Source organism: Castor canadensis, chromosome 9, assembly GCF_047511655.1.
Source record: "Castor canadensis chromosome 9, mCasCan1.hap1v2, whole genome shotgun sequence".
Taxonomy (NCBI): Eukaryota; Metazoa; Chordata; class Mammalia; order Rodentia; family Castoridae; genus Castor; species Castor canadensis.
In genome coordinates, this window is record NC_133394.1 from 25,554,520 (window position 1) to 25,698,698 (window position 144,179).

The 144,179-nt window shown below is 34.6% G+C and overlaps 1 protein-coding gene across 2 annotated transcripts in view; it reads left to right on the forward strand.

Moving 5' to 3' along the window:
- Positions 1 to 137,108: 137,108 nt before the first annotated feature.
- Positions 137,109 to 144,179, forward strand: part of Grid2 (glutamate ionotropic receptor delta type subunit 2) — a 1,442,266-nt gene continuing 1,435,195 nt past the window's right edge. For both annotated transcript variants that reach the window (XM_074041373.1, XM_074041371.1), the window contains exon 1: positions 137,109 to 137,591. In XM_074041373.1, coding sequence (XP_073897474.1) covers positions 137,504 to 137,591 — 88 coding nt within the window. In that variant the 5' untranslated portion in view covers positions 137,109 to 137,503. The remainder of the gene's footprint in view (positions 137,592 to 144,179) is intronic.

Consider the following 144,179-nt stretch of genomic DNA (forward strand, 5'->3'; position numbering starts at 1 on the left):
TGCTATCTCCCCTTTTGCATATCTGATTTTACTGATTTGCGGTTTTTCTCTCCTCATTTTAGTCAGGTTTGCCAGAGGTCTGTCAATCTTATTTATTTTTTCAAAGAATCAATTTTCTGTTGCATTGATTCTTTGTACTTTTTTTTGCTTCTATTTCACTGATTTCACCTTTTATTTTTATTATTTCTCTCCTTTTGCTTGTTTTGCTTGTTCTTGTTTTTCTAGGAATTTGAGCAGTAGCATTAGGTAATTGTTTTGAGATCTTTCTGTCCTTTTAATATATGCACTCATGGCTATAAACTTTCCTCTTAGGACTGCCTTTGCTGTGTTCCATAGGTTCCAGTAGGTCATGTTTTCATTTTCATTAACCTCCATGTACCTTTTAATTTCCTCTTTTATTTCATCAATTACCCATTGATCATTGAGCAATGTGTTGTTCAGCTTCCAATTGTTTGCATGTTTTCTACAGTTGTTTTAGTTGTTGAGTTCTAGTTTTAATGCATTGTGATCAGACAGAATGCATGGGATTATTTCTATTTTCTTATTATTGCTGAGGCTTCTTTATGCCCTAAGATAGGATCAATTTTAGCAAAGGTTCCAAAGGGCTGCTGCTGAGTAGAATATATATTATACAGAAGTTGGATGTAATTTTCTGTGGACAACAGTGCAGTCCATTTGATCTACAGTGTGATTTAGTTCTAGATGTTCTTTATTGATTTTTGTTTGGATGACCTAACTGTTGTTGATAATGGGGTATTAAAGTCTTCCACTACCACTGTGTTGGAGTCTATATATATATTCTTAGGTCCTTCAGAGTATGTTTGATGAAATTCGGTACATTGATGATGGGAACATACAGGTTGATAATTGTTATTTCCTTTTGGTGTATTTCACATTTTATTAATATGGATTGTTCTTCTTTATCTCATTTGATCAATGTAAGTTTGAAGTATACTTTGCCTGAGGTAAGTGTTGTTACTCCTGCCTGTTTTCAAGAGCCATTGGCTTGGTAAATCTTATTCCAGACTTTCACCCTAAGCCAATGCTTGTTTCTGTCGATGAGATGGGTTTCCTGTAAGCAACAGATTGTTGGATCTTCCTTTTAAATCCAGTTTGCAAAATGGTGTCTTTTGATGATGTAGCTAAGTCCATTAACATTCAGTGTTCATATTTATAGGTATGTGATGATTCCTGTTATTTAGTTGTTTTTGTTGTTTAAGGGTTTGATTGTATGCAGCTGAATCAGTGTTACACTCTACTTTCTTGCCTTTTCTTCTCCTGTGATTTGATACTGCCTGTCTTTTCATGGTTTTGTTTGCTTTCATTTTCTGTGTGCAGAATTACTTGAATAAGTTTTTGTAGTTATGGCTTGGTGGCCATATATTGTTTTAGTTTCTGCTTATCATGGAAGACTTTTATTGCTCCATATATTTTGAATGATACTTTTATTGAGTAGAGTATCCTGGGGTTGAAGTTATTTTCATTCAGTGTCTGAAATACCTCGCTCCATGTTTTTCTTGCTTTTAAGGTTTCTGTTGAGAAATCTGCTGTGTTTTTCATGGGTTTACATTTGAAGGTTATTTGGTTTTTTTCTCTCTTACAGCCTTCAATATTCTTTCTCTATTCTCTGTGCTTATTGTTTTAATGACAATGTGTTGTGGTGTAGTTCTATTTTGGTCAAGTCTGTTTGGTGTCCTGGTGGCCTCCTGTACCTGAATGGACATAGTTTTCTCTAGATTTGTGAAATTTTCTTTTATTATTTTGTTGACTATATTATGAATTACTTTTGCTTGCACCTCTTCTTCATTTTCAATGCCCATGATTCTTAGGTTTGGTCTTTGATGGAATCAGTGAATTCTTGCATATTCCTTTCACAGGTCATGAATTGGTTGGCTAACAGCTCTTCAGTTTTTCCTTTATTTCCATTTCATCTTCAAGTTCTGAGATTCTGTCTTCTGCTTGTTTTAGTCTGCTGGAGTGGCCTTCCATTGTCTTTTGTATCTCTGTTTCATTTTGTTTTCTGAGGTTTTCCATATCATGGATTACTTCCTCTTTAATATTGTCAATTTTCATCTTTAATTTATTTATAGTGTTCTCTGTTTCACTTTGGGGTTTATTTAGAGCTCCTATGAGTTCATTTATTTGTTTTTGTGTCTTCTCATATTCTTTATTTTTGTTGTCTTGGAATTTCTGGAGTGCCTCTTGTACTTTTGGTTGACCATGTCTAGTAACATCTCCTTGAAATTCTTGGTGATTACTTTCAGGATTTCCTCTTTCAGATTGTTCTTGTGGGCTTCATTATGTTCCTTGGCACAGTTTATCTTTGTTGTTTTGAGTCTGGAACTGGATATCTGTTTTCTTCATTTCCCTCTGAATCCTGTATTAATTTATTTTGGGGGGAAATTGTTTCCATCCCTTTTTTGTCCTCCCATCACTCCACTTGGTACTGTGTAGCTATGTTCTTGATAAGCTATTAGTGGCTTCAGTCACCTGTTTTCTTTCCCTTTGTTTAATTTTGTTTTGTGGGTGTGTTGGGTTTTAGATTAGTGTATGTATGCTATTTCTGTCCCTGGTCTTTGTGTAATTTAGTATTAGCTAACTCACAATACTAAAATTAACAAAACAAGGAAAGAAAGAAGGAAAAAAAAAAACCAAAGAAGTCAACAGGGAGAGATGGTGGACAAAAAAACAGGGAACAAAACAAACAAACACCTTAAAAAATTCCAGTTTCAAGAACAATAGAATTTCATTCTTAGTAGTTCTGGTGTTACTTCTTCAGCATCCATTCCTGATGTTGGTATTTAAGCAGAAGCTCTATAGTCTTTGTTTACTGAAAGTTCATGTGGAGGTCAGCTCCTTGCCCTTCCACACTTCTCTGGTGCACTTACAGCACTCCACCTCTGCTGCATGTTCTTTTTCAGCTCCTTGTTTATTATTAAGTTGTTTTTTTTTTTTGCAGGGTGGGGGGTCAATCTGTCCAAGGCCTGTGCTTGTTTATACCAGGGGTGGCTGTGGGTATTAATGCTGCATGATGCTTATTTGCTCACCTGTTGTCTGCTGGATATCTCCCAAGTAGGTTTGGAGCCAGAGTCTGGCAGCATGGGAGCCCTCTTGTTTTCTCAGTATGATGTGCCATGGGGAAGCTTTGTGTGGGCTGGAGGTTCAGGGTGTTGAAATTTTGATTCTTCTTGTTGCTTTTTTTCTGTCAAGTGTGGCTGCAGTGTCTTAGTAAGATTTTTAATTTTGGGGGGGTCACTGTGTCTGCTTTGCACTCCAGTTGCCATCTTGGATAACTTGCCAATCTTATTTTTGACAAAGGCACTAAAAACATATGATGGAGAAAAGACAGCCTGTTCCACAAATGTTGTTGGAAAAAGTGGTTATCAGCCTTCAGAAATTGAATCTAGATCCAAGCCTGTCACCCTGTACTAGTTTCAACTCAAAGTGGAATAAGGACCTTAATAAAGGACCTTAATATCACACCTGAAACCTGGCTGTTAGTACAGGAATGAGCAGGGAATACTCTGGAAGCAATATGTATAGGAAAGTACTTCTTCAATAGAACTCAAGTGGCCTAGCAACTAAGAAAAAGAATGGACAAATAGGACTACATAAAATTAAAAATCTTCTGCACAACAAAAGAAATGGTCTAAATTTATGAGACCACCCACAAAATGGGAGAAAATACTGGCTAGCTGTATCAAATAAAGGGCTGATAACCAGAATACACAAGAAGCTCAAAAATTAAACTCTCCAAAAAATCAGTGAATGAATAAATAAATGGACAACAGAACTGGTTAGAGTCTTTTCAAAGGAAGAAGTACAAATGGCTAAAAAACACATGAAAAAATGCTCACCATTCCTAGCCACAAAGGAAATGCAAATCAAAATGACACTAAGATTCCACCTCACTCTTATTAGAATAGCTGTCATCAATAACACCATCAACAACTGATGACATGGATGCAGGGAAAAAATGAAACTTCATACACTGCTGGTGGGAATCTAAGCTAGTACAACCACTTCAGAAAACAATATGGAAGCATCTTAAAAAACTACACGTAGATCTGCAATATGATCCAGCAATACTACTCCTAGGGATATACCCAAGGGAATGTGACTCAGGTATTCCACAGGCACCTGTTTACCCATGTTTATTGCATACTATTCACCATAGCCATGTTTTGGAAACAGCCAAGATAACCAAGCTCAGAAGTTCAGAAATCATATGTTCCCCCTCATATGTGGACTTTAGACCTAATACTAATATGGTAATATTATTGGACATGAGTCACACACTAAGGGGAGAATGTGCTCAGGAGTAATAAGGAAGGAAATGTAAAGCTTTCAGGTGTTTGATGTGCCCACTGTAGAGGAGTGAATAAAATGACAGAGGCCACTATGGGAAAGTGGACAGGAAGTAGTGAAGACTTCTGATAGAGATGAACCAATTCAGGTTGTAATACACATGTGCATGGAAGCAATGCTAGGAATCTCTCTATATAGCTATCTTTATCTCAAGCTAGCAAAAATGCTATGTCTTTCTTATTATCTCTTGTGTTTTCTCTTCAATATAATGGAAGAAGGCAGAACAGGTTCTGCCTGGAACTGAGGAGGGTGGAGGAGAGAGGAAGAGATGGCCCAATCAATGTATGCACATAAGAATAAATGAATAAATAATAATAAAAAAAAACTACACATAGATCGGCCATATGATCCAGCAATACCCTCCTAGGGATATACCTGAAGGAATGTGACTCAGGTTATTACAAAGGTACCTGCACACCCATGTTTATTGTAACATCATTCACAACAGTTGAGCTATGGAAACAGCCTAGATGCCCTACTACCAACAAATGAATTAAGAAAGTGTAGTATTTATACACATGGAATTTTATTCAGCCACAAAGAAAATGAAATTTTTCATTTGCATGTAAATGGATGGAACAGGAGAACATCATCTTAAGCGAAGACAGCCAGGCTCAGAAGGCCAGAAATCATCTGTTTTCCTCAAATGTGGACTTTCAACCTAAAACTAATACAGTAATATTATTGGACATGGGTCACACACTAAGGGGAGAATACGTACAGGAGAAATTGAGAAAGCATAGGAAATCTAAAGCTTGAAAGTGTTTGATGTGCCCACTGTAGAAGAGCCGATATAATAATATTAAAGTGACAGAGACCACCACGGAAAGGGCACCAGGAAGTAACACAGAGGACTGGTAGAGATGAACCAATGTGGGTTGCAATACACATGTGCATGGAAGCAATGCTATGAATCTCTCTGTATAGCTATCTTTATCTCAAGCTAGCAAAAATGCTATGTCTTTCTTATTATCTCTTATGTTTGTGTTTTTTCTTCAACAAAATTGGAGTACAACAGGGCAGAACAAGTTCTGCCTGGAAGGGAATGGTAGGGGGAATGGGTAGATGGCCCAATGTATACACATGTGAGTAAATGCAAAAATGATTAAAAAAATTTTTTTAAATGAAAAGGTTGAGAAACTTTCACTGTCTTATTAAAGCAATGAAAATACATTTATATATTGAGAGGTATAAAAATAAGTAATTTCAAAATGCTATTAATGTCTTTGTTTTTCAAATCTAAGATTTTATACTATTATTTTCTTTTTAGTGAGTTTTTTATTTAAGTATATGGAATAATTAGCTTGATAAATTATTAACTTTATATGTTTGTACTGAAACAGAAGAGGGAAGATCTTATATTACTATAACTGAAGTCAATTAAAGGCTTTTAATGTCAGTTTTATATTCTGTACCTCAGAGGCTTATCTAAATTATTACTAACTCATTGTTATACATAAGGATGTAAGAATTGTTTCATAAACTTCATGGGCCTTATTCTGTACACCTTTCTGTAATCATAATTGATCAACACAATGAGTCAGTCTCCAAGAGAGATTGCTCAGATATCATAAGCATACAATAATCTAAGAAAAACCATACTTTTAAAGAGCTGATTGAAAAGACAAAATATTTTCTTAATGAATGCCAACATGTAAATATTTCTTGAACCAAATTTAGAAGCTTTGAAGTACAATATAAAAATAGATTTTTAATTTTTTAACACTGTGTGTTTTCTTGTCTAACATGATAATTTGAAATATATATGCATTGTGGAATGGTTAAATCTAGATAATTAACAAATAAATAACTTCACACAGCAATTATTTTTGTGGTGAGTTAATCTAAAATTCACTCTCATGTTATTTTGTAAAGATACAACTAATTATGGCAGTTGTGCAATAACAATATATCTCTTGAATTTATTCCTCTTATCTCACTGTAGATATGTCACCTTTGACTAACATCTTCCCAATCCACTTTTATGTATACCTTCACAGCTTCTTGTAAACACTATACTGCAGTATTTCTGTGAGATCAACTTTTCTATTAGCTTCCACATATGAGTGATATTGTACAGTATTTGTTTTTCTGTGCCTGGCTTATTTTACTTAACATAATGTCTTTTGGATTCATTCATGTAGTTGCAATCCATGGCATGATTCCATTCAAATTTAATGGCTAAATCATATACCATTGAGCATATATGTCACATTTTCTTTATTTTGTATTTGCTTCCATTTCTTGACTATTATAAGCAGTGCTACAAAACTATAGAAGTGAAAATATTTCTTTTTGACACTTTTATTTCATATATATATATATATATATATATATATATATATATATATATATAATGGGGATTGGTGCAATTGTTGGATCATAATGAAGTTCTAGTTTTACACTACCAACAACGTGTTGGAGTGGATGTGGGGAAAAAGGAACCCTCATACACTGCTAGTGGGAATGCAAACTGGTGCAACCACTCTGGAAAAAAACTTGGAGGCTTTTTAAAAATCTAAACATAGATCTGCCATATGATCCAGTAATCCAACTCCTAGGGATATACCCAAAGGAATGCAACACAAGTTACTCCAGAGGCACCTGCATGCCCATGTTTATTGCAGCACTATTCACAATAGCCAACTTATGGAAACAACCAAGATGCACCACTACTGATGAACAGATCAAGAAAATGTGTTATTTATACACAATGAAATTTTACTCAGCCTCTTCAACAAATGCTGCTCAGAAAAGTGGTTATTCATTTGCAAAAAACTGAAATTAGATCCATGTTTATCACTCAATACTGGTATCAACTCAAAATGGATCAAGGACCTTACTATCAGAACCGAAATTCTGAAGTTAGTCCAGGAAAGAGCAGGGAATACTCTAGAAATAATAGGTATAGGCAAGGATTTTCTCAGAACCCCAGCAGCTCAGCAACTAAGAGAAAGTACAGACAAATGAGACTTCATAAAATTAAAAATCTTCTCCACAACAAAAGAAATGGTCTCTAAACTGAAGAGACCACCCACAGAGTGAGAGAAAATATTTGCCAGCTATACTTCAGAGAAAGGACTGATAAACAGAATATACAGGGAACTTAAAAACTAAACTCTCCCATAATCAATGAACCAATAAAGAAATGGGCAACTGAACTAATCATAACTTCCTCAAAAGCAAAAATTCAAATGGCCAAAAAACACATGAAAAAATGCTTACCATCTCTACCCATAAATGAAATGCAAATTAAAAGCACACTAAGGGCTTCTCTGATCACAACTTAGGAGATGCAGCTGTTCTGCCTTTCCCTGTTTCATGGCCAAGGGCTGAGACTATCTCAGCCTACAGAAGCAGAAGACAGAGCATCAATCAGAATCAAATTCCAAGACATCCTGAACCCCTAGCCTGTGGAAAGCCTCCCCATACCACACAGCACTGAGAAGAGTTGGTGCCATTTCTCCTGCAGCTGCTGGCTCCATATCTGCTTGTTCGTGAATTGGCAGAATGAACATGATAAATTCTATAAAACTGCTTAAAATATAAATCTTAGGAATTCACATCGATGGAGATGTTGGCTAGAGGGAGGAAGCAGAAAGCGAGCCTCCTATAGTGAAATCTTGGAGAGACATTGGAGACACACTTTGCAGGCAAAATCACCAAGAAGAGACAAAACTTTGACCCCTCCACACCTCCAGCTGGCGCAGAGCATCTCCACTTCACGTTAAATGGAGAAACAAGGAGGGCCCCCAGGATGCCAGTCACCCGTGCCCAGACAGCTTGGGAAGACACAGAGAAGGTGAGCTTCGTGGTACCATGGTACTCCCACAGACAAGCCTGGGCCAGAGCAGCATAGCCCCTGGACAGACCGACCTCCACCCAGGGAAAAAAAGAGAAACTGAGTAATAAGCAATAAGAACAATAAGACACGTGGGAAAGAGGGTGGGGCGCACGGAGTGCCAAAGATTCGGGGATGGGAATCCTTCCCAGGACTGTGAATAAACAAGCCGGGTTGGCCAGAGAGCCTCTGGTGGGAGTGGGGGTGTGTGCCCAGTGACCAGGAGCAGGAAACCTTGTGAGAGTGGCGGAGGGATGAAAATTCCACAGGAGAGGAGGGAAGATTCACTTCCCACATGAACTGAAAACAAACACGGTGGCTGGCAGGAGCAGCAGCACCGCCCAGTAATTACAAGCTGGAAAGCTTGTAAAAGTAACAGTGGGAGGAAAACTGCACAGGAGAGGGGGGAAGACCCACTTCCCACATGAACTGTAAATAAACACGCAGGCCTGAGAATGCGGGTGCAGTGTCACCTTCCCCAGTGTGCTTGGAAAGGGGAAAGCTTGTAGCAGAGGCTCACACACAGGAGAACTCTGAGTAAACAAAGCCTGCAGGGCCAGGTGAGTGCTAAGCTCACCCCAGAGATCTGCATAAATAACGCCTCCAGCAACAGCAGGCTGACAGCAGCGGGCAGGCAAGCCACAGCCACAGATACCATTCTCAGAACTGTCTCCAGACTCTTTTTTTTTTCTCTTTTTCTCACTACCTTTGATGAGAGAACTGAATTACACATGCATGCTGAAAAACTTACTGAAACTGTATTGCATTTGAACTTGGGACACTTGGTGGGGTTTGTGTGTGTGTAGTTTTGTTCTACTTTATGCATCTCCTTTGATGAGACAACTAAAGAACAACATCTGAGACACCATCTCCAGGATTGGAGACTGAGATGGACACCCAAATTATTAAGACTGAAACTTCATTGCATTTGAACTTGGAGGTTTTTTAGTTTTTGGTTTTTTGGGTTTTTTAACATTTTTCTATTTTTCATTTTATTTTATTTTATTTTTATATATAGATATTTCTTTAATTTACTTATTTTTTATTTTTATTCTTATCTTTTTTAAATTATTTTTTATTTTCAATCCTCTCTCTGTCTGTCTAATCCCTGTTCAGCTTACTGTCAATTAGTACACTAACACTCCCTGTTTATACCTTTGAAACTTTCTTGTCTGATTCCTTGTTCTGTTTTCTCCTTCTCGTGTGTTTATTTGTTTTTCCCTTTTCTATAACTTCTTGCTTTCCATCTCTGCTCACCCTTCCATTCTAAATATTACCATTGTTATTATTACAAGCTTGAAAATACTTAATTGCACACAGTACAGGGACAATAACAACACCAAGGACAATGACGGGAAGACGGAAAAAACAGGGAAACCAGTTTCCCCACAGCAAAAAATTAGTACAGGAACCAGAGGGGAATGAAGAAAAAAGAAACTCAGATCCAGACTCCAACAAAATGAAGATAAACTATGCCTAAGGACCCAATGAAGCTCACAAGAATAATTTAAAAGAAGACATACTATAGGTACTCAATGACAATGTTATAGAGATGATACTGGATAGGGTCAACCAAAATGTACAGGAGACACTCAAGAAATTCCAAGACAACAAAAATAGAGAATTAGAAAAAGCAAAAGAAGAAATAAAGGAAACCATAGAAGCTCTGTATAAATACCAAAATGAAACAGAGAACACAATGAATAAACAGATAAATGAACTCAGGACAAAAATAGGCAACATTAAAGAGGAAACCACCCAGGATGTGGAAAACCTCAGAAAAAAGAATGAAACCGAACTACAAAACAAAACAGAAGGCCAATCCAGCAGAATACAACCAACAGAAGACAGAATCTCAGAACTTGAAGATGAAATAGTAATTAAAGGAAAAACTGAAGAACTATTAATTAAACAACTCAAGACCTGTGAAAGGAAAATGCAAGAACTCACCAACTCCATCAAAAGACCAAACTTGAGAATCATGGGCATTGATGAAGGAGAAGAGGTACAAGCAAAGAGAATGCATAATATATTCAACAAAATAATAACACAAAATTTCCCAAATATAGAGAAGGATATTCCCATACAGATGCAAGAGGCCTCCAGGACACCAAACAGACCAGATCAAAATAGAACTACCCCACGACATAATATCATTAAAACAACAAGTTCAGAAACTAGGGAAAGAATATTGAAGGCTGTAAGAGAGAAAAAACAAGTAACATACAAAGGTAAACCCATCAAAATCATACCAGACTTCTCAACAGAAACATTAAAAGCAAGAAGAGCGTGGGGTGAGATCTTCCGGGCACTGAATGAAAATAACTTCAACCCCAGGATACTCTACCCAGCAAAACTATCATTCAAAATAGATGGAGCAATAAAAGTCTTCCAAAATAAGCAGAAACTAAAACAATATGTGACCACAAAGCCACCACTACAAAAGATTCTTCAAGGGATTCTGCACACAGAAAGTGAAACCCAACTTAACCATGAAAGGACAGGCAGCACCAAACCACAGGAAAAGAAAAAGCAAGACAGTAGAGAGTAACCTCAACTTAGGTACACACACTCAAACCTTCAAACAACTAAGACAACTAAATGACAGGAATCACCACATACCTATCAGTACTAACACTTAATGTTAATGGACTTAATTCACCCATCAAAAGTCACCGCATGACGAAATGGATTAAAAGGGAAGATCCAACAATTTGTTGCTTAGAGGAGACCCATCTCACTGACAGCATTACACTTATCCCAAAACCAGGCAAAGACACCGTCAAAAAGGACAACTATAGGCCAATCTCCTTAATGAACATTGACGCAAAAATCCTCAACATAATAATGGCAAACCAAAATCAACAACACATCAAAAAGATTATTCACGAAGACCAAGTAGGCTTCATCTCAGGGATGCAGGGGTGGTTCCACATACGAAAATCAATAAACGTAATAAACCACATTAACAGAAGCAAAGACAAAATCCACTTGATCATCTCAATAGATGCAGAAAATGCCTTTGATATGATCCAACACCATTTCATGATAAAGCTCTAAGAAAACTAGGAATAGAAGGAAAGTACCTCAACATTATAAAAAGTATATATGACAAATCTACAGCCAGCATTATACTTAATGGAGAAAAACTGAAACCATTCTCTCTAAAATCAGAAACCAGACAAGGATGCCCACTATCTCCACTCCTATTCAACATAGTACTGGAATTCCTAGCCAGAGCAATTAGGCAAGAAGAAGGAATAAAAGGAATAGAAATAGGTAAAGAAATTGTCAAAATGTTCCTATTTGCAGACAACATGATCTTATACCTTAAAGACCCAAAAAACTCTACTCAGAAGCTTCTAAACATCATCAATAGCTATAGCAAGGTAGCAGGATATAAAATCAACATAGAAAAATCATTAGCATTTCTGTACACTAACAATGAGCAAACTGAAAAAGAATGTATGAAAACAATTTCATTTACAATAGCCTCAAAAAAAATCAAATACCTAGGGGTAAACCTAACAAAATATGTGAATGACCTCTACAAGCAAAACTATAAACTTCTGAAGAAAGAGATTGAGGAAGACTATAGAAAGTAGAGAGATCTCCCATGCTCATGGATTGGTAAAATCAACATAGTAAAAATGTCTATACTCCCAAAAGTAATCTACATGTTTAATGCAATTCCCATCAAAATTCCAATGACATTCTTTAAAGAGATTGAGAAATCTACTGTGAAATTTACATGGAAACACAAGAGGCCACGAATTGCTAAGGTAATACTCAATCAAAAGAACAATGCTGGAGGTTTCACAATACCTGACTTCAAACTATATTGCAAAGCAATAACAATAAAAACAGCATGGTACTGGCACAAAAACAGACATGAAGACCAGTAGAACAGAATAGAGGACCCAGATATGAAGCCACACAACTATAAGCAGCTTATCTTTGACAAAGGAGCTAAAAATATACGATGGAGAAATAGCAGCCTCTTCATCAAAAATTGCTGGGAAAACTGGTTAGCAGTCTGCAAAAAACTGAAACTAGATCCATGTATATCACCCTATACCAATATTAACTCAAAATGGATCAAAGATCTTAATATCAGACCACAAACACTAAAGTGGATACAGGAAAGATTAGCAAATACTCTGGAGTTAGTAGGTATAGGTAAGAACTTTCTCAATGAAACCCCAGCAGCACAGCAACTAAGAGGTAGCATAGATAAATGGGACTTCATAAAACTAAAAACTTATGTTCATCAAAAGAAATGCTCTCTAATCTGAAGACAACACCCACAGAGTGGGAGAAAATATTTTCCAGCTATGCATCAGACAAAGGACTGATAACCAGAATATATAGGGAACTTAAAAAACTAAATTCTCCCAAAACTAATGAACCAATAAAGAAATGGGCAAGTGAACTAAACAGAACTTTCTCAAAAGAAGAAATTCAAATGGCCAAAAAACACATGAAAAAATGCTTACCATCTCTAGCATTAAAGGAAATGCAAATTAAAACCACACTAAGATTCTACCTCACCCCTATTAGAATAGCCATCATTAGCAACACCACCACCAGGTGTTTGCAAGGATGCTGGGGGGGAAAAAGGAACCCTCTTACACTGTTGGTGGGAATGTAAACTAGTACAAGCACTCTGGAAAAAAATTTGGAGGCTACTTAAAAAGCTAGACATTGATCTACCATTTGATCTTGCAATACCACTCTTCGGGATATATCCAAAAGACTGTGACACAGGTTACTCCAGCAGCACCTGCACACCCATGTTTATTGCGGCACTTTTCACAATAGCCAAGTCATGGAAACAGCCAAGATGCCCCACCACTGATGAATGGATTAAGAAAATGTGGTATCTATACACAATGGAATTTTATGCAGCCATGAAGAAGAACGAAATGTTATCATTCACTGGTAAATGGATGGAATTGGAGAACATCATTCTGAGTGAGGTTAGCTTGGCCCAAAAGACCAAAAATCATATGTTTTCCCTCATATGTGGATATTAGATCAAGGGCAAACACAACAGGGGGATTGGACTTTGAGCACATGATAAAAGCGAGAGCACAGAAGGGAGGGGTGAGGATAGATAAGACACCTAAAAAATTAGCTAGCATTTGTTGCCCTTAATGCAGAGAAACTAAAGGAGATACCTTAAAAGCAACTGAGGCCAATAGGAAAAGGGGACCAGGAACTAGAGAAAAGGTTAGATCAAAAAGAATTAACCTAGAAGGTAACACACACGCAAAGGAGTGTGAGTCAACTCCCTGTATAACTATCCTTATCTCAACCAGCAAAAACCCTTGTTCCTTCCTATTATTGCTTATACTCTCTCTACAACAAAATTAGAAATAAGGGCAAAATAGTTTCTGCTGGGTATTAAGGGGGTGGGGGGAAGAGGAAGGGGGCAGAATGGGTGCTAAGGGAGGGGGTGGGGGCAGGGGGGAGAAATAACCCAAGCTTTGTATGCACATATGAATAATAAAATAATAAAAATATATTTATACATATAAATCTTTAAAAAAAAAACACACACTAAGATTCCACCTCACCCTTGTTAGAATAGCTATCATCAAAAACACCAAAACCAACATGTGTTGGCAAAGATTTGGGGAAAAAGGAACCTTCATAAACTGCTGGTGGGAATGCAAGCTAATGCAACCAGTCTGGAAAACATATGGAGGCTTCTTAAAAATCTAAACACAGATTCTGACATATGATCCAGCAATCCTACTCCTAGGGATATATCCAAAGGAACACAACACAGGTTACTCCAGAGGCACCCGCATGCCCATGTTTATTGCAGCGTTATTCACAATAGCCAAGTTATGGAAACAACCAAGATGCCCCACTACTGATGGGTGGTAAGAAAATGTGGTATTTATACACAATGGAATTTTACTCAGTCATGAAGAAAAATGAAATCTTATCATTTGCAAGTAAATGGATAGAACTGAAGAACATTATTCTCAGCGAGATTAGCCAGGCTCAGATCAAAAATCATATGTTCTACCTCACATGTGGACTTTAGGTGTAGGGCAAATGCAGCATTGTTGTTGGACTTGGATCACATGATAGGGGGACAGCACATATGAGAGATATGGGAATAGGTAGAAAACCCAAAACATGAAAGCGTTTGATGTCTCCACTCCAGAGGAACTAACACAGAAACCTTAAAATGACAGAGGTCAACATGAGAAGGGGATCAGGAACCAGTGTAAAGATCAGTTACAGATGCATCAACTTGGGTTGTAACACATTTGTACATGAAAACAATGCTAGAAATCTTGCTGTATAGCTATCCTTAACTAAAGTAGCAAAAAGGCTTTGTCTTCCCTATTATGTTTATGTCTTCTCATCAACAAAATTAGAGATAAGGGCAGTACAGGTTCTGCCTGGAATTGAGGGGGGGAGGGAGGAGACGGGGGGAAGGGGGCTTGGGGGAGAAACGACCAAACAACATATGCATGTGTGAATAAATGAATAAAAAAAGAAAGAATTTGAAAAAAGAAAGAAAGTTTAAAGTGGGCTACACAAAAAATGTAGACTCAAAATTTGAGACAGGAAAGTAAAATGGAACTGGAATATCACTCAGGAATATCTTAAGTCTGAAAATACTAAAGCTACCCTGTTAAAAATATAAGACATACAAAAATTACAGGTTAAGAGCAACATAAAAAAAAAAAGTTCTAGTTTTAATGGTTTTGCGGAATCTCCATTTTATTTCCGATATATTTCTTTTAAGGTAAGGAGTCACTATCTTATCTCTGGCTTCCCTGAAATTTGCAACTCTACCACCTCAACCTCCATAGTGCTGGACATGTAGGATAAACTATTATGCCCAGTAATGATAATATTTTTAATTAGGACTGTACTAATTTATATTCCCAACAACAGTGTTTTAATTTTTATCTTCACCAATACTCTTTACCTTTCTGTTTTATAGTAATTTTTCTAACCATAATAAGATAATAGTTCAACTTTTTAGTTAAATTTCTTTGAGTTTTAATGATTGAGCATTTTTTTTTTCATATGCTGTTGGTCATTTGTATGTGTTCTTTTTAGAGATGTGTACTTAGGTCTATTGCACATTTTTAATTAGGTTATTTTTGCCATTGAGTTTTTTGAGTTCCTAATACAATTGTGATCTCTCATTATATAGATGTCTCTTTGTCCTGTTTGATTGTTTCCTTTGCTATGCAGATTTTTAGTCTGATGTACTCCTATTAGTCTGTTACAGCTTTTATTGCCTGAGCTTTTCAGATCTTATGCAAAATACCCTTGCCCAAAACACTATCAGGAAGCATTTTTATAGTCTATAATTTCTGGCCTTACGTTTAAAATTTAATTCATTTTTTAGTTGACTTTGTGTACAGTGAGATTAATGATATGATTTCATTCTTCTGCACATAGATATCCATTTTTGCCAACACCATTTACTGAAGGAACTGTTCTTCTCCTCAATATGTGATCTTGGCACCTTTGTCAAAAATTAGTTGTCTGTAAATTCATGTATTGATTTTTGGACACTCTGTTCTTCTCCACTGATCCATGTGTCTGTATTCATGCTAGTACCATGCTGTCTTTTGTTACTATAGCTTTATATAATACTTTTAAGACAAGTAGCATGAAATCTCCAGTTTTTTAATTTTTGTTCAAGATTGCTTTGACTGGGATGTATAGTGGTTCAAAATGAATTTTAGGATCATTTTCCTTGTATTTTGATAGGGATTCTACTGAATCTGTATATTTATTTATATACTATGAACATTTTAATAATATTTATTCTTACAATACATGAACAGTTTATATCTTCTAGTTTATTTGTGTCTTCTCGATTTCTTTTTTCAATGTTTTGTACTTTCCATTGTAGAGATCTTTCACCTCCTTTGTTAAATTTATACCAAGACCTTTTAAATCAAATTATCAGTGGGGATGTTTTCTTTATTTCTTTTTCAGATGGTTCAGAGTTACCATTAGGGCTTCCTATGTATAAGATCAAGTCACCTGCAATTAGTAATAGAGATAATTTGATGTCTTCCCTTTCCATTTGAATGTGTTTTTCCCCTTAATACATGGGTTGAGAATTCTATAGTATGTTGTATATAAGTTTGAACACCATCAAACTTGCCTCACTCTAGATCATGTGGGGAAAGCTCCCAACTATTTTCCATTCATTATGATGCATTCTGTGGGTAATATATGACTTTTAATGTGCTGTAGTATATCATTTTATTCCTAATGTGTGGAGAATTTTTGTTATAAGGTCATGCTGAATTTTGAAAAATGCTTTTATTTCATTCATTAAAATGATTGTGTGATTTTTGTCTTTCACTTTTCAATGTGTTTCCATATGTGAGTTATTTGCATATGCTAACAATGTTAGCATCCTTGGATGAATACCACTTAATCATGGCTAAGGATCCTTTAACATGCTATTGAATTTGGTTTGCTGGTATTTTGTTGAAGAGTTTTGTATCTAAATTCATCAAGAATTAGTGTATAATTGTTCACAATAATGTCGTCATCCTTTGTGTTTCTATACTTAGTAGTATATTGATTTCATTTCCACTTTGGTTCTTTACTCTTTTGTATTAATTAATATAGGTGAAAATTTGTTGATTGTGCTTATTTTCTTAAAAAATTCAATTATTTATTTTTTTGACTATATTTTAGACTCTATTTTTGATATTTATTATTTTATGGGGGATATTTTGTGATATTTACGTATGTGCTTAAAATATATCTTAGATTTTTCTCTTCCATTTTTCTCTCTCTTGTCCCTTCTCCACCTTTCTTAGAGTAATTTCAACAGGTGTCATTCTCCTATTTTCATATATGAATAAAAAATACATCAACCATATACACCCTCATTCACCCTTTCCTTATGCCCACCCCGCCCACTGGTACCCACTCTGGGAAAAGACCTATTTTACCCTCCTGCTTTCATTTCTTTTTAAGTGAATATTGATAGTTCAAGTGGGTTTTGCTTTGGTACTTCAGGTTTGTATGTATCACCTCCCCCCATTACTTACTCTCTATCACCATGCTCACCTGATATTCAACAGTTTAGAGTATAATGCATCATATTGTATTCATATGTAGAAGGGTTGTTTCGAAAGTTTTCATTCTGTAACTTTTTTTTCCCTCTCACACTTCCCATAGCTCCATCAAACAGACTCACTAATACAATTTTGTTTACTCTCTCACTACATATACATATATATATATGATCATATATGTATCTATGTATACATTTAACCTATAGGTCTAACTTCCACATAAAAAGGAAAACATGCAACCTTTAGTTTTTTGAACCTGAATTACTCGATTTAACATGAAGGTCTCCGGTTCCATCCATTTATGTGCAAAAAGCATAATTTCATTCTTTATGGCTGAATAAAACTCCATTGTGTTTATATACTACATTTTCTTAATGCACTCATCAGTTTTGGGGCATCAGGGCTGTTTCTAAAGCTTGGCTATTGTTAATAGTGCTGCCATAAATATGAGTGTACAAGTGACTCTGTTGTATCCTGGAGCATATTCCTTTGGATATACCCAGTGGTGTTATTACTGGATCATATGGTAGTTCTATTTTTGGTCAAAATGGCAATTATCAATAACACAAACAGCAACATGCTGGCAAGGTTGTGGGGAAAAAGAAATACTTCTACACTATTGGTGGGAATATAAATTAGTGCAACCACGAAGGAAAGCAATATATATGTCCCTCATAGGCTCTATTTTGGGTTTTTTTGTCTGACTTTTATTATTTCTTCATTACTGTTTCCTTGTTTATTCCTTTTTAATTTCTTGATGTGCCACATTAGGTTGTTTAACTGATATCAGACTTATTTTTGATGTAGGAGCTTATTGCTCCAATCTCCCCTCCGGAACTCTTTTTGCTTTGGGCCACAGGTTTGTGCACACTGTGTCCCTAATTTCTTCAGTGGCAAGGAGTTTTTGTTGTGGTTTCCTGAGTGACCAATTGGTTATTTATGAATAACTTTTTAAATTTCCATGTACTTATGAACCTTCCAATAATTGTATAATATTGATACTTTGCTAAAATTATGGTGCAAAAAGATGTTTCATGTGATTTCAATATTCTTAAATTTGTTGAGACTTGTATTCAACTGCTGTTTGGTGGAATGGCATTAGATTCATTTGGTCAAGAGTATAATTTATGTATAACTCCTTGGTAGATTTTGGCTTGGATGTTCTGTCCATTGCATCCCCAGCTGTGATGGTATTGCAATCTATCTCTCCCTTTAGAGAGATAGATTGGGAGATTATATACTAAACTTATACATATTTATTATTGATATTTCTTTTTGCTGAATTGACTTCTTTCATTATATAATGACATTCTTATGTCTCTTTACAGTGTTTGATTTAAAATCTAATTTATCCTATGTAAGAATATCTATTCCTGCCCTCTTTGGTTGTATTTGCATGGGATTTCTTTTTATGTTTCTTTTTATGTTCCTTCACTTTCAGCCTACATGTGTTCTGGGTGAGGTGAGATTTTGCAAGCATCATATAGATTGGTTTTATACTTTTTATTCATTTAGCCACACTATGTTTTTATTTAGACAATTTACTCATTTAGATTCAAAATAACTTTTAATAGGTAAGTACTTAACTATTGTTATTTTGTTCATTGCTTTCTAGTTGAAAAATGCTCCTTCCTTTTTTTATTTTAATATTTTTCCATGTGGTTGAGTACTTTTATTTAATATTGGGTTCTAATTTCTTATTTTTTATTTTTACTATGTTATTTATTACTGTGTTGATTGCTTTGTGGTGACAAGGAGGTGAGCAAACATCTTGTAACAGGTTCTTTAAAATTCTTAATAACTTAAATCACAAAACAATCCACTCCACACATTCATTCCCCCCATTTTGAATATTTCATGTCATCACTTATAACTTTCATATTTACTTTTTATATGTAATTATTCTTATTGTTGTCTCATCTTTTAATATTTATGCTAATTTATAAGTGGTTTACATACCAAGATTACAATAGTAGAATACTTTACCCTTTATTATATTTTTTCATTAAGTTTTCTTTTTTCTTTTTTTAAATCTTTTCATTTTTATTCATGTGTATTAAGTAACGTGTACCATTAAAACATTTTCATCCATGCATATAAAGTACTTTGATCAGATTTGTACCCTCTATAAACCTTTCTAATGTACCTCCTTTTATCTTTCCACATCCCAATAATCTCCCTTTCATTTTCAGGTCCTTCTTTGTTGACTTTTTCCTAAATACCACATGAGAGAAAACATGCAGTGCTTATCTTTGTGAGACTGGCTTATTTTGCTTAACATTATAATTTCCAGTTACATCTATTTTCCTGCACATAAAATTTCATTCTTATTTATAGTGGAAAACTCCATTGTGTATGTATACCATATCTTTTTTAATCCATTTATCTGTTAAGGGGCACCTTGTCTGAGGCCATAACTTGGCTATGAATTGTGGCTCAATAAACATGAGTGTGCAAGTGTCTTAAAATAAATTGTCTTTGATTCTGTGGGGGTTGTATGCAGAAGAGATACAGTTGATCATAAGAAATTAATATTTTTAATATTTTTTTGCTAATTTTGATGGTGGTTGGAATAATTTACATTCCCACCAACAGTGTATAAGGGTAGTTTTTGCCCAATCACACTTACATTTGTTAATTTTTCATTTCTTAATGATTGTCATTTTGACAGGATAACATGGAATCTCCAATGTAGCTTTAATTTGCATTTTCTTTCTTCATGCATTTGTTGACCATTTGTACTTTTTCTTCTTAAAACTGTTTGTTTAAGTCACTTGCAACTTGGGTTGTATGCTCTTCCTTGATTAATTTGCAGGATTCTTTTGGTATTCTGGGTATTAATTCCCTCTTAGATGAATCTCTGGAAAAGGTTTTCTCCCAAGATGTGAGCTTACTCTTCATTTTATTGATTGTTTCTTTTGTTGTTGTTTGCTTTTTAAGTCAATACAATCTCATTGTCAAGACTTGCTATTATTTCCTAAGCTCTTGCTCTCTTACTCAGAAATTTGTTGCCTTTTATATATATCTCTAAGTGTTCCCCCTACATTTTCTTCTAGCGGTTTCAAAGTCTAAGGTTTTACACTAAGGTATTTGATTCATTTTGTACAGGGAGAGGCAGTGATCTCATTTCAGCTTCTACAGTTGGATATTCAGTTTTTTTCCAGCATCAATTGTAAAAGAGGCTATCTGTTTCCTAATATATGTATTTTATATCCTCTGTGAAAAATCAGATGGCAGTACTTGCTTGGGCTTATTTCTGGTTCTCTCATTCAATTATATTGGTCTGTGTGTCTGTTTATAAACAAGTACCATGCTCAGTTTGTTACAAAGGCTCTGTAGCATTGTTTGAAGTCACATAGAATAATACTTCCAGCATTGCTTTTTTCTGCCTAGGATTTCTTTGTTTATTGGGGGCTATGTTTCTATATGAATTTTTTATCTATTTTAGTGAAGAAAATTATTAGAATTTTGATGAAAATTGCCTTGAATCTGTACATCATTTTTAGTAATATGGCCATTTTAACAACATTAATTCTATGAATCCATGATCATAGGGGGCCTTTCCACTTTCTCGTCCTTTTTTCATTTTCATTCTTTGTTTTCTTTTACTTTGTTATTTTAGTTTCATTATAGAGGACTTTAAGATATTTACTTTTGTATATACATATGTAAATAATATATTGCAATATATGTGAATGTATATGAACATACATACTAATGGTACACACATATATATGTATATATGTGTGTGTATATACATATATATGAATATGGTTGTTTTCCTGACTTCTTTTTCAACAAGTTTTATTATTGGCATATAGAAGAGTTACTGATATTTGTGTGTTGATTTGTACCTTGGTACTTTGCTGAAAATGTTTATCAGCTCTAAGAATCTTCTGGTAGAGTTTTTAGGGTCTTTGAAGTATACAATCATATCATTTACAATCAGGGATAGTTGATTTCTTTCTTTCCTATTTGCCTTTTTTTTCCTAGTTGTGTTTTTTTTTGCTGTTGTTTTTGTTGCCTTAATGCACTAAAGTTTCAAGCACTGTAGTCAATACGAGGTATGTGAGTGAATAAGTGTGTCCTTCATGATTTTATAGAAAATCCTTTCAGTTTTTCCCGCATTCAGTATAATATTGACTATAGGTTTCATTATGATGAGGTATGTTTTTATTACTTTTCTCTTTTGATTTTGTCCCATAAATTGCATAAGCAATCTTTCCATCTGCTGTATGTTTTCAGATACCCTTTGTTTGAGCCAACAAATTCTTCTTCTTGATCAGTCCTTCTATGGCTAATATGCTTCATTGTATGTTTTGCTTTATTCTTCTTACTTTTCAGCTCCAGGATTTCTGTTTGTTTTGTTTTATTATTTCTATCTTTGTGTGAATTTCTCAGTACATTTATGAATTGTTTCTCCATGTTTTCTTTTTTGTAGAGATTCACTGAACTTTCTTAAATCAGCTATTTTGAGTTCTTATCACAGAGATTATACATCCCACCTCCTTAGTGTCAATCACAGGCTCTTTATTTTTCCTGTTTAGTGAAGGCAAGCTTTGCTAGTTCTTCTTGATATTTGTGACCATGCATCAATGTCTGCACATTAAATAGGTAAAACATTTATTACAGTTTCAAAATTTTGCTTTGTTTGTGATTGTCATTCCCCATTAAACATGTCCAAAAATTATTAGCAGACTTATTTGTTTGTATCTTTTGGCTGCTATACCTGGTATACCTGGTGCAGTCATAGAATGTGCCCTAAGCCTACATTTGCTGTGAATGACAGGAAGTTTCCCACAGATTTCCATGGGCCCAAACTCATTCTTTGTTTCCTTTTCTAATTGACCCCAAATGGGCTAGTCCTGCTGCACCCACAATGCTATCTATGAGATGAGTCTAGAGAGAGATATCTGCAAAGGGTTTAAGAATGATGGGTAGGGGTTGGGAATGTAGCTTAGTGGTTAAGTGTTCACCTAGCTTGCATAAGGCCTAGGTTTGACCATCCAGTACTTAAAAAAAAATGCCCACCTCCAACTTAGCCTTTCCACTGTAGAAATTATAGTTGTTTTTCCTACATTGAACCACCCTGCCATGAAAAATGAATTCCATTTGGTCATGGTGAGTGATCTTTTTAGTGTGCTGGTAAATTCAGTTTGGTAGCATTTTGTTGAGGAGTTTTTCATCTATGTCCATCAAGTAAACTAGCCTGAAGTTTAATTTTCTCTTGTGTCATTGTTTTTGGTATCTGGCTTTACAGAATGAGTTTGGTAGAATTCTTTAGTCTTCAATTACAGGTGAATTGCTCACATATAGTTGGGGAGAGGTATCAGACTGAAAGAGAATGATTGTCCTTATTGTATGATCAGTTTTTCTTGGCTCTGTTTGGAAGTGGACATTACCATATTGTTCCCACTTTTTGCCACATTCAATGTGGTTACTTGTCACAGTAGAGTTTCTATCTGGATTTCTGTAAGGAACTGAGAATCCAGAGTACATCTACTCCTCCAGTCTTCTGTTTCTCTAGCACAGCATAGTTTAAAATGCAAGTTCAACATTAAACTTGTTCTGTGCTCTTATTGTATGTTGTACATGTCTACAATTGTGGAGTTGCAGCAATGAGATGAGCACAAATTTTACTAATATCTGTGTAGACAAAGAAGGCTTCATGAAAAGAAACTGAGCACAGTAAAAGAGAAATTTTATAACACATCAACACAAGTACACACTCCTACTCAAGAATCTAGATTATTGAGGCAGAACCTTAGTTTAGTATGTTGGCTTACTAAACAATTCCTCGTTGCCAGTTCTACAGGATGAGTCCACTTTAAACATCCTAGGTGTCAGGAGATCTGTCTCAGATTTCTTCTTTAATGTTATATGTTACTCAGAAGCCAAGAGATTTACTTTAAACTTATCTCATAACTGCAGACATTCTGGCAATAATTTTTACAATTTTTTTTCTCTGAAGAGTTTAAGGCATGTGGTATGCAATTGATTAATTCTAACCCTTTTGTTATTCAGTCAATATATCTTATTCAATTTACAAAAGCTAAAGATTTGCAATAGTTGTGTGTTATATCAGATACTATTGAGATAGTTACATTATACAACTCATTACAGTGTTGTAGGTTTCTCTTCTCACTAATATTTCTCTGTTCCACAAAATGTATATAGATCTTTAGGAAGAAGATGAAGATTCAGGAGATAAAGTAAAAAAAACAGCACAAGGCTGGGAAGACAAAAGGAAGGGAAAAATTATAAAGAAAAGAAGAAAAGGAAGTAACAATATAAATGCTGATAATTGTAGCATTTTGTGTACAAATTTTACTTAGACTTGTTGGGTCTGGGGACCTAAAGGACAAATGAGTGAGTCAGTATCCCATCCCCCATGAAGAGCACTATGAGCCCTGCACCCCGAGAAGGAAATACATGGCTTCATAAATCTGCCATGCAGCTGATAGATAGGATACTCTCAAGGTTGTCCTCCTCAGAAGGGACAAACAGACCAGCTTATTGAAGAGAACCCATGCACACTTGAATCCATGACCAATGGAAAGAACCCACCTAACCTTACCCTAACCCAGAATTAAAGTGTCTGTAAAAAGCCCCAGCCTTCACCTGAGCAAGGAGCCACTTGTTTCCAGACACTGCTGCACTGCTTCAGCTGCAGCCTTTTCTTTCTTTAATAAATCTACCTGTGTGTGCACTATCCCTGTCTCATGATCTCATGAGCTTATTCCTAAGCCCAGTGAAGACAAGAGCCCTTGGAGTGGCCCCCTGTACCCCACAACAGACTCTTTAAATAGTAATCATTTAAAATGCAGTATAGAGCAAATACTGAGAAGTAGAATTCTAAGATCTCTGTTCCAATCATATTTGACATAATGGTATAATGGTGAATATTTTAATCTTGAGAAAGTTACTGAGTATTTCTAAGTTCAACATGTAAGTATATGTGTGTGTGTGATATAATGCATATTAAGAAAGAACATTTTTTTTAAATTCATAAATGTTTGCCAGGTTTGCAGATATTTTGCAAATATTTCTTTACAATATCATACAGAAAGTACAAAAACTTTGCTTTAGACAAGCAAATCTAATTGTAAGGCTCTGCTCTTTCATTGTTAACAGGGATTGGTATTTGTGGATCCTGGTTGCCTTGGTTGATATTAATTGAAACAATGGTTCTAACACTTATAGGCTGCAAGCCCATGGAAAAATTACTTTAAGACTTTTTGTTATTTGTTTGTTTTGTTTTTGCCATAGTGAGCTTTGAACTCAGAACAATGCACTTGCAAGACAACTCTACCACTTGAGCCAAAAATTCCAGTTCTTTTTGCTTTAGGTTATTTTTCAGACATGGTCTTATACTTCTTGCCTAGGCTGGCCTCAGACTGTGATCCTTCTGACTTTGCCTCACTTAACTGGGATTACAGCTATGAGTCACCCAAACTAGCTCATTTATTGAGATGATTTCTTGAAAATGTTTTGTCCTGGCTGGCCTCAAACAGTGATCTTCCTGATCTCTACCTCCCAAGTAGCTGGGATTGCAGGTATACACCACCATGTCCAGTCCACTTTAAGCTTTCTAAACTTCAAATTTAACCACCATTAAAATAGCATGAGCCTCAAAGAGTAGTTGTATGGGTTAAAGATATAAAGTATGTAAATACCACTTATTACAGAAAACTAAATGGAAAAGGTGGTTCAATTTACTATTTGTCTGTGTTTATTATTATAACATCAGCAGAATAAAACAATGGATACACTGAATTCTAGTTACTTGAAAACTGATAACTCTTAATGAATTCATATATAAGTATATATATGTATATATAGCATAGTGGAATAAATTTCATCATTATGTTGGAAAAATAGTGCAGATATTATGAAAACAAATTAGTTTGCAATTGTTTGCCATTGGACTTCTTTTTTAAGCTGGAAAATCAGTACTCTTTGAATTATATAGTTCTGTTCTAGCCCTTTCACTATTTCACTCACCACTCAGCAAAGTCACTAATTGTTAAACTGTAAAGATTATTATTATTGTTATTATTATTATTTACAACATTTTTATTGTTGTGCTGGGGGTACATTGTGACATTTACAAAAGTTCTTACAATATATCATAGTTGAATTCACCTCCTCCATCTTTCTCCTTTATCCCCCTCTTTCCATTCCTGGAATAATTACAATAAGTCTCATTTTTTCATTTACATGCATGTGTATATAGTATTTCCACCATATTCGCCCTCTACACCTTTACACCCTTTTTCCACATCCCCACTGCTGGTACCAACCTCTATAAAGCACTTGTTTTGCCCTCCTATTCTCCAGTCTTGTAAAAAAATGACGTTTTTTTTCGTTTAAGAAAGCTATACAGGGAGTTCCTTGTGGCATTTCCATATGCATATATATATGTATATATATACTGTAACACAAATTGGTTCATTTCCTGTATTTTTCTTCTTTGTACCTTAGTCCCCTTATTGTGGTGATTTCAGCAGATCACCACAAAGTTAAAAGTTCTGTATTGACCCTTGCATAGGAAGTACATCAATCAAAGTCACCATCTTAACTTCCTTCTTTTACCCTCTCTCACTCATTATGTGACCTCCTTTTAGCTTGACCTGTCTTTCATAATATTGCATGTATTTGTATTAAGTCTATATTCCATATTATTGATTATTAGTGATGGTACTTAAGAAATGACTAAAAAGTGATTCTTAAATTGTAATATGGAACAGCAAAAACATACAACTTTGTTAAGAATGAGAAAAGCTAAGTAAGAGAGCTATTTTACTACTTTGTATGTGAGTTACTGTACATGATGATGGAAGTTGAAATTTCCTCTATTTTGTGGCATTTAATCTCTTTAAGGGAGCCCACAGTCACTGAGAAGTGGATGAACTGAGCATGGGAAAGCTGTGGGGAGAATTCTGGTGTCAGAGGACTGCCTTTTCCTCTGTCTGTAATTGCAGTATTATCTGCTCTGTTCCCAGAGTGAGAGCAAAATGCAAGAGAAGGGAAGATAGATAGCTCTATAGTTTCTCCCTGCTGTGGTTAGATGATTGTACATTTTAGAAAAACAAATAATCTGATTTCAAACAAATACTCACCCAAATTTGATTCTAAGCTAAACAGTTTAAAAAGTGACAGTTTTAGGATAACTTTCATCTCTTTTGATTATGCTACCTTGAAACAACAAATGGAATCTGTGCAATTCCTCTGCCCCAGTTTCTAGTTCAAATTTTAAAGGTCATACACTCCAAAAAATAAAAACACATCATTGTGAAAACTGCAAGTAGCCTCATGAGATACTCCCCACCCAAGAGAGTCTTCTTTTAAACATGGTGTGTTTGGGGCAGTTTCAAAAATTTCAGAAAGAAAAAATAATTTTTAAAAGACATGAAATTCTTGACACAAATTGTCTGGAGTCTTCTACATCTACTGAAAAATCCAGTAATCGTTTGGAAATGCATGATAGAATGCAATTGCAGGAAATTTGTAGAAAAGACTTTCATGTAACTGGCAGATGGGGGCAGTGATGCTACTGTGACATTCTGTGATTTGTTTGTTTAACTGAGAGCTGCGTCCTCATGTATGTGGTAGACATTATTATGGTTAGCAGATACGCAGGTAAAAAATGATAGCAGTGTAGTAACAAAAACAACCTACTTTGCTAATTTTTGCTGCCAATAAGTACAAAATTTCTTTTTTAAAAAAGAAGCCCATTTAAAGTTCTGAATTTGGGAGCCTTAATCATGTACTTAAAATACAATGCATTGTATTAAAATATCTAGGAAAAAGCATCATAGTTAAATCATCCTTAACTATGGCTTTCATAAGGTCGCTAGCACCACTTTGTTCAATTACACCTAAACTTTATGGGTCTACTCATATTTTTACACAAATGTGGGGTTAAACGCAGTTGTTATCTCTTCTATTATCATTAAACTATCTCAAATTTATGTAAAAAATCAAACTGAATCTACTGCTATGCCTGTCACTATTTCATCCCTTAGTTTCCCTTTATTTTTTGGTTGTTACAGACACTGATGAGTGTGTTTCCTGTCAGCATCAACTATCTTCTGCAGCTAGCTTCAGCATCCTTCTTCCACACTAAACTCAGCACGCAATGCTACAGACAGATGATTTCTCAGGGTGCCTCTTTGTTTACCTTTAAAATAATAAAAAAAATTTAAACAAATAAAACAGCATTTCATTTTGATGCTAGTAATTTGTTACTAGCAAATACTTGCAGAGTGAGCCTACTTCCCTATCTTCTTCACCTTGAAAAGTACCACTGCAACAATTAGCAAGGTTTTGGGACCTCACAGTGAGAACACTTAGACCTCATTGACTGACTGGCTGTCAGTCTGTCTTACCTGGCAGGGGCTGTCAATCAACCACTTAGAAACATCCCTCGTGTTTTTCCTGTCTTCCCACTGCTGATTTGACAGGACTCGGGGCAATATACCAAACAGAACTATTCCCCATAGCTCTATGACTCAGGACCATACTTTATGTGGCATTTTTTTCTTTATTTTGAACAATAGCTAGTCACTTGAAACACAACAAATAAAATACGTCCAGTTTCTCAATACTTATTCAAAAACATCTATTGCAAGCCTGGCGTTATTTCTTTGAAGGGAAGGAAAAGGAAGCTCAATATCAAGACTAAAACAAGTAATGTGTCCAAAGATGATTTCACTTGGTTTCCTCTCCAGGATATAGGAAAATAAAAGTGGGTGCTTTCAACAGAGACCTAAAAAAATCAAGAAAAACAGTAATGAAACAGAAGAAGAAATGCAAAAGAAGGTGGATATAAAACAATGAAAGGAAACTCAAAATGCAATAGGAAAATTAGAATCCCATGGGTTAAAACTTAGTGATAACTCAACTTCTTCCCCAAATGTACTTTAATTTTTCACATAGCTCTCCTCCATCATCCCAAAAAAGACCAATGTATCACATTGGGTTCAAAATATACTCAAGTCATTTGGGTAAATAGTCAGGGACTTTTGCATGTGGTTGTCCCATTGTTTTGGGCCTAAGGTAACATGGTACATCATGACGGGGTCATATAGTTAAGAAGGTCTCTTCATCTCAGGACAGTCAGGAAACAAAAAGAGAGAAAGTGCAAAGAGGCCACCATCCCAATATCCCTTCATGACATCTCCACAATGACCTAACTTCCATTAGGCTCCACCCCCTAAAGATTCTACCAGCTCTAAAAGTGTCCCAAGCTAGCCTTTAGCATGTGGGCCTTAGGGAATATTTAAGAGCCAAACTGAAAAGTGCCAGGCTTTGTCTTTCTAAGTCTTTTCCACAGATCCCTAGAATATCACAGCAATCTCATTTCCAATCAATAGTGAAAAAAAACAAAAGGCGGCCTTGGCATAGTGTCTCATGCCTGTAATCCCAGCCAGCTAAATGGGAGAGAGAGATCTGAAGGATCAAAGTTTGAGGCCTCCCTGACAAAAAGCTAGTGAGATCCAATCTCAACTAATAAACTGGGCGGAGTGGCTCATGCCTGTAGCTACACAAGAGGCGTTAGGTAGGAGGATCACAATCTGAGGTTGACTCTAAGCAAAGATGGAAGACCTCACCCAAAAAATAACTAAAGCAAAAAATTTCTGGGGAAATGGCTCAAGTGGTACAGGACCTACCTAGAAACTGTAAGGCCCTGAGTTCAAATTCCACTGCTATCAAAAAATAATTGAAAAGTAACAGCAGCCTAATGGTGATTTCTGGAGAAAGAGGAAGAAGCAAAAAGGAACTCATGTTAATCCTACATAGATTTATCAGGATCTTATTTTTCCAAGGTAATTAATTTAAATATATTTATATATATATACTTTAATTTATATGTATCATGAAAACCTTTTTCATAGAGGAGATATGATGCTAAAATAAGTAAACTCATCCTTAGAGAAAAGTTCATATTGACTGAACATGTTGCTCAGGAGATGGAGATTGGAAGGATTGCAGTTCAAGGCTTGCTTGTATAAAAATCATGTTAGTGAGACTCCATTCTAACAGTCTAGGTGTGGTGGTTTGCATATGTAATCCCAGTTATTCAGTTGGCAAAAGCTGGAGAATTGCAGTCCAGGCTTAACCAAGGCAAAAAGCATGAGACCCTATCTGAAAAACAACTGAAACAAAAAAAAGGTTAGGGGTGAGTCTCAAGTTGTAGAGCCCCTGACTATCAAGTGTGAGTCCCTGAGTTCAAACAGCAGTACCATAAAAAAAAGAAAAAAATGTTAACCTTTTTATCTTATTTTGCTAAAAATCATCAAAATCTTGAGTGTAGAACAGTATTGTTGGGTCAGAGTTTGGAAAATACTAATTTTCCTTTATAAATTTAATAGGCAAGAGAATGCTGCAATTTCAAAAATGAGACAGACCAAAGACATGCATAAAACTAGAAACCGTTATTATATAAAAATTGAAATTACAACATGTCAAAACCAAAGAACTATATGAAATCAAAGTTCCCAAGTAAATCATAAATGCTTAACTTGATATAAAAGATCATGGCCACCCTAAACTTAAACTTCAGGAGGGTGGTTATACAAATAGAGGGCTGTCTTGCTGTATAGACAGTAAAGGAGAAAACTTATAGAACAGAGATAAATTTTCAGCATTAGCTGTGATGAGCACTATCCTAATTAGAGACAACTGCGTCTAATTTGCACAGAGTGCTATAGGAAATTCCCCATACTCTCTTTCAGGATGAATAAAATTATTAAAATCTTTTGCTCTGACTCTAAGCAACTTGATTTTCTTCTCAAGAAACAGGGGGAAATGATTATAGATCATAAGCAAGTATTTTCCAGATTAGCACTTTGTTTTATGACATTTGGTTAACCTCATTAACTAACCCTGATAATTTCAAAGCCATTTGAAAAATTATAATTCCCAAAAACAAAAGATGAGTCGGTCTTCCAGACATGATACTTCAGACATTCAGACACATCTTACCACAGAAAATGATAGTCTATTTCAGCAGGTATTTATTGCTCCATGCCAGTAGCTCAAGCCTGTACTACTCTTACTTGGGAGCCTGAAATTGGGAGGATTCTAGTTCAAGGCCATCTTTGCAGAGAGTTCATAAAACATTATCTCCAAAATAACCTGAGTAAAATGGACTGGAGGGGTGGCTCAAGCAATAGAGCACCTACTCTGCAAGTGCAAAGCCCTAAGCTCAAAAACCAGTTCCCAGAAAAGAGAGAGAGGAGGAAGAGAGAGAGAGAGAGAGAGAGAGAGAGAGAGAGAAAGAGAGAGGTATTTACCCATATATTATAAAAGAAATTGCCATATTTACACCATAAAAAGAATTGTGCTATTCTACTTACAGAATGAATCAAGCCTCTTTCTCTTTGCATGGAAATAGATATGACAATAAACATACAATTACTTTCGAACACTTATTTTTCTAAGTTTAGTTAATTCATATGACATTATTTTGACATGATTACTTTAATTATTAGAAACTGTGACATTCAGGATGTAGAAATGAGTTCATCTGTATGAGCAAACAAATTAGATTTCCTACTCAATTCATGGGAAGGTAAGGTTGTGAATGTCTTTTGCTATCTATCAAATACTAATTCAAGTGCAGAATGTAAATGGCATTTTTGTCACATAATAGGAAACCCCACTCGATGTCACTGAGATTAGGAATCCAAGAAACGGTTGACAGTTCACCTCTCATATTTACAAGTATCATAGTTAAATCATTTCAGGACATAAAAGTTAATTGCATGTAAAAAAAAGTAGTAAAATTACATAAATGCAAAAATTGCTCAGATCCCTGTAAGTGCTGTTAAGCACTCTTATTTCAATAAAAATAAGGAAAGATTGAAGCTTTGATGCTTTTTAAAAAGTAACATCTTACAAAGAAAATCTGCTTTACAAGTGTTTTTTTCCAAAATTTTTATAACTCCAAAGTAGTATAATTTTTCTATAATCACTTTATTTTTACATAGAAAAGTAGGCCTCTGTGAAGACAAAGTTGACATAACTACTCAAACAGATTTCTTTTAAATTGAAATGTCATTCACATGGGATTCTAAATTCTTATATACATGGGAATAATTTCTGCCAAAATACTCATTTTTTAAAACTGAAGTAAGCAAACACTTTCATTTGATTGGCATGAGATATGTTGACAAAGCTGAACCAATATTTTCCAAGTGGGAAATGAAAAAGGTTAAGTTATTAGATAACCAGAAAAGCTGATTAGACCTTTCTGTAGACAATTTAGTCAATAGTCACAATTTATGATGCAAACTTAAGTGTCTTTAGTTTTGCCTTGTTAATTCCACATTTACAGACCACACTTTGATGATTTCCTCCCCTAGACTCTTTAAAGACATGGAACAATAAACAAAGTTGTTTGTGTTCTTATTCCCAAACTGGTTGAAACCCAAACCTTGATTAAATGGAGTACATCCTTTCCTTGGGCTTCCAATTCTCCATGGAAGTCCCAGATGTCCAATGGACTTGATTAGTCCAGTCAGGAGGAAAAGGCAAAGTTCTCGCTGCAGTGTGCTGAAATATTTTATAACCAAAGAAAGGTTCCTTAAATATGAAGGATAAATTCATACTTTTGCTTAACAGATGCAAGTTTCCAAGTCTCAAGCATCCTATTTAAATTGATTGTAATTTATATAATCAGATTCTCATGAAAGTTAAGAAATTTACAATGGTGTAACTAAGCATATACAAAATGAGACAGTCTCATGGTGCTGGTTCTGATTTTTAATTCCATTTTCTTACTTTAAATTTTTGTAAGATTATTTACAACCAATACATTTTCAGAAAACTATATCGATATACAGATACATACTTTGTATATGTGTATATACATATACATAAAATCTGAATTTCAATCTTATGTTTATCATTTTCAAACATGTGACTTTTCTCTTCTTGTGCAGTGCTGGCTACCCAATCCAAGGCCCTGTGCCTGGCAGGCAGACACTTTGCCTCTGATCTGTATCTCTACTATCAAGGACAGATTTTTTTGTTTGATACTGTATAATGTTTCCAATGTGATGCCATATCTCCTTTAACTTCACAGATAACATTTTCTTTTCTATTTTCGCCTCATTCATTTTATGCTCTTTTCCTTTTATAAATTATAAGCCATTTTTAATTATGAGTGGATCATTCTGAAGTTGATAAGATTAAGCCACAAGTCACAATTAAGGTGGAGGTAATTATAAAAGATGTATTTAATATTTTGACCATACTGCAATAGCAGATTAAGCAAATTATTTTTGGTGAATATCTAAATATATGGTGATATCTAAATTTTTAAATTTCCACCAAATTATTTTAAAATATACTTTAAAAAACAGATATATTCAGTATTTCGATGATGAATAATATGTAATTGGAAATTTATGTAGTTTTTCAATATTTTTTAAATTGGATCATCGAAATTATTGATTTTTCTTTTTTCCTAATGGCCACTTTCAAGTAATTATTTTGCAGCTAGTGGGCATGACACACAAGGTAGAGAGCAGTTGTCTAGCATGCATGTGCCTCTGGACTCAATCTGCAGTATCACAATAAGAAATGCTATCAAACAGTTATTTTCCCTTGAATTCTGACCAATTCTAACAAAGATGCTGTATATTAAGATACAATTCTGATTTTATATCTTATATCAAATGTTCTATTTTAACCCAAATCTTCAAAATCTTCAATTAAAAAAATAAAAAGAAATCTGCCAGGAACCAGGGGTCACATCTGTAATTTTAGTTACTTGGGAAGCTGAGATCTGGAGGATTGGGTTTAAGGTCAGCATAGCAAATAGTTCCTGAGATCCCATCTCCAAAATAACCAGAGTAAGATGGAATGGAGGTGTTGCTCAAGTGATAAAGTTCCTGCTTTGCAAGCATGATGCCCTGTGTTCAAACTCCAATTCTGCCAAAAAAAAAAAAAAAAAGAAAGAAAGAAAGAAAAGAAACCTAATTTGAACAATCCTAATTCTAATTGTTACATTATTTGACTGACCTTATCCATTTTGTTGTGGTTGACTATGAATTTCTTTTGCATTTCAACAGGCAATACTACTATAAATACATGAGGATTCAATAAGACTTCTCTGAGTGACAGATAAAACTATCTGTGACTGTCCTGGCCAGGTTCTAATAATCCTCCTCCTGCTACTCATTTGCTTTCTTACTTCTTCCATCCTTTTTTAAGTCTAGCTTAATGTTATTTTATCAATATATATTAATGTGCTTATTAGTAGGGCTCACTATGGTATTTCATTACATACCTACTGGATGCACTAATCACACCCAATCATCACTTCCATCCTCCTCACCCAATATACGTATCAGTTGCTAACAATCATTATTCTACTTTCAGGTCAAGTTTTTTAGCTTCTACATAGGAGAGAGAACATGTTGTAGTTGTCCTTCTGTGTCTGTCCTATTTCACTTTATGGCTGAAAAAATATTTCATTGTGTTTATGAATTAGCTTTTCTTTATCCACCCATCATGGATATCTAGGCTGATTCGATATCTTAGCCACTATACATAGTGCATCCATGCTGGGACTTCACACCTTTTGGATAGATACCCAGAAGGGGGAGAACTGGATCATATGGTAGGTCCATTCCATTTTTAGTTTTCTGAGGCAAGTACATACTACTCTCCAAATGGTTACACTAATTTACATTCCATCCAATAATCTACAAGTTAGTTTTTCTCCACATCCTTTTCAGCATTTGGCTTTTTGTTTTTGTTTTGATTTTTTTTTTTAATAATAGCTATTCAGACTGGGGTGAGATGGTATTTCATTGTGGTTTTGATTTACATTCCATGATGACTAATGATATCACTTTTTTTTCATACATTTGTTGGCCCTTTGTGTTTCTTCTTTTGAGAATTATCTCTTTGGATCCTTTGCCTTTTTAACTGGATACATGATTTTGTTGTTAAGCTGTCTGAGTTCACTTTATATTCTTGATATTGACCCTCTGCTAGAAGAATATTTGTCAAATATTTTCTATTTTTTTCTGTAGTATACCTCTTAATTCTGTTGTTTCCCTAATTTTGCTTTTGTTTCCTGTGCTTTTGAGGTCCTATTCATAAATCCTTGTCTGCATCAGTGTCTTAAAGTGCTTTTCTTCTTTATGTTGGCTTTTTGTTTTGTTTTTATTAATTCACCTTTTCAAGAAGCTCATTTTTTTCATTAAAGTAAATATATATTATTTTAGTGCTTTCAATTTCTCACTAAAACTTTACAATTTTGCTTTTTATAATATATATATATTTAATTTTTCCTCCCTGTCCTCCTTCTTCCTATTCTGTTTTTGATTCTTTGTATGTATGTGTGTATATATATAAATTCAAAAATTTAGGTATGTTTATGACATATTATGTATTAAAACATTAAAATTTTGTTTCCTTAAATTTTTTGTTTACATATACATACATATGTGTATATATGTTTTTTAATTTTTCATTTTTAAAAAATTTTCTTTAGTTCCTTTTAATAGGGAGGATCTTGGGTTCTTGCCAGAGGCCATTGTTGACTTGAATCCTATACATCTCCTCCTCCTGAGTAGATTTTTCTTTTTGAGCTTACTTCATGAAGTTATTCTCCTCACTGCCCATCCCCAGCTATTGTGCAGGGAGGTAGGAAGGAAGGAAGGAAAGAAAGCAGGCAGGAAGGAAGGAAGAAAGGAAGGAAGGAAGGAGGAAGGGACACCAGGAAAGTACTATAATCAACATGGTTTTTTTGCTGGATTGTTTTTCTTTCCTCATTAGTAAATACACACACACACACACACACACACACACACACACACACACACATATATATGAATCATTTACCTTCTTAAAAAATTCCTATAATACTGAGTGTTCTCTAAAATGTAAAATATTTAGAATATTGGTTTCCTACATATTCTTGAATTATAATATAAAGCACTTTAGATTTATTTTGTTTTAGTGAATTATATTCTTCTCTTTTCCACATCTGGGTTTTTTGCCCATTATTTGATCAAACTGAGAAAAAGTTAGTCCTGCCTCATTCTCACAGCTCAAGTTTCTGAGTGTCTTTCTATAAAGGTACATGATCAAGTGCACAAGTACCTAAAACTTCATTCTCATTTATACATTCACTATAAATAGGTTGAATAATTTTATACTTTTCCTGTATCTAATGATGAAAGAGATAACAAATTTCAATCACTTGCTGTTATATCAGTCATCTTCATTGCTACTATCACAATGTTTTAGGTTTTTCTCAATAAATATTCATTGAGCACTTACTAAATTCCAAACACTAAACTAAGTATTAGATGAATAAAACAGAAACAGATGAATTTTCTTCTTGGAACTCAACTTTATTTCTTACCTGGTTATGAAATTTTTAGTTTAATCCACCTTTGTCAAGCCAATATATACATATAAATATCTTAATATATATATATAAAGATTTTGGAATAATTAAATAAATAATACAAAGGCGTACTTCTTGCAGCAACTGGCATATAATAAATACTCAAGAAGTGATACCTATAAAAATGTATAAAATTATATATAATAAGTACCATCTTTAATGATATTTATATTAAAATAATATGTCATAGGGTATAAAAATAATATGATGATAGGAAAGGTGATTATCTTAAAGAATAAATGCACTCAATCTAATAATTATATGTCAAAAGAGGTCACATAAAAGGTAATATTTATTTTTACTCATGCTTCCTTATTATCTTTATTCCTTATAAATGGTATAGAAGCTTTTTTTCATATCCTACCTTCAATTATAAAATCATTGCATTTCTTTAATTTTTCATTGTCCCTTGTACTAACATATCCATTGAGTTAGAAGTCATCTATTCTGAGAAATTCTAAAGCTCTTCTTTCTGCTCCTTACCTTCTATCACCCATGGATAACAGTGGTATTGGACTTTCACTCCAAGACTGAATTGAATTGGATACAATACTTATTACTTTTCCTAATCCTAGAATTTAATTTTCCATGTGGTCTTAAAGTAAACTACCTTTCTAGCACATGGGGACTTGATATTCTGTACCATCACCTCCAACCAACTAATTATATGCATGATATTCAGCACCTTTTAAAAACAGTTTAACAATCATTCTTGGTAATGTTTCTACTTTCCTGAGATGATATCGCATCCTAATGTGTTTTTTTCAGACACAACTCAGTTTTCCCCCATTTACAAAGTTTTTAGACTGAATTCTAACTCATTGCTGAATATTTGTCTGTGATTTGTTAATTAATGGTGTACATTCACAGTATATTTCACATTTCTTCTTAGTCAATTTGTATAAATAAGCCTTATTTTTATTTGATATTTTTATTTTGGTCTTGAATTCACATGTATTTTGAAAGTTCCTTGAGAGGCTCTCATCTTTGAAACCAAGAAATCAGGAATTCATAAGATAATTATTCCTGCTTTATACAATTCAATCTTTATTCACTAAAATATTGAATCAAATTTTTCTTACAGATATATAGAGAAGTAGTAATATTTGTGAACACACATGAATAATTTGCAAGTGATAAACCACTTACACTTCTATAGAATTTATTTTATTAACACCTTTTGATTACAAAATGTTTTCTCCTTTTATTCAATGCTTGAAATGTATGAATTGCATCAAGATGTCAGATTAAAGTCAGCAGTCTAACCATAAAAAAATAAAAGTTTCAATTCAACGTTTATAGGACAGTTATGTGAATATAGAGCCCAAAAGTAAGAGTTTCGAAGAAATATTTTCATGATATCTTTCCTTGAGGAAAATCAGTGACCTATCATTTCAGAAATTCTGTTCTGAATGAGAATCAATACTTGTGTAAGAGTATATGGGTGAAAAACTGAAATACAACAGGCAGTTTTTCTACCTGATGAATGTGAGAAGCTAGCTATGAAGTAACTGCTTCAGCCCATGATCTTATCCATTAATATCTATCTCACCAAAATATGCTTTGTAGCTTCAACATAGCATATTTAAAACTTGGACTCTATTTCCAGCCAAAATTGTTATATTTAGATGTCTTTCATGTCTTTCTCACATCTCAGCCATTGACACCAATGAGCTATGTGCATTCGTCTTGTTCAATGTCTTAACTGACTAAAAGTTATATACTATGTAGTATTTTTATTGTATGACTTATTTGATCTCCTCTTAAAGTTCATATGTGAATTGTCTCATAAATTTAATGTTCAACATCCTGTTATTTGACATTAACTCTACCTACAAAAATTTGTCAATTAAACCTAATTAGATAAAATGCATGCTATAAAGTAGCACAGTTTAGAATTCAACTTTAATTGTGGCAATTCTGATACATTTATATTGAGTCTTATTTTATTCAAGATGTAGTAAAAATACACACTGATTTAAACACAGCACGTTCTGATATTTACTTAACTCATTATATAAGTAATATGTAAATATATATAACATACATAATCACTGCAATACACACATACACATATAACCAAATTATTACCAAAATGACTTTTACACATAGGAAACATGAAGATTTAGTATAACATGGCTGAAGGTTGTTTTTCTGCCATTTGGATAATGCACAAATAAATGATATGCTGATCTTGGTTAATACCATTTAAAATGATAAAGAAATGCTGAATCTTTGCATTAAAAGATAATGATAATTTTAAAAAGAAATTCAATGATAGGTTATGCTTAGAAGTATAAAAAGAAGTAAATATAGCAATAAATCCTACAGATTTACAAAGGACATTTCCTTGAGTCAATAGCACATACAAGATACTGTTATGCAAAGCTCCCAAAAGTGGATTAAAGAATCAAGTTTCTTGGAGAATTCCATTGTTCTCCGAATCTGTGATATTATTCTTATAGTAAGTCAGTTGTGATCCTAATCAAAATCTCTCTCTCAGCATATATTTTTCAAATGTCTGATATTACTTGCAGTGGGGACCAACTGAAATTACTGTTTTAAGGATTTCAAAACATATGTTTTTCTATTGCTAGGCAAATAGCATGAATTTCCAATACAAAGCATAGGTCATATTGTACGCAATAGGTGAAGAAACAGTAGCACAGACAGAAAATTATGTGGCCTACTCAATCCCATACTCCTTCATTATTTCTCTTGTACCAAACTTTTCTTTATATATAAATTTATAACTTACTCCTGGCAAATTTGTGAAATAGGGCAGTGTGTTGAAAATGTATTTTATCATTCTATATATGTAGCTTTAATGAATCCAATAACATAATTGTAATTATTATGTTCATTTTTTCAATCATTAAAAAAAAAACCTACTGGTTTCAAATGCCAGGAAATGTATTAGATGTTGGCTTTGTCTGTGCAGTGTATTTCCACACGAAGTCTTTGTGAAACTTACCTCTTAGCTTAAATCTCATACAGGAAAATTTTCTCTTGTAGTTTGAAGTGTGCAAAAATCTCCCTTCATCATTCCTGTCTTCATTTGGTAAGAAAGAACACCTAACTTCAATTGAGTAAACTTTGAATTTCTCAAACAGTAAATAAAATGAAGTAAACTAAAAATGAAGTAAAACAAGCTTGAATAGTTGCAAATTTAGTCCCCCTCACCCATTTGTATATTTTTAATAATACAAAAAGAATTAAGTAATTATCTTCAACATATAATCACAAAGAAAACAAATATATGTATAAACACATACAATGCTAATTTTAAAGAAAAAACTTGAAAAATATTTTCTTTTTAATATATTGTTTCTGTTTCATACAGTTCAATAAAGATATTTTAACCATATACTAAGAGCAAAGCTAATATTTATGAAGATATTGACCAGTTGAACCATTTCTTCAAATTTTTTACCTGAGAATATTTTATACTTATGTGTAAAATATTTCAACTAAAAATTTGCATTCATTAGGTACAAGGATCACTATCATGTGCTATATGGCCTAAGATTTATTTGTGAAATTTTCTTAAAATAAACTACACAACATAAACAACAAAATCTGGAAAACATGTATAAAACCAAAATAATATGAAATAAAGGTATACAAAGGGTAAAATAAAAATACTGTAATAAATAAACAACTAAGTAAAATAAATCAAAACTCAAAAGATTCCAGTAAGGTTTTTTGCATGACTGCACTATGTTTTGTTGCTATTTATCCATAGATTGCAATATTAGATATAGGAAACTGCTTCTGGGAAGGAAAGCCCTCTTCATGTGGGCAAACAAGCCAATAACGTGGTGTTTTGAGAAGATGGTAACCTACTTATAAGATGTAATTATAAAAGTTCTAAAATAATCTTTAGTTACACACACTCAAGAGTATGTATAGTTCTTTTGGAAATGGAATTTTCTCTTATCTAGACATGCAGCAGGCATATTATATTTGTGATTACATTCATCTTTTTTGCACACATGGAAGTGATAGTATATAAATATGTTAGAATGGTCTTCTATATCTCCACTTCACTTCAACTATATCAGAGGAAATGTTAAATGTTACTTTAAATCCTTGCTTAGTTATTACACAACTTAAAGCTAACAAGACTTCAAATTCTTGTTTTTTTGCTTGCATGAGGGAGTTATAGTATCTGACCCAACTAACAAATTTAATCCAAAACTTTGGTATATTAAAAGGAGAATAGAAAGTCTTCATGTAATGTTGCTTTCTTTTAGACCTTAAAATTCTGAAAAATCAATATAGGTGATCAAAAACAAGTTGAAGAAACAAAAAAGCCTTGTAAAAATTTTAAATTCTTTATTGGAGTGAAAATCTTTAAAATATATAGTGATGGTAAATGGCAAAGTAAGCCATTAATACCAATAGTTTTTTTCTAAATAAAATCATCATGATACTCATTCAAATAAAAATTGAACAGGCATCAAAAGATTCATTTAACTCCTAATTAATAATAGAACAAATAACTTGTCAAAATCAAAGTGCTGAAAATGCTAGCTATTTATGCCAACGTTAGGAAAACAAACAGGGTTCAAGTCCAGCAATGACATTAATTTTTTAAATCATTGAGGTTGTCTTTTCCATTGCACAGAATGTTTTTCATTTCCATTTAAAAAATTTTAAAATGCATAAGTTAACTTCTGTCTTTGTTCAATGACCATAAATATTCATCTGTGGAAGATTAGTAAATTTAAGAACTTTGCTGTATAAGTTAGGACCTACATTTCATAGTTCTGTATGCACCTAAACTATGCACCTAAACTATGCACCTAAACAAATTTCAGGTAGATCTCCTGCCAAATGTTCTTACTATATTAGAAAAGTAAAATAATATAGAATGTCAACCTAAGCACTTATTTGAAAGAATCAGGAATTCAAATCCCCATACCACCAAAAAAAGAAAAATGGAAATAAATGAACAAATAAGTCCCCAAACCCAAACTAGCTTCAAGACCAGGGCATTTAAACTTGAGGGTTAGATATGGCAGTGTTCAAGATATAAGAGGATAACATAGGATGCTGATCAAAGTTCATACCATACTTACATATCATTAGGTAGGTAGAGAATTACAGAAATCTACTCTGGCTGGCTTAAGTAAAAAGCAATTTATCAGAAGAACAATTTCATAGTATGGAAGAAAATGGACAAGTAACCAAGGAAGAACTTACTTTTCCTACCTTCTTTTTTCCACCTCTGTACATTCCCAACTTTGTGTAGTTGAACAAGCTAAAATATAGATATTATACTAGATTATATATATAGATATATATAGTATATAAAAAATTATACTAAGCAAAGTAATGAAACCTATAGTTACTTATCTTAATAAGCAGTACTTTGCTTAGAAATAAATGAGCAGATCAAAAATACTAACTTTCTGCAACCTTGTGAAGTTCCCCAGTCACATCTTTGTAGTTCCTGAGCAAGTAGTCATTGTCTTTCTCACTTGATCCTTTCTCACTTGATCTCAGCAAACAAATAAATCACAGGAGGTAGAAGCTGTGGCTCTATCTAAGGATGGCTTGACTGCAGAATCCCACTCCAGTTAATGAGACTAAGGTGGGGTACAAAGAGGTGGTATCTTCAGAGAAAAGGTGTCTATTGGAATGATATCTAAAAATTGTGTAGCATGCTTTTTTAAAGTCTCAAAGTAGCTTTAGCAATTTTCCATGTCCTACAGTTTCTATTACATTAATGAAAATTTTTGCATAGAAACTGTATATGGAATAACTGTCTAGCAGAATTGCAAATTTTAATGAAAATTGTCTATGACTTTTCTCATATTTCTTCTTCTTTTTTAAAATATTTTTTCAGCTTCAGGTGTTGAAGTTTGAGTTAATACTTTCTCTTTCTTCCTCCATATAACTATCACTTTACCATGCAAAGACTTGTTTAGTTATCTATCTCTTTCTCTGTTACCTTTTCCCATCCTTTTCTGCCTTCCAACCCATAAAATGATGATTTTATTTCCTATAAATAAGTTGTCTGCTTTACTGTAAAAGTGTATGTTATACATAATTGTTTTTAGACATGCATTTCAATTTAAGTAAAGTTTATTGGGCTATTACTTTGATCAATTACTTTCTCGATTTTTTTCTTAGCACTATGGTTTTATGGCATTCATTTTGAAATATGTATAACCAGTCATTTACTTGTCTTCCCTACATAGTTATCCATGTAAAACAGACAACTACACAGTATTACATTCAATTGCCAACCACACTAAGCTGTGATGGAGTCTTCATGAGTGTCACCTTATAATATTATCTGAGGAACCTCTGGGATACTTTCCAAGAAGTGCAATTGCATAGATATAGGGATTTCTTACACTTAATGAAGATTTCATGCTTATAATATAACAGAGAGCTTTCAGATAGCTCTACAATGCCTAGTGAACTCCAGAGTCCCATGTGCCAGGATTTTTACATCTGTAACAACATTTGCATTTACCCATTATTCAATTACTATCCAATATGTTAGATATAAGTGGTATTTCTTTGTTACTTTAATTCAGAGCATCTCCCTAGGTAGTTCTTAACTACTTGGTTTCCATGTCTGTGGGTTAATTTCATTCCCTCTGTGGGTATTTTCATGCCCGGTTTGGTAGTGTGTTTACTGCCTTACTTTGCTCATTTTTCAAGAGATCTTTGTATCTGGAAATTGTATGTAGTTACTATTTTGTAAAATATAAATTAATTAGCTCAGTGCAGTGGGATATATGCGTAGGTTCGCCTACTCAGGAAGTTGAGGTAGGAAGAGAACACGAACATAGGAGTTTGGTGGAACGTGAGCAGCATAGTGAGAAAAAGATAAAAATATATGAACAGATAATTTTTTGTAATCAATTCCACTAATTTTATTTTTGTGATTTGTGCTTCTTATGTCTACTTCAAGCATATTTTCTTGTGGTGTATCATAAATATAAAATTATAGATCTTTCTATTATTTTCTTTACTTAACACTTTCTTGGCTGGTTTCTACTCTAATAGATAGCGTTTTTAAAAATTAAACTCAGAGCAATGCCAAAATTTTAAATGAATATTTAAGTAAAGAAGACATTTAATGCTCATTGATCTATGACTACTAAACAAATATATTAGAGCTGAAATTCTTTTTGTTGGGAAAAAGAATTTTTTTCAAAACAATTTGTTTTTCAGACCATCATAACATGCAACTTGTTTTGAGCAGGTAAGACTGATGATATAATGACTACAGAAAGGTAATTCAAACAAAAACCACATTAAGGGGTCTACAGTAAATGCGCTTGATCTTAAGGTACTCATTTCAGATTTTTCCTTTGTATGACGCTTGATGTAGTATCATCCTACTTTTATGGGACAAGCAAGTCTGTTAGTTTTCCCTACTTTCAGAAAAAGGTTTATATCATCTAATAAGACCTGTGTTGTTTTATCACTTATTCTAAAACTTCATTTAGTACCTAGCTATGATAAATTCACTGATTGGTAACCTTCATATTGTTCTTAATAGAGAATATTTGCCGTATATTTTCAAAATTAAAAATAATTAACAAAAGCATGTTCTCATTCATGAAATCTTACCTTTTATTTTGCTTTACTTAGCAGAAAGATTTTGATGGGGATTTTGATGGATTTTGCCATTGAGAGAGATTTTCTGCCAAACAGATGGTTCCCAGTTAACAATTAGATTTGCCTCCAGAATGCAAATGAATGGCTAAAGGAAGAGGAAATGGAAAGTCAAAAAACAGAGAATTTGTTCTGGAAGCTGATCACATTATCCTGTGTTCTCTGCTTGTGTTTTCTTTCCCTCTAGCCACCATTTCCCAGCACTCATTCCAGTGATAACAATTCACTGAACACTCTCATGTAAGGCACTTTGCATACATTATCCTATGGAATTGCGTAGGTATACCAACTCTTCAGTTGTTGCATCTTCACTTTGCAGAGGAGGTATTGTGATAGCAGGGGCCCAAACACTCATAGTAGGTGCTAGAGAAGGGACTCAAACCTACATTTCTCTGACTCCAAAATTCACTTTTTTTCTGTGCTATAATTTCTCTCCATCTGCTAAACCTTCCTCAGACTTTTCCAGAGCATATCCCTCCGCTAAAGAAATTAAATGTTGCTATATCTTATCCAGTTCATGTTGCATATGCCAGAGTTCAATGGTCTTCTTTGACTATCTTCCAAATGGCCTAGTTAAGTTTTCAAATATTAGTGAATGTGCATATATTTATTTATATATAAGTGCACACATATACACCTAAACAGAAAGAGAGACACACACACCACAAACATACATGTGTGTATGTAATATACATGAGATGTTCTGTACCTAAGCATAATTTTTTTTTGCTTTCAAAAATGTCTATTTTTTCCATTTTTGGGTCATTTGTTTGTGTGTTTATTTTTTCACTTGCATGTATGAATTGACTTCCTCGGTAATGTTCAACTTAAAGTGGTTTTTGAAAAAATTTACAGATTAAAAAATAACATATACTTACTGGGATACTGATTAATCTCTCAGATAATTATTACGTTATAGGGCTGAAGGAATTTATTTGGATTGGCCTAACAGCAATAGGCTGGCTTTCATACCGTGTTCCTAATATCTAACCTACATTTTGCTTCCTTTAGCTTTAGTCATTGCTTTTTGTCCTTGTGTCTTCTGAGACTATGAATAATTCCCTTCTTTCATTATGGAGTAACCCAGGAGGTATTATTTATAGTTTGTGAACATGACTCACGTTGTTTTCTTTTTTTAATTTTCTAGAGTTCATAACTATTTTCATTTCTGGTTCACATATCTCTCCATTTTTTAGATCCTTTTTATATTCTTTTGGGTTTTCTCAATTTATTCTAAATGCTTCCTCAATTTTACAGAACAGAAATATGCAGAAGATTAAAGGAGCAGTTTCAGCCCATTTCAACTTTACATCATTAGCTGAGACATGCAGATTGAATTTAACTGTCTCTGACATTGGCCACCGCTGGGTAAATGAGCTTATTCTGTAAATGCAGCTAGTCAGAATATGACTATTTCAATACTTTGAGATATAAGGTTTTACCAGTACCTGATTCTACTAACCTCTTGCCTTTCTGACATCGAGTTCTAAAACTTTCAGTATGATTAGAGAATTATAAACCCAAAGAAATAAAATTAGCATTTTTGATTACCCTAATTATTTTCCAGGTGCAATACAATTTATTTGGATAGGTAACTCCAAGGTTTGTTAAATTTTATTTTGTGTAATATCCTAGAAAATTATATTTTAACTTGTTCAACTATAGAAATTATTTTTTTAATTTAGAAATATACTTATTTACAGTAACACATTTACTGGAGAACAATAGCTAAGATATAACATATTCCAAGTTACAGGAACCAAGAAAGATACATAAGCAACTCAAATTAGTCTAAAAATAAAACATTCATAGTTTGGAAAATTTCAGGTGTAAGAGGTATATTACCAAGTTTCTTAGCAGAAAAAAATCACATGCTGACAATACATGAAAATTCCATAAAAATCAGATGCATTATAAAAAGAAAACTGAAAGTAGAACCGTATTTTGGAAGAGTGAAATTAAGGAAGGGAAAGAAAAGATTGACAGAAGATGTACAAAATTCTCAGCTTCTAATCACAAGTATAAGGGAATTTGGAATGATTTTTCTAATAATTTTAAATTTGTTTAATAAACTAAGCTCTTTTGTAAAATACTCACTGATTCTGTTTTCCTTCAAGAAGATAAGGATAGGAATAGAATATCTGACCTAGAAATGTAGGACAATGTGCTCATTTCCAATTTAGTAAAGGTTTTTGATAATGATGAATGCTACACCTGAGAAACTGGAACACTGAAATTCTCCATTCAACCACCATCTCTAACTTTTACTCCACTCTCAGTCCCTAACTACCAATAAAGCCACTGGCACCCCATTGAAACTTCTGATCACTCAGCCCCTCTTGATCTCTATCAGTCCCTCCTGACAGATCTGCCTTCCTTATGTGCACTAGACCCCATGATTCATCTTTTTAAACACACTGTTAGTGGCAATTGTGATCCATCACCCCTTGACCATCTGCCTCACCTGTCTCACTAGTCTCCAGACTGAACATCCATTTTTTCTGTCTTTGCTCCCAGGTTACCAAATGCTGTTAGGAAAATCACATAACTGAGCCGAATTGTCTCCATAACAAATTTAATTTTCAACCTCAACTGTCCCCTCAATTCTATTTGTCAATCTTTTTACTTAATACTATTCAAAAACCTTTTACTTTCCCATTAGTGACCATTCAAATCTTGCCCGTATTTTTAAAGTCCTCTAACCCTCTGTGCCTGCTCATTTATTCTTGGAAGACTGTCATTTCCCTAATTTGCCAGGAAATTAGAAGCCAACATGTATGGATTCTTCCAACATCCATATTTCCACCTCTAGAATTATATTTGTATTTCACCTGTTCATGCTTCTTTCTCTCATGTGTCATAAAAAATAATATCTTGACACAGTAAGAATCTAACTGGTCTACCTGGGTCTTGTTTCTAGCTATATTTGTCTGTATCATACTTTGTATTTTTTATTATCATTTGTTGTTTGTAGCTATAGTCCCTTCTCTTAAGTGGATGCTTTTATTTCATGAATATATATACCCAAATTTCAACAATTCCTAAAATTTGATTTTGCAATTTAATATTTTTTCTTTTCTAATTTTTAATTCAGTAAGATTATTGAGCATTGCCTATGTTCAGGCTGTCTTATAGCCTGCAGCGATCTATTGATAAATGATCCAGATTTCAGCCTTCATGTAGTTAAGGTCTCTCAAAAGAATAATTTCAATCCAGGTGCAGTGGCACACATTTATTACTATTATTTGGAAGCTGAGGAAGGAGGAACCCTTGAGCATAAGAGTTCAACAGTAGCCTGGACAACACAGACCTCCTACCACAATAAGAGTATTCTCTATTTGCTTTGCTTGAGTACCTAAACAGTGTAACTGGTGACATACTCTCCCATTACACAGTACCTCACTATTTTTATTTATAGATATATAATGAATGCTCTGCATCCATATGATTATAGGCTTATTGTTTCAGTGGTCTTGGAACTTGAGAAAAGAATACTGTATCGATTGTTTTCAGGACTGCCATCACAAACTATTAAAAAGCAACAGAAATTTATTGTTTCATAGTGCTAGAGGCTAGAAATCTAAAATCAAGGTCAGCTGAACAATATCCTCCTTCTCCTTCCTATTTTCTACTTCCTGGGGTTTGCTATTTTTCACTGGGGCTCCTGGGCTCGTCGATGTCTTACCATAGGCATGTGACCAGAGGCATGTGATCTCTGTGTGTCTTCACCTTGTTTTCCCTCTATGCAAGTCTGTCTCTGTGTCCCAATTTTACCTTTTTTATATAAGGATAACAGTTATACCTTCATTACATCATTTTAACATGATACTTTTGAAGAGATTTTATGTCCAAGTAATATCAAATTCTAAGATACTGGGAATTAGTATTTTAGTGTATATTCCATAGGATATACATTCAATTCCTACCAAATGCTTTACTCAATAATGAAATTTTTCTGCCTCTGGATACTTCTGAAAGGAATGCTTAATCTTGGTTATTAAGGGGTTATCTTAGGTATGTCCTAAAAACTTTCTGGCCTAGTAATAAAAATTATAGGAGAAGTATAGGTTGAACCTCTAGGGATTCATACTCCTAAAGACTGAAGTTTGAGGTCACATTATAAGGAAAAATCTTCATTTAGGGTACATAATTTAGCTGAACACCAACAGAACTTAAAATTGCTTCTGTCTATAACAGAGGATAAATAGATTATATTGGATGCCCATTTGCTTAGGTTAAAATGCAGTTTCTAAGATTCCCTTGTAGTGAGAGATCTCACTCTACCCCCTTTTCTGTCTGTTGTATGCACTGAGATGAGGCTTAAGGTAGGAAGAAAGCACCTTTTAGTAGTGGCCCTCTGGAGGAAATAAAATCTTCAATCAAGCATGTGACAAAACAGGTGGTTCTGAAAAGGTCTCTTCAGGGAAGTACATTGATGCCTCTTATCAGAGATGCTAATTTGCATTTGAAGTAGCATTCTGTGTGTGGTTGAACATTATTTTTTCCAGAACACTTGCTGCTTTGAGGCAACTAAGCTAAGGTCTCCAGATCTGGAAATTCTAGGAACTCCAACATTTTGATAAAAAATACATCTCTTCCTTAACAGCACAGATCTACAACTGGTCCATGTATCAGGACTTCTCCATGGTTTTGCACAGTATGATATCTGGCTTTAGCTTTATCCAAGGAGTCAGCTTCTTGTTTCCTAGCTAACTGATAGCAATTGTACTTAAGTAATTCGGGTAGAAAAAAATGCCTTTTCTATTTAGTTCAAGTTAATTATATTTTAAACTTGATAATTCTTTGTTTGGCAAGATATCCTGTCCATAGGATAGGATAGGTTGTTTAGCAGCACCTTAGGTTTTTCCCTCTGGAATACAGTAGCAGCCCTTCTGTCCCAGTTGTGGAAGATCTAAATAAAATGAATATTAATGCTCTCAATTGTCCCAAAATTGTCTCCACTTTTAAATCACTGTTCTAATAGAATACTTACAGGTAGAATTACTGAGCACCAAGTGCTTGATAATTATATAAGCACTTCACAGGTAACAATGCATGTGGTCTTCAAAACAGTCATATGGAGAAAGATATGCCCAATATCTATATATCTATATGCCCAATTTTATATATAAGAATCCAAGCATGAAGTGTTTAACTCACATAATTCACATCAATTCAAAGAGGTAGCTTTAAGTATGGATGTAATCTAGAGTAAATGTTTTTATTCACCACACTACATGCCCTTCAGTGCTATAATGTTGTATCAGTGCTTACCATTATCATTAGGCCTTAATGCTCTTGCTGATCTTGAGATGAAAGATTAACACTTTAATTCCAGCACAAGTTTAGGAAGCATTTAAGAGTTTGACATACCTTGAAAGTAATATTCCATCTTACTTCACAACACATCTTCCATTTTGCCGCTAGTTGTTTTCCTAAAACATAATTCACAGCCCTTCCAAAATCTCTTCATATTTCCCTTCATCTAAAACACAATCTTCATTATTTAGCACTACATATATAGATCTTTACAATAGCCTATATATCAAGGCTAACATTCTATTACTTTTATCTCAGGTGCATAAGCTAATCACCAGCCATACATAATAACTTTGTAATAACTTCTTTCCAGTAATATTCCTAGCTGTGTCAGTACATAAGATATTCTCTCTGTCTAGAATAGCCTCTTTTGTCTTGTCTGGGGATACATTCATCCTACAGACTTTATTCTAATGCTTTGTGCTTATTAAGACTTACTTATCTCTGCTGCTTAGCTGCAAATTTAATCCCCCAAGGTCCTATGGCATATTTATAAACCCCTATTAGAGAACTTGTTATTATATACTAAACTGCAAATTTTGGACTTTACATAATTTTTCCTACCTGGAGATTATGAGCTACTTAGGGACCACAATGTACCTTATTCTATGTGATCCCAGCACTGGGCACAGTGCCTGGCCCATAGAAGGCACTTAAAAAATGCATCACTAATTGAAGACCCCAACAACTCTGTTGAACCATCTCAGGGAAGTGGAGGTGATCCTCATGATGCCAGCTACTAGGACATAATTTTACGGACTATTGACCTCTTACAACTTGTCCCTTTCCTATACCAGCACACTAGAAGAAGATCAGGATCTCTTTTTTGTTACTAGCTCTGTGGTAAAGTATCATCCTGGTACCCAGATGAATTGACAATTTAAACAAATATTAGGGCTTTGACAATTTAATAGCTCAAAACAATAAATTCTGTTGATATTTAAATGTATGTCATTAACCCTTAGTACTTAATAATACTACTTAGTACCTTAATACTACTAGATAGTATTACCACTATTCAAATTATTTGGAACACCTGCATTTTATCATTCACTTTATATACATTGTATTTCTATAAATAGGTGCTCCTTTAAAATGAAATATCAAAATATCAGTCTCCTACCTTGCCATAAAAATGAGCAGTCGATGAAAAATCTCAGAGGAGAAATCTATAGACCAGTTCCTACTGCTGTTTTTGTCAGAAGCCATTTGTGAAAATCAACTCAAAAAAATCAATGTTTTCCTGACACGTTTGTCCTTATCTAAAAATCAGAGCTAATAACCTTGGTCACAAAACATGGTGCTTAAGAGAATTAAATAAACATGAAAGTGCTTAAAAATCAAATAGCTACACCAACATATATTTTTATTAAAAGCATTTCTTCTAAAACACATAACTCTTTATGCTCATGCCAATGTTTGTGGTTTCTTCTTTGTGGTGCTGATCACTAAAGCAAACTTGATGTGTGATAAATTGTTTGTATATTATTAGTTATGTACCTTAAAAGGGTGACATTAAAGTTTAAAGAAACCACCAAATACATTACTGAAGGGAGGAGCCGCTAATTAGTTAAGCTAATGAGGATTTTCTTTCAACTTTGATTTCAGAAGACATTTTAGTAATCATTTCCATTTCAAAGTTACTGACTTCCCTTTGCAGTGATACTTGGGTGATTTCAAAGTGTTTATCTATAATCCAGCTGTGTTTACATACTTGTCAGGACTTTTAATTCCCGTCAATGCATATCATACTATCCCATTGTGCTTTGCTTTTGTTTTGGGTCAAGTTTTTTAATAAACCAAAAATGAAATGATTAATATCACTGAAATATCTGAAAACAGGAAAGAGAAACTTTTTCAGAAAAATTTTGTTCTATTGTTGCTCTGGGTAAGGGTACTTTGTGCCATTTACAAAAGTTCTTACAATGTATCAAATACATCATACTTGGATTCTCTCCTCCACCATTCTCTGTCATCCACCCCTTCCCCCGTTCCTGGAAAAGAAAATTGAGCTGCTTCCTGAAATCGGATGAATGAACCATGACCCCCAATCTTTCCAAAATTAGAGTTAGATTTTGGTAGGGTTACATAATTTATTCATTCGTTTTTATCTCAACTTATATGCATTCACAATGTTACACATATAACACAGTTTATTCCTAGGTGCCATTAAAATAATTTACTATTACCACTTTTAAAATTACATTTTTAAGAAGTAAATATTGTGCTTAATTTTCCAGTTAAGCCTTCATTAAGTTCTCTCTCCATCAACTCTAAAGTTGAAAAGACAAAAATAATCTTAAAAGATTTTCATTAAAATTTCTTATGTTTACCATTTGTTAATGAAACTGTGTTTACTTTATAGGGATAACTATTTTGAATAAGTTGTGTATATAAACCTTTCAAAGATACTGAGATTATTCAGTATTTTCTTCAATGTCTTGTTTTTTAAATTGCTTCTGTTAAGTTTGAATGCTTACCTTTGTAAACATATTTCTCTTATATATTCCCAAACACCAGGGATTGAAATCCTACTTTAGGGAATAGGGCCACTTCAACCCCAATACAGAAGGCAGTCAATAGGTGGCCTTGACCTCCTTCACTCCTGTTCTGCAAGCCCTGTGTCACTTTCACAAGCGTAATGGCACTGAGGATCACACATGCAAAGAACCCTGCATACACAAGATATTGGTCCTGAAACATGATCTCTACAATAGTCTTACAAGCTTACATTTTTCACCTGTTCAAATCAGATATTATTCAATATAAGATGCTATCATTTTAAAATGATTTTTTATAAATCCACAATAGTTTATAAGTTTTTAAAAAGCATGCTCTCTCCTTTCACATGGTGAAATTCGGAAGGATCAATTCAAAAAATTTAGCAAAAATAAGGAACAATCCATATGTTTATAGTTGTATGAATGTTCACAAAGTAAAGACTACAAAGTAACTATTCCCTGAATTGTTTACCAGCCCCACTAAATGTCCATAGTGCACCATCTGTCCCAGACAATATTTCTTCCCTTCTCCCCACAGGTGTTGACTACCACTTTAGATTGGGTTAACTTGCTTTTAAACTTTTATTAATGGTGTGCTGTGGGTGTGAATCAAGTGGTTGAGTGCTTGTCCAGAAAGCCCAATGCCCTGAGTACAAACCCTAGTTTAAACCAAAAAAAAAGCAGGGGTGGTAGCTCGTATTTGCAATTCCACTTACTCCAGAGTGGGAGATCAGGAGGTTAGGATCATGATTCAAGGAGAGTTTTGGCAAAATGTTAGCAAGATGCCATTTCAACAAATAGGCCTGGCATGGTGGTACATGATTATAATCCCAGCTCTGTAAGAGGTGTAGGTAGGAAGATCGCTGGATAAGACTAGCCCAAGCACAAGGCCTCATGTGAGAAATAGTCTACAGCAAAAGAAACAAAACTAAAAAAAGCAAAACTGTTACTAATGGACTCATATAGTATACATTATGCTTGATTTACTTGTTTAACCTTTTCATTGTGAGATTGATCCAAACTATTACAAATAGCAGTAGTGCAAACATTTTGTTTGCAATGTATAGCATTCCATTTTAAGTGTATTCAACAATTATTTTTATCTATTTTGTGTTGTTTTCAGGTGTTGGCTATCATGAGCAATGCTACTATAAACACATTTGTATCTGTGTTACAGTGTACTTTTATGTGAGCATCTGTGGAGGATATGGTTAGTGCAGGGAGGCTGCATGCTAAGGTCTGATATGCTTATTTTAGCACATAAGGTCAGCATTCAGGGCAATTGTGCAAACAAAGTTCCTATGAGCAGTTCAGAAAACTTAAGGGGATCCTCAGCCTTCACTAGCCCCCTTGTCATTGTATGTAAATTTTCCACTATTTTGGCAAGATAGTAATATCATAGTATGGTTTTAATTTGTATTTTCTGAATGAAGGTTGAGGCTAAGAATATTTGGATATGTTATTTCATTTTGAGTATTTAAAATCTTTGGAGAGTTGTCTATTGAAATATGTTCTCTGTTTTTATTGAGATGTCACAGCCATTTTTTACTGATTTGCGTACAGATTACACAGTGGTTGTCGAGTATGGATGATTTTATCCCCCAAGGAACATAAGACAATGTTTGGGGATGCTTTTCTAAGTCACAACAGGAGGAATGCTATGAGCAAGCAATGGGCAGAGACCAGGGATGTTGTTAAACATCTTACTGCAACCAGGATTACCTGCCATCTACAAAGAATATAGGCTACAAAATATCAACTGCAATATTGAGAAATCCTGACATAACTATGTAAAATAAAATATAGTGTATTCTATATTACATTTAATAAGGATATTATATCCTCTATATTGTGGCTTACTTTTGATAATTAATTGTGTGATAAATAGAAATACTTAAATTTAGCCAGGCATGGGGGCATATTGCTTGTAATCTTAGCTATTCAGGAGAAAGAGGCAGGATGATCATGAGTTTGAGACCACCTCAGGTAAAGGTAGTGAGACCCTATCTCAAAAACAAAATAATTAAAAGGGATAGAAGTATAGCTCTAGGGATAGAGCACATCCTTATCAAGCATTACACCCTGAATTCAATACCCAGTACCACACACAAAAAGGAGATCATTAAATATAAGACATCATTTTTGCTTAAAATTAATACTTTTAAATTACTTAATAAGACTATAAATCAATAGCATGAGAAAATACATAAACCCATAGACATTAAATACTACCTTTTTGAATGATTAGTGTATCTCTCAAGATACCAAAAAAGAGGTATCTTCCCAAAGGAGCATTAGGGAATGTTTTAAATTTTTATATTCGAATGAAATTGAAAGTCTAGAAGAAATGTATAAATTTCTAGACACATCTGAGTTACCAAAAATGTACCAAGAGAATATAAAAAACATGAACAAGTCTATAACCAGCAATAAGACTGAAGCAGTAATAGTCTCCCAAAAAAGAAAAGCCCAGGACCAGGTGTCTAATGACTGGATAAAAGATGTGATATAGATAGATGCCATTATGTTAAGGGAAAAAAAACAATTCAGAAAACTAAACATTTTATGCTTTTTCTGATATGTGAAATCTATGTTTTTCTAAAAAAGGGGGAACTATTTTGGAAGAGAAATTGGATCAGTGAGAGGGGACTTTTTAGAGGGTAATTATGTGTTAAATATCATAAGATCTGATATGTTGTACAATTAATATGTGGTAATAAAAATTATAAAATAAAGTTAATACTCTGTACCTATTGAAAAGATCTTTGGCTACCTTAAGATTCCCAAATATCATCACTTGTTTTCTACTTGTCCTGCATTTTTTCAATAGAGTAGCAACTAACCACCTGACCAATTAAGTGATTGGAATACAGCTAGTAAAAAATTGAGCAATAGTGTGAGATGTACACTATATATCAAGTAATTCGTTGGAAAGCAAGAAAAACATATCCCATTATTTTTATATTGATTATAGGCTGAAATTATATCATGATATGTGCTAAATAAAATATATGATAAAATCAATTACATATATGGCTTACTTTTTATTTCTGTTGAGCAGTGCTTCCTAGAAGGTGTATTGTTTGACATTTCATATTTTGATCCACAACTCACCTGTCACTGATTTGTATATGATATGAAGCAAGTCAAAATCCATCTTCTACCCTCTGGTATGCAATTGACCTATACATTAAAAGTCATACCCTGTCCTTACAGCACTTCAATGCCTTCTGTGTCCTTCTCCAAGTGCTCTCATATAAGACAGTCTTTTTGAACTCTTTCTGTTCTAAAAACCGATTTCTTATTTTTGTACAAATAATGCACTATCTTTTCTTCCTTAAGAGCATGTCTTTTTGTTGTTGTTGTTACTGGGCTTTGAATTCAGGGCCTAATGTTTGCTTAAACTATCACTTGATGCACACCCTCAGCCCTTTTGTGCTTTATTTTTTGAATAAGTTCTCACAGGGTGTTTTTAAATATCATATGTTAACAATACAAGGGGATTTCACTGTGATAATTCCACATTCATGTACACTGTACACTGGCATTTTTGTCCTGAGGCCAGTTTCAAACTGCAATATTTTTTTCCCTGTGTCTTGCCTAGCTGGGATCACAGGCATGCACCACCAGGCCCTGCTCTAGTATGTCTTAATATGGGTAAAATCCCCTCAATTCTGTTCTTTTGGATAATTTGTATTTCCTTATACATTTTAAAATCAAATTTTCAAATTTCAAAAAAAATTCCTGATGAATTTTTCATTTGAAATTAATGTAATATGTAAATCATGTAAAGAAATTATATTAAGCATATTTAGTCTTCTATAACAAGCAGTGTTATACGCTATACTTATGCATTTCATTAATTTCTCTTATTTAATTACTATGGATAGACAATTAACTATTGAAACCATTTTTGGGTGACCCTGCTAAATTAGCTTACTAGTTCCAAATTTCATTATCTGTGGATTTTTTGTGACATTCCAAGTAGATAAATACATTTGCTACAAATAATAACTATATTTCCTTACCTTCTATACATATACCTCTTATTTCAATTTTTTTCAACATATTGTTCAGAGAAGGAATCTCAATACAATATTGAAAAGGAATGGTTGTCATCCTTACCCCATTTTAATCTTAAGGTACAGGTTTACAACATTTCATAATTATCAGACTGAAGATGAGGCTCTATCCCCTGTTTCGTAAGCCTGAAGTCCTGAGTTCAAAGCCAATTCTCACAAAAAAGAAAAATAAATACCTGATTATCTAAGGTGTCTCTTGTAGTTTTTGCTTTGAGTGAACATTTATCAAATTAAGAAAGGTTCTTACTATTCCTAACTTAAGAATTTTCATCAGAGAGTTTCATTACATGACGTTTGATGTGCATCTGTTGAAGTCATAATAGCATTATTATTTTTATTTTATTAACATGGTGCAAGAAATTGGCTTTTCAGTGTGTATATGCATTTGGATTATTTATACACACTCAAATAAAATGGAGAATTTTTCTTTTTTATATCTCTATATTAACCCTGCTATATAAAATCTTTTACATCTAATACTTATGAGGGTGATACCTGATCTGCAGTTTCTCTTTCTTTACTATTCTCATTCTTTAAAGAATGGATACAATTTTAAGCTGAAGCCATTTTAACTAAGTGTTTTCACTATGTGAAGACTTCTTTTAATTCAGGATTTGATTTGATTTTTTTTTCTTTTTTTGACAGTACTAGAGTTTGAACTCGGGGTTTCACTCTCACCAGGCCATGTCTCTAGCCCCAGGACTTTTTCAAATAGAGAACAATTACATAAATTTGTTTACATCAAGTAATTTATAACATCCTTCTATTATACCTTTTTTTCATAAAAGAATCAATAAAAGTTTCATCTTTTCTATTTGTGATAGTGGTTCTCTCTCCTTTCTCTCTCTGTGTCTCTGTCTCTCTGGCTCTCTCTCTCTTCTCTCTTTTACCCCACCTCTCCTCCTAATTTTGCTAAAGGTGGTTTGTTAATTTAATGAGTTTTCCTAGATGCCAGTTTTGGCTTTGATGATTTTTCTGTATTTTAAGTGGTTTTTCCATTTGTCATTTGAGGATCTTTATTATTTCTCTCATTACAATATGTTCGGAGATTAAGTTACTATTCTTTTTCTAACTTTCAATAACTGATCTTTGATATTTTTAACCCTTTCTTCAAACATACACAAAAATATCCACATACAGCCTGATACAGTGTTTCACAGCTACATTCCCAGGTATGTGGGAGCAGGAGAAGGATCATGGTTCAAGACCAGTCACAGGTAAAGAGACTGAGATCCTTTCTGAAAACTAATTACAAGGAAAGGACTGGAGGGTCAGGTGGGGCTCGAGTCACAAAATGCTTCCTTAGCCAGCCTGAGGACCTGAGTTAAAGACCCAGAGCTGCCAAAAATATTTTACGCTCTTCTCCAAGTCCTTCAATTATTTTCTGCTGATTTATAATCTAGATCATATATTCCTTCTAGAACTGTGTTCAGTCTGCCCTGATAATCATCTATTGCATTCTGATTTTCCAGTTGTAGAGCTAGTGTTTGACTCCTTTCTTACACATTTAAATTCCCTGGTGAGATCCAAACACTTTCCATTGCTAGTGGTTGAACAGTCACATCATTTCTCAAAGAATGGTGTTTTCTTTCAAGTGTAAGAACTTTATAACATTTTACTTCATTTCCTCTTCCTAATTGTCATGTTCTTTTGTTATACATTTAACTTACATCAATGTTTTATATCCCACAGAAAGTTGCTATTTTCATAAGCAATTATGTTTTTAAAATATTAACACATGAGATTTAAAAGGTTTTTATATTTATGTACATATTTACTATTCCAGGAACTCTTATGCCTTGTGGAAATTCAATTTTCCATCTGGCCTCATTTTTCTTCATCCTGAGGAACCTTTAATATTTCCTGTGGTGTAGGTCTGCTGGCAACAAATTTTATCAGATTTTGCTTGTTTGAAAAATGGTTTTAGAAAGTCAGGATATAGAATGCATGTGGACAGGTTTTTGGTTTCTCTCATCCCACTTCAAGCATCTTTCCACTTTATGCTTCACTTTTTTTTTCTGTTGAGAAGTTGGAAGATACTCTGCTTCTTTCTTCTGTACCTGCAAGATTTTTTTCTTTCTCTTAGGAATCTAAATCAGATGCTTCTTTTGTCCAATATCTGCAAACAACTCTTCCACATAACTGTCCTTATTTCATAATAGTTTAATGAAGGAGGAACAAATTCAGTTTCAATACGACATAATGGTATAAAAGAGAAGTAGAGAAGTTATGTGTGAAGTGATGTGGAAACCCTTAACGTGAGTTTTTTCAAGAGATTCTTTTGTAGATACGGAAAACAGTAGAGCAAAAGCTTTTAATCTATTCAGCTCAGTCTCAGGAAGTGAGCTGAATAGTAGATTAGCTTTAGTCTTTGGGTGCTTCCAAATCTTCAATTATCATTTACTTTTAAAATTTGGACTTTTGGGTTCCAGGATATATCATAGGCTGTTTAATTGGAACATTCATTGCCAGGATCTAAACATCAATTCTTCAATTCCGGAATCTTAAGACCACCAGTAACTGTGTTTATTAGGAACTTCATCAATGGCTGTCTGGTGGACTTCTTCACTTCGCAGCCTGTTCTGCCAATAAAAAAAAAGAAAGAAAGAAAAATGCTTTAAGAAAACAATAAATTCTGTATGTTTGACTTAATTCTTTGTGCTACTCTGTTCTCTAGGGTATTTATCCCAAAAGAATGTTTACAATGTCTGATATGAAACTTTCAAGTTTTGTCTCCTCATCCAAATGAGACATTGAAAAGCTGTCCATCCTCTCTTCTTCTTAACAGGTGCACTGAACTTGGCTTCTTACCTCTCATTACATGTGACTTTTGAATACACCAAGTGATGGGAAGAGCTGAATTCTTCGAGGACCTTAAACAAATTTTGTAGAGAGGTGTATTTTACCTCTTTTATTCTTTTTTTTTCAGAAGATCCAGAATTCCATTCATTTGAAATGTTCAAATTTAAAATGTGCATGAGGTCAGGTGTGAGGGAGAAAGTGTTTTGGCAAACTACCATTGGTCTAAATTAAAAAATGATACAAGATTTAGCCATATAAAATCTACCACTTTACCTCTTATGTTAACTAATAACAAATATTTGCTTCCCAATAGTGCATGGCTGCATTATTGACTTTAACAATGACCATCCAATATATTAAATATTAAAATATAATAAAAATTCGAATAACCTTGTTAATTTAATATAACAGTACAGAAACCTATAGTGTAATTATGTCAAGTACCATTGGAAATGAGCAAGTAGTTAGAAATAAAGGCAGAAAGAAAGAACAGCAGTGTTAATGAAACTGAAAAGAAATGAATTTAAGTAATTTCTGTGTTTGCATTTATTTCCTATTTAGATTTTTCAGCTAATTTTATTCTTTTTTTGGTGGCACTGGAGTTTGAACTCAGAGCCTCATGCTTCTTAGGCAGTCACTCTATCACTATAATCACAAGCTGGTCCTTTATCTTATGTGTGTGTGTGTGTGTGTGTGTGTGTGTGTGTGTGTGTGTTTGTGTGTGTGTGTGTTTATTATTTTGCATAGTGTCTTGTGTTTCTGCTCAGGAACACCCTTGGACCTCCTCCTGCATATGTCTCCCATATAGTTGTGACTACAGAGATACACACAATTACACATGGCTTGTTGGCTGAAATGGGGTCTCACTCTTTACCTGCACTGCCCTTGAACCGCAATCCTCTGGATCTCTGCCATAGAAACACTAGCATTACAGATGTGACCCACCACATCCATCTTTTGATTCTATTTAATTTCTGATTTTTCTGCCAACAAAATTCTTCCCTGTATTCAATCCTAACCTTTAGAATGTTAATTCTGCTGAATCCTCTTCTTACTTTTCCCTTTTTATTTCTAGCACCTGTGCAGTGCCTGAAACACAGTAAGAACTCAATAAATATTTATTAATTAAAAAATAGGAAGAACACCAAATTCCACAGTATTATGAAATACCTCAATTGTTCAACCAAAAGCAGTATCTAAGACTGATATTGCCAGAGTCAAACAGTGAAGGGGAGGAGAAAGATAGAGAAGAGAGAGAGAGAGAGAGAGAGAAATATTTTCTCAATATTAGACAAAAGCTAAGCAGTACTGCACTCTACACCAGATGAGAGCTTTGACTGACCCAAATCATTTTAAATTCTCATCTTTTTTAAGTTAGACAGAGAAACTAACAAAATGCATGTTAAAGAAACTATTATTTGTTTCTAAGTATAGCATCTTAGAAGATCAATTTCATATCACCCTGTCTTCTTCACAAGAACTGGGGATGGCAAGTTAAGCTTTCTTCTGCCACTCTGCTGCTCAGACACAATGTTTATAACTTGCTTACTAAGTACAGGTGGACAATACAGCTGTTAGGCATTTTTGAGAAGTTGGTCTTCACCTTTCATTTACTCATGCATTCCATAGTTCTTTCTATCTCTCTACTCTTTATCCTAGGGAAGGAAATTCTATGTACTTATGATCTGATCACTTCATGAGAAATATCCTAAATTATATAACTACTATAAGAAAACCTACACATTTGTAAAGAGTGTGTTTTTACTTGGCCTGAATGTACATTTAAAATTCCTAAGCTGACGTGTACAATCTTCTTTAAGTTAGGAAAATTCTGAATGACAAAGAATTAATTTGAAGTAAAAGAACTATAGCAAGATTATAAATCATACTTCTCCAAAAATAACATTCCATAACTTTTATAAATACTTTTTGTGCTTTTCTTTTATAAAGTTATTTTATATTGCTTGAAATCCCCAGGTAAGGTTGTAAGATTTGTTTGTTTTTTCTTTCTCCCCCTCTTTTTACTCTCATAAACTTCTGAAAATTCTCCTGCATTACTCATTGCAGCCCAAAGGCAAGCTTTTAGATTTTTACAAAATTAGTTTTTTACTTCAGACAAATATTTGAGGAGAAACATAATATTAAAAGAGAAGAAAACAGAAAAAGGGAAAAGTTGAAAATATCAGAAATATATTTAGCAATTATAATTTATTAGCAAATCCTTTATAATTTCTTATGAAATGATCAAAACATATACTCAGTAAGTAACTTAGTTCCAAAGTTTTTGTATCAATGTTGTTTTTTGATGCTGATGCTTGTTTCTGTTTTTGTTTTGCAATTGTATCTTCTACACTCATAGCATGATCACCACTCAAGTTCAAATCCATATCTTGTCACATTCTCAGGATTTTAGAAATCCTATGGAGCTATACAATACATTTGTTATAAAATATATAAAATATACATAGATAGATATAGGCAGATGAAGAAGAAGAAGTCTGGAAAGACTAATCCCAATCTAAAAGACTTTAAGAGCTAAAACTTGCAGTGCAATACTACATTCATCACAGCAACAACTTAAAATTGGGCTTTCTTTAGGATTTCCTCCTTCTGCTAGACAAATTGCTTCCAGTTAATCACCCAGTCCATGTCTCAACAAGTCTAGGAACAAGTGGGACTCCTGAAGATCTCACTGCCTATGAAGCCCTAAAGCTTCTTTTAATACGCATGTTCCCCTTACATGCTTCTACTTCGATAACTTATATTTTCTCTTTCTGTGCTTTTGGATAACATCATTTTCCCATCTCAAATAGCCTCCTTTTTTTTTGTCAAATGTTACATATTACTCCAATTACAGAACAAGTCATTCCATTGAAGGAATAATTCATAGACAAAAACTTTTTCTGGAGCTCTTTGAGGAAGATGATTTTGCTCCCATACCATAAATAATTTAATTGGCACTCAGAGAGGTTAAATTAGCTGTCCTATACAGAGCTACTAAGGTTTTTAAAAATCAGCTCAAAATTAGGTAAATATGTTCTGACTTCCCAGATGTCATTGTTGAAGAACTTCAAGCAAAAGTAAAATATTACTAAAGTTTAGTCTCACCTGTGCTAGTCTTAAGGTAGGATTCTAATTACACTGTTGTCTTAAAGACTCACATACACTTGCACACATAGATGCACAGGCACACACAGCAGGAACTGTTCACAATGGAACACTGTTTCTTAAGTTCCCGGCAGTGAGTGACAGGACTATTTCTTCCATTTGCTCCACTTCTCCCCAACATTCTGTCATAGTGCAGAGGTGGAAAGTGGATTATTGTGAAGGGTTCTGTTCCCGGTCTCCTCTGTATTATCTATACTATTGCTGCAGGACAGGTGAAATTAATCCCACTTTACAGAAAGATAGAAAATAGGAGCAAGCATTAAATAAGAATTAAAGACAAAAATATTATGCCACCAGTAGAAAGCACACGGTTGAATCTATGGCCTCTTTTTCACTTTTTTTTTTTTTTTCATCTGATAACAATGAAATTACAAAATGTTTATTGAATACATCAAGTTGAATGATAACATATTCTATCATTTACATTGTAATTTTGTCTTTAATATTCATGTTTGACCAATTTTAAAACACTGGTTTTCCTAGTGTATTCACAAATGAGAATTTTTGTTTGGCTTAGAATTTCAGAAAAAGCAGAGTGTTAGGAAAACGCCCCACACTGCACACAAAGGAGGCTCATGAGAGGTAGCTCACGTCCAAAGTTTAATAAGCAGTCTGGTTGGCTGAGAAGAAAAAATGGTGCAGCAGCTTCTCTCGGTGGGTCTGGCCTTAAGTAGCATTTGGGAGAAAGCAAGGGCTAGGGATGGGCAAAGAGAGGTGGCAGGAGATAAGGGTCAGTAGGGCTTTGTTCTGCAAGGAATGAAACCAGCTGAGGCTCAGGCTGCAGAATGATGGCAAGGAGCAGTTCTTATCATTCCCCCATTTTTTGTTTAATAATGATGAGGGTAGGGGCTGAGGTCAGGAATTGGGGTGAAGCATTGGTCTCTTTTGCTGCTTCCTGCTGGCAGAGGGCATTGTATGGGGCAGGATCCTCAGGCTCTTATGGCATCCTGGATGGGGCCTTCACAGTAGTTTTTCCGAGCGGTTTTGGAGCGTTTGATATCCCTGGAGGTACAACTGGTTAAATTTTTGATTAGCAGTAACAGACATGTAATATGATATAAGGGAGGAGGCTTAAGAATAGGAGAGCAAGAAATATAGGCATTAGGAGAACCACTGTGAAATGATGTTCTCTAGAGGATTTTAAGAGTCCGTTCCTTAAGAGGTGTTGCCACTGGGGGATCCCATTAAGCTTGACAGCAGTGGGTGTTGTGAGAATGACCAGATGAGGGTTGGTCCACAGAAGTCCCAATGGAGAGAGTAGAAGATCCTTTAAGAGTACAAGATCCCCTGGTTTAATATAAATTGTTATAGGGTGGAGCAGGATCTGATCTGTATGCTCTTTGAGAAGTTCCCTGAGGAGGTTAAGATAAGGCAGGTAGTCAGCCAGAGGAGCAGGGTCTGTTGGAGGCAAGTTTTCTAACAGAAATGGTTGACCATACATTATTTAAGACCCGAATAGGAATATTAGGAGGAGTATAAAAAGGTGTCTGCTAAGGGATTGCATACCTAGGGATCTAAATTTTGTAAAATCCTATAACTCCCAAGCTTGCTGTGAGCTGTCTTATGGTATAGGGGGAGGGAAATGGAAGATTGGGTTTGATGCACTCATGACTCAGGGAGTGAGTCTGTCCCTTTAAGAACACACCTAGGAAGGTGACCTGAGGGAGACATAATTGAGCCTTCTCCTTAGAGACTTTGTTTTCCTGGAGGCCAGAAAATTTTAAAAGGGACTCAGTTGCCTTGCAGATAAGGGGCTCTGTGGCTCTGCATTGAAGAAGGGTGTCCTCTGGGTAGTGACAATCTAATAAGTCTCTGGCTAGGGCCTGTCCACCAAGATGAGGGCTGTCTTTAAATTCTTATGGCAAGACTGACTGTGTTAGTTGTTATGAAGCGTTTGTGGAACATTTAAAGGCAAATAGATGCTGACTGTCAGGATGCAGGTTAAATGTAACACTTTTGGATAAAAGAGAGATTTAGCTCATCATTTTACATAAATTGACCCTTTTAACTCTATAAATGTTTGCGCCATATTTGGATAAAGTATAGACACAACACTGTTACAAGGTGGTCATTTAAGACACATGAGCAAATATATAAATGAACTCTGATTTACTACTACTTAAAGTTTGACAAGATCAACAGAAAACACAAATAATTTTTTTGATAAAGTCTTTTTCTGTAACTTTTTTTGTACATGTTACTCAGAGCAGAACAATATTAAAATAAACTTGTTATTTTATAGACATAGAGAATTTGATTTTAGTTTGACATGATCCTAAAAATCTTTTAGGCAACTCTTAGATTATACTCAACTTTAACTTTATTATACATTGAAACTTTTTATTATACATTTTTAAAGCTTACTCAGACCTTCATACAACATACTAAACCCTTTGATGGCTTGTCCTTATCCTTCTTATTTGAAACAATTTTTAGGACAAACTCTTCTTTATTAGATCCGTTTTTATCTAAAAACATTTCCTTCTCTTTTAACTTCTCAAAAAATACACTCATTACTTATCTATATCCTTTCTAGTTGTTTACTTTGTACCTTGTATTTTAAAATTAACTTTTAAAAGAATTTTAAATTTATTATAGGGGCTGAAGTAATTAATTAGTAGCCCTTGTTTTTAAGGAATTTATGATAAGCATGAGGCCTCATTGTCCCTCAGGCTTGAGGGGATATTGTTTTGGGTGTGGAAACTGTGAGGGATTTTTGAGTTTTATTTGAATAGGGAGGGCCATCAAATCAGTTATCTCATCAGTTATCTCATTGTGGGATCTATTTGTTTCTGAAGGAGGGGACATCAGAGATAGCTGCCTGGGGGGAGGAGAATTTCAGTTTTAGTTGAGATAGTAAATCCCATCCCAGCAGTCATTGGAATGGGCTTTAGGAACTATGAGGAAAGAGTGACAGAAGAGGAGGTCTCCCCAAGATCAGGCCAGAGGCTGGGTAAATTAGCACTCTAGAGTTTGGGCTTGATTTGTCCTGAATGATAACTTTTGTCATTGGACTGGGGACCCAGAGAGAAACATAAGACAGTCTAGCCAGAAAATGATCTTTTGTTTTTTGCCATAATGGCTACCATGAGGCTCCTCAACCTTGATGCCAAGAAGTGGAGTGTAGACAGGGGGCCGGGACCCATCAATCCATAGGAGGTGGCACCTTGGCTTCCATCTGGAGATGGGGGCACTTAGACCTCCAGTGGTTACCTTTGCAGACAGGGCAGGGTCCTGGGTGGGGGCAGGGCTGTCTCCTAGGCTGTCTCCCCTTAAGCATTCTCTGCAGAAGTGCCCCTCCTGTCTACCATGGTAGCAAACTCAAGATGTAGGCCCCAGTCAGGTGGGGAGAGCAATGAGGTCATGTCTCTTACCTTTCTCTCTGTTAGTAATGTCCCAGTTATAATATACAGATATGGCTAGTGGTATTAGTTGTTCAATGACTTTTCTCTTTTAGCCACAGATTGAGTTTTCTACAAATATCTGGGGCTGACTGTTAGAAATTTATCTTTGAGGAGAACCTCTCTCACCTGTGACTCTGGGTCCATCATGGTATGTTTGCTGATAGCCTCCTTAAGATGTTCTAGAAAGGTAAGGGGATTTTCTTTTAGGGCATTGCTGTAAAGCAAAGTTGTTATTTTACATTGACACCTGACACTCTGTAGAGCAGGTCTCAGAACTGTTCTGGGCCTCACTTTCCTCATTTGAAGAATGAGGGATCTGGTTTAGATTAAACTACTTTTTTTCACTATGACATGGCTGAAGTTGCATTAATATCATTTATCCTCTTTATTATTATTATTATTTTTGATTTAGTAATGTTGGGGAATTGAGTAATGTTGGGGAATTGAACCCAGGGCTTTGTACATGCTGAGCAGACATATTTTCATTGAGCTACTTTTTTAGCTCCAAATATTTTTTGTCTTTGGCTGTGCTGGATTTGAACTCAGGGTTTTACACCTGCAAAGTGGCACTCTACTGTTTAAGTTATATCATTAGTCCCTTTTAGTGTGAATCAGTTAAGGGGACTGTCTGTGCCCCTGTAGGTAGTTGTATTTATTTCCTCATTTTTAGGTGTCACTAGAATTGGGGCTTACTGTAAATGGTAACTATTTTTAACCTGAGTGGTCTGGGCCAGAACCCATTGCATTTTTAATGAGACAAGAGTCTGGTCTAGTATAAGCATAATATCTTTTTATGTTAATTGAAAGGTTTGGATCATAGAGATAAAGGCTTGAATGTATTTGTCTGTGCATCAGTACAACTGTCCAGATGTTTTTAAATTTTCTTTAGATCTGATAGCTGGAAGAGGACATAGATTGGCCCTCTCCCTACCATTACCTGTTGAAGGGGGAAGCACCAATTAGGAAGTTTTGGATATTGTGGTGGCTTAGTGGTAGAGTAGAGGGGGAGCAGTAGGTGTGGGCCTTGTCATTGATAAGGGGCTTTTCTGGTCCTCCTTTCCATGTTTATCCTGTGGCTTACAAAGAATGGTCAGTGTTTAAGTATCTAAATAGTAATTGTGGAGCCAATCTGATATGAAAGAAAATTTGTATGGGAACCTCAGTTTACTTTTTTTTTTACTTTTATAGAAAAGGTCTAATTGGAGTATGGTATTGTAACTTAAGGAACCCTGTGAAGGCCACTTCTCTTGGTCACCCAAGGCATATTGAGGCTGACCTCAGTACAAAGCTTTTAACGTCTACAAGCCAGAAGCCTGGAATGCGTAGATCCCAACTAGAAAGAACAAAATGTTATGATCCTGCCTTTTAGCTAACAGCAGGCAGCCTCTTTAGTAAAGGCTACTTTTTTAATAAAGGAATAAATTGCTTGTAAAGTTAGAGAAGGGCATTTAGAGGGCATTTTGGGCCAATAACAGTACCATACAGGACAACTAGTGTTAATATTTGGAGGGAAAAATTTATGTTGAGGCTGAAAGTATAGAAAATTTTAAATGAGAAGTTTAGAGACCACAGTAATGTGGTATTTTGGGGACTATAACCTTGAGTTAACAATTGGCTTACAAGGGCTGGGTCTGGTGCCAGGTGTGAGGTGGGACTAGGAGCAGGGCTTGTGCAAGGCACCACTCCCTCCAGGACAAGTGAGCCTGTCTGCCTAGGCCTGATCCTGTGGACTGTCACCCCTCCCCCCTGCTTGTGTACTCTGTGTGCATTTATTCTAGGGGAAGTGGCAATGGGCCACAGCCATTGCCACATGTGGCAGGCAGCCCAGGATGTGCTGGGCTCTCTGTATGGATTTTCTTAGCTATGGCAGGCATTTTTGCTGTGTCCAGGAGCCAGTATCCCTGTGCATGAGTGTGCCTGTTTGTTTTCCCTCCTCCCCTTGTGGGGGTGGAGTTACAGCGTGAGCATGGCAGCCACAGTTTTGTAAGCGTTTTTGTAAAGCAGCTGATTTAAAGTTACTTTAGATTGAGAGGCCTGGCAAACTAGTTGGAATAACTTAAGTCATAAGGTACCATGTTACAAGTTTTTGTAACATGGCAGGGTCCCAGTAAGCCTAGGGTGGGGAAAGCAGACAAACAAAGGACATGCGGTGAGACCATGGAGGAAGCAGAAAAGGTGTCCTGACATCTTAGGTAAGGGAGGGAAAGGCAGAGCCTGGAGGCATGACACACTCCTGAGGGGTTAACCATCACCTGTATCTCTAGGTCGCTCCCATTGACTGGTACTGGAACATTTTCAGCAACATGAAACCTCCATTCTCCAATTGTTGTCTCAGGAAAAAGGGACATTAGACAGGAGGGAGGGAAAGAGAAGCAGTTGTCAGATGCCTTAATCAAACAGGACTCCACCAATGTAGCATGAGGTGTTCCTGAGTAAATCCCAGGCTTAGTCTTAGCCCACAGGGAGGGAGCATGAGATCCCCAGAGCCAGAATCACCTTGAGGCCAGTGTTGGCAAGGAGTGGCTTGTTTAACTCCATGACAGGGAAAGTCCTTCAGGAAGATAGGAAGAGACAAGCAGCATAAGCAGCACAAGAAGTCTGCTTACATGGGGAAGGAGGAGGTTTGGGAGAGAATTTAGTTTGTTGGCAGGGTTGAAGGAAGGGAAGGTTTCTGAGTCAGGGATGTTAATTGGGGTTTTTATGGCCAGAAGGACTTGGGCAAGGGAGTAAGAGGTGCAGAGAGAAGGCTTAGAGTAGAGAGCAGAGATAAGAGAAGGCCTGGACGTAGGGCCTCCTTTCATTTTCCAGAGTGTTCACAGAACGTATAGAGATCCCTGAGAATGTTAGGGTTGAGTGTGCCATTAAATGGCCATTTTGAATTATTGTCCAATTGGTATTGTGGCCAAGCCTGATTGAAAAGAAAAATGAGTTTTTGGGCTTTGAGATCAGGTGAGAGCCATAAGAGCTCGAGGTTGGCCAGTAGGCAGCCCAGAGGGGTGTCTGACGGAATTTTGGAAGGTCCAGGTCTCATGGTGAGACCCAGTCCAAGGAAGAATATGGAGGGTGTCCCCAGGATATTGCTTTCCTGGATGAAACAGAGGAGTGGAGGACCTCAAGTGAATGTCTTCACCTAGAGGATCACCCATGCCCCAGGAACCCGGTTCCTGGAGCGAGTGAGACGGGACCTAGTACTAGAATTTTTGACCAACCAAGAGAGGGAGAAAACCACGACTCATGGCACGGCAGCATGAGGGAACTCATGAGGAAATTAACTGGTGGTGGGTGAGCAATGGGAGAGCACTGGCCTTGAGGAGGTTCCCTGTGAGTGAGAGTGGCGATGGCAGCACTAGTCTGGGGTCAGGGGTCCTGACAAAGCAGCTCAGATCCCAGTAAGTTTATCCAGGTTTAAGGAAGGCAGCTCCCGCCTACGTGGCTTTGGCAGGCTGGTATAATCCTCCGTCCACACACCCCTACATAGTGGATATCTTCCTTGTGGCCAAAGTAGGCTTGGGAGCACAGCGTATGTCAGAAGGGTCTGAATTTACTAATTGAGAGAGCAAGGTCAATGCCGGAAGCTCACCTGTTCCCGGCCAATGCAACAAAATGTTAGGAAAACACCACACACTGTGCACAAAGGAGGCTCACAAGAAGTAGCTCATGTCCAAAGTTTAATAAGCAGTCTGGCTGGCCAAGAGAAAATGGTGCAGCAGCTTCTCTCGGTGGGTCTGGCCTTAAGTAGCATTTGGGGAAAGCAAGGGCTAAGGATGGACAAAGAGAGGTGGCAGGAGATAAGGGACAGTGGGGCTTTGTTCTGCAAGGGATGAGACCAGCTGGCGAAGCAAGGTCTAGGGGCAGGCAAAGGAAGGTGGTGGGAGATAAGGAACAGTAGGCTTTGTTCTGCAAGGGATGAAAGTAGCTGCAGCTCAGGCTGTAGGATGGTGGCAAGGGGCAGTTCTTATCACAGAGTACACAGTATACAGAAACATTGAAAAGGAAAATTGATGTTAGAGAAGGAAAAAAGCCTCTTCCTATGACCTGACACTTCCTGGTAGTGTCTCATTTTAAGTGCATTTGTTAGAATAAAATGTCTGAATTGATGGCCCACTTTCAAATGACCTAAGAGATTATTCCAAACTTTCTACCATATTGGCATAAGTTTTTCATTCATAAGTGCCCATCTCTATTAATGAATTTACCCTTACTGATTCATGAATTTTGATGCCTTCCTTTTGAAAATCTCCCCCTCACAGCTTACAATTTCTGGGCCAATGGATGTTTCTGCTTAGAAAATTTCATAATGAAGGGTTATCTAATATTTACAAACTAAAATATGATTTTTGCAGAATTTCATTACTCATGGAAATTCTATATCCATTAACTCAATTAACATTGTTAATTAAGAATAACTTTTATTAGTTAACTTACAGAGTAAAACTCTAACAGAAAATGGAATGATTTAATTATTGGATATCAAATTAGCAAAAGAAATCTAGAGTCACACAATAAATTTATGTTGATTATGTAATAAATTTTCATGTTAGAGCTATAAGTCTGCAGGCTTACTCCTGAATACTGGGTCTTCCCATAGCTAAGCAGGTGACCTTACAGTTCCCTGGAGAAACTTCCAATATAATTTCTTTTAAAATGAATCACTCCCAAATACGAATATTGACTCATTTGTTGCTTACTTAGAATACAGATGCTGTTATGCTTCTCTGTTCCAAATGATTCATGATCATACATTTAAATAATTACATGTCTTGTTGTTCTACTATTTCATCATCACTAACAAGAAGATACATGTAGAATAATGTACTACAACTTCCTGTCTCCTCAAGTATCTTCCTCTATTAGAAATTAAACACCTGTAAAATAATGAACCACCTATTCCCCTCCCACTGGACTTTAGAGAGTTAGTCTACATTAATATATTATTTTATGATGACATCTAACAAGGTATCTGAAGCTGTTTCCATAACTACCATCTAATAAATATGAATGGGAATATATTTTGCATAATGTGGAAAAAAACTAAACTTTGACCATTGATAGAGGAAAAATGTAACTAAAAGGTCAGAATAAATTGTTTTAGAAATCAACATAATAAAGCAGATAAGTGAGAAGATTAGAGATTAAGTACTTGGGCAAATCTTACTGATATTGGACATATCTTAAATAGTTCAGATGATGTTGATGACAGCAAGGGTAAAACATTCTGTGGGGTGGGAATGAAGATTCATTTTGTTTTAAGACAAAGTATTAAAATGCTGGCACATTTCAAAAACTAAGCAAGAGAATCTTTTTTGTTTTGATTAGAGAATATCAGATAGCTTTCCAAAAATCACAGCAATCCATACTAATTGTCAGTCATTCCTGGCATTTAGAATCCATGCTCTAGAACTTGGTCAATCTCAGTTTTCTCATTCCTTTTCTCCGATAATTGTATTTTTCTCCTGTATGTAAAATCATGGTTAGTACCCATGGAAAGAAAACATAATTCTGCATTTAGAAGTGGAGGTAAAGGTCAAGTCTTCACTTAACAAAGGAAGTAAAGCACTAAACTACAGGTCAAGTTCTCATGCTTCTCCATCACTTAGAGAGAAAAATACAACTCAAGTAAGTAGCACAATGAATAATGACCTGGTTTATGAGAGAAGAATAATGTACTAACATGTAATTAAATACTAGATGAGCTTTATTAACACTGACCATGCAATTTCAAGATTACATAATGGTAAATCTGGATAATGATTCTAGTATTTGTAATACTTTTATTCATTAGACTTGGCTATATACCTATGCTTACTTAAAAAAAATCTAAATGGAGTCTTATTCTATATTTATTTTATTATCTATTTTATTGAATGCTAATCTAAAAATGTATCTTCTACTATTTTAAATTCTTATGAGCAATTTGAATATAATTATTTAAACTAAAATAATACTAATGACATAAACAGGAGACATTATTTTCATAGCACAAAATCAGGAGGTTTGCACAATTACTTCATGAAGAACTCAGATTTTTACAACTTTGTTGCCGTACTGAGCAAGTTGGCCTTTGTCCCTAGGCCTTTCTGCCTTAGGGTCAATGTATTGCTATTCAAACCATCACAGATCACAAAATCTTGTAAAATATAAAACTTACATTTTCATCTTAACATTTCCTTTGATTTTGGTGGAATTTTGCAAACAATTCTCATCCCACATCACCTTGGCCATCCCAGAAGAAATAATTAACAAAAACAAATGGGAATATCATTTAGAATTTGGACCGATTGTGAGTCTTTACTTGGGTCTTGGAGGAATTCAACTTCCATGAAAATAGTGTCTTCAAATTATTGAACAGTTATGGATTTGGAGGAAGGAAAAAGAATGGATGGGAGGGAATATTAGAGTCTACCCTACTCATGTAACTGAACATACAGGATACTGAAATAAATACCTCAATATTTTTTCTCTTTTCACTTTCAGAATTTTAGTTAAAATTAGTGAAACTTTTTACTAAATGATATGTAATCTTGTCATTTTCTTTTAAGTCAGGCTTTAATTTTCTACCCACAAACATTGTTTCTCTAGAATTCAAATACTGAAAATAAAGTATTTCCTCTTTCTTTTATTGTCTCACTTAAATATACATACAGAAAAATACACACATAAAAATTCATTTTAATCAACTTTTAAACTTCAAGAAATTAGTGTTAAAAGTTTTCTAAAACTTGGAAATGGCACAAGAGATTTCAGCATATTATTTCAATATCATGCTAGGTGGTTGTTTAACAGGATAACACGAAGAATTGTTAATTTTCCCAGGAGTGTTGTACCTACTTTGTGATTTATTATGAAATTAAGAGTGCAGACTCTCTGAAATTACATGCTAACTTATAGAATGTCTCTGGTACAAATTTTTTTCCTGATAACTATCACCCCAAAGGTTATAGCTTTATTGCCTTGTAGGAAATTATATCAATGAATTCATTTCAATTTTGTATCATGTTGTCATTGTTCTTCCAGTTCTCATTTGGGACAAATTTTTCATCTTCCTGATTCCCTTAGTTATATGCTGAATAAAATCTTTGAAATGTGACCATTGCATATTTATATGAGTCGTGCTTTAATTGTCTGACAATTAATTATACTTTGATATTAGAGAACAAAAATGAAGAAAATCAATGATAATGATGATTGTCTTTGCTGCAGGTCTCAAATCTTCAGAATAACTAAAGATTGAGATGTATTTATATTGTCAATCAGCTATGACCTATGGAGCCATTTAATTACATCAGGAAGTTGTTGCTTTGCTGAAGTATAAAACAAATATATTTATTGCTTTTGTTAAAGGGGATAAACTCGATTTGGGTTCTAACTGATGTCAAGGATTTCAATAATAACTGGAGGTTTTTGGTTTTTTTTCTTTTTTTTTGTAAATTTGGAGACTGAATAGAGAATATAAAAACCTACTTTTAGTTGTTAATTAGTTTTTTAGAAACTAACTTGCTCCACTGAGACCATAGTTAAAGGTAGAAAAATAACCTACCTAAAAAGCAACTTGCCATCATGATTTTATTGTATGTATCTCTACATATCTGTAAATATATATGAAATGTAACAGATATATGTATATATATTTCCATGAAATTTTTTCCCAACTCATCTCTGCATTACAGAGATATTTTAACTTTTAATTTCTAAGTCTTTAAAAATGCAAAACACAATTTGGCTTCTCTTTGACTTATCAATGTCTTTAATTTCAAGCATTATTTGCGAGAAAATGAATTGGAAACAGCTAAAATTGGTTCAGCTGTAGCTTAAGGTCCTCACTTTTCTATTTTTTTTTTTTTGATGGACAATTGAAGCTTTGAGACACAACTTTTTTTTTCTTTCAGAGATGTCAAAATAGTCTACAAAGGACTAAATTAACACTAACTACCAGAGTCTGTGTTTTTCATGATTAACACTTCATAAAGCTTTTCAAAATTACTTTGTAGTGTTAAATGTGAGTGAATAATCAGAAACTTGCTGGCCTAAAGAACAAAATCCGATAATCATGTTTTTTGTGTATGTTTCTCTTAGGACATTCAAACCTCAGTTCTTATTTGATATTATCCTCCTAACTGTAATTAGAACAAATATGAAAAGAAACAATACGAAGTCCTCTTAGAGTATTTATTTTTTCCTCTGCTACAGATTATGGAACTGGAAAAATAAGTTCAAATTTTAATAAGATTTGAAAATTCATAATCATGGAGCAGAAGTAATAATGTGCCTGTTTAGATGCACACAGAGTATACATATTTTACTTCCTCAGCAGTTTACATAGTGCAACTAAAAAAATTAAACTAGTAAGGAATAATTTTAAATGATAATTTATAATTCATAAATTGATTAGAATAATTATTTTTTCTTAATAGACTATTTATTTGGAATATAAAAATCCTTGAAGCAAGTCAAACTTCCAATAGCTAAGAAGAATTAAACTGGAATAGTTTTTGATAAATACTAACAAATATTAAGAAATAACTATAAAGAATATCTTAGAAAAACAAGTATTGCCCCACCACCAACGAATGGATTAAGAAAATGTGGTATCTATACACAATGGAATTTTATGCAGCCATGAAGAAGAACTAAATGTTATCATTCGTTGATAAATGGATGGAATTGGAGAACATCATTCTGAGTGAGGTTAGCCTGGCCCAAAAAACCAAAAATCGTATGTTCTCTCTCATATGTGGACACTAGATCAAGGGCAAACACAACAAGGGGATTGGACTTTGAGCACATGATAAAAGTGAGAGCACACAAGGGAGGGGTGAGGATAGGTAAGAAACCTAAAAAATTAGATAGCATTTGTTGCCCTTAATGCAGAGAAACTAAAGCAGATACCTTAAAAGCAACTGAGGCCAATAGGAAAAGGAGACCAGGAAGTAGAGAAAAGGTGAGATCAAAAGAATTAACCTAGAAGGTAACACACATGCACAGGAAGTTAGTGTGAGTCAACTCCCTGTATAGCTATCCTTATCTCAACCAGCAAAATCCCTCGTTCCTTCCTATTATGGCTTATACTCTCTCTACAACAAAATTAGAAATAAGGTCAAGATAGTTTCTGCTGGATATTGAGGTGGTAAGGGAGGGGGTGGGGCAAAATGACCCAAGCCTTGTATGCACATATGAATAATAAAACAATAAAAAAAAATAATTCATGCTTCTGGATTAAATCAATTATGGCCATGAAATTCACTTTTAAATTGGAATAATGGTATTCAGATAAAGACAAAGAGGTTTACTAACTTCATGTTTTACAACAAATTTGTATCCATGCCTCACTTAATTTTTCTCTCCATTTTAACTAGTGCTATCAACAACTCCAACCCACAGTTGTTAATCTCTCATAGTGAAGGACATTTTTGTCATGCTTTCATTCCTACAATGTAATCCAGTTTATCTTCATACATGAGCATAGATTCTTGAGCTCTACTTTGCAATAGTGAATTAACACTTGGTGCTCCGCTTTCAACTTACTCTCACTAGACCACTCTCCTTTGTATTCCATCTTGAAATTTATAACTTCATTGTGTCTCATATAATTTGTTTTCCTAATCCCAATAATGTCAGGCTTTACATTTGTTATTCAATCAAAAGCTAACTTAAAATCAGTTTCTAGCTACAGAATTTTTAACAAAAACTACAATATTTAGCTTTTGTGTCTAAGTTGGCATATATATTGACAACAATGTTTTAATGCATGACTTTGATGGTGACATACTATTAAATATACTCCCAGTTATATTTACTTGGCATAGTTGAAACCTATAATTCAAATTAAAAGTATAACAACTAATGGGGTAAAATTTTGTGTATAATAATACATAAAATATTAAGCTAGCTAGTCTCTTCCTTAGATCAACAACCTAGACTTCTAATTAAAACCCAGAATTGTTGCCAATTTGCCACACTATCTACATATGTAACCACCTGTTGAACCATTATCACCTATACCTCAAAGTATAGTCTCAAGGTATGAGCTTCTAATCGCCTGCTTGCTTTTGAGAAATGTATCTCAAATTAAAATCTAGAATGACCAAATGAGAATTCACTTCTTAACAAAGATTGGAGATGATTTGTAAGTGGAATAAACATTTAAAAGCACTATCTTCATACATTTCCTATACCAGCTAGGGTAAAATTCATTTTTCTTTGTTTAATTCCAAATCTAGGTACATTATTCCTTTCTCTGGGAAAATGAAATGCATCTTAGTTCAGAAAAAAAATAATAAACTGTGTTCTTGCATATACCAAGCTTATCCAAGCTCTTTTGAAGTTCATTCATTTGTTTACACATTCATATAATCTTCAAAAGTTATTAAGAGTCTAATATGAGGCAAGCATTATTATTGGTTCTGGGAATTCCACAGTGTTATTAGGAGAAAACTTCCTCTTTTAGAAGTTGCATTATAGATGAGGAAGGCAAATAATAAGCAAGACTAATAACTAAAATACACAGTTGGAGGTAAAAATAGAAACAAATCAGTAAAAAAACAAAAAAAGGGAGATTGTAATAGTGAATTGCAAATTTAGAGAACATGGGCAGAAATTTGGAAGTAATCATTCTCTTTCAAATCGTATTTCCATTTTATGGCCTGGATTCACATCTCTAAGTTGAAAACACTCAGTCGTACTGTACTCTTTGGCCTTAATTTCCCTCTCTTCGGCCTTAATTTCTCACTGGTATCCTGGTTCCAAACACATAGTAATCTTTGCATAACAATTTACTATCATTGGTTTCTTGCCACCAAATTAGTAGTTTGACATCTGTTGTGAACTCCCTTGACCCTAATATAATTTTCTCAAGCCCACATCTGGGAAAATTGTTTCATCATTTTTTGTCAAATTCACAAAAACTCATTCTACAAAGATCTCTTTTATCTTTGGGGCTCCTTTAGAGTTCATCATTTGGGTTTTACTTCAAATCTGGAACTAAACAATCTCTCAAGTCTTGCAAAACAAATCTTAAACAAAAGCATTAGTGAACAATGTAAGCGTTATAGAAGATCCATAGTAGAGATAGAGAAGAATATTTGCATTACATAGATATACCTTGGGCTACCAAAAATGGAGATTTCCATGAAAGCATTTATTGAAGAGTGTTATCAGAAACTACATCAGAAAGGCAATGAAAAAGCAACATTGGAAAGAGGAAGAATTTTAATTGCTTCAAATCAGGGAGGAAAGAGACCTAACACAACTTAGGTAGAAGAAGTTCTGAAGCTAAGATGGCTCTTTGAAAATGTGCATTATTGAAAAATGATTACTATTCTCCTGCCTTAAATGGACATTCTCCTTTATATCTGCTATGGAATTTTCTATAGGTTCACTGTCTTGGCATGGCTGCGTGGTTTCAGGCCCTCCTAGAAATAGACACAAAGCTAAAACTAGATGCAAGAAATTAAAGGCAGTAAATCTGTCACAGAGATTGGGAAGGAGTAAGTAAGAAGAGGAATGACATCAGATTATGACCAACTACTAATCCTAAATCAACAAGTAAGAGGAAAAAGTAAGAAAGACTGAGCAGAAGCATCTCAAGAAGTCTAATTGTAACACAGTTTGTCAAGACAGTCAAGGAGTCGTTGAGTCAAAGTTGCTAACAGAGAAGTCCTTTATCTTCCAGGAAAGGATCTGACTTAGTTTCTTCTTTGGGCCCAATCATTGGCTGGGTGTAGTCAATGAACTTCAGATCTCAGATAATTAAATATCCTAGAGTCAGAGATCTGAGAAGTATATGCTCATAGACGCTATTATGAGGTATTGTAGTTGCTGCTACAAAACAAGGGCAAAGGAAAATGTCAAGAATGTGGGAGATGCACTGAAAAATGGCCCCCTGATGCTATATCTGTACTACAAGCATTTGCAGCAATCATAGAAAGAAGCAAAGTATCTTCAGGCTTAGCATACTCCAGACTAAAGATCTGTTCTCATTAGTACAAAAACCTGCTTAGATGAATCATCTGTAAAATGAGAAGTATAGAAAGGGTTTAAAAATCAGTTATAGCTTTTATTCATTTTAAGAGATAGATTTCACAAGATCTCTCATTTAATGCTATTATTTTACATATTGAAAGCAACAATCATTTTGAAACACTAGTAACAAAGAAGAATCAATACTGGGCACAAGTATATTTCAGCACTATAAGAGGTAGATAGTAACTGATGCTGTAGATAAAGCATCCTTGGTTTCCCTCTGCAGTCACTTGCAATTGTGGAAAACAAATATTGTGATTTACCGTCCCTCATTGGAGCTATTCAGAAGCACATCCAACACAGTGTTTAAAAGGATATGCAGCAGAAGTAGTTTCCAACTGCAATGCACTCACTGACACACCCTATATTGACCTTTTTCTTTATCTAGTATCACTTTTGCCATTCTCTCACTTTTACTTGAGTTACCTACCAAATAAAGTATCTGAACCCAAGTTTATATTTCCTACAGCTTCTGTGAGGACTCCAGACTGAGACAATGAGGAAACAAGGTATTTGTTTTTATTGTCAGGAATCTCTTTAACTAGTATTTGTTGTTTTGTCCTGGAAATTGTTTGTAACCTTTCAGAAATGTAGCTGGAAAAATGTAATTGCTCAATCCTCTGATGATCTCAGTAACAAAATCATCTCTTGATGATTTAATCTCATGATTTCATTAGAGTTGGAAACTGATTGAGTATGTTAGTTTTCATTATTAATATAATAACTGTTTTGGTCACTCTAAGGAAACTTGGCACCCTTGTGTATAAACACACACAAAAAAGCACTTGAATCTATTATTTCTCATCAAAACAGCATTCAAAGAGTATGTAAGTTTGGTTCTTTAAAGATGTTTCTATGAAAACCATGTTGAGATGTGTTTATAAAACTAGACAGAAACTATAAAATGCAAAATTTACCAAAAATGAATTATTTCACTAGATTACCTGTTAAGTAATTCTTATGCTAACTAGAAGGTAGATGTCAGAAAGTTTTAGATGAAGAAAAAGGCAAGACAATCATTTTTTTATTGTAATATAGAAAGTACAAAAATAATAAAAAAACAGGATTTCAGAATATTCTTCGTTAAATAGAAAGCTTCAGTAAGGAGAAATTTGGCCAACAGAGTAAAGGACTTTTTTTCTCTAATGTCTCTCTTTTTGTTTTTCACTGCTAGATATTGAACACAAGAATTTGTGCTTGCTAGGCAAGTGCTCTACCACTGGATGTATACCCTTAACCCTTCTGTTTTATGTTGGTTTTGAAACAGGGTCTCACCACTACCTTTGCTTTAAACTTGAAAGATCCTCCAGTCTCCACCTCCTGTGGAGTTCTTACAGATGTGTATCACGCCTGGCACTAATACCTCTTTATAAAGACATAATAGTATTCATATTGGTCTATCTCTAAAAAAGTATAAAGCTAGCTTTGTTTTTTTCCCTTTGTTAGTTGACAGATATAATTGAGTAAATTTATTATGTAAAACATGTCATAAAATATATATCTATTGAAGGATTACTAAATTTAGGTAACTGACATATTCATTACTTGATATATTTATCATTTTGTGATAGTCTTTTTGTGTTAAGGACTTAACATTTTTCAAGATATGGAATACATTGTTAATGATGGTCACCATTTTATACAATAGCTCTCTTGGTTTGTTATGTCATATATATCTGAAATTTGTGTATTTTCCAATATCTCTCCATAAACCTCCTTTTCTGTTAGGGGAATCATAATCTGAATGAAATCCAGAATTTCAGAATCAATAAGCATCCACACTATAAGTACAAAACTCTACATTTTCATTAAATATAATTAATAATGGTCTGACTTCAGAGCACCATACAGCTTGATAGCATCTATCCTTAATATATACCATGTGTCATGATCATGTGAATATTATAATTGATTAACGAATCACATTATTTCATAGTAAGTTAATTTTTACAGTCAATTAATATGGAAGTATGTTACATGAGAACCAACTAGGCAGATATGAAAGAAAAAGTTATTATAGCTTACTGTACACAGAAATCCATAATCACCAGAAGAAAAAGTATAGATATTAACCCATATAAAAAAACCTAACTAGGCACTGAATATCTGAGTATGGTGACTCAAGCCTGCAATCCTAGCTACTTTAGAGGCAAAGATCACGAAGAGTGTGGCTCAAGGTCAGCCTGGGCAAAACAAATTTTATGAGACCACACAACAGGGAAAAGAGTTGGACATGGTGGTGTGTCTCTGTCATTCCAGCTACAGTGTGAAGCAGGAGGGTCTCAGTTCATAGCAGCCTGGGAGGAAAAGAAAGTATCTCAGAACCAAGCAAAGCAAAAATTGCAAAAGTCATGGCTCAAGTAGTAGCACACCTGCCTAGTAAATGTGAAGTTCTGAGTTCAAAACCCAGTACCACAAAAAAAAGAAAACTAAGTTGAAGTTCACCTTTAAATTTTCTGTTTTACTTCAGATAAATCATATATTGTATTTCTCACCATAAAAAATTTCAAGGTTCATGAACCCAGGCATGATGGTCCATGTCTTTAATCTTAGCTGTCAGAGAGGTGGAAGTAGGAATTAGCAGTCCTATGCCAGTTACTGTTTTTCTCTACTTCCTTTTTTTTTATTCTTAACCTTTCTGTCCTTTTGAAGTCTGACAATAGCACCATTCTTCACAATGATTGAACTATATCCCTATACACTAGCATTTTATTTATGTACAGACCTCACCCTTTACTTGTCTTCTCCCTATCTTTCTTCTTATTTATTCCCTGTCCCTGTTATTTTTACTACCTAAGTTTTAACTCCTATGTAAACAAGTTTTGTTTATCTAACCCCCATTGTACTACACAAGAACACTAGTCCCATTCATATACAATGTGATCAGTTGTATAAACAATGCTGCTGAAATGCTTTACTTCAGGTAATGTCTGGTGGGGTATTGAATTGGTGAAGTTTTTCTTTCTGAGTTATGTCCCCCAGCAAGTTGTCAGAAACAGCACAACCTGCCATTAACTAATTTTGCCAGAACATAAAAAATATCTCAAGGAAAGACTTTAGGTTACTAAAATCCCCAACCAACTAATTGACTACTGATGAGCAAATCTCAAATCAAAACACAAGAAATTTATAAAAGAAAGGGAATATCACATTCCAAAAGGACAACTATCACACAATAAAGAATATGTATGATAGTAAGGGGATGAAATCTTAATTTCCGAACTCAAAAGAATAATGATAAGAATGATTAATGAGGTGAAAGAAGACATCTATAAATATCTCAACAAAATCAAAGAGTGTACAAATAAACAGGTGAATGAATTTAACAAGAATGCAAAGAAACAATTAAATGAACTCAAAGAGGATACAAATAAACAGCTGAGTAAACTCAAGGAGAATAAAAATAAACTGTAAAAGAAATGAGGAAATAAGGAAGACAATGCAAGATATTAAAGGGAAATTCAATAAAAATGCAGCAGGCCTGAAAAAAAAATCACATTGAAGTTCTGGAAATGACACAATCATGATGTTAAACAGAAAATTCCGTTGGATGCCTCTCCAGCAGACATAACCACGTGAAAGATAATATCAGGACTTTAAAACAAAGTATATAATTGAGAAATCAGATTTATACAAAAAATGAAGAAAAATGAGGAGACTATGGAAGAACTCAGCAACTCCATTAAAAACCAAACTTAGAACTCATGGACATACAAGAAGAGGTACAAGCTAAAGGTATAGAAAAATATTGTAAAAAATAATAGCAGGAAACATCCCAAATTTTCAGACGGAGTTGACTACCAAGGTACAGGATGCCTCTAGTAATCAAAGCAGACAAAAACAAAATAGAAACTTTCCACAGAATATTGTGGCTGAATCCTTAAGTACAGAGTCTAGGGAAAAGTATTGGAAGCTGCAATGGAGAAGCAACAAGTCATATATAAAATCCAGCCCATTGGAATAATAGCAGGTTTATCAACAAAAACCTTAAAAGCAAGACTTGCATGGAATGAGGTATTTCAAGCACTGAAAGAAAATAACTACAAATCTACATTACTGAGCAAAGCTATTATTCAAAATTGAAGGAGATATGAAAACCTTTCATGATTAAAACTTAACCAATTTATAACAACTACCACCACTTCAGAAGATACTCAAAGGACTCCTACACAGAGAAGATGAAGATAAACAAAGCCATGAAAATATGAGAATAAATAATCTTCCCAAAGGAGTAAATAGGCAAATGAAGAGTAGGAATGAGTCAAGCACTTAAAATAAACAAGAAATTGGCAAGAATTACTATATAACTTTCAATATTAACACTGAATGTTAATGATCTCAGTTCCCAAATCAAAAGACATAGAGTAGGCAGCTGGAATTAAAAGGAAGATATGACAATTTGTTGCCTACAAGAAACATATCTCAGTGACAAAAATAAACAATTGCTAAGGATAAAAGAGTACAAAAACCTTTTCTGTGCAAATGGGTCCCAAAAGCAGAAGGAGGTAGCTATACTCAAAACTGACAAAGTAGAATTCAAAAAACAATTAGTCAGAAAAGACAAAGGTCATTTCATGTTAATAAAAGGAACAACAAGGGCTGGAGGAGTGGCTCAAGTGGTAAAGCGCCTAACAATTGTGAGGACCTGAGTTCAAGCCCCAGCCCCGTACTGCTAAAAGAAGGAGAAGAAGAAGAAGAAATAATAAATCCAGCTATTAAGATATACTGGAATGGAAACAGGTAAATATTTAAAAAATAAATAAATAAATAAATAAATAAATAAAAGGAACAACATATGAAAAGGAAATAATCGTTAACATATATGCATGTGATGTTTGTGAACCCAACATTATTAAACAAACACGACTGGATATAAAAACACAGATAGACCCTAACAAAATAATAGCAGATTTTAGTTACCCTCTATCATTGATAGGTTATCCAGAAAAAAAAATAAACAAACTGTAGACCGAATGTATTTAATTTACATCTAAAAATATTTCATCAAGCACTTACACAGTATACATTCATCTCAACAATCCATGAAATTTTCTTCAAAATAAATCATATTTTAGAAAAGCAAGTCTTAGCAAATACAAGAAAATAGAAATAACTCACTGTATGCTCTCAGATTGCAAGGAAATAAAACTAAAACTCACCAACAAAAGAAACTACATAAAATACTCAAACACACAGGGACTGGAAAACATACTGTTGAATGACCAGTGGGTCACTGAAGAAATAAGGGGAGAAATCCAAAAGTTCCTAGAATCTAATGAAAATGAAAATATAAGAACCTATGTTTACAGCAAAGGCAGTGCGAAGGGGGAACATTTCTAGCTGTGAGCGTGGACATAAACAGATCTCAAATAAATAGTCTAATGGTACATCTCTTGATCCTGGAAAAGAAGAAGCTAAACAAATTAGCAGGCAGACGAAATATTAGATTTTAGGATAGACATTAATGGAATAGAGATAGAAAAACTATAGAAAGAATCAGAACAAAAAGTTGATTCTTCAAAAAAGATAATCAAGATTGATAAATCTTTAGCCAATCCAACTAGAAAGGAGGAGTGAAAACAATCAAATTCATAAAACTAGAAATGGAAAAGGGGATTTCACAGCAAATATCAATAAAATCCAGAGGATTAGGAGAGAATACATTTAAACCTACATACAAATACATTGGGAAGTCTAGAAGAAATGTGTAAATTTCTAGATGCATTTGATTTACCAATATTGAACCAAAGGATATAAAATACTTAAAAAGATCTGGTAACAGCCAGTGAAATTGAACTCATTCTATGAAGCTCATATTACTCTTATTCTAATGCCAGAAAAGGACACAACAAAAATTAAAAGAATTATATACCAATTTCTTTAATCAACAGAGATAGAAAAACTGTCAGTAAAATACTTACAAACAAAATTCAAAAACCACATCAAAAAGATGATACTCTATGAACAAGTTGGTTTTATTCAGTGATGGAAGCATAGTTCAACAAATGTGAATCAATATATGTCATATAGAATATAGACATATTCAAGAACAGAAATCACATGATATCATCACAAATTATGCAGAAAACTCCTTTCACAAAATTCAAAATCTTTTCATGGTAATAGCCATGAAGAAAATAGGAATAAAAGGAAAGTACTTCAACATAACAAAGGATATATTTAACAAACCTACAGCCAACATCATACTAAGTGGTGAAAAACTAAAATCATTTTCTCTAAAGTTAGGACAATACAAGGGTGTCCACTCTTTCCACACTTATTTAATATAATACTGGAAATCTGAGCCAGAGCAATAAGCAAGAAAAAGAAATAAAAATGGATTCAAATGGGGAAGGAAGAATTCAAATTATCCCTATTTATAGATGGTATTAATCTATACTTTAAAAACCGTAAGATTACATTCCAAAACTCCTAGACATGATAAACACTTTGGAAACCTAGCAAGATATACAATCAACATACAAAAATCAGTAGCTTATGAACAAGTTGAGAAAGAAATCAGGAAAATAATCTCATTCATAGTAACTTCAAAAAATAAGATTAAAGCACCAAAATATAAACCTGATCAAGAAGGTGATACATTCTTGATTGTAGTATTCAAATAATGAATACTACAAAACAATGAAGAAAGAAACTGAAGACGACACCAGAAAATAGAAAGACATCCCATGCTCATGGAATGACAGAATTAATATCATGAAAGTAGCTATACTATGGAAAGCAATATACAGATGCAATGCAATTCCCAGAAATGAAAAATGCAATCCTAAATGCATATGGAAGATTAAAAGATCCTGGATACCAAAAGCAGCAAAAAGAACAATACTGAAGGTATCACAATCCGAACTTCAAATTTTACGCAGAGCCACTGTAAACAGCATTAATGGCACAAAAGCATGAAGCCCACTGAAACAGAATAGAAGACCCAGAAATAAAACCACACAGCTATAGTCATCTGATCTTTGACAAAGGAGACAAAAACATACACTGTAAAAAAACAGTCTCTTCAATAAATATTGCTAGGAAAATTGGTGTTATATAATAAAAATGTTTAGATGGCTCTCTTACCTGTATAAAAATAACTCCAATAGATTAAATACCTTAACATAAGATCTAAAACTTTAATGTACTACAGGAAAAAATAGTAAAACTCTGGAAGATACAGGCCTAGGTAATTGTTTTCTGAGTAAGATACCAGTTGCCCAAGAAATAAGAGCATGGATTAACAAATTGTACTGCATCAAACTGAAAAGTTTCTGCACGGCCAAAGAAACAGGTACCAGAATCAAGGCCAACCTACAGAAAGGGAGAAAATTTTCACCAGCTTCTCTATTGAACAGATAAGGGATTAATAACCAGAATAGTCAAATAACTCAAAGAACTAAACACTGAAATAGGCAAGTGAATGGAACAAACAATTCTCAGAAGAAGAAATTCAAACAGCTAATAAAAGCATAAAGAAATGTTTGACATCATTAACCATAAAGAAAATAAATGAAAACTGTGTAAGATTTCATCTAAGCCCGCTCAGATTGGCAATCATCAAGAAAATAAAGGGTGTGCAGGGAAATGGAACTTTCATGCACTGTTGGTGGGAATGTAACAGGTCCCATCACTATGGAAATCAATAAGTACGTTCCTCAAATAATGAAAATAAACCTATCTTATGACCCCACCATACCACTTTTGTGCATATATTCAAAGGAGTGTGAATCAATATGCAAAAGAGATACTTGAATACCTGTGTTTATTTTATTTCTGTTGACAATAGCAAAACTATGTAACCAACCAAGGTGCCCAAAAATGATGAATAGATAAAGAATATATGGTATATATACATACTGTTGAATACTACTCAGCCATAAAGAAAAATGAAATTATGACATCTGTAGGAAGATGAACAGAACTGAAGATCATCATGTTGAGTGAAATAAACTAAGCTCAAAAAGCCAAATATCGCATGTTCTCACTCAAGACTGTTTGGGAGGATTAATGGGTTGGAGAGGAAGGAAAGGAAAGGGTACGGATGGAAAAGAAAGGCCTGAAATATGCTACATTTGTATGTCTGAAGACAGCATAATGAAATCCAAACACTGTATAAAAAATGGAGGAGGGGAGAATTGCAATATAATGTAGGAGGTGGACGTGTTTAAAGTACAATGTACACATATATGTAACACCACAATGAAAACCAATCATAATATTGATGTATACTAACACAAACTACAAAATATATATTTAAAAAATACAACCTTTAATTTTGTTTTCTTAAGGACAACTGTGCCAATACAGTTAGGAAATAGATTCTTTTGTGGGCACAGCATTCATGAAATTGTGTGACAGCACATTCTTAAGAATCAGCAAGTACATGAAATGAATATTCAAAGAAGCTACAAATCTCCACACACAACTTTTGCAAGGCTAGTTGAATGCCTTGTTAAAGTAGGCAGAGTTCCCAATGCTGGCGTATAAATTTAAGCCATCCAAGAAATCTTAGACAAGGCCCACTCACTTCAGGGAAATCTAGGCAAAATGAGATTCAGGCAGTCAAACATTAAAATAGCTACATTTCAACAGCATCTTTCTCATGACTGAGTGGTTGTTTTAAACTGAAAATGTTTCTAGGCATCCTGAACTAGAGAAAAGCATAGCTTAAAACAATATTCCAATGAGATTCAAGAAGACATTTTTTATTCCATAATATACATTATAAAGAAAAATCCTAGATAAAAAATGAAAGACTAGTCCGAATTACATAGATCTCATAAATCATATATTTGAGTACTCTATCTTGAAATAGCATTTCAAGCCACACCACAACAATGGATTTCTTTGCCAAGTCATTTTAGAAATGAGGAAAAGACTGAGGATTCAAAACTAAGACTTTTTGATACAAATATGAAACTTACTATAAAAAGAACTTACATAATATAGTTAAAGAAATAAAAGTATTTGACAGTATTTTTCATAGACAGATCTTTAACAACCTGCATAAAATGAACTGCCAAATATATCACAAGCTTACCAGAATTATTTCTGTATTTTAAAAGAACTGTTTTCCTTTTCCACATTCAGAGGTAGGATTTCTACTAATCTTTAGATTGGTGATTGCCAGAAGAAATGTGCAGCATGGGAACGAAGTGTTAGATTTATTATCCCCAAATGCTTTATTAAAATATTAAACCAAATATACACATGCCATATGTCTACCCTGTGAAAGAAAGGAACAATATATGTCACAAAGTAACAATATCTGTCTTGCATAAAAGGGTTTTATTTCCTGATTAGTAGATGGCACAGAAAGCCAAAAACATCAGTTTAGGAGAGATTTTTTTGGTATCTGCCAATCATATATAAGTATGATGTTATGACTTTCCCCACCAGGTTTACAAAGCTAGAAAGCATTAGATAGTTTTTTTTTTTGAAAGATAAGAGCCTTCAAACCTGGTTAACTGTTGCCAGATGTATTCCTATGCAATGTTACATAACATCACTTCAAATTCAACACTTTGCCATCACATAAGATTTTAATCTTTTCCATCCTCCTTATTTTGAAAAGAAATGTTTCTAAACTTAATTTGTATTAGAATCTTTAATGTTTCAAACTAAATGGTTTGCTTGACCACAGATTTCAACAAATTGCAATCCTCTTAATTTTTTTAACGCAGTGAAATCCAAACTGGGTAATATACATGTGTACTAGGATGGACGTTACACAGGGGGCAAGAGCTTCTTGGCTTCATCTGCAGTGCTCACCACCTTGCTTGGCACAAATTTAATTATCTGTATAGCTGAAGAAATTACTCGTGATGCTTTTAAAACTATGATGCTTATTTGATGCATAAGGGTGAGGATTGCCAGGACTGTGTAATGTTATTATAGGAAAAAATATACATGTGAAGAACAATCCTGATCAAAAGAGGAAATTTAAGTTTTACCAGCCTTTCAGAGGGATTCATTTTCTCCTAGGCAATCTCTGTAATCTAGTTTGCATACACTTTTTTTTTCTGTTTAAGGATTCTTTCCTGCTTTCGTAATCCCCAAACAGAAATTTAATGTCCCACTGAATTCAGAATTTAGGTGGGCATAGTAAAACTGTCTTTAAATTATGGCTTGGCACTAGGTATTTTATAGAAGACATATACTTTCCTTTTGTAGTGTTCTTGGTCTCAGATCAGGAAAAATTAATGTTTTATGTACCTTACAGACCAATTCTTTTTGTTTATGGATGGGAGCACAGATTTTATATCTTTTTCTCCAAGTCACAAATACTGAAATTAATAGAACCATTCTTCTAGTTTATTTGGAGCTATTCCTCCATCCACATCGAGATTATTAATAAGTAGACTGGTGTTTCCAGTGAGTCTTTTTTGAGAATCCATGCAAGCAGTCTTTGTCCTAAATCATTACCAGTGTTTAAATTTACTACAACATATTTTGCATACCTATGATCGTCGCAAAGGAAGAGGATTTTCTTGTTTATTTTGTTGTTTTGGGGGAGACTGGGGTTTGAACTCAGAGCTTCAAATTCACAAACCAGACACTCAACGACTTGAGCCATACATTCTGCCTTCTTTTTTTAAATTTGAATTTCTTAATAATTTGGTAACCAAATCAGCATAGCAACAGGAAAAAAAAACCCCAGAAACTATATTACATGATCCCTTCAAAAATGCATGATGTGCTTTATCATAGTCATTTTTCACAAAAAAATATCAAGAAACAAGTAGAAGGGATGTCAGTGTTGAAGAACAGCTACAATCCAAAACCAAGTAACTCCGTTAGGCAAAATTGATGAGCTATTGAAAAATTAGAATGACTACAACTATGTCCTCCTAGATGTGTTTAATTAGCATTGTCTTGGCCAATTTATAGCGTATCAAGAATAATACAAATGAATTAAGCTAATTGTAATTTGTTATGTAGTAAACTAATGTCCGGCAATGAAAATGGATGAGTCATTACTATGTGCAACAGCACAAGTGAATATTACAAACAAAATGTAAAGCCAATGAATCAGCAAAGAAAATATTTTCCATTTATAAAAGTTTCCAAACAGATAAAATGACATATGCCATTAGATGTCAGGGAAATCATATTTTTGGAGAAACTATTGTAAGTTAGAAGCTCTGATAAGATTCTCTTCATTGACTGAGTTTTGTTTATATAAATGTGTTCACTTTATTAAAGGTTACCTCTGTGATTTATTCAGTTATGATTTGTTTATTTTTCTGTATGTATAATTCAATATATGTATCTTAAGTAGGAATCTGGTACTTACCACTTTATAACTTGTAATATTGCGTGGCACAGTAGTAACAGAGAATCACTGTATGTCATAATATAGTAATAGCATGTGTGAAAAGTGTGCTACATAATATTATAAGGCTATAAAATATGCTGGGGTATATAATAATGCAGGACATTGTAATAATTACAGTTAACACTTACCACTCCTAGCGGAGGACATCACCCATGTTTTAGAATAATGCTACCAAAGCATTTTACACCCTTCTATACTTCATTCTAAAAATCCCTGTGATGCGATCATGCAGACTACAGAGTAATATGGTGAACTATAAAACAATACAGGGAAAACGAAATAATTATAATTAACACATACGCTTAATTTTTGCACTGTTTAAGAACTTTATACGTTTGTCTATTTAAAATTCTGCAAAAATTATATGATCCTATTATTATCTTCAGTTTTCACATGAGATAACAGTATTATAGGGAAAACAGGAGGCCAGATAAATGCCTTGTCCACTGTCATACATCTAGGTCATGGCATACCGTGTTCCAATGCTGGCTATAAGCAGGGAGTAAAGGCAATGAATGACTCTCCATCACAATCAAGTACACCTTTGAATGCTGCCTTTACTGTCTCATGGTACAGGGAGAGACACCGTTTTCGCATTGAGAGAGATATCCCTACTCTTATCCACCACTGAGTTCTTACGTTTCTGTCTTCACGTTGTTCCTCTCATTAGATTGTTCCAGTAATCACTCCTCGTTTTCTTCCTAAACAGTGTTCAGTGTGTTATTGGTTGCAAAATCACCATTCAACAAGTATTCTGTTACTAAGAAGTCACCTACATCACACGGGACTAATGTGTGCAGGCACAGTTTTCCCCGCTTTCCACAGGTCCACGCAAATCATGAAGGAGAATTAATACAATGCAAAAATATTTGGAATAATAAAATCAGAGACCCTCCAACTCAATTATACTATCAAGAAATGGAAACATTCTGTAACTTTTGGGTCTTTTCTGTTCATTTTTAGTTGTTTTTATTAAAAAATAAGATATATGTAGAGAGATTATATATATATAAATATATATAGCTCCATTGAAGTATATGTTGCCTCCCCAGTTAATATGGAGGTTATGATGTGAAAAAGAACAAATGAGAAGGAGGAGAATTTGTAAACATAGACAGAACTGATACTCATTTTTCAGGGTACATAGAATATTAAGACTATAATTAATGTGCCTCAAGTGGTAAACTTTTTAATATTTTAGTGCCTGCCCCTGCAGTACATAGCATTCAATGAGTTTTTGGGCTTCAGTTTCTCTTCTACAGCCTCACACAGGAAAATAAGAAAAGGTAAGACTCACACTGTGCTGACTATTTGATGTGATTTCTCCCCTTTTCTTGGATTTACTTCCACAGCAAGTTATTCATACCATAAACTGGAGGATGACTGTGAGACGTTGTACAACAGTGAAAAGTGAGTAACTCCACCTCTTAAAACATCTTTTTCAATATTAAAAAGTTCTTAATCTTTGTCTTTCCCTAAGTCTTCCAAGTAGACTTTTAGGTTGGCTTAGCGGAGTATGTACATTCATTTAAAATTCTTTATTAGAAGTGTATTTGATATTAGTAGAGAAAAGGGAAAAATGTCAATTAACTAGTTAACATTGATGATGATTTAAACCATTTTAATGTTATTCCTTATTAATTTCTTTAGTTTATTATTTAATTAAATTTGGCACTGGTTTTTATTAGACTTTCTATAGCAGTTTGAGAGGAAATATCAATAACCCATAGTGCTTTGGCCTCAGCATTCCAACCAGATGTTTCTTTTGCATTTGCTTCAATTGATGTTTTCCATAAACACACTGGTGAACCATCCTAAATGAACTTCATTTGCCACAGCTCCCAAAAATGCAGTAAGGAAAGGTTGGTTCTATATCCAAACCAATAGACCAAGATGAAGATAGGTAAAAGAATAACACAGAAATTCAGAAATTATAAATGACTTGCCGAATGCCATGATGTCTGGACTGATGTATCAGATTTACATTTCCAGATGTTCTAAAGGTACAGGATGTTTTACGTTTTCTAATATGTCATCATTTTTTTAGAAACACATTATTTGACATCATCAAGGTAAGGAAAAGAGTTTAAGAATTTCAGCTAAGAGCCTAGCATTTGAATTTACATAATTGCTGTATGAATTTGTTAAATTTGAGCTGGATATTTTCAAGGTAGAGGTGATACCTGGATATTCTTCCAGTTAATAGTTTTATATCTTTATTCCTCACACTAATTAACATGAATGGTCTCCTCAATCTTCTGTAGTTCTCTTAAATATCTGATGACATCTTTGACTTCCAAATTTGATTCTCAAATTTTCATGTGTGAAAAATGTTCTATTAATCTTATTTTTAAAATTGAGCCTAGGAACTCAAATCAATAGGATGATAAATAACCCATGCTATTCCAAAACAAAACTAACTGAGCATTAGGGATGCCTTTAAAGGTGGACGTGAAAATATTCAATGCCTACATTGATTGATTTTTGTGCATGTTTTTCCTCATAAGTCCTTTTAAGCTCCAGTGACTATCAATACGGTCTCATTTACTGTATAACACCTATAGATTTCTTAAATGAACACAAGTCAGTCTTTGTGTATATTTTTATTTTTGTTCTCAGTATTTGGCCTTCTTAATTCTTATATTAAATAGCAAAAACCAAATAAAAATTCATATATAATCTTGTTTTAAGTTACTATTTGTTGACAATAAATTAATGTCAGTTAGTTAAGGAAAACGTAGAAAATATGGAAACATGAAAGGCAAAATTCTCACCTATATTCCTATAAAACAATGACAACTATAAGCAATACACTTCTCCTGGTTTCTTCTATCTTTTTTCCTCTGACTAGCTGTGTGTGTGTGTCTGTGTGAATGTTTTCATTCAAATATTGTAGCAACCTACCTATTACATCTAAAATTTGGCATTTTCTATTATTGTCTAGACATTGTATAGATCACTTATAATAAGTCTATCTAATGTATGTGCTATACATACATTATATGTACATATATCTAATGTATGTGATTTATTGAGGAAATCTAGATTGCTATGAAATTTTGCTCATATAAGTTAATATAGCAACAAATAATATCACTCTTGATTGTGAGTAATGGTACAGACTCTAGAGTTGAGCTTCTGAAATTTGAATTCCAGTCCAGGCATTTGGTTTCTATGTGACTGAGCAAGTGACTAAGTTCTCTGGGCTTCCGTTATTCCATCTGCAAAATAACGACAATCGTAGCATCTATTTCATAGATTCGTAGTAACAAGTATGAACGATGCTTACAAAAGCTCTTAGAAAAACTCATGGCACTTGATAAGCAAGTCTATGCTAACCTTACCATAAAGCATTCTTTTGTTTGTGACTTTTCTTCAGATTCCTAAAAATGAAATTAGATTTGAAATTCATGATAATTTTTAGTTTTTATATGCATTGCTTAAATATCTTCTAAAATGTCTGCGCCAAGTACTATTTTTTACCTTACTAGCAAATAATGAGCTTGGATTTAAACAGTGCCTGGTATGTTGTCTTTACCAACACAATTATCTCATTGTAATTTTTGTGTTAGCCTTATACATCTCTAAACATTGGATGTGCTCTACTTCTTAAATTTTCATATGCTAAAGCAGATATTTTCATTACTATATTTAACTACAAATGAAGGTAAATATGTGGTGAAATGTTTATGTGCCAATTGTTCCTATTTCTGTCCATTATTTGGTTGACGCCTGTGCATTTGTTATCATTGCTTCTTATAGCCATTATAAGTTTGGTATATTCTCCCTAACCCAGAATTTTGATGAATCTTTGATTCTTCTGTATTATATCAGCCTTGTTTTGATACTCAAATATGGAATGTTGGGGATATGTAACGAAGTGAGCATTTGTAATCTTATCCTCTACACTTCTCTTTGTCCTGGGTCTCTTTTATATGAAACTTTCCATATATTCATTTGAATTTTACCTTTCACTTTCTCATTTTATATACTTCTTAATGGTTCATGATCTCTCTCAACACTTTCCTCTCATGTTTCCTTAGTTAGAACCTAACCTTCTTCCTCTGTTCACTCTTCTTTCTCTAAATAGTGACCCACTACTTACTTTGTTTTCTATTATTTGGTTTTAAAGATTCATGGAGAATGTTAATCCTAAATACTTCTTTCTAATTCATCAATAGGATAGATGAAGATAGAATTAATGAAACAGAAATAATAGAGTGAGTATATGACCACGTTGATGTTAAATTAGATAATAATATGTGGGAAGCAACCTAAATCAATGTAGTAAACTTAAATGTGAAAACATAGTTCTAAATGAAATAAAAAATTAAATTATGACTTAGGCCTTAATAAGTTTACTATTGTGCTATTTAGTGTCTTGTCCTTACAACATAATACATGAAATAACCACATTATAAGGAGAAAAGCTGTACAAGACATTGTGTCTTATGCCTGCAATGACAGATATACAGGAGACAGAGATGGGAAATTCACAGTCTGAGGACAGTCCCAGATAAAAGCAAGACCCTTCATGAAAAGTAAACTAAAGCAAAAAGGACTGGGTGTGTGGCTTAAGTGGTAGCTGATTGCCTAGCAATTGCAAGGCTCTAAATTCAAACCCCAATACTATCCAAAAAAATGAATTACTATATAAATGCCATAATCAAGGAAGTATTCTGAGATCTTAGAATATAGAAACCTCACACCATGAGTGGTTCTGTGAAAGTTTCAAATCGACAATTATTTAAAGCTGTGATTCTAAGAAGAGTAGAGGAGATATTTCAGAAATAAATAGCAGTTACTACTACATACAATTGTATGTAGTAGTACAATTGTGGATCACCCTCCATTGTTTATGGTTCTTCTTCAAAGACCCATGAGGAAATTACCTGCTGGTTTTGTGGATAAGAAAACTGAAATATAAAAAGATTAAGAAAGTTATACAAAAGATCATACTGCATATTGCAAGTTTAGACTGATACTGAGAGATGTAACCCAGCAGCCATGTTGACAACTGCTACTCTTTTCTAAGAGCTATCAGGTAGGTGCAAGGTATGCATAAGAGGCAATAAGTGGAGTTATTTTACTGAAAACAAACATAAAACGATTTTACAATCAAACTAAAGAGGCACATGAGGCTATTTTATGGCCTGAAAATGATAAATATAGATTAGGATTTTCAAAACTCAAGAACCATTTAGGTAGGAAACTCATGGTTTAAGAAGATTCATCTACAAGCTCTATGAAGAATACATTTTGAAATATTGAAAACAGGTAGACCACAATTCCAAGAATTGGAACTGAACAATAGGGAAAATGAATAATTATAAGTCTTATGATCTATATGGTATGCTTACTCTGGAGATCCCTAGCTATTCTAGTTGGTCCACTCACCTCTGTTTAGAATCCTAATCCTATTCCAGACCAAAGAATCTTTTGCTTGGTGTGGAGGAAAGTTTGTTCCTCATCAGTTGCAATTTCATTATTGTGTGTGCTGCTGAATTTTTTTACCCCTAAAATGACATTTTCTCTTAGTTGATGCAACACTGCTCCCAGGACTCAATGTCTGCTTCTCTACTATCCCTGTTGGCTGGAATTATGATACCCTTTAAATATAGAAGAGTTTCAAATAACTTTTTTGCCTATATGTATCCATTTAATCCCAGACTTACACACCCCACTTCCTCCCTGTTGCGTACACTTGGCTATTTGTTAGGCTTCTTATACTCAGCATACTCAAAGCAGAAATATTTCTTTCCCTCCAAATATATCTCTATGCAAATGTTTTCACTTTATTATGTACCACTACTTATTCAAGGTAAAATATAGTAGACTTGCTTAATGCGTCTCTCCTACTGAACCAAGTCTCAACCTAAATGTAATTTATTAGCATTAACCCCCAAACATAGCTTCTGTATCTCTAATTTTCATTGACTTCTGCTAACACCCAAGACCAAGGCATAATTACTTCTCCCTTAGACTTTGACATTAGTTTTCTAACTGGTTTGTCTGCATTCCCTTTCTATTTATATAATTCATTTTGTGGAGAATCCAGTAATATTTTACAAATAAAATTTTCATTTTTTTTTTGCTTAAAATCTTTAATAGATTGCTATGGCAGTTGAAATAAAATTCAAACACTTGATGCAGCCAGTCAAGCCACCTGCTCTGTTTTCCAAGTGTCTCTGCCATTAGTTACTATCACTGCTTTGCCATTGTTCATTAAGCTCCAACTGCAGCAGCCTGCCTTAGAGTCCTCATATTCCCTAAAAATTGTATTAGCGTAAACTAATTGCACAGCAATGTTTCATTGCGATATTTACAACATGCCTGCAATGTATTTTCAGCAAATTCACCCATCTACATTACTCTTTCATTAACCCCCTTGTGTCATCCCTCCTTCTTTTTAACTGTGTGGTGAGTTTCATTGTGGTACTTTTATGCATACATAGCTGCCTCAGATTCTTAAACCTTTATATTATTAATTATTTTTATTATTATTTTGTACTACTGGTGTTTGAACTCAGGGCCAACACCTTTTTTGTGTGATGGTTTTTTTTGAGATAAGGTCTTGCAAACTGTTTGCCTGGACTGGCTTCAAACCACAATCCTCCTGATCTCTGCCTCCTGAGTAGCTAGGATTGCAGATGTGAGCCAGCAGCACCTAGGTCTTAAACCTTATTTTGACCTCAGAGTTTTTCCACTCACCATTCCTTTGCCCTTGGCCTCACTCCCTAACTCTGAGTCTTAATTGATTCCTAGTTTGGAAGCATCCTGCCAATCATAACTCAGCTCACATACTATCAGAGAGGACTTCCCTGAACATCTTCCCTAAAGTAGTCTTGTCTTTTCACCCCTCAGCCTGCAATTCCAGTTCCCATACAAGATACGCCCTTTCATCTTCACAGTGCCATAACAAAATTCTTCTGATTACTTAGGCTTAGTTAATTTCTTTAGAACTTTAATTTCTTGAAAGCAGAGACCCTTTTGCTCACTGCTACATTCCTACTCCTTTGTATATTAGAAACGTAGGAGATTATCAATAATAGTTGTTGAAAAACTGAATTCATAAATGATGGAATCATAGTTCAGAAACATGAGCTCTTTCCTTTTCATTTGGTAACATCACTACTCACACTTATTCTCTACTCTGCTTCAAAATTAGATCTTTGTCCACCTTCAGGGCTTGAATTCCAATTTTTAATCACTTTGCCAGAAATGTTGATTTTTGGTAGTGTTCAGGTCTCTTCAGTTTAGCATCCTGAATACCCAATCCCACTATTGTTCAAATCTCTAACAATACAAAACAGCTAAATATTCCTTTCTTCCTTGTTCCTGGAATTCTCTCAATTTTTCATATTGTTCTATCTCTGTGTGGTCTCAGGACTCTGGGTATACTCTGTCTCCTGCAGAATATAACACTCACAGCAAATCACTGATATTTTGAAAGGAATGTAAACTGCATTTGGTGACCAAAGACAAAATAATAAGCAGAAAAAAAGGAAAATGTAGAATTTAATACTATTCTAAGATATATACAAACTGACTTAAATTAAAATATATAAATTGTCAATGGGAATTTAAAGCTACGGATGAAGAGTTAAAGAGAGGTAGGAGATGCTGATGACTTTGGAGAATTCTGTGCAATGATCATAGTTCAATTTGTGCATGTGAAAAATGTCAAGTAAAGAGACCATGAGAAGATCTACAATTAATTCTTAAAACTAGGGTACAATTAAGAAGTGAGAGATGGACATAGGCAATAACCAGTGTAAAAATAAACAGCATCAAAGAAGCTAGTAGATTTCTTTTTTATTTGGTTGTTTATTTGTTTATTAAGATGGAGAAGCTCTCATCTCCTTTCTGCTTTACTCAATTTAAGGTTGATGTCTCGTCAAAGAGCAGTCCTCAATGCTTGAGAATCAACTGGAATTTTTGTGAAAATATTTATGTCCATGGTCCTACCCCAGCAACTGAATCAGAATTTCTGGGATGAGGGTTTCATAACTGAAAATTTTAAATTAACTCCACAAGCTATTCTGAGGTATGTTGAAGTCAAAGAAGACTGCTATAATCCTTTATTCATTTTTAAGGTTTACTTGGTTTGAGAGTTAAGACAAAAATGTCAAAGAAAAATCTTAGATACACTTCAAAATGCATTTTTGGTAGTTTCTATGACACTGTAGCCAGAATACAGTAGTGAATGAAAAGCAAAGAAATAGATGTAATATCTGTGGCTACTTGACAGTGACAAAGAAAGATTGATAATTGCATCGGAAGATTTCAGAAGGGTTGCTAAGTGGTATTTAGTTTTTTCAAATTTGATAATGTGAAGGCAGAGAAGGAAAAGTTAGTTGGTAGAAAGTTTACATATATTAGTTTTAGCAAAGTATATTTTAAGTTATAGTCACTTTTGTGCCTAAACACTTATCACCCTATTCTGAATTGTATTTACTTATGAAAGCCATTTATTTATAAAACTATATAAAATCTGATTTCATGTATTTTCCATAACAGACAACATTATGTCTTTGCAGGAGACCCATAAAATTCATGACTTACTGAGCTATTTTAAATTAATGTTCTACAAATTCGCTTTATTTGAATAAATTATACAAAATGATTTTACATAAATAATAGAGCTAATGTATTAGTCTTTGCATATGTTATAGATTTGGAGGCTGAAATATATTTAATTAATCCATCAGGCATTCATGGAATGCAATTATATAGTCAGAACTGTGATTTGTTCTCTGCAGAACAAAAAATCTAATACGGCATCTTTATTCTCAAGAGCATAAAACCTAGTTAATGAAATGATGATAACGGCTAACATCATTGAGCAATTATAAGGAATTTTAAACATTCTTCATCTTATGGAACACTCAGAGCTATTCAATAAGGAGAGTGAAATTGGCAGCATTAGCTCCATGTCATAGATGACGAAACTAAGAGAAACAGAGATTGAATAATTTAATAGGGTCATAGACCAAGTTGGTGGAAGAGATGGGTGTTAAACTCAGACTCCTGCTTTTAATCATGAATCATTCCATTTTCCCTGGGGAAAAGCACATTTATAATATAGCATTCAATGTTAGGAGGCAATTTATCCTTAACAACTGAATGCAATGAATTAATTTTGTTGTTTGCCAGTAAAAAAAGGAAAAGGTACAATAGTTGTACAAAGCAAGTGAGATGAGGTCATGAGCAACTAGGATTTGATTTAAACAAACAGAGATTGGAAACTTTGGAGACAGTGAAAGTAGGAATGAATTCATAACTCACTTCTGCCCACCTTAATATTCTTGTATTTTTGTATTTTAACAATAATTTCAAATCTACAGAAAAGATTTAAAAATGTGTATTTTCCTTTATCAAAAACCTATTCAATTATTTATATTTTGCTCCTCTTTCTCTCTCCCTCCTTCTCTCCATGCCTCTCTCCCCCCCTTATTTTCCCTCCTACCTTAGTAAAACTCTTTAAAATTGCTCAATACGAACACTTATGAACTAAAGAATTGAGTTATCTGACCTCCATATACCAAAACAATTATGAAATTGCATGAAATAATTGGCATTACCCTGTCCAATTAAGAAGGAGGAAACAGGAGACACAAAAACCACTTCATCCAAAGCAATTTTCGAATGCGGTCATGCACATTCTACCATTTCCTTTATTTTCAGTCATATACTTATTTATTACTCTTCATGGCTCCTGATTCTCTTTAAGCTCTTAATTCTGTTTTCTGAGTCATTTACCCTTTTCAAAATATATGGCCCATGTTTAGACCTGAAGAGACTTCACAGACTGTTTGCTGCTCAAAAACTTTGGGTCCAAAACCCTTTTAAAAAATGTTGTTCTACTTCCCCTCCTGTCAGTACCAGTTATTACAATTCTTTTTAAAATATTTTGGGTTTTTTATATATCAGGCTAAATATATACTGAATGAGAAAAAATCAACCTCGACAAATTTTCTACAGCAAAGATTTATTATACTCAGACTCCCTTTGAGAGTACTGGGGACCACATCTTTAAGAAACTTAGAGAGCACCCTCTGAATTTAATCTGACCCCAATATACTTAATGTGAAGACTGTCATTTGGAAAGACTAGAAAGAGACAACCTCTTTATTTTTGTACGCAGGAAGTTCTGACTCCTATATATTTCATAGATTTTTTTCTTAGCTTTTCTGTCTTCTCGCAAGAGAAGTTAGAAACCGGGCAGCAATTTCAATATTGTTCTTGGAAATATCCTTAGGGTGTATCATCTCTATTACTAACATTATCAAAGAAAATGTTGTTACCAAGCTTTCAACCATTAGTTAAAGAGAAATCCCTCTCTCTGTTTTCCAATAATATATTCTTTACTCTTCCTCCAATGTCCTTTAGTCTCCTTACCTCTTTCCAAATACTCTCTTCAAACACTTCCACCTTTAGCTCATTTTATAATCCCAAAGCCAAAGCCACATGTTCTACACTTTAGTTATTGAAGCACCCTAAATTATGTACCTAAGTCGTGCATCTAAGTCTTGTATAGAAGATGGTGGTATGTTACAACTATAATAGTTTCTTTTCTTCACAATTCAGCAATTTGGAAATGGTCAAATGAGAACAACATATTTTTGATATAACATCTACTAGAGCAGCTTGACTTAGGTATTGGAGGTACACTTTCAGAACAACTTACTCACTTGTCTAGCAAGTTGATGTCATCTCAGAGCTTGATTTGGACTATGGACATAGAATTCAAATCCTTTTCACCTTGGTCTCTCCACTGACTGCTTTAGTACAGTGCTTAGTTTCCCATAGCAAGCATCCCAAAAGAGTAAAGTAGAAGCATGTGGAACTTTTATGATCTAGCTTCAGAAATCACATTATATTACCTTCAGTATTATAAATTTATTAAAGCAGACACAATGGTTCATCTAATTAAACATCCAGAATTTACTGTAAGAAGACTACATAGAATGCATGTCATTGCAAATACCTTGGAAAATATAATCTGCCACATAATCTCTTCTAGGTTATCAAAGGTAAATTTGCAGTTTTCCTTTCTGAATAGATATCAGGGGGTACTTAATTTGATGTAGAGATTCTGATCGTCACCAAACTTTTGTCCATAACTTTAGCATGCATTGATGATTTTCTAGAATCATAGTCCTTTCTAGAGTTATTAGTTGGCACTTTATTGTTAAGAAGAGCTTTCCCTGCTTCCCATTTATTTATATATTTATGCATTTATTCTTATCTGTACGAAATCATGGACTTTAAATTTATTCAATGGGTTATGACACATTACTGTCATTACTTATTTTGATGTTCAAATTACCCCAGTTTTGTTCAGTGAATTTATTCCAAATTGTCATTTGTGTCCCTCAGACATCTCTCCATCACTCTATAAACATTCCTTTAATTACCAGAAATATAAGATATTGCGGACTTTATCTTGACCTTTTTCTGTTTCAGCTAAGCAAATATGCCACTGGGACCCTCAGACCACTCTCATGATTGTCATAAGGACTCACAGGATTCAGAAGATCAGCAATGGTCAAGATTATGGCTTACTACAAGAAGAGAATACAAACTAAAATCAACAAAGGGTAAACTTTTGGGGTGGAATCATGGAAGAATCATGTTCAGTTTCCATTGACATCCTTTCAATGGAGTCCACAGGGACTGGCTTAATTCCAGCCGACACTGTGAGACAGCACATGCAAAATGATGCCAAAGATGAGAATTCACCTGAGCCTTGGTGTTCACGGAATTTTGGGGTGGTCAGTCATGTAGGCATGCAGCACTTGCATGACTAGCCTTAGTTACTCAGACTGCAGTCTTCTGTCTTCCAAGAACAAAAATAAGATTCACATACATAGAGCAGGGTTCAAGTCTTTAGTCACAAAAATATTTTTGTGTGGCAGGATAGTCCAAGGACTCAACAATTATTGCCCAGAAACAGGACAATGGACATTCCCAACCACAGGCCTTTCTAGAGAATGTACAGGATTGAGCAACCTTCGCCTGCTAAATTAACTTTTCTGTGCCCACCCTTGGTTCAAAAGGAACTTAATCCTTTCATTAAATAATAGTACTTAGAAACTAAGCTCTCCTTGTTACTGGTAGACCATTGCCTTTACGTGCTTTTAGTGAACAGATCTGGAAAATATATAAATAGCAGTCCATTCATATTTTTAAATTGTTGTGATGATACCTCCAAAACCAAGCACCATAGGATACATTTTTATCTTCCTCTTTTCAATCTTTGCAATTCCTTTTCTTCTCCAACAGTGATAAACCTGGTATCCATTAACCTTAAAATATTTACTCTTTTTGCTAAACCTAGAATACAAAGAAAATTTACAGAATTAATAACTCATACTATAGCAGATGTCCAATCTAACAGTTGAAATCCAACATTGAATTGTATTCTTTAGGGGAGATAAATAGAGATATTTATATTTACATAGATATCTATGGAGATTTTCACATAACTTGTTAAGTTTCCCAACTTGGTTGTGAAAAGTTAAAGAAAACCCAATTGAAAAACACATTTTTCAGATCAAAGAATAATTCTCTCACAAGTTGGTCTAAAAGTTACCATAGTCACAGTAAAAAAAAAAAAAATTGAAGTATTTTTTCTAGATGTTGACAAATTTCTCCTGAAATTTATAATGAAATATGAAAAGTATAGAATAATTAAGACAATGTACAAAAAATAGGGACACATTGTGAAGACTCACATTGTGTTAGTTAGTGTTCTGTTGCTATAATGAAAAATTGCAATAATTAACTCATAAATAGAAAACCTTTTTAGAGTTTCCAGCCTGTCATAAACTGACTCTATTTCTTTGTGCCTGAGAAGAGGCAGCACATTATGGTGGGAGAACATGGCAGAGCAAACAAATTTACCTCAGGGACAAGAAGCAAAAAAAGAAGGAGCCAAGTTCTCACAATCCCCTTTAATGTACAATTTTTTTCTCTTGAACATTTTATATTTTATGCTGCAGTAATTTTGTTTAGTTTTACAAGTGTTCCTTTCTATTACATAGAAAAACAATAGATATTTTTAAATACTGATTTTGACTAAAGAAACCTGTTAAACTCTTACAAATTCTTCTAATGGTTTGTACTTCATGTCATTGATTTCTTAGAATTTAGTACATAAACATAATGTCATTTGTGAAGAGAAACATTTTCCTTCTTTTCCAAACCTTATGATCTTTACTTCTTTATGTTGCAATGAACACTGTCTAGGACTGTCATTAGAATACTGAGTCTTACTGCTGGTGATGTATATCCTTGCCTTGTTCCAGGTGTTAGAGGCAAAGTGTCCAATATTTCATTGATAATAATCACATTAGTCAGATGATTTTCAGAGTGCTTAGAAGCTACAAAAATAGGCATATTGAAGTCCTAACCCCCAGCAGCGTAGAATGTGTCTTTCCTTCGAAATAGAGATATTGCAGGTGGTAATTAGTTAAGATGGAATAAAGTTGAATCCTAGTCCAGTATTACTGCTGTCCTTATGAGAAGACAGCCTCATGGAAACAGGGGTATATATAGAGAATGCTACGTGAAAACAAAATCAGAGATTAGAGTCATGCAATTTCAAGCCCAGGGATATCAAGAATATCAGCAATTGCTGGTGAACCACCAAAAACTAGCAAAAGGCAAGGTATGGTGCCTTTAGAAGTTTCAGAAGAAACTTCTGCTTACAGTGTCGTTTCATCATCCAGAAGGCTAGCTCATGTTTGTTAACATTGTAATAATAACACTTATGACTCCATAAGGATGAAACTTCTGCTTTCCCCTGAACAATGCAATTATGTTAGTTATTCCTCATTCACTTTCCAGATGAATATGATTTTTTGTGCCTCCCATGAGGTCAGAGCTTTCAACTAACTCTGGTTACCAACACCACAATATCTTTTTTAAAACATGGTTACTGACATGGATCTAGCCAAAAACTGCTTTTGTAAATTTGGTAAGCCTGATAAACCTGACTAGATTATCTAGTGTCATTTATTTTGAAGTGATTCACAAGCCATGTAAATTTTAACCCTAACATTTTAGCAGTTTTACTCTTGAGAGAATTGAGAAAGAAGAAAATTTTATTTTTGGTACTTTTCCATATCTTTTTCCATATCCATACCTTTCATGTTGACAACTAATTACTCTCAGGCCTATTTATATCTGCTTTAGTAGCTTGCATTTTTATTGTATTCTTAACAAGGACAACAGCAACAAAAATATTCTGTTACTTCATTTTGAAGAGAGTTGGATTCAGGTGACCGTCACAGAAGCAACCAAACTGAATCAGTTTTTTTCTTGTTTATCTTGGAATTTTGAATTTCTTTTCTTTATTATTCATTTATTCACATGTGCTTACATTGTTTGGGTCATTTCTCCCCCTTGCCCCCCAACCCCACCCTCACCCCTCCCTTCCAGGCAGAACCTGTTCTGTGCTTTTCCCCAGTTCTATTGAAGAGAAGACATAAGCAACAATAAGAAAGACAAAGCACTTTTGCTAGTTGAGATAAAGACAGCTGTACAGAGAGATTCCTAGCATTGCTTTCATGTACAAATATGTTACAATCCAGGTTGATTCATCTCTACCTGATCTTTACACTGGTTCCTGATCCCCTTCTCATGTTAACCTCTGTCACTTTAAGGTTTCTGTATTAGTTCCTCTGGAGTGGGGACATAAAACACTTTCATGTTTTGGGTTTTCTACCTATCCCCACACCTCGCGTATGTGCTCTCTCCTTGTCATGTGACCCAAGTCCAACAATATTGCCATATTTGCCCTAGATCTAAAGTTTGCATATGAGGGAGAACATACGATTTTTGGTCTTCTGAGCCTGGCTAACTTCCCACAGAATGATGTTCTCCGGTTCCATCCATTTACCTGCAAATGATAATATTTCATTCTTCTTCATGGCTGAGTAAATTTCCATTGTGTACAAGTACCACATTTTCTTGATACATTCGTCAGTAGTGGGGCATCTTGGTTGTTTCCATAACTTGGCTATTGTGAATAGTGCTGCAATAAACATGGGTGTGCAGGTGCCTCTGGAGTAACCTGTGTCACATTCCTTTGGGTATATCCCCAGGAGTGGCATTGCTGAATCATATGGCAGATCTATGTTTAGATTTTTAAGAAGTCTCCAAATGTTTTTCCAGAGTGGTTGCACCAGCTTACATTCCCACCAGCAGTGTACAAGAGTTCCTTTGCCCCACATCCTCGCCAACACATGTTTTTGGTGTTTTTGATGATGGCTATTCTAACAGGGGTGAGGTGGAATCTTAGTGTGGTTTTGCTTTGCATTTCCTTTATGGCCAGAGATGGTGAGCATTTTTTTCATGTGTTTTTTGGCCATTTAAATTTCTTCTTTTGAGACAGTTTATTTAGTTCAGTTCCCCATTTCTTAATTGGTTCATTGATTTTAGGAGCATTTAGTTTCTTAAGTTCCCTGTATATTCTGGTTATCTATTCTTTTTCTGATGTATAACTAGCAAATATTTTCTTCCACTCTGTGGTGGGTGGTCTCTTTAGTTTAAAAACCATTTCTTTTGTTGTGCAGAAGCTTTTTAATTTTATGAAGTCCCATTTGTCCATTCTTTCTTTTAGTTGCTGGGACGCTGGGGTTCTATTGAGGAAGTCCTTGCCTATTAGTTCCAGAGTGTTTCCTGCTCCTTCCTGTAACAACTTCAAAGTTTTGGGTCTGATATTTAGGTCCTTGATCGATTTTGAGTTGATACTAGTATAGGGTGATAGATGTGGATCTAGTTTTAGTTTCTTGCAGATGGATAACCACTTTTCCCAGCAGCCTTTGTTGAAGAGGCTGTCTTTTCTCTATTGTATATTTTTGGCCCCTTTGTCAAAAATAAGGTGGGTATAGTTGTGTGAATTCATATCCAGGTCCTCTATTCTTTCCCACTGGTCTTCATGTCTGTTTTTGTTCCAGTACCATGCTGTTTTATGGCTATTGCTTTGTAATATAGTTTGAAGTCAGATATTGTGATACTGCCAACACTACTCTTTTTGCTGAGCATTTCCTTGGCTATTTATGGTCTCTTGTGTTACCAAATGAACTACAGGGTAGATTTTTCAATCTCTGTGATGAAAGTCATTGGGATTTTGATGGGAATTGCTTTAAATATGTAGATTGCATTTGGTCATATAGCCATTTTTACTATGTTGATTCTTCCAATCCATGAGCACGGGAGATCTTTCCATCTTCTGCAGTCTTTCTTCAGAGGTTTGTAATTCTCTGTGTAGGTAAGAAGATAATTATGACACCTGACAAAATGACCTTGAGGTTAGTGAGCATCTTCAGAAGAAAGTAGCTGATAAGAGAACTTCAGGGTGTCTCCTTGAGATGGCAAATGCCTGCCAATTTTGATTCTGCTTAGAGTTGGTTCTAATGAGAAAGAAACAACACAAATATATGTACAATTATCATTCTGCTACCAATGGAATGGAACAAATAAACCCAGTTTTTCTTCAATGATATGCACTGATTTCAGAGATTCATATGATCTTTTTTCTGCTATGCTCATGCCCTTATAAATATTTCAAATAAGATGTTCAGTTTTATATATATTCCATGACAGTAAATATCTATGACATGGAACTATTGATTAATAATCCAATACTTTTGATGTAGGTGAATTGTATTGGAATTTAACTTATTTGCATATGTAAAAATACAGTCTATCTTACCTTACCATAATGCATTAATAAAAATTAGAGTAATGTTTTAATTTTCATGTTATTATTATTGTGCTGCTAATAGTCTGAGTGATAAATATTATCTTGCTTCAATTCAAGTTCAGGGTACTAATGCTTAATAATTTATAGACAGTCCTATCATGTGGAAACTGTAATTTCAAAATATTTATTGAGCTGAATAGATTTAATAAACACTTGGGTATTTAATATCTAGGTACTGGAAATGAAGACAATTTCTAAGATTAATATATCACAAGTTTTATTAAACTAAAATAACTTCATCATATTTTGATTATTTTAAATAAATATAGATCTTTAAGTATGTTAATAAAAGAATGTTAATTCTGTCCTGGAACAATATTAACAAGAAAATTATTTCTAGAGGATTTCCAAGATGGTGGCTAGAGGGAGGAAGCAGAAAGCATGCCTCCTAAAGTGAAATCTTGGAGAGACACTGGAGACACACCTTGCAGGCAAAACCACCGAGAAGAGACAAATCTTTGACCCCTTCACACCTCCAGCCAGTGCAGAGAATCTCCACTTCACGTTAAACAGAGAAACCAGGAGGGCCCCCGGGCCACCACCAGATGCCAGAGCCCAGACAGCTTGGGAAGACGTGGACCACAAAGTGAGCTAAGTGGTATGTGGTACTCCCACAGATAACCCTGGGCCAGACCAGCATAGTCCCCTGGACAGACTGACCCCCACCTGGGGAAAAAAGAGAAACTGAGTAATAAGCAATAAGAACAATAAAGACACGTGGGAAAGAGGGTGGGGCGCCCTGAGTGCAGAGTAGGGGGTAGGGGATTCCTTTCTGGAACTGTAAATAAACAAGGTGGGCCTAGCCAGAGAGACTCCGGCAGAAGCAGGGGCTTGCACCCAGCAACCAGGAGCAGGAAAGCTTGTAAAAATGGCGGAGGGAGGAAAACTCCACAGGAGAGGGGGGAAGACCCACTTCCCATGTGAACTGTAAATAAACACACAGGCCTGAGAAAGCGGGTGCAGTGTCACCTCCCCCAGTGTGCTTGGAAAGGAGAAAGCTTGTAGCAGTGGCTCCCACACAGGAGAACTCTGAGTAAACAAAGCCTGTGGGGCCAGGTGAATGCTAAGCTCACCTCTGAGATCTGCATAAAGAAAGCCTCCAGCAACAGCAGGCTGACAGCAGTGGGCAGGCAAGCCACAGCCACAGATAGCTATTCACAGACCTGTCTCCAGACTGTTTTTTTCTCTCTCCCTACCTGTGATGAGAAAACAACTGAACTACACTTGCATGCTGAAAAACTTACTGAAATTGTATTGCATTTGAACTTGGGACATTTTGTGGGTTTTTTTTCTTGTTTTCTGTGGTTTTGTTCTATTTTATGTTAACCATTTCATGAGACAACTACAGACCAACATCTGAGGCACCATCTCCAGGATTTGAGGCTGAGGGACAAACACCAAAATTATTGAGACTGAAACTTCATTGCATTTGAACTTGGAGGTTTTTTTTCTAAATTTACTTATTTTTTATTTTTATTCTTATCTTTATTCTTTTTATTTTTTACTTTCAATCCTCTCTCTGTCTCTCTAATGCCTTTTCAGCTTACGGTTCATTAGTACACTGTCTCTCCCTGCTTATATCTTTGAAACTTATTTTGTTTGTTTCTTTGTTTTGTTTTTTCTACTTGATTATTTGTTTTTCCCTTTTCCTTTAACTTCTTTGCTTTCCTTCCCCACTCACCCTTCTATTCTAAATATCACTAGTGCTATTATTACAGCCAGAAAATACTTAATTGCACACAGTACAGGGACAATAACAACAACAAGGAAAATGACAGGAAGACAGAAAAAACAGGGAAACCAGTTTCCACACAGCAAAAAATTAGTGCAGGAACCAGAGGGAAATGAAGAAAACAGATACCCATATCCAGACTCCAAGAAAATGAAGATAAACAATGCCAAAGAACCCAATGAAGCCCACAAGAATAATTTAAAAGAAGACATACTGCAGGTACTCAATGAGCATTTTATAGAGATGATACTGAATATGGTCAACCAAAATGTACAGGAGACACTAAATTCCAAGACAACAAAAATAGAGATTTTGAAAAAGCAGAAGAAGAAATAAAGGAAACCATAGAAGCACTGTATAAACACCAAAGTGAAACAGAGAACATGATTAATAAAGAGAAAAATGAACCCAGGATAAAAATAGACAACATTAAAGAGTAAATGACCCAGGATATGGAAAACCTCAGAAAAAAGAATGAAACAGAATTGCAAAACAAAACGGAAGGCCAATCCAGCAGAATAGAACAAACAGAAGACAGAATCTCAAACTCGAAGATGAAATGGTAATTAAAGGAAAAATTGAAGAACTATTAATTAAACAACTCAGGACATGTGAAAAGAAAATTCAAGAACTCACTGACTCCATCAAAAGACCAAATTTGAGAATCATGGACATCAAAGAAGGAGAATAGGTGCAAGCAAAGGGAATGTGTAATATATTCAACAAAATAATAACAGAAAATTTCCCAAATCTAGAGAAAGATATTCCCATACAGATGCAAGAGACCTCCAGAACACCAAACAGACCAGATCAAAATAGAACTACCCCATGGCATGTCATCATTAAAACAACAAGTTCAGAAACTAGAGAAAGAACATTGAAGACTGTAAGAGAAAAAAAACAATATACAAAGGTAAACCCATCAAAATCACAGCAGACTTCTCAACAAAAAACATTAAAAGCAAGAAGAGCATGGAGTGAGACCTTCTGGGCACTGAATGAAAATAACTTCAACCCCACCATGCTCTACCCAGCAAAACTTCCATGATACACAGAAACTAAAACAATATGTGACCACAAAGCCACCATTACAAAACATTCTTCAAGGGATTCTGCACACAAAGAGTGAAACCCAACATAACTATGAAAGGACAGGCAGCACCAAACTACAGGAAAAGAAAAAGCAAGAAAGTAGAGAGTAACCTCAACTTAGGTACACACAATCAAACCTTCAAACAACTAAGACAACTAAATGATAGGGATCACCACATGCCTATCAGTACTAACACTTAATGTTAACGGACTTTATTCACCCATCAAAAGGCACCATTTCATGAAATGGATTAAAAAAGAAGATTCAACAATTTGTTGCTTACAGGAGACCCATCTCACTCACAGAAATAAGCATAAGTTTAGGATGAAAGGCTGGAAAAGATTTAGCAAGCCAATGGCCCCTGAAAACAGACAGGAGTAGCAATACTTATCTCTGACAAAGTAGACTTCAAACTTACCTTGATCAAATGAGATAAAGAAGGACATTCCATACTAATAAAAGGAGAAGTAGACCAAAAGGAAATAATAATTATTAACTTACATGCACCCAATGTCAAAACACCCAGTTTCATCAAACATACCCTGAAAGACCTAAAAGCATATATTAACTCTAACTTTAACACCCCATTATCATCAACAGATAGGTCATCCAAACAAAAAATCAATAAAGAAATCCAAGATGTAAAATGTACAATAGATCAAATGAACCTACTTGATGTCTACAGAACATTTCATCCACTTCTACACAATATACACTCTTCTCAGCAGCCCATGGAACTTTCTCCAAAATAGATCCTATGCTAGGGCAAAAAGCCAGCCTCAGCAAATATAAGAAAATAGAAATTATACCATGCCTACTATCTGATCACAATGCAATAAAACTAGAACTCAACAACAAAAGTAAAGACAAAAAACATGCAAACAGCTGGAACTGAATAGTTCATTACTTAATGAGCAGTGGGTCATTGATCAAATAAAAGAGGAAACTAAAAATTTCCTGAAAATCAATGAAAATGAAAACACAACCTACCGGAACCTATGGGACACAGCAAAGTCAGTCCTGAGAGGAAAGTTTATAGCCATGAGTGCATATATTAAAAAGACAGAAAGATCACAAATCAATGACCTAATGATACATCTCAAACTCCTAGAAGAACAAGAACAAGGAAATCCCAAAATAAATAGGAGAGAAATAATAAAAATAAGAGCTGAAATCAATGAAATAGAAACCAAAAAAAACCATACAAAGAATTAATGAAACAAAAATTGGTTCTTTGAAAAAGTAAACAAGATCTATAGGTTCCTGGCAAACCTGACTAAAATGAGGAGAGAAAAAACCCAAATTAGTAGAATCAGGAATGCAAAAGGGGAAATAACAACAAACACCACAGAAGTCCAGGAAATCATCAGAGATTACTTCAAGAACCTATATTCAAATGAATTTGAAAATCTTAAAGAAATGGACAGATTTCTAGATACATATGATCATCCAAAACTGAACCAAGAGGAAACTAATCACCTGAATAGATATATAACACAAAATGAAATTGAAGCAATAATCAAGGGTCTCCCTAAAAAAGAAAAGTCCAGGACCTGATGGATTCTCTGATGAATTGTATCAGACCTTTAAAGAAGAACTGATACCAACCCTCCTTAAACTGTTCCACAAAATAGAAAGGGAAGGAAAACTGTCTAACACATTTTATGAAGCCAGTATTACACTTATCCCAAAACCAGGCAAAGACAACTCCAAGAAGGAGAACTATAGGCCAATCTCCTTAATGAACATTGACGCAAAAATCCACAACAAAATAATGGCAAACCGAATTCAGCAACACATCAAAAAGATTATTCACCACGACCAAGTAGGCTTCATCCCAGGGATGCAGGGGTGGTTCAACATACGAAAATCAATAAACGTAATAAACCACATTAACAGAAGCAAAGACAAAAACCACTTGATCATCTCAATAGATGCAGAAAAAGCCTTTGATAAGATCCAACACCATGTCATGATAAAAGCTCTAAGAAAACTAGGAATAGAAGGAAAGTACCTCAGCATTATAAAAGCTATATATGACAAACCTATAGCCAGCATTATACTTAAAGGAGAAAAACTGAAACCATTCCCTCTAAAATCAGGAACTAGACAAGGATTCCCACTATCTCCACTCCTATTCAACATAGTACTGGAATTCCTAACCAGAGCAATTAGGCAAGAAGAAGGAATAAAAGGAATATAAATAGGTAAAGAAACTGTCAAAATATCCCTATTTGAAGATGACATGATCCTATACCTTAAAGACCCAAAAAACTCTACTCAGAAGCTCCTAGACTCCATCAATAGCTACAGCAAGGTAGCAGGATATAAAATCAACATAGAAAAATCATTAGCATTTCTATACACTAATAATGAACAAACTGAAAAAAACTATATATGAAAACAATTCCATTTACCATAGCCTCAAAGTCAAATGCCTAGGTGTAAACCTAACAAAAGATGTGAATGACCTCTACAAGGAAAACTATACATTTCTGAAGAAAGAGATTGAGGAAGACTATAGAAAGTGGAGAGATCTCCCATGCTCATGGATTGGTAGAATCAACATAGTAAAAATGTCTATACTCCCAAAAGTAATCTACATGTTTGATGCAATTCCCATCAAAGTTCCAATGACATTCATTAAAGAGATTGAAAAATCTACCATTAAATTTATATGGAAACACAAGAGGCCACGAATAGCCAAGGCAATACTCAGTCAAAAGAACATTGCTGGAGGTATCACGATACCTGACTTCAAACTGTATTACAAAGCAATAAAAATAAAAACAGCATGGTACTGGCACAAAAACAGACATGAAGACTAGTGGAACAGAATAGAGGACCCAGATATGAAGCCACACAACTATAACCAACTTGTCTTTGACAAAGGCGCTAAAAATATATGATGGTGAAAAAGCAGCCTCTTCAACATAAACTGCTGGGAAAACTGGTTAGCAGTCTGCAAAAAATTGAAACTAGATCCATGTATATCACCCTATGCCAAGATTAACTCAAAATGGATCAAGGATCTTAATATCAGACCACAAACTCTAAAGCTGATACAGGAAAGAGTAGGAACTACGCTGGAGTTAGTAGGTATAGGTTAGAACTTTCTCAACGAAACCCCAGCAGCACAGCAACTAAGAGATAGCATAGATAAATGGGACTTCATAAATCTAAAAAGCTTCTGCTCATCAAAAGAAATGGTCTGTAAACTGAAGAGAACACCCACAGAGTGGGAAAAAATATTTGCCAGCTACACATCAGACAAAGGACTGATAACCAGAATGTAGAGGGAACTTAAAAAACTAAATTCTCCCAAAACTAATGAACCAATAAAGAAATGGGCAAGTGAACTAAATGGAACCTTCTCAAAAGAAGAAATTCAAATGGCCAAAAAACACATGAAAAAATGCTCACCATCTCTAGCAATAAAGGAAATGCAAATTAAAACCACGCTAAGATTCCACCTCACCCCTGTTAGAATAGCCATCATCAACAACACCACCAACAACAGGTGTTGGCAAGGATGCGGGGAAAAAGGAACCCTCTTACACTGTTGGTGGGAATGTAAACTAGTACAACCACTCTGGAAAAAAATTTGGAGGCTACTTAAAAAGCTAGACATTGATCTACCATTTGATCCAGCAATACCACTCTTGGGGATATACCCAAAAGACTGTGACACAGGTTACTCCACAGGCACCTGCACACCCATGTTTATTGCAGCACTATTCACAATAGCCAAGTTATGGAAACAGCCAAGATGCCCCACCACTGACGAATGGATTAAGAAAATGTGGTATCTATACACAATGGAATTTTATGCAGCCATGAAGAAGAACTAAATGTTATCATTCGCTGGTAAATGGATGGAATTGGAGAACATCATTCTGAGTGAAGTTAGCCTGGCCCAAAATACCAAAAATCATATGTTGTCCTTCATATGCAGACACAACAAGGGGATTGAACTTTGATCACAAGATAAAAGTGAGTGCACACAAGGGAGATATGAGGATAGGTAAGACACCTAAAAAATTAGCTAGCATTTGTTACCCTCAATGCAGAAAAAGTAAAGCAGATACCTTAAAAGCAACTGAGGCCAATAGGAGAAGGGGACCAGGAACTAGAGAAAAGGTTAGATCAAAAAGAATTAACCTAGAAGGTAACACACACGCACAGGAAATCAATGCAAGTCAACTCCCTGTATAGCTATCTTTATCTCAACCAGCAAAAATCCTTGTTCCTTCCTATTATTGCTTATACTCTCTCTACAATGAAATTAGAACTAAGGGCCAAATAGTTTCTGCTGGGTATTGAGGAGGTGAGGGGGAGAGGGAGGGGGCGGAGTAGGTGTTAAGGGAGGGGGTGGGGGCAGGGGGGAGAAATGAACCAAGCCTTGTATGCACATATGAATAATAAAAAAATAAAAATTACAAAAAAAAAGAAAATTATGTCTATGCTATAAGAAAATAACTATTGTGATGATACTCTGAATATTGTAACAATGGATCCCTATAGCTTATGAAAATTCAATATTTACTTTAAAGGGTACCTATTATTAGTTTTAAAATGTCTTCAAAAATATTTCTATATCATCATGACCATGTTTCCAAAAAAAAAGAAAGTTTATGAAACCTTATCAAAATTTCAGATACAAAGGGTGTAAAAGAGAATAAGAAACAGGAGTACATGACAAAGAAAGATTTTGTAAGTAGAGTAATTGTGTGTGTTTTATGTATGTTCATGTATGCACACATGTACATGTGCCTGTGTATGTGAGAGAGTTCATGGAAGACCATGCACAAAATTTCTGGTGCATGAAGCAGCATTAGAGTAAAACAGAGCTTCTTCAGACACAAAATATTTTCTTCACAAAGGTATAGATTTCACAAAGAAGGGGTGAGGATAGGTAAGACACCTAAAAAACTAGCTAGCATTTGTTGCCCTTAATGCAGAGAAACTAAAGCAGATACCTTAAAAGCAACTGAGGCCAATAGGAAAAGGGGAACAGGTACTAGAGAAAAGGTTAGATCAAAAAGAATTAACCTAGAAGGTAACACCCACGCACAGGAAATCAATGTGAGTCAATGCCCTGTATAGTTATCCTTATCTCAACCAGCAAAAACCCTTGTTCCTTCCTATTATTGCTTATACTTTCTCTACAACAAAATTAGAAATAAGAGCAAAATAATTTCTGCTGGGTATTGGGGGGGACAGGGAGGGGGCGGAGTGGGTGGTAAGGGAGGGGGTGGGGGCAGGGGGGAGAAATGAACCAAGCCTTGTATGCACATATGAATAATAAAAGAAAAAGGAAAAAAAATGTATAGATTTCAGGTAAAACAGAAATCTCAGACTCATTGTTATTGGTAATCTATCAAACATAACTGGTGGAAATGCTTTTTCTCTTTTCTTAGAAAAAGAGTGGCTTCAAATTATTTTTATCATGAAATTGAAATCTTGGTGCATGCCTATATTTTCTAAGACATAGTTAAGCACTGATATTAATAAAAAGAGAAAATAGCTAAATTTCAAAGATACTCATTGATTTAATAATTTCAAAATTTATTTTATTAATTTGTTGCCCTAAAATGTTTTTTTTTAATTTGTAAGCATACCACTCTCCAAATTTTGAAGATACTTCAATTGTGCAGTTAAATAAGAACATATTTAATTAAATTGTGTTTTGATGCTTATCATTACAATATTGATCTTTGGTAATCATCTGTAGCCAAGAATTTCATTATTTATCATCTTATTAAAAACAATCTTCTATTTCTTTTGAGAAAGTCTATTTCATAAGCATTCTAAATTGCCATTATAAATATATTTCCTTGTTATAGCTATCAAAGAATATTTGTAATTTTCCTTTTGTATGCTAAGAAACACCTAAACATCAGAAACTTGTTTTTCTTTTCTTGTTTTCTGTCAGTACTGGGATTTGAACTCAGGGCCTTGCTCTTGCTAGGCAGGTGTTTTACCTCTTGAACCTGCCTCCTCCAGCTCTAAATCCTTTCTTTAATTGGAGTGAAGCAAAGAAAAATACAACTGCCAAAATGGGTCATCTCTTCTTGTTGTACTAAAACAACTTACTCTGATTATCAATCTCTGGTTTGCCTGGTATTTCTTTACTTTTCACAGTAAATGTTCAGAAATGTTAGTAAGAACTGCTTAGATTTCCTAGTGATGCTTTTGTTAGCTGTTATTCATTAGCCTAAAAGAGCTAGAAGAAAGCACACATGTTGAGAACTAAATAGCCTCATCTCCAAATATTTGAGAACTATTTCCTTATTCAATAAACACCACAATTTCAATCCTTTTGAGTCAAAACAAAACATTCAAATTTTACAAAAGAAAAAAAAATTACATACAAGGTAGATGTAAAGTCATGATTGGGATATAATTTAAGAAGATAATGTTTTAAATCTGAATTCTGTTATTTAAAAATGTATGCATTTAGTTAGTTGCTGGTGGCTCACACCTGTAATCCTAGCTATTTGGGAAGCTGAGATCTGAAGGATTGGAGTTTCAGGCCAGTGTGTATGTAGCGGAAGATTACTAGACCTCATCTCAACCAACAGCTAGACACAGTGGGTCATACCTGTTATCCCAAGCTACACAGAAAACTCAGATCTGGAGGATCATGGTTCTAGGCCAGACCTGGCAAAAACGTTTGTGAGACCCATATGAATGGAAAAAGTCCGGGTGTGATGGTGGTGCTTGTCATCCCAGCTACAGTGGATGCATAAAATTGGAAGATTGCATCCTGGTCAACCCAGGCATAAAGCAAGAGCATATCTTCAAAACTGCCAGAGTGAAAGGTCTGGAGCCCTGGATCAAGTGGTATAGTACCTGCCTAGCAAGCAAGCTGGGTCCAAACCTCAGTACCTCCATCAAAAAGGGAAAAAAAAAGAAAGCATTTTTTTAGTTTACTCCAGAAGAATTGATATGAGTGGTTAAAATGTTTTCCCACATTGTGTAATCTACACATAAAATGATGATGGTGGTGGTGATTCTGATGCTAATAATGATAGGCCATGAAAATTGTAGGGGGATAGTTTAGGAGGTATCAATGGGAATGGTTGGGGAAGAAAAGATATTGAGAGGGAAGAAGATCAAAATATTCTATGTGCATGTGTTTGAAGATGAAATAATGAACCACTGAACTCTGAAAAGGGGAAGAAGTTTGGAGTGAAAGGGAATTCAATGGTGGAGGTGAAATTATTCAAAGTACAAAATCAGAGAACAGGAGGAAGGAACAGGCCCTCCCCTGGGGAGTTTGTATCAGTGTTGGGGGAAGGAGGTAGGGAAAGTGTGTAAAAGGATGAATATGGTGCAAATACTGGACACACATATATGTAAATGGAAAAATAAGACCTGTTGAAACTACTCCAAGAAAGGAAGGAGGGAGATATGAAGGAGCATTGTGGAGGGGGGAGGGGGGAATTCAAGCACAATATATTTTATATATTGTAAGAACTTTTGTAAATTTCATATGTACCCCCATCCAGCACAACAATAAAAAAGGGATAAGAAAAATATATACTACTCTGTAAACGGACATTTTCTTGGGGGATTGAGAAAGTTAATTTAGAAATTTCGTTCTTCCAACAGGGTAAAAGATTGCTTTTTTACTCTGGTAACTACATAAACAAAGCATTTTTATTAAATTTATTTTTCAAGCCATTACAAATAATTTATCATGTTAGTTAGTTGTTTCCTCCTCATCATATCATCATGACTAATGATTCTATCTTAATTTATGATAGAAATATTGTGCAATAAAGAAAATGTCAACTATAATGATGCTGTTTGTCATGGTAAAAATATGGATCTAAATTCTGAGAAAAGGAAATGATGCATCAAATCAGGATGCTTCAAGGAGGTTATAGCACTTATATTCATTAGATATTTTCAGAGTTTGAGAGTTTTTTAGTTGAATCATGAAAAGAAGTTAAGCCTGAACTACTATGAGAAATGAACATATGATAATAGTTAAAACATACATGCATTTGGTGATAAAGTTAACATGTAATAAATCGTTTCCAAGTTGCTGTTTCAGAAAGTAAACAAACATCATGTGTAGTAATTAAGAGTTGAGTATAAAGTACTATGCAAACCCAATAGTTATTTTAACAGCCCTAAAATCCTTGGTAAAATTTATTGTTTCAAAATGTGTGTGGTCAATGGATGATTCGAACAGTAACAAGGTTGGAGGAGGGTTAATATCAGCTTTTTCCTGATGACTCTTGGAACGAGTGTTAAAGGTAGAAAAAGAAATGAAAAGGTTTATTTATTAACAGCACATTAAGGTAGTAAATGTGTGATCATTTTAAGAGTATATAATTAATGAAGGGATTTGTAGAGTTGTATTATCAAATGCTAAATTTCTTTTGCTGTGGCTTCATGTTGAAGAAAGTGAGGACCATAGTAATTGTTTCTAAATATTTAAATTTTAATGGCATATGTAAAAAGTACTCTTTCTAGCTGGGCGCCGCTGGCTCACAGCTGTAACCATGGCTTTGAGAGGTTCAGATCTGCAGGATGGCTCTCAGTTCAAGGCTAGCACAAGCAAATTGTTCACAACACCTCATCTTAAAATAACCAGAGCAAATGGACTGGAGGTACTGTTCAAACAACAGGGTACCTGCTTCGCAAGCATGAAGCCCTGAGTTCAAACCTAGTCCCATTAAAAAAAAAATTGCCCTTTCTGCTAAACTAAAACTTAGAAATTTAAGTCAAATCAAGTAATCAAATAGGAAAGGTATATAAAGGAATATTATTGAGAGAAAAAAACCAATTAAACATACACTAGAAGCTGTGTTTATTGATGTAGCTGAAATGTGCTAGCCGTTTGCTGAATTGACTTGAATTTTATCCATGATAAAGTTTTTGAAATATTATAGTGAAAAATAAGATGTTAATTTTCATATATTGTCCTTCATGTACAAAGTTAGGTTATTCTGAATACAATTAAAATACAGAAAAATTCACCTTTTCTGTGTAAACTTTAGTGAGTTTTGGCAGATGTATACAGACCTACAAATAAGAAAGAACATTCCCATTACCTTTAAAACATCCTCCATACCCCTTTGTAGACCGCCTTCTCCTATTATTCATGTCTTTGAAAATAACTGATCTCATTTCTTTTCATATAGTTTTGCCTTTTCTTAAATGTCAGTAGATATCAACCATTTATAGTCTCATCTAGAATAGTTTCATTATCCTAAAAGTCTTATCCGTCCTTCTCCACTAACACTTGGAAACTGCTTATCTTTTCACTATTGCCATAGTATTGCCTTTGCCAAAATATCGCATAGTTGGTTATAGTTATGGAGCTGTTTGAGATGGGTTTCTTTCACTTAGTAATATGCATTTAAATTCTCCAAATCTTCTCAAGTCTTGAGGTGCCAATTGGTTTCTGGCACTAATATTCCATTTTTGTGTGTACTGCAATTACTAATCCACTCACCAAGTGAAGGACATCTTTGTAGCTTGCATGTTTTGGAAAATATGAATAAAGCTTTCATAAAAGTTTATGAGCAGGTCTTCATTTAGATATAAGCTTTCAACTGACTTGGGTAACTGCCAAGAAGCATAATTGCTGGATCACATAATAACAGGAAACTACAAACAACTGTTTTCCAGAGTTGCTGAATTTTACCATTTTGAATTTCCCCTGGCAATGAGTGAGAGTTCCTGTTGTTTTGCACCCTCACTAGCATTTGGTGCTTTCAGTGGTCGATATTTTTGCCATTCTAATATGTATACAATAAGGTCACATTTTTACTTTAACTTGTAGATGATTTTGAACATGTTACCTGTTATCATGAGCTAATTTGCCATCTCTATATCTTTTTGGTGAAACATCTCTTCAGAATACTTTGCCCATATTTATTTATTTATTTATTTATTTATTTATTTTTCTTTGTTTTCTTGTTATGCTGGGAGTACATTTCAGCATTTACAAAAGTTCTTAAAATATATCAAATATAACACACTTGAATTCACCCCCACTATCATTCTCTTTAATCTCCCCCTCTCCCTCATTCTTGGAATAGTTTCAACAGATTCATTTTCCCATTTATTTACCTGTGTACACAGTAATTGCACCATGTTCACATTCCTACATCCTTTTCTGCATCCTCTCCCTTCCCACTGGTACGACCCCCTCTAGACAGGACTTGTTCTGTACTCCTGTTTTCCAATCTATAAAAGGAAAAAGAAAAACATTTTTGTTTTTTTAAGATAGCTATGTAGGGAGTTTTCTTGTGACATTTCTATGTTATATTTCTATGTTATAATCCAAATTGGTTCATCTCCTATACTTTTCTTCTTTCAACCTTGGTCCCCTATTACAGTGATTTCAACAGGTTTAAAAATTCTGTATTTATTTGTATAAAGAGTACATCAATCATAGTTACCTACTTAAATTCCTTCTTTTACCCTCCATCTCTTGTATGTGATTTCCCCTTTGCGTGACCTGATTTTCATAATTTTCAGTATTTGTATTAGGTCTGTATTACACATAAAAATAGACTCATTCATTTCTTAGAGGCAAATTTATGAAATTTTTTATATATTTTGGATTGTAGTCCTTTATCAGTTGTGCTATTTGATATTATTTTCTCCCCATCTGTGACTGGTCTTATTCTCTTTTTCAGCTTTGGCAAGAAGTTTTTAAAGTATTAATTTCATGGATCGTGTCTTTGTGGTCTTCTCCCTCAACATTATCTTTGCTATTTCTGGTCTTTAGCTTTTCTGAATGAACTTTAAGAGTACTCTGTCAATATCCACAGGGCAACTTGACTTGATATTAATCATTGAAATTAAGTTTAATCTATATATCACATTGGGAAGAAATAATGTCATGAAAATATTGAATCTAGCTATATATAAAACTGGAATATCTCCTCCATTTATTTAGTTCTTCTTATATTTTTCCTTTTATTTTCTTTCTTTAGTTCTTTTGACTTTTTTCCCTTTTCTTTTTTTTTTTTTCCACAGTACTTTAGATTTAACTTGGTGCTGGTACTTGCTACACAGGAGCTCTACCACTTGAACCACACCCGCAGTCGTTTTTGCTTTGGTTATTTTTGAGATACGGACTTGGTTTATGCTTTGACTGGCTTTCCAAGAGCAGATGACTATTTGTAGTATTTTGTGTTTCCAAATGAACTTTAGGGTTGATTTTTTTCAAACTCTGTGATGAATGTCATTGGAATTTTGATGGAAATTACATTGAACATATACATTGTTTTTGGTAATATAGCCATTTTCACTTTGTTGATTCTACCAGTCTATGAGCATGGGAGATCTTTCCATCTTCTGTAGTCTTCTTTGATTGCTTTCTTCAATGGTTTACAGCTTTCCTTATACAGATCTTTCATGTCCTTTGTTAAATTTATTCCTAGGTGTTTTTTTGAGGCTAATGTAAATGGAATTATTCACCTATATTCTTTCTCAATCTGTTCATTGTTGGTATACAGAAAGGCTATTGATTTTTATAAATGATTTTGCATACTGCTACTTTGCTTAAGCTGTTTATGGTGTCTAGGACTTTTTCGGTGATGTTTCTTGGGTCTTTTAAATATAAGATCACATTGCAAATAGGGATAGTTTGACTATTTTTTTTTCAATTTATGTTCCTTTCTGGTCTTTTTCTTATCGTATTGCTTTGGGTAGGAATTCCAAGACTATGTTGAATAGGAATGGAGTGAGTGGATACTCTTGTCTCATTCCTGACTTTAGAAGAAATATTTTTAGTTTTTCCTTATTTAGTATGATGTTGCCTATAGGCTTGTCATATATAGCCTTTATTATGTTGAGGTACATTTCTTCTTTCCAAGTTTCATCAGAGCTTTAATAATGAAATGGTGTTGAGTTTTATTGAAGACGTTTTCTACATCTATTGAGATGATCAAGTGTTTATTGTTTTTGCTTCTGTTTATATGCTGTATTACATTTAATGATTTGCATATGTTGAACCACCCTTGCATCCCTGGTATAAAGCTGAGTTGGTCATGATCAATAATCTTTCTGATATACTATTGAATTTGGTTTGCCATTATTTTATTGAGGATTTTTACATCAGAATTCATTAATGAAATTGGCCAACTGTAGTTCCCTTTTTTTGATGTGTCTTTGCCTGGTTTGGAGATGAGTATAAAACTGGCTTCATAAAATAAGTTACACAGTATTCCTTCCCTTTCTATTTCTTGGAAATTGAAATGTTTAAGGAGTGTTGGTATTAGTTCTTCTTTAAAGGTCTGGTAGAATTCAACAGAAAATCTGTCAAGTCCTGTACTTTTTTTTTTTTTGTGAGACTCTTTTTGCTGCTTCAATTTTTTACGTGTTATAGATCTGTTTATGTGACATACCTTTTTGGTTCAATTTTTGAGGGTCATATAGATCTAGAAATTTGTCCCTTTCTTCTAGATTTTACAATTTATTTGAATATAGTTTTCAAAGTAGTCCCTGATGATTCCCTGGATTTCCTTGTAGTTTGTTATTATCTCCCCATTTTCAGTTCTGATTTTATTGATCTGGGTCTTTTCCCTCCTCATTTTGGTCAGATTTGCAAGGGGTTTGTCAAACTTTTTTGTTTGTTTTTTCTCCGAAGAACCAGCTTTTCGTTTCATTGCTTCTTTGTGTGATTTTTTTTGTTGATCTCAGCCCTTATTTTTATTATTTTGCTCCTTCTGCTTCTTTTGAGTTTAGCTTGTTTTTGTGTTTCTAGGATTTTGAGATGCAGAAATAGCTCATTTATTTGAGATATTTCTGTCCTTTTAATATATATACACTCATGGCTATAAGCTTTCCTCTTAGTACTACCTTTGCTCTGTCCTGTAGGTTCTGATAGGGTGTGTTTTCATCTTCATTAAATTCCAGGAACTTTGTGATCTCCTCTCATTTCTTCTATGATCCACTGATTATTAAGGAATGTGTTGTTTAACCACCAATTGTTTGCATATTTTCTGCTGCTTTGTGGTTGAGTTCTAGTTTTATTGCCTTGTTGTCAGAGAGTATGCAGGGGGTTCTTTCAGTTTTCTTGTTTGTTGAGGCTTGCTTTGTGCCCTAACATATGGTCTATTTTGGAGAAAGATCCATGGGCTGCTGAGAAGAATGTATATTGTGCTATGCAAGATCGAATACTCTGTAGATATCTGTCAGCACCATTAGATCAATGGTGTCATCCAGTTCTAGAATTTCTTTGTTGATTTTTTTGTCTGGATTACCTAGCTATTGGTGATCGAGGAATATTAAAGTCTCCCACTACAACTGTGTTGGGGTCTATCTGTGATTTCAAGTCCTGTAGTGTATGCTTAATGAAGTTGGATTCACTGACTTTGGGTGCATATGAGTTGATAATTGTTATTTTCTCTTGAAATATTGCTCCTTTTATTAGTATAAACTGTCTTTTTTCTCTTCTAATTTAGATTTTAAGTCCACTTTATCTGATATAAGTATTCCTACTCCTCTTTGTTTTGGGAGGCCATTGGCTTGGTAAAACTTCTTGCATTTTTTCACCCGAAGACAGTGTTTGTTTCTGTCAATAAGCTGAGTTTCTTTTAAACAACAGATTGTCAGAGGAGATGAGTCCATTGACATTCAGTATTAATATTCAGAGGCATGTGGTGATTCCTGCCATTTAACTTTTTTTATTGTTTAAGGATTTGATGTGTGCAGCTGAATCAGTGCTACTTTCTGAGTGCTTGGCTGTTGTCATAAGATTTACTAGTTCCCATCCTTTCACTGTTATGTTTGTTTTTGTCTTCTATGTGTAGGATTCCTTTCAGAATCTCCGTAGTGTTGGTATGGTGGTCATGTATCATTTTAGTTTCTTTTTATCTTGGAACTTTTATTCTGCTATCAATTTTAAGTGATAATTCTCTGGGTAGAATATCATAGGACTGAAATTGTCTCCTTTTAGTGCTCAAAATTCCTCCCTTCATGCCCTCACTGCATGCCTGGTGAGGGGTACCAGTGGAAAAAAGGACAATGTGAGAAAATGGTGAAGGAGGTTGAGTATGATGCAAATACTGCCTATACAAATATGTGAATGGAAATTTTATCTGATGTCTGTTGAAACTGTTCCAGGAATGTGGGATGAAAGGAAATGGTGGATGGGGCAAATTTAAGTATGACATATTTGAGCATTTTAAGAATTTTTGTATATGTCACATTGTACCTCCACCCAGCACAACAATGAAAATTTAAAAATTAATAAAACAGATGATTTTAACCTTAATGTAGCACACTTTTCACGTTTTGTTTCGAAATTTGTGTTTTATATGTCTTATAAAAGTATCTTTGCATAACTCACATACATAAATATTTTCCCATGTTTTTACTGTGGCAGACTTATGACTTTAGTTTTTAAATCCAACTATATAGCCTATTTTGTGCACATGTTTTTACATGACATAAGAATATAGTCTAGTTAATTTTTGGAATTTGAATATCTAATTTTCCAACATTATTCATTGTAAAAAGCTACCTTTTATTCATTAAATTACCTTAATAATTTTAAAATAAATTAAAATTTTATGTATCATATAACTACAAATTCTAATCTATTACATTGATTGATCCATCTATTCTTACTCTAAAAATACACACTCAATTACTGGAGTGCAACAGTAAGTCTTGCAATGAGGTAAGAATTTCCACTGTATTTTTCCCTTTGTTTCTTTTAAAATATAATTATAGGTTCTTTCAACTCTCCATTTTATCAGTCTACAAAAATATCTGGTTTCATTTTGTTGTGTATAATTGTGTTTTTCTTAATAAGTTTTCAGATAATTGGTTTTAAAAATACTGAGACTTTTGATACATGAACACAGCTTTTCTGTTTAGTTAGGTCTTCTTTAGTGTCTCTCATTAAATCTTTGTAATTTTCATAGTAAATATTTTGCATAGATTTTGCTTACACAAAAATATGTGTAGTACATCTTAAAATTTTTATTCTATTATAAACTGTACTTTAAATTCACTTTGCAGTTACTAGTTTGTATAAATACAATAGATTTTTATATATTGACATTATACCCATTAACTATTATTACTCCAGTTTTTAGCTCTGGTAGTAATTTTTGCTTAAACTTCTACATGAAGATGCTTGTGTTTGTAAACTAAGCCCATTTACCTCCTTTCCATTCTGTATGAACTATTTCTTTTGTTTATCTAATGCATAGGTTAAGTCCTTCAGAATACTGTTGAAAATAAGTAGAAACAGCACTATCCTTCCAATGTAAGATGGAAAACATTTAGTTTTCTGCCACACACACTATTTTAAAAGAAGTATTTTTCAATTAAATGAAAGTGATAAGAATCAGGAAGTCCTGATGTGGTTTTTCTTGTTCAGACTTTTTGTTAAGAATAGATGCCAATTCCTTTCAAATGAAATTATATATATTGAAGTGATCAAAAGTGTTTCCTATTTCTTATCATGTATTGACATTGTATATTGTTTGATTTTTGAATGCTGAACCAACTTTGCATTTCCTGGATAAAACCCACTTAGTTGGGATATATATTATCTTTTTGATTTATTGCTGGATTCACTTGACACTATTTGTTAGGAAACAACAGGGATAATTTTATATCTTAACTTCCAATTTGGTTAATTTTTTTTCATTTTCTTTACTTATTGCTTTTGTTAGTACTTCTAGTACTATCTTTAATAAAAGTGCCAAGGTTTGCCGTCTTGCATTGTACCATAGCTTTAAGAAACAAGTTCTATTTTTTCCTGCTTTAATTATGTGAACTTTATATAAATGGCCTTTATTATGTTGAGAAATTTCCTTTAGAACCTATTTCATTGAAATTTTTATCATGTTTTCTTTGAGGTAATCATGTGACATCCATCTTTTGTTCTATTAATATGGTATGTCACATTTTAATTTTTTGATATATTAAAACAATATTGTATTCTAAGGATAAATTTCACTTGGCTGTGATGCATAATCTATTTTAAGTGCAGCTAAATTCAGTTTGCTAGTATTCTATCGAGATTTTGGCAACTATATTATTCATCAGAGATAATAGCACGTACTTTTCTTTCCTTGTGTTTTCTTTGTCTGACTTTGGTATCGATATGATGGTGGCCTCATTCCATAATTTTAGAAGTATTTACTTTTACTTTTGAAAAAGTTTTAGAAATACTGGTATTAGTTCTACCAATGTTTGTTAGAACTTTGTCATAAAGTCATCTGATCCTAGGAGTTTGTTTGTTGAGAGATATGTTAGTGTTTCATCATTTTTGAGAAAATTAACTTAAAGGAAGGGGGATTTACTTTGGCTTTAGGTTTCAAAGGTGTTAATCCATCATGGTGGGGAGGACACAGAAGAGCAGCACAAAGCATCTCATGGGGCCAGGAAGCAGAGAGAGAGAATATCTGCCTTTTACCAGCTTCCAGCCTATGAGATGCTATTGCCTGCATTTAGAGTTCATCTTCCACTTAGTTATTCCTCTCTGGAAATACTTTCAGAGATACACCTACTGGTTTGCTTTACTAATCTCCTCTGATTCTCATTCAAGTTAACAATCAAGATTACAATTCAGAGGAGGATTTTAATTAATCCTACAACCTACTTATTTGTTATGGGTCTGTTAAACTTTGTTTTTCTTGTTAGCATAAATTAATTGCACAAAGGGGTTTCATTGTGACATACATAAATATATATATTTCGATTAAGTTATCTCATCTATATTGTTCATCCCCCCCTTCTTTTTAACAATATTAATGGGTTTCATTATGCTATTTTCGTATAAAAATAATATAATTTTGATCATATTCATCCTGTCACACTCTCCTTTCCCCACTCCCTCTGAACCACCTCCCAAACTGCCCCCATTATACCTTTGTCACGGTAGGTTTTTAGTTCTAGAGTCCATATATGAGTGAAAGTATGTGATATTTGTCTTTCTGAGTTGCTTATTTGCCTTAACATTTTTTTTTTATTAATTCTGTCTTTGGAGGTGGTGTATATGTAGAAATTTATGTATTACCTCTAAGCTATCAAATTTGTTGGTACATAATTATTTGTTCTAATCCTTTATAATCTTTGTTATTTCTGAGGAATTTATTATAAAATTTCCTCTTTTGGTTCTGATTATATTTCCTTGAGTCTCCTCTCTTGTTTCTTTAATTAGTCTGGCTAATAGCCTATGGATTTTGCTTATTTTTTCAAAAATTCTTTTTTTAAATATCTTTCATTCAAATGTGCATACAATGTTTGGGTCATTTCTCCCCCCATGCCCCCACCCCTTCCCTTTCCCACACCTTCTCCATCTCCCCCCCATCCCTTCGCTACCAGGCAGAAACTATTTTGCCCTTATTTCTAATTTTGTTGAAGAGAGAGTATAAGCAATAATAGGAAGGACCAAGGGTTTTTGCTAGTTGAGATAAGGATAACTATACAGGGAGTTTACTCACATTGCTTTCCTGTACAAATGTGTTACATTCTAAATTAATTCTTCTCGAACTAACCTTTTCTCTAGTTCCTGGTCCGGTTCCTCCTATTGGCTTCTGTCGCTTTAAAGTTTCTGTATTAGTTCCTTTTCATTGAGGACATCAAATGCTATCTTGGTTCTTTTGGGGTTTCTTGCCTATCCTCATACCTTCCTTGTGTGCTCTTATCTTATCATGTGATCAAAGTCCAATCCCCTTGTTGTGTTTACCTTTGATCTAAAGTCCGCATATGAGGGAGAACATACAATTTTTGGTTTTCTGGCCTGGCTAACCTTGCTCAGGATGATGTTCTCCAGTTCCATCTATTTACCTGCAAATGATAAGATTTCATTCTTCTTCATGGTTGATAGTATTCCATTGTGTGTAAATGCCACATTTTCTTATTATTTCTGTTGACTTTTTTCTTGTACTTTTTTCTCTTCTATTTTACTTCTCTCATTTCTGTTATTTTCTTTGTTCTACTGAAATAGGATTTGGCATGTTTTTGTTTTTGTACTTTGTTCAGCTGTATAGTTAGATTGTTTATTTAAGAGGTTTCTTGTTTTTAAATATAGGCATTTTTGCTTTCCCTTCTTTCCATAAGTGTGCATCCAACATCAGAACACTTACATATTTTTTTTAAAATTGACAGATCTGAAATGAATTCATAAGAGTAAATACGATTATAGTAAGACACTTCAGTACCCCAGTTCAGTGATACATAGTATATTCAGACAGAAAAATCAGAAAAGAGATGACAGATTTGAACACATTATAGATCGAGTGGCTCTTGACAAATACATACAGAACTTTTCTATGGAACCGTTGATGTAATAGCAAAATAAACCACATTATTCTCATATGCATACTGAATGTTCCCAGGATAGAGTACATTTAGGTCATGTATCAAGTCCTAATAAATTTTAGATCAACTTATACCAATTATGTTTTATAAACATGAAGCAAGGAAATTAAAAACAATACCATGAGAAAAAGAATGGGGAATGTTCACAAATAAATAACACACTATGAAGGAACCACTGAACAGAAGAGGAAGTCAAAGGAAGATTTAAAGTATTTTGAAGTAAGCAAATATAAAGCCACAAAATAGGGAAACATGGAATGCAGCAAAAGCAGTTATAACTGGGAAGTTTATATCAACATCAATTTTGCTTCATGTAGTTTGATATACTTTTGTCAGATTCATACAAAATTAAAGGGTTTTTTTTGTGATATTGGAGTTTGAACTCAGGGCCTACACCTACAGCCACTTCACCAGCCCTTTTTTTGGGTCTCAAGAGCTGTTTGCCTGGACTGTTTTCAAACCCCAATCTTCCTTATCTCTGCCTCCTGAGCAGCTATGATTATAGGCATAAGCCACTGGAGCCTAGCTACAAAATTAAATTTTTGATGTCTTCCAAATAATCAAGTCATTCCAGGTTTATTTAGACTACTGTTTGTATGGCATATATTTTTCCGTCTTTCATTAAACTTCTGTACATATATATTTAAGTTGGATTTTTGGTGGTATTGGGGTTTGAACTCAAGGCTTCATGCTTGCTTGACAGGTGCTCCACTACTTGTGACATGGCCTAGCCCTATTTACCTTGAGATATTTTTCAGATATGGTCTCACATTTTTGCGTGGGATCCAGTGAAGGATCTTCACCCTCCCACACAGCTGGAGTTACAGGTTTATGCCACCACATCAAACTTGTTTGTTGAGATTTGGCCTTGAATCTTGATCAGTCCTATTTCTGCCTCCTGAGTAACTGGGATCATAACCCTGAGCCATCAGGACCAGTTAAAGTGAATTTCATAGAGATACTATCCAATTGAGTCTTGGCTTTTTCTTTAATCTGGTAATTTTTTGCTTTTAATTCAAATGTTAAGATCAGTTATTTATATTTAATGAAATTATTGATGTAGTTAGATTTAATGTTTTTTTCCTCTGTCACATGAATTCAGTAGTGTTTTCTGCTCTTTTTTTCCTGTATTTTGTAGCTTGAGTGAGTATTTTGATTTTTAGTATTCTATTTTATCTTTATTTTGGGGCTGTTACTTGTCTACCTTTTGAAATTGTTGCACTTCAGTTTATTACATGTGTAATATGCATATTCAACTTAGGACAGAATATTTTAAACTGTACTGTACTGTAACAGTACAGTTAGCATACAAATAATAGCTCATTTCCTCCTTCTTATCTTTTGTGGTATTGTCAGACATTATAATTCTACATTGGTTATAAATCTTAAAATCCCTTGCTGCTAGTTTAACTATTCAATTTTCTTTCAAAGTGTTATAAAAGAGAAAATATTGTTCCTCTTATATTCACTTTCTCTTTTACTACTTGTGGTACTTCTCATTTCTTTCTATAATTTCAAATCTGCACTGGTACTAAACATCGTCAGCCCAATGATTGATCTTTAAGATTTATTCACAGTAAATATCATCTGGAAATAAATTCCAATAACTTTTATTTTTCTAAAAAGATTTCATTCTGTCTTTGTTCTTAAAAGATTTTTGCTCTGCTTTGAGTTTTGATTCATGAATTCATTTTTTCCTTTTAGTTCTGTAATGATGTCACTTCATCTTCTTCTGGCTTGTACACTTTTTAAAAAATTATTAGTATATATTAATGACACAAAGTGATTTTATTGTTATATTTACAATATACATGAGGTGTACTTTGATCAAATACCCCCCCAATCTATTTTACTTTTTAAAACTACCCTTATATAGTTTTTGAAGGAAAATGTATTGTAATTCTTTGTTTTTGTATTTACAATGTTTTTTATTTTCCCCTCTGATTTCTTTCTTGAAATTGACTGTTCATTTTTATTTCTTAGAAACTAAAGTATGATGTGTCTAGGTATATTTTGTTTGCTTTTTATCTCTTATTTGGAAATTTTAGAAAGCTTTTTTGGAATTCTTTAAGCTCCCTTACTTTCAGTTAAATTTGGGGATTTATCACATGTAATATTTTCTAGTAGTCCTTTCCCATTTCTCCTTCAGTTTATGAATTAAAGTATACACATGGTATGCCATTTACTATTCTTCTTACAGCTCCTGCATGAACTGCTCAGTATTTTAAAATTCTTATTCTATTTCTTTTTGGATAGCTTTTTATTAATATAATTGTAAATTCACAAATTTCTTTTTCAGGTATGTGGAGGAAGACCATCAAAATAACTTTCATGTTAGATGTCATTGTGATTATTAATTTTTGTCTCAGGAACATTAGTTTCACTCACTTTTATATTTTCTATCTTTCTGTTGACTTTTTCTTCTCGTCATATATGTTCTTCACTTTACAATTGTGTTTTTTAACATACCAAATCATAGTCATTGTTGTGCCTCTGACTGACCATTTCAGTATCTGGTAAAAAGCACATTGTTCTTCTGTTGATTAGCTAATTGTTTTCTTTCTGAATGACTTGTTTTGTTTTTACTCTCTTTGCCATTTTGTCTTAATTTTTCAATGAATGCTGAACATTGTGAAATCAAAGACTGTAGAATTTGACTTGAAAACTATTTATACCTGGAGGATCATGAATAATTGAAAATTTTGTTTTTCTTTTTATTTGTTTGTTATTTGGTTTTGTTTTCTGAGACAGGGTCTGTTTATGTACCCCAGGCTGCCTTGGAATTCTCTATGTAGCCCAGGATGGCTTGAAACTCATGGTCCTCCTGACTCAGCCTCCTGGGTACAAGTGCTAGGAGTAGAAGAATGTGCCACCACACACAGCTAATGTGTTTTGGTTTTGATCTTTACAATCTCTTTTCTACACATTGTTCAAGTCCTTCAGTGGAGGGATGCATGAATCAGTTTAGTGTAAGTTTTGTGGTGTTAGAGCTTTTTTGCAGCATTTCTGCTCCATTCTGGACTTTTAGGACTTGGGTATAACTGTGCCAAATCAAGAGTCACACTTAATACTCCTCTCTCAATTTGGTAAACTGCTGTTGCTTGTAACTCAATGCTGATCTCATAGTGGGTGAAGGAAGTGATGTTCTAGTTCTTCAAACACAGGGTATGTCTTAGGTAACGTGAGTGTGGACATAAGGAATGAGATCTTGTTATCTTTCTTAACCCCTTTTATCCGTGTTGGCCACATTTAGACTTGTATCCCTGAAGATCTTAAACAGGAGAAATACTTTTTGTCGCTCTTTGCCCCCTGAAATAATATATGTTCCTTCTGTGGGTGCAGACAACTTTGTTTCTTTCATTCATCCCAAAACAGTGATTATTGCCTGGTACTTGGTGTCAGGAAAGTTGATTTGTTAAGCTTTCCTAGTGGCTGATGACTTTCTTTTCTAAGCAAAGCATTGGCATTCTAAAGCAGTTTAAAGCTTTTTTTTTCTCTTCCTACAGAGAAAGGTCAAGTAAACTTGACTACATTTTGATTCTGCTCCACTTCCATCATTCCTTGAACACTGCAGTGTCCTTCTCTGTCCTTATTTTACCCCATGAATAACTAGTTAAGATCCATTGAAGAGTAGAATGGAGTACAAATCTCTGATGTCTGCATACTCAAGAATTCTAAACTTATGCTAGCCCACATTCAATCTTTAGGAATTCGTTAAAATTTTTGTTTGATTACTTCTTAAAATAAAAGTCACCTCTGTGTCCTGTTTCACCTTGATAGCGCTTGCCACTGCTTGTAACTCAATTTACTTTGTTCTTTGACCATTCGGTTCTCTGATGGGCTCAAGGAATTTGTAACTTTGTAGATCGTCCAGTATTTTCGTACTGTTAGCATTAGAAAATGTTAATCCTTGGCATTCTATATCCCAAGCAAAAGCAGAATTTTATAAATTTTATTTTCTTCTTTTATAAGAAGAAAATGTGTTTATTGCTGAGTGTTATATTTTTCTTCCATCATAAGAGCTCAAAAATGAAATAGGAAATTTCTATTACACCACAAAACTTAATCTCTCCCTGGATATACACCAACTTACTGATTGGCAATCTGTCTAATATAAACATCCACAAACAGAAGATAAAACATCGAAAATAAAAACAAGTCAAAAAATCATTTTACTTTTGGAATTTAGAAAGTGGATAGCAGTAATAACAATGTGTTCATCATTTACTACAAAAAGGAAATTGACAGTTACATTTCAGTTATTCTAAGCAAAATTAAAGTTAATGAATTCTTCCTAGAGGATTTCTCCGTACTTTAGTGAATATATTAATGTATGCTATAGATTTACAAGAGAAAAAAACCTCTCTAGCAGTTTCAGATCTTGTGTGGCCACAGAATCTCATTTTTTTGTCAAAAAATATTCCACAGAACCTATCAGAGTCAGTTTTCTGTCACAATAATGAAATATCTCAGGCAATTAACTTGTGTATATACAAAAGGGTTACTTGGGCTTGGGCTCTAGAAGTTCTTACAGTCTGAGATCAAGTTGCCCCATTGTTTCCAGTTTCTGGAGAAGGCAGCTCTCAATAGCTTGAACATGTGGTGGAGTATACCTCTCGCCCTGTGAGCCAGTAAGAAAAGAGGAGGAGGCAGAAACTGATGTCACACAGCCCTTTGAGGACCTCCCACTTGGGTCTACTTCCTGAAGGTTCCTCACTTCTCAATAGTGCCACATTAGGGAATAAACCTTTAACACATGGACCTCGAAGTGACACTAACCATATTTCAAACCATAGCAAACCCCAATTTGGGAAAAGCTGACTCAGATGATACTGAAGTCACTGACATTTAAACATTTAAAAGTATGGTCTTGTATTCACAACTTTTATGTCATGTATATTTCTTTAGGGTTCAATTCACTTGATGAAATAAAAAATGTGGTAAAGCAGCAAAGCAAAAAGAAGGATAGGAAATAAAATATTTACACATACCTGATTTTGTATTAGCAAACTTTAAATGAATTTTATGAGATCTAACCTAGAATTCAATATTTTTCCTTTTGCATTCTCTTTAGTCATATAAACCATGCCACAAATAGGTCAAGTTAAATTTGGGCAGAGATTCACATAGTGCTTTTGTTGCTGAGATAACTTTTACTGACATCTTCCAAAGAAACTTTTAAAAACATTTTTCATCTTCTTTAGACCAAACAGCATCTACGTGTGCTGTAAGCTATGAGTATGATAAGTAGGTAAAATGATCTTATGAGTAGATCAACTTGATACCTCAGTAATCTGCTTATTTGGAGGTCACATGACTTTTATTGTATGCTGTTTAAAATTTTCATTTTATCTTTTAATTCACTAATTAATTCATTCCACTATTTATAGTCAAGCACTTAAATTCAAAATTGACTTGTAGGACTGATGAGGAATACAGAATTTATTGTATTTAAGTCTATGGATTATGTACCGACACACCAAGAAGTACAATTAAGTGTGTATGAAGTATTATGACTTCTTTGAAATATTATGCAAAGTCAGAGATAGATATATCAAAATGATTAAATATTAAATGGATTTTATATCTTAGATTTCCTCATGATACATGCCACTATAAAATACGATATATTTTAAATTAAAACGTATAGGTTATTAGCTGAAGTATACTACCCAAGCACACTTTGTACTTGAGACACTTATGTGTCTAGAAATATATGCTTCAGCTAATTTCACATCAAGAATGGTTTATTATGGAATATTTGATTACCCGTAAGGAACCAAAATGGTAACTGATATTCAGTATAACTAACACAGATGTTTGACTCAACTGATATGCTTATCCAGAAGGCTAAGTCATATAATTGACAGTCTTTCCTATGGCAAAGTGCAATTCCTTACCTCAAGATATGTGAAATTATTTTAAGTAAAAGCAAATAGCTAAATGACCTTACACTTCAAGCTTTCATACTTATACCACAGACTTGAAACATAAAATAATGTTCCAGTGTTCTAATTACTCTTCCACACAGGAGTAAATAGTATATTATTAATGATTATTCTGTTGTTATTGATTCCTAATGGACCAAATCAGACAGGATATAAATAAAACCAATATTATAAAAGCCTCATAATAGAAACCTACTATTTCTATGTGAAATTTTCAAAGAAATAAAACTTGGGAAAATCAAATAATCTAAACAAAAGTCACTTGAAAAAGTAAGTTTGCTTCATGATAGTTATTCTATTAGTAGGAGTTAATAAGACTCTGGAATTAATAATACTCTGATGAACTCTTACTATTGAGACATTCAAAAAATAAGCAGATTAAATCTATATCAAGCATGGCTGCCATCTTGTGGGGACATGATATAATGTACTGAGGGGCCAATTTCTGCACAGTGCCCCTTTGAGGTTACAAGTCATCATTTGACTTCCGCCAACCAATTGATATACACTTGATATACATTGATATTCCTTGTAAAATGCCACGTCAACATTGGGATGGAAAAATGAGGCAAGTAGAAGACTTCTGTCATTATGAATTGTATGTGTAGATGGTTTAAAAAAGCCTTGAAATTCAAATTTTTTACTTTACTTTCATTTAAATGAGTGTGGAAAAATAATCATATTTATGAATAAAGCCAGCTGCAGAGTGTGGTTGAAATTTACATTTCATTTCATTAGAAGAGAAAAATATTTCCAGGGAAGTCTCAGATTTAGAAAAAGCTATGAAAGAAAAAAGTGGTTGAAGCTTAATTTAGAAAGAAATAAAGAAAGGAGGAAGGAAGGAAAGAAGGAAGAAAGTAAGAAAGGAAGGAAAGGAGGAGAGAGGGAGGGAGGAAAAAAGGGAGAGTAAGAAGAAGGGAGAGATCCCTGAATAATATTTACATTAGTGTCACAGACAAAATTAACAAAGAAGTAAGAGGTTGACCTAAAAATAATACGGACAAACTATACCCAATGTGAATATGTTATATAAGATTTTATGATTTATTGACGTTCTTAAAATTCACTTGAAAGTAAAAAAAACAGGTTTTCTAAAATGCAAGTCTCCCACAAAATATCAGTACAAATTCTGGTATTGAATTTCCCCATCCTGGTCTAGAAAAACAAGATATTGAAAAAAAGAATTCCTAAATTCCCCCGAGCTTTAAACTTCTATGATCTGCTAAGTACAGAATTTTCCCCTTGGGCCTCTCAACAAAAGAGAATTTATACTTTTGACTTCCAAAATTGTATATTTAAAGGATAATTTAAAAACTATTTACCATGATTATTGTATCTCTATAGGTGAGCATTTGTTGCTTTTTATAGTTCTTCCTTTGTGTTTATGATAATGTAAGAAATAATATCTTTTATGTGTTAATAATACAATTATAAATAATAATAATGGTCAAATGAATTTGTTTTGAGGAAGTTATTTTGAAAGCTAACTTCTTACATTAAGTTTCACATGTATTCCTATAAATGCGCAGATTTTTTTTTTCCAGTATTGGGGTTTGAACTTAGGACCTACATCTCGAGCCACTCCACCAGTCCTATTTTTGTGAAGGGTTTTTCGGAGATAGGGTCTCACAGAACTTTTTGTCCAGGCTGTCTTAGAACTGTGATCCTCCTGATCTCTGCCTCTTGAGTAGCTAGGGTTATAGGTGTGAGACCCTGGCACCCGGATTTTTGTTGTTGTTGTTGTTGTTTTCAGATTTTTAAACTAAAACAAAACTCTTGAGTCACTGGAATATTCTTAAAGAGTTTTTTAATTTACTAATGTAGGTTGACTTACAGATGTTACAACAACGAGCAGCTGATATTGAAAATTTAGGCACTAGTATTCTTGCTTTATTTTCAAGTGAAATGAAAGAATTATATGTTCCAGTGATTTCATTACCTTGCTTTCTTTCTGCGATTATATGCAATTGAAAGACTCTGCACTTGCACTCCTACCAACAATGCAAATTGACCTCTCTGAAATTCTTTCTTTCCATGAAAAAAGAAAACCACTTATACTTTGCAAATTAAAGGTACTCTTTTATCATTTCTTTAAATTATTGATGTTCATATAACAACTAATGCCTCAATGAAGTGACCATTTTCACTTTGGAAAATAAACCCATGAATCATGGATCACTTGTACTTTTGATTCAGAGAATTAAGTGTCTGTTATAAAATTTAAGTGGATGAAGATTATTTTCACTCAAAAGCCTATTTAAGAACCACAAATAGTGAATTTGCTACTTTCTTTTTCCTTTTGGAACAACTTCTAGTTTAGTCAGTATACATCTTTGTTTCCAGCTAACTAAAAGTTACATCACAATACATGTAATTTTCTAAAATAATACAAAATATAGTTAATACATAATTTCCCAAGTGATTAAACTTATATTCTACACAAATGACATTAATTAGAACTCATTGGGTATAGAAATTATTTGAACAATGAAAAGAGTGTTTACTATTTTTAAACTGAAAACCAATTACCCAATTTTACATTTTAATTTTGGACAAATTTTCTTATTTTACTTTGGAAAATTTCTACTCAGCTCCGGTACCTCTACTGATTAGCAACAATGATCATTATAACCTCATAATATTTTTGAGATTTGTCATCCAGATTTCTTTAAAATTCTGCATATTAGGACAATGGTTCTGAACTATGGTTGATTGTATAGAAGTATAAAACATGTACATTGTAGACTGGACTCAAACTCCAGGGATTCTGATTAAATTAGTTCTAAGTGATCCCTTTGTAAATTCCAAACTGAAGTTATCATTCAAAACTACTTAATTTGTGGAGTTTGGAATAATGAAAATATATTGCTTATTGTACCTAAAAACAGGTTCCCAGGATAAGAGATGTGATGGATGTGAATACTTTCAGTATCTTCAGGATTAACATTTATTAAGCTGAGACTGAGCTAACTATTGTTTTGAAGTTCCACCTACTACTGTATGATATAGTGCTGTTTCCAAGTTAAATGGTTATTTCACAATATTTTTCTTGATATAATACATAGTGAATCATCAGTTTTTAAAATGCCCTTGTGGATAATATGATAGAAGCAGCTCTGGGTGGATAAACCTATTCTTTCAATTTACTATCTGTATCAGCAAAGTATAACTCATGAAAGTACATTAGAATCCTTAAAACAGTACAATGACATCAATGACAGCACAAATATAATCAATATTGAGTCCATGGGTACTAATGGAGGAAACTGATAAAGGAATGATGAAAATTGAGTAGAAAATACAAGGTAAGTGATGATTTCTTGTAACTACTAGCTTGTTTCAGATTCAGTGGGAAGTGAAATTCAAGTCAACAAACAGGGCTGGGAAAAATACTGTACTGAACAAAATGTGCAGGAGTCATGGTCCTCACTCTCAAGGTATTCATGATGGAACTCCAAAGTTGTTCAGTCTAACTGTAATACAAACATAGAGTATGTTATGCAGGCATACAAAATGAATGGATTTGTTCCATACTAAGGAGTTGGACAACACTTAAAAGCAACAAGAACTTGAACTAGCCCTTGAGGTAGTGAAGGAGAGGATGAAAGTGCCTTCTAAGAAAAGCTGCTACCATGAGTAAAAATATGACAGCTCAACATTCTCTGGGAGACTCAGGGAAACATACAAGACGGATGGAAGATAGCATTTTGCTGAAGTGAGAATACACAACTGCATTGGCAGAAATATTGAGGCTCGAGATTAAGGTTCAAGTAAGGGAATAAGAAGAAAAGAGGTTTGCCAACTTCAAGGGAGGGCTCTATAAAGGTTGACGAATTTGTCATCTATACCCCAAAGGAATAACATTCCCACGGGATTTCAATTATAATTGAAACAATATTAAGGCTGTTAATACGTGACCTCAGCTAGACACTTGATTGCAACAGGGCAGAATAACATAAATTAATCATTAGAAGAAAGGAAGTCACAATGGTAGGATTTTACGTTCAGGAATAAGCTTGTAGAGCATCCTTTCAGTGTAGACTAGGAAGCTATCATTCACTACTTCCTAAGCTCTTCTCATGGAAGACAACCAACTTCCCCATTCTGAATTTATCTGCATAGGTTATGAAGCTATTCAGTGCAATATTTGGACAAAATGTTTTACTGAAGCATTTATTTCTATTTAATTATTTTTTCTTTTTAATTCAGCATTTCTCTGTTTTGGAAGAGTTCTATCCACGCACAGGATTACAAAATTCTTTCTGTATCGCGATTGCCTTAAAAAAAAATACACAGGAGGCCGAAAAAAAAATCACTGTATAAAGAAGTAATTAGCACGTCCTCTTCTTTTTATAACTTTATAATTGAAATCTCATTAAAACCTTTCTAGGTCTCTTTTTCCCTAAGTGATCAGGTGTCCCTAATTTGTTCTCAATCAAAAGTCTGATACCTGTTGGAGAACAGCAAGGTTAAATAAGTGGGATGGCTTTTTTAGGTTGCGTTTTAACCTCCTAAAAGGAAGAAGAAGAAGGAAAAAAAAAGGGTCCAACGTCTTTTCTCTTACAGTCCTCCCTTTTTCTCAGTCCCGGTTGAAGATTCCAAGGGAAATGAGAACACTATTTTGTTTCTCCCTTGTATTGCAGATAGGGGGAGGAGGTGGTTATTAGACAGAAGCTCTTCCTCTCTCGGTTTCCCCCTCTCTCCGCCTGACAGCACCGCTCTCTCGCGGGCTCGCTCCTTCTCCTAGGTGATCCATTTCTAGGCAACGTGGGGCTGGTGCTGAAGCTGCCAGGCTCGCTCCTCGCTTCCTGCATCCCGCCAGGCGAACCGCTTCAAAAGCATCCTGCAGCCCGCGGCGGCTTCCCTCCGCCGGCCTGGCCCCGCTGCTCGCGCCTGGCGCAACTCCCCCGCCACCACCGCGCCCGGGCGAACCGGCTCCACGGGCCCGCCTCGCCGAGCTCCGCTCCCCGCCTCGGGCAGAAGGGGGATTTTCTCTGCATTACTATCTGCATTACCTTGAAGTTCACTTTCTCTACCCCTCTTGAAGAGAGGGCTTTTTTCCCCCTCTCCTTGCTGGAATCTGGCTGCTCCTCTTGGAATCTCCTAACCTTCCCTTCCACTTAGATTTTGGCAGCGAAGACAAGTGAATCTCTGCTGGCCATCGGGGCGGGGGGGGGGGGCTTTTTGTTTGGGGGAGGGGCGGGGAGGGGGCACATCCGGCGCGAGGGGGGTGTTGGAAGTTGCGGCGGAGCTGGGACCCGAGACCCGCGGCCCCCGCGAAGCGGTGGGGATGGTCTGAGCTCCAGCCTCTCCCCCTGCCCGAGAGCAGCCGAGGTTGGATACATATTTCAAAAACCAAACTGCAAACAACTCTGGCGATGCCAAAATTTCTCTCCAAGTGATAAGGCTTTGCGAAGGAGGTTTTCCTCTTTCTCTCATTCCCTCTGCCTTCCTCAGCGACGAGAAAAGGCTTTGCTCTGGCTACAGGAATTTAGGAAAAAAAGAGGAAAGCTGCGCTAAACTCTATCGAGACCTCAAACTCTTTGGACAGGTTTTAAAAATATTTATTGGAAGGAAGTCCATCCTCAAAGAGAATCGGAATAGGAGGAGATGGAAGTTTTCTCCTTGCTCTTGGCTTTGTGCGTCTGGTGGTCTCGAACCTGGGACGCGGCGAATGCGGATTCGATCATTCACATCGGTAAGAAAGGGTTGGTGCTGCTCGTGGATACTTTTACCATTTCCGTCCTCCGACGTTTCCCCTTTGCTTCCCCCTCTCCGCCCTCTGGGTGGCTTTTGGAGGTGGCTCCAGTTCATTGCCCCTTCTCGCTACCCAACCCTTGCACTTGTTCAGTTTTCTGGAAGGATGTGGATGCTGGAACCTTGACTTGTACTGCTGTTTCGTGGTGCATCGTGGGCTGGATGCGTGGGGGTCTCCAATTGACCCCCGTGTGCATGTGTGCTGGGGAGTGTGGGGGATTCTAAGTATGTGGGGAAAGGAAGTTTAATTGACTCAACCTTCCTTATTTTTCCCGGATGTGCATTCGCACCATTAGAAAAAAAAATTATCTTTGGGGGTTCACAGGAGGTGTCACCTGTAAGGCTGAAAGAAGTGGGGTGGGGGTGGGGGTAAGCTCCCTTCGGATGGAACAGGTGGTTTTGCAACGTGAGCTGGCCGAGTCCGCCGCAGCGCAGCGTACAGCGATGGTGAGGGGTGCCTGACGCACCCCCAGCTTCCCTCTCCTCTTGCCTTTGCGGTCCTCGAGCGGAGTCTCCTAGACGGTGGCGGGAGGGAGGGGTTGGCGGAGGTGGAGCGGAGGGCTGGCAGCCCACGCCTGGCCGCCACACGCTGGCTCCCCGGCCTTGGGCGTTGGGGAAACGCTGGAAGCTAGTGCGCGCAGGCCGTTCTCCTGGGCCACCTCGCAGATGCCCGCCTCGCGGTGCTAGGCAGTCAACTCCGAGTGGCAGCTCAAGGCGAGGAATGAAGGCGCATAGGCGATGGCCGGGCAGCTGGACAGGGAATCATGGCCCGGCAGCTCCTTGAGGCGATGCTCTTGGCCCCACCTATTGGCAACCAGACGGGCCAGGACCAGCAGCGGCGGGCGGGCGGGCGGGCGGGCGGGGGCCGCGCGTCATTATCATGCACAGCGCTCGCAGCTTCAGGCTCCAACTCTTCTCACTTGCTAATCCGTGAGAGCCAAGTGGAGACCAGCTCTTGCAGCCTCTTCTGTGTTAATGCGAGGATTTCCTTTTCGGAAACTCGTCTTTTCCTGTAACCAAGGTTCCTTTGCTGGGCTGTAGTGAGGTCCCTGTTAGGGAATTTTGGTGGCACAGAACTGTTATCAGTCCCCACGGATTCGTGTTCTGCAAATCAAGGAGACAGATGGGTCACAGCTTCCCCTCTTTCTGTCTCCCATCCCTCTTCGCGGAACACACACACACACACACACACGATACACGCCTGTAGTGGAACCTGCTGCAGGTGGTGGTTGTGCCCTCCCACTCCTGGAGCTGCTCTCTAATGTGTGTGCCCACAGTGGACAGACCCTCAGATCCTGGGGGCTCCCTCTCTTGGTCTCAGAGGCTATCTTTGTAAACATGTCTGCCATTCTCTATCATTTGTATCAGTGGAACTGTATATGTCTCAGTGTGAGGGGTAATGAGGTCAGGATTCAGAAAGCCTTGCACTTGTGATTAAGTAAATTAAGCTTCCGATAGCTTTCCTGCTGGATCCCGTTTTGCCTGGGGGTTAACACTACCCTTGGCTTCAGAACTTTGCAGAGAAAAATTATGATCTCATCGAGGAGTTCAGTAATGTTCTGATAAGAGTTGAGAAATGAACTGTGTTTCTCTTGGAGAAATGACAGGTAGTTAGGTCTAGTTGGAATGATTGGAGCGAGAATTATACCTTTACATTCATTTTATGATTAGGGGCTTCTGACTTCTACTTCTCATCCCTCAGGATGGAAAGCTTGTAGATAAATGCTTATTTTATTGCTTATTCTGTGGTCTACATGATAAATACATTATTTACAAACACTGTAGGACAGCTCTTGCTGTCCCTTACTATATGAATACTATTTTGCAATGCAGTCTGGGCATTTGTTTCAAAATAGAAGAAAAACTGTTGCATATTTCTCCTTGGCATACTGTTGTCTGTCAGTGTGAAATGCCTTACTTATTTATAGTAAGAATTTTAAAAGACTGTACAGATTACATATTTCTTTAAAACTCTAGTAGTATGCATTAGTTGTGTATCCTACTAAAATAGTTCTTTCTTAGACAACTAATTTGGCTCAGATGCAATTAGTATAGTAGACAAGAAAATTATCTTCTTTTATAGACTACCTAATATTGCACTGAAGCTAACAAATTATTTCAAAAGCTTTATATATTTTCAAATATATCGAAAATGGTTAATCAGAGGCTAAACATCTTCTCTATTCTCTTTGCTCATTCTCAGCAAAAGTATGATGATTGAAAACTCAGTAGTAAATTGTGTAGTAAAACACTATAGTAAGTTGCAAGGCAGCTGTTAACATGCATTATATTGGCTTACTTACTTAGTTGGTTGAATAGGAAAAAGAATTTTCTTTAGGAGGTGATTGCTTTCATTTAAATAATGTGAGAAATATAATTATGGGAAAATGTGTTAGTTCAGGACTAAAAGTATGAAAGTGATGAAACCATAAGGGAAAGAAACATTTCAACTCTAGAGATACAAGGAGATAGGCAGAAATGAAAGGTTTTCCCAGCCTCATGTGATGTGTTCAAGGTGCAAAAGTAGCTGCAAACTGGAAAGATAAAAGGACACTACTATAATAGGTTCTTTAAATACTGAACCCTTTTAGTACTGAACCAGGTTATCTGTATGAAAATTCTCACCTTTCTTCTCCTTTTCTCTTTGTTTTCATACAGTAGCTTAATAAAACCAATTATATATTTTGAATTCTAATATGCTTTATTCAACATTACTATAATGATGAGATGCATTATAGTGCCTAAATCACAGTGATTGAAATGAAAATATTTCATCAAAAATGCAGACTATTATAATTGTTTTGAATTTCTGATGAATCATACTTTAGAGCTATTTAATAGTTCCATATACTCATTTGTCTAATCCATATGCACACACATACAAATACACATATACAGGGTTTCAAAATGAATCTCCTCTATTGTCATCTTCTTTGCCCTGATAAAAGAAAGGTCTTTTGACATATAAAAACCATGCAATTTTGAATTATGCTTTTACTTTGAGCTTGTGCATTGATGAGTAATTTCATCAGACCCACATTACTTGATTGCTTAGAAGTTTCCTAATGATTTGCATGCTGTAGGAAGAACCAAAAAGTCGTGAGTGGAATGGCAATGATACGGTGTTTTATGAGGCTATTCAGAAGTCGCTCTGATTTATGTAGCTAGAAAGCTCACAAGTCTTTGGGATTAGCCACGCTGACTGCTATTTTCTTCATACATCAGTCGTCCCATACTCCTTACTCCCTAAACACAACAGGAGTTTAGAGTACTGCTTTAATTAAGCAGGGATTAGGTGGCATTTCCAGTCAACTGCACAGTTTGTGTTTTGCTTCATATCTAATATGGAGGATCTCATGTTTTAACAGTTTAATATATGCTCATTTCTCTATCTGGTTCCTGTGCTCACAGAACTATTAGCTATCCTCAGTTATATTTCTCTACCAGGGAACATTCAACTACTGTACTTATTTGTATGTTACACAAATCACTAGCTGTTTTTGCTGTTATAGTAAAAAAAAAAAACCTTATGACTACAGGGAGTAGAAAGAAGCATTTATCCATGTTTTCTCATAAGCAGATGATACTTTATCCTTTGAGATGGGTATCATCAACCCTGATATTATGAGAAGCCTATGACAATTCACTGAATATTTGAGCGGACTAAGACAATTCACAAAGTATTTCATCTTGAGAATGTTCAAACTAAAGTACAAAATTGAGTGAGTAAAATGTGTCAACTCATTAAAAACAGTAATAGATGGCAAATTTAAACTGTCATGTTTCCTTATCTTTGAATTGAGGGCAAGTTTATCACATGTAGAATGTGAAAAAGGTTTCCAAAATGAGTACTGCTTCTTCTACCCAAATATTTCCTTTTCATTTCTTAACAGGATTTACCTTGGTTAACCAGTGCAAACCCTGATAACTCCAGGAGTCATTAGAGACTATTAACATTATATATATAATATATATCAATGAGTTCTCATCCTTCTGTTATCCTTACAGTTGCTGCTCGCTCCCTAAGCTCTGGATAACTAGTATCAACTTCTAGAAAGTATCAGGACACATACTTTACTACTACTATTTACTCTTGTATCATTAATGTAGCTCTGTGAAGTACAGTTCAGGGGTATATTAAGTTAGATAATGTTATTAATTAAGGATATAAACTATGATGTGACATAAACATTAAGGACCTTTGCTCTCTACTGCACTTGAAATATATATCCACAAAGTATCTCCTATAAATTTTAATTTAAATGTGAATAAACGTTTAAATAATTTAAATTTTTGATTTATCCAAAATTGGATACCAGTTGAAATTGTTATGAGCAATTGAAGATGAATTTCATTCAGCTAAGATCTCTAAGGCTCATTTTATCATATTATAAATTTACCTTCATGGGATATAATAATCTTAACATCCTACATTTTAATAGAGAATGTTTTTCTTCCTTACCTGCTTATATTACTTTATTTTTAAAAGTGAGACATTCACACTTCTATTGGATCATCATTATATTTCACATTATAAACAACATATCAGTAGCAACACTTACACACTAGTACTATATACGCAATGTTTATTAGAAAATACATTTATGGCCTATAACGATATCTTTGCCATTAGGTGTCACTGCATTCTGAGCAGTTCCTTTGTAGTTCTTCTGTAAAAATCACATGAAATACTTCTTAAATTCTCAAAAAAAATGCCATTTGATGAGGTTTGTGATTTTAAAAGATATAGGTGGCTTTTATTTTTGAATCATGAAAGTAAATATAATCTCTGTCTATATTTCTTATGTGAATTTTATTCTAAGATATAGCAACAACTGATGTCCTCTAAGTGTATTAGATTCTAGACACAGAGATGTAATTTTTTCCACAAATTGAAAATGTGTGTGTGTGTGTGTACTGGGATGTGAACTCAGTGTCTTGCACTTGTGAGGTAAGCACTCTACAACTTGAGCCATGCCCTCAGCCATTTTTGCTTTATTTGTTTTGGGGATAGAATCTCCCTTTCGGCCTGGGCAGGCCTGGATCATGATACTTCTATTTGTGCTTCCCAAATAGCTGGGATGACTGGCACATGCCACCACATCCAGCTATTGGTTGGAATAGGATCTTGAGAACTTTTTGCCCTGCTGGCCTGGAACTGCAGTCCTTATCTGGAGCTCAGTCTTCCTCATAGCTAGGATATCAGATGTGAACCAATGTGCTCAGCTATTGGTGGACATGGGGTATTGCAAATGTTTTGCTTTTTTCCAGGGCTTACCTTGAACTGCTATCCTCCCAATTTCTGTGAGTAGCTAGAATTACAGTTGTGAGCCACTGCACCCTGCCTACATAATATATTCTTAAACTAATACTTATTCTAAGTAACTGAATATTAGACAATAAAAGTTATGTGAAAACATACATGATCATTCACAGAACCCAGAAGTTTAAATTATATTTAGATGGTTTGCATTTTTGTCCGTGTTTTTTTTTTTTTCCAAATGATCAAGTTAGGTGTGTTTCAGTCAGTTTGGAGGATGAGTAATCTTATGTTCTAAGCAGCACCCTCTACTCTAGCCTGTGGAATCTACAAACTGGAAGCACATAAGAAATATTAGCCTAAGCTTGATAGTACTAAGAAAAAAAAGTTGAGTGTAAAGAAATAACCATTAGAAGTTCTCCATTTGTTTGATTCCTGCCCCAGGCCTTCATGCTTTTACCCTACTATTTTTCACCAAGTTCTCACCAATGTGAAGCAGAGGCTGGGTAGACTCACTGAAAACTTCCTAAGTGAATGGGTGGAAGCTTAGAGGTGAACAACAGAAGTTAAACACCTAAAAGACTCCCTCTGTGTGACAAAAACTCTTAAATCACCCCATAGTCGGGTCCCTTTATTAACATATTTTACTCATAAAAATCAAGTAATTTTTATTAAAATAGCTAGCAATTTTGATAATTTTTTCATACTAAAATAATTCAAAGTATTGCTGTACAAGTAAATAAGCCTACTTTAATGTTCTGTATATCTGATTTTTCCTAAGTTGTCTGAAATAAGGTATTTACTTCATTATGAAAATCATTATAATTTCACAAGTTAATATTCCTGAAGGCTCGGGGTAGTATTAGTATTACTATTCACGTGCGGCATGGTATTTCAATCAGCACATGTTTACCTGGAATCCACTCTTTTTGCAGTACTGCTTTTAGATCCTAGAATTAAAATGATGGACAAGCAAGCTGTGTGTTTGTGTTTCAGGACATTATTGGACTGGAGAATGGCTCAGGTTTTAGAGTACCTGCCTAGCAAAAGCAATGCCCTGAGTTCAAACCTCAGTACCTCTCACTGGGTACCCCCTCAAAATTTTTATTTTCTCATGAAGGACCACAGGGTAAGTAAAAAAATACATGATATAATGTAAGGTTTGATAAAGAAAAACAAGGGACTGATGGGTGATGAAGCTTGCTATTTTGGATAGGGTAAGACCTCTCTGGAGAAATGATCTTTGGAAAAGACACTTGCTATGAAGAA